The following is a 131,667-nucleotide window of genomic DNA, read 5'->3' on the forward strand; positions in this document are numbered from 1 at the left end:
ATGGCTGGGGGACTTCATGGAGTTCCTGTACTTAGGAGAAGATCAGGTTAATTTTGAGGGGGGAAAGTGAGGAGTTCCTAAGAGATGGGGTTTGTTTATATTACACTTTAAAGAGCTGGTTACCGTGAGCTGCTGGGGGCTTTTGGTGGGTGCATTTCATCATAACATTTAATTATAATCTTTATTGTCACAAGTAAGGTTACATTTACACTGCAATAAAGTTACTGTGAAAAGCCCCTTTGGTTTGGGTTATTGCGGTGGTGGAGGATGGGATGAGCTCAGTAATTTTGTTGTTTTATTTTGTTGTGTTGTATATTTAAAATGTTAAAAATTCAATAAAAATACTTCCAAAAATAAAATGACATGCAATGGGCTGTAATCGTTCTTGACCTATCCGCAGCCATTGACATGGTTGACTTCACCTTCTCCCCCAGACATTCGCATTGGTCCATTTGTAGCCAGAGAATTACCTGCAATGTCGTCTCTTCTTGCTCCTGCACTGTTATCTCTGGTGCCCCAAGGATCATAGATCACAGAATTTACAGCGCAGAAGGAGGCCATTCGGCCCATCAAGTCTGCACCGGCTCTTGGAAAGAGCACCCTACCCAAGGTCCACACCTCCACCCTATCCCCATAACCCAGTAACCCCACCCAACACTTAAGGGCAATTTATCATGGCCAATCCACCTAACCTGCACATCTTTGGACTGTGGGAGGAAACCGGAGCACCCGAAGGAAACCCACACACACACGGGGAGGATGCGCAGACTCCGCACAGACAGTGACCCAAGCCGGAATCGAACCTGGGACCCTGGAGCTGTGAAGAATTTGTGCTATCCACAATGCTACCGTGCTGCATCTTAACTTGGACCCCGTAATTGGACATCCAGTTCCACATGTATGCTGTTGACATTCAATTCTTCCTGACCAACCCCTTTCTTGACCCCTCCATGTCTCGGAGTTGTTAGTTGGCTCATCTGCTATCCTGTACTAGTACTCTGGCTAAACTGGGAAGCCTGAAGGCATTGGGCAAGATTTTCCACAGCCACCCCTGTGCGCGTGAGGGCGCCGTGCCGTGCATTTCAAGGCAGCAGAAGCGGCCTGCCATTGGCCGGCAGTGGGATCATCCAATCCTGCAGCTGTCAATGGCAGTTCACACCCTCTGCCGCCTGGGAACCTGCAGCGAGGGTCGCCATCAATGGAACCGGAAGATCCCACCTATGGGAACAGCCAGAAAAGTCCGGTCGTGGTATTCAGAACCCCATTGCAAACTCTGTTCTCTAATCACAGACTCCACCTCTTTTCAGATAAGTTTTGTATGAACCAACATCCTGGTTGAAGTAAATACTGAAACGTATACATTGAAAATATTTATTTGACCTGCGCACAAATGAAAACAGCACACACTGTACAGTAAACATGGCAGCAACATAACATTATAATTAATTTAAAAAGGTTGAAAGGACCAACTTCCTGTTTTTTAAACTTGTAATATGCAAGATCAAAGTAAACATCAATGTACAATGTATTTCACAGCCATCAGGGAAATGTTTACAGTGACATTTCTGATCATTAAAAAAAATTGGAAGAAGCTTTCTCTGTTGCTGTATAAATAAAGATGGGCACCTTATGAACTTTATCAATTAATAATTGTGTGGTTATTTAAACGCATTTGAATAACCAGTTAATTAAAAGACAGCTACTGTTTACTGCACCATTATTACTGACAATCATTTTTCAGTCATTGGTAATATTACTGCAGCTTGCAAAAAATAACAATAGGGAGCATTATTTTCTGCTGCATAATGTGTGTTTATTTTCACCTTAATTGATAAAGACATTCTGCAGTGTGGAACTGGTCAGGGTGGACACAAGTTCAATGCCCAGTCTCTGCTAAATTAGCCGATCCCAGATTGGACAGTGGTACCAATGTTACAATTCACCTCTCTCAGTATGTAAATGCACAATGCAAAACTGTGTCATAGAGACCACGAGTGTCCCAGATTTTATCCTGCCTCTAGTATTTCTATGCTTTTTTAAAAATTTAGAGTACCCAATTCATTTTTTTTCATTTAAGGGGCAATTTAGCATGGCCAATCCACCCACCCTGAACATCTTTGGGTTGTGGGGGCGAAAGCCACGCAGACACATGGAGAATATGCAAACTCCACACGGACAGTGACCCAGAGCCGGGATCGAACCTGGGACCTTGGCGCCGTGAGGCAGCAGTGCTAACCCACTGCGCCACCGTGCTGCCGCCTCTTGTATTTCTTACATTAAGGAAGAATTACCATTTGGTAAGGGTAGGATCTGCCATGGCTGTTTCGTATTCTATGATCAGATTGCCTGCCAACACTTAACTGTCTTAAGTTCACATGAAGAATAGACAAGGTACAGAATGGTAGCCAATAGACATGCATCTGTAACAGCAGGGTTAGCACCTTCAATAGAGGGTGAAAAAAATATGGGAGTGGGTGGGAGAGAGTATGTGATATGAATCCATTGGTGACAATTTTAATTTAAACCGTGGGCAGATAAAAATGTTGCAAATCATTTTGCTAAAGCATTTGCCCCCTCGATAGGCAAGGCAAAGCTTCCCTGTTGTTAATTTAGTAACAGATTAGAGCAAAACAATCAATTCCAATTTTAAGAAAGTTGTCAAATTCATGGAATAAAATCTTTCCCACTTACAACTTTTAAAAAACACGAATAATCACCACAATCCAGTGGTGCATTCAGCGTCCGTGATGGTGAAGGTCCCGGCTTAGACCCGAGTCTACGCCGAGCTTGCAGTTCTTGCTGGCACAGGAGTAGAGGGACCATAGCAACCCTTGGTTAAGAAAAGGAAAAATCATTTATGATTCTCCTTGAAGACTGCCACTTGAAGACTCCTACGGGAAGTGTGCATGTTGACCATGGACTAGGTGACGCACAACTAAGATGCCACCCAGAGTCAATGGACTAGTCGGATGAGTTATCATTGGGAAAATATCTCTATGGAACTGTGTCCCAGTGAGGATGGTCAATGTCCCAGAAGGAGATGAGGAAGTGACAGAAAACGAAAAGGAATAAGTCTCAAATGTCAATATTCACAATCTGGTACAAACACTATAGCAATATCTTAAACATTCTACAGGTTAAATTAAAATAAACACTGAGCCAAGTTAGCAATCACATTAGTACAGAATATACATTAATGATAGGGATTATTCACAATTCCTTTGGTCACACCAATTGTTCCCCAGTTACCAAAGGTGCCTTTAGAATACTAGCTCATTATGGTCCTTGGTCCCTTGATCTCCAAGTCTGAAAGCTAAAATATGCGTTGCCAGAGTAACAGAGGGAGACTATGAAAGCAAAAATCTATAAGACAAAAGAAAATACATACTTTAATTCACTTCATACTATTAAAATACATTGATTTTGGCATACATCAACGGATTTCTGGGAATGCTGCAACAAGTAACATAGCTCCTGACTTTGCAAAACTTATTCACCATCCAAAAGGCACAAGTTTAAAAAAAAATCTTTATTGCCACAAGTAAGCTTACATTATCACTGCAATGATGCTGTGAAACGCCCCTAGTAACCACATTTCAGGGTCTGTTTGGGTACACAGAGGGAGATTTCCGAATGTCTTTTGGAACTTGTAGGAGGAAACCGGGTGAGCACCCAGAGGAAACCCACGCAGACACAGGGAGAACGAGCAGACTCCACACAGACAGTGACCCAAGCCGGAATTGAACCTGGGACCCTGGAGCTGTGAAGCAACAGTGCTAACCACTGTGCTACCGTGCAACCCATGCCTATTGGGATGTTAGGAGTGGGATGGAATACTCTCCATTTGTCTGGATGAGTGCAGCTCCAACAACATTCAAGAAGTTCAACACCATTCAGGACAAAGCAGCCCACTTGATTGGCATCCCATCCACCACCTTAAACAGTCACTTCCTCTGCCACGCAGTGTGCACCATCTACAAGATGCACTGCACAATTCACCCACATTCCTTCAACAGCACCTTCCAAACTCACAAACTCTACCACCTAGAAGTACAAGGGCAGCAGATGCATGGAATCATCAGCACCTGCAAGTTCCCCTCCAGGTCACACACCATTCTGACGTGGAAATATATCATTGTTCCGCCCCCCCTGTAAGTTTTAAAAAAAATTTAGAGTACTCTATTCATTTTTTCCAATTAAGGGGCAATTTAGCGTGGCCAATCCACCTAACTTGCACATTTTTGGGTTGTGGGGGCGAAACCAACGCAAACACAGGGAGAATGTGCAAACTCCACACGGACAGTGACCCAGAGCCAGGATCGAACCTGGGACCTTGGCGCCATGAGGCCACAGTGCTAACCCACTGCGCCACCGTGCTGCCCCTCGCCCCTGTAAGTTGGCCAAAGTCCTGGAACTCCTTAATAGCACCTGTGAGTGCACTATACTAGAGGGGTTGATGTGTTTCAAGAAAGAAGCTCACCACTACCACCACCTTCCCAAGGGTAATTGCGTGCGAACATACGAACAACAAAGGCTGACCTTGCTAGCTATAATATACAAATGAAGCATGAGAAATGGGAAGATGTAAATACTACAAAAAATGAATCAAAATGCTAAAACGTGGCAAGTCTGGTTCAACAATGCCAATTATTATATGCATGTTTTCAGCATTCTGTCCCTCGACCCCATTACATTCCAGGCCTGAGATTCTAATCTTTGGCTTCTGTTTCATTGAACTGGCCCACCAGGGCAGCTTTATCAATTTGAACGTGTGCGTGTGAAGACAGGATAGGTGAGAAGGCCTTTCTCTGAATGCTCCTAAATTTTCTTCTTTTCCTCATTAATTTTTTCCCGTACTCTCTTAAAGGCACTGAGTCAGGCTGGGATGTCACTCTGAGTGCTAACACCTTTCTTTACGGTTTTACAATGGGTGGGATTTCCCCCTTTGCAGAAGGAACCGTCTTTCTATTGGGAATTTGGATGGGAACCTTACTGCTAGTTCACCGGACTGGACTCCACATCCACAAATAATCCAGGAGTCAAAAGCAACTCTTCAAATGGGCATTGCTGTCTGTGGTGAGAATGGCAAATATGAGTAATTTGTAACTAGTTTGGCTCGTTTACCCAATAAAATGGATATGGGCACATGTGGACAAAGTATGAGATCCAAAATTGACTTACTGTTGAAGCTACCCAGCAGTTGTAGTTGTGCGTGCCTTCTCCAGCTTTTTTAATTGAAATGGCATCCACAATTGAGGCTAAGAGGTATAACAAAGCAGCGCTGGCATTAAAACTCAAACCCTGTAGTTAAAAGACACAGCATTATTACCCATATAAATACTAGATTAGCACTAATATACAAGTCTTATAGAGACATTTCTAATGCAGAATTAGGTCAAGGAAGACATTTGCATTAATATAGTGCATATTGAACATATCAAGATATCTGAAAGCACTCAGCCAAAAGAATTGCTTTTTAATGTTGTCACTTGTGCCGACACATGTAGCAATGAATGTTCACAAAGCAAGGTCCCACAAACAAGTGAGATGAACAATCAGTTAATCTCTTTTTGGTGTTTCTGTTTGAGGAGACATTATTGGCTTACCAGCTAGGTATGAAATAACTAAGGTTTATTTACAACAAACTATCTTACAGAGTCTTGCAGCTTTGTGGCTGCCAGTCAGCGTTCAGAATCAATCTGAGGCAAAAAGCCCGCGCTTGCTTGGGTGAACTCCCACCGTGGTCCTATGATTGTTTTATTTCTGGGTCATGTGTCCCTATCAGCTGATCATCCCTTAAAGGGGTCAGACACCACATCATTCCCACTCAAGATCCCTTTATACAATGATGAAAGTTAAACTATACAATTCCCAATTAATTTAACATTTAATCCATTCAACCCATCATGGAATTTGTCTCTCTGGTGGTTTCTGCTTTCTGACAGAGCGGCATAACTCCACTGAGTTTGGTGCTTCTGCAGGGGTACTTTCTGTAGAAACTACTGCATCTGGTATCTCCTCAGGTACTGGAAACTCGGCCTCATCCGTTTTTGTGGTGACTGCAGGCTTTCCTGTCACAGGTTGACTTGGTGCTTTGTTACTCAGAGAACCAACAACATTTCCTGCTGGCAATATGGTTTCAGAATGTAGAACTGGCTGCCGGGATATCTGTCTTCCACGTAAGGGGGTCCTGGTGGTATGAGCAGCGAAAATCGATAAAGGTGGGCTGCCCACTGGCTCGTGGCAAAACAATACTACTACTACTAACAACAGAGTAACACACAATGTCCAAAAAAAAGGTCCCATGGCCGCATCAGAGGGACACGATCAGCCTGTCGGGTGCCCGTGGTGTTCTGGAGGACCGTCGCAGTGGAGCCGGTGACGTCGGGCCGATGGTCGTCCTTGCCTCCGGGAGCGTCGGTCGTAGATGTGTCTCCGTACCCCGGGCCGGTGGTGGAGACGCTGTAATCGGGGAAGAGGGGGGATGTGCGCTGGGTCGTGGGGGCGCGCAGGGCGCTGGGGGAATTGGGGTTGGGGGGGAGGTGTTGATGTAGGGAGAGAAGGCCGCACGCCGGCGGGTGCCAGGTCCCGAAGCGAGACCGTATCCTGCCGACCGTCGGGATACTCCACGTACGCATACTGTGGGTTGGCGTGGAGTAACTGGACTCGCTCAACCAATGGACTTGTGCACCCGCACATGCTTCCGGAGAAAGATGGGCCCGGGGGTGGCCAGCCAGGTCGGGAGAGGGGATCCTGAGGACGACTTCCTGGGGAAAACAAGAAGACGTTCATGAGGTGTTTGATTAGTGGTAGTACAGAGGAGAGACCGGATTGAGTGAAGGGCATCGGGGATGACCTCTTGCCAACGGGGAACAGGAAGATCTCTGGACCGTAGTACCAGCAGGATGGTCTTCCAAATGGTGCCATTCTCCCGCTCGACCTGACCGTTACCCCGGGGGTTATAACTGGTCGTCCTGCTAGAGCCTATGCCCCTGCTGAGCAGGAATTGACGCAGTTCGTCGCTCATAAAGGAGGACCCCCGGTCGCTGTGGATGTACGCGGGGTATCCGAACAGGATAGGAGGGCCTTTATGACAGTTGTCGTGGTCATGTCGGGACAGGGAATGGCGAAAGGGAAGCGGGAGTATTCGTCGATAACATTCAAGAAATAAGTGTTATGGTTGGTGGAGGGGAGGGGGCCCTTGAAGTCTATACTGAGACGTTCAAAGGGGCGGGATGCCTTGATCAGATGCGCTCGTTCGGGGCGGTAGAAGTGCGGTTTGCACTCGGCGCAGACGTGGCAGTCCCTGGTGACGGTCCTGACTTCCTCAATGGAGTAGGGCAGGTTGCGGGTCTTAATAAAATGGTAAAAAAGGGTGACCCCTGGATGGCAGAGGTCCGTGTGGAGGGAGCGGAGGCGGTCAATATGCGCGCTGGCGCAGGTACCGCGGGATAGGACATCGGAAGGCTCGTTGAGCTTCCCAGGACGATACAGGATATTGTAGTTGTACGTGGACAACTTGATCCGCCACCGCAAGATCTTGTCGTTCTTGATCTTGCCCCTCTGTGCATTATCGAACATGAAAGCTACTGACCGTTGGTCTGTGAGGAGGGTAAACCTCCTGCCGGCCAGATAGTGCCTCCAATATCGCACAGCTTCGACTATGGCCTGTGCCTCCTTTTCCACCGAGGAATGGCGGATTTCGGAAGCGTAGAGGGTTCGTGAAAAGAAGGCCACGGGTCTGCCCGCTTGGTTCAGGGTGGCCGCCAGAGCTACGTCAGACGCGTCGCTCTCGACCTGGAATGGGAGGGACTCGTCGATAGCATGCATCGTGGCCTTTGCGATATCCGCTTTGATGCGGCTAAAGGCCTGGCGGGCCTCCATCGACAGGGGAAAGGAGGTGGACTGGATGACGGGGCGGGCTTTGTCTGCGTAGTTGGGGACCCACTGGGCGTAGTATGAGAAGAAGCCCAGGCAGCGTTTGAGTGATTTGAGGGAGTTGGGGAGAGGGAGTTCCATCAGGGGGCGCATGCGTTAGGGATCGGGGCCTATCACTCCGTTACACACTACGTAGCCAAGGATGGCTAGACGGTCGGTGCTAAACACGCACTTATCCTTATTGTAAGTTTAATTAAGGAGTTTTGCGGTTCGGAGGAATTTTTGGAGGTTGATGTCGTGGTCCTGCTGCTCGTGGCCGCAGATGAAAAAATGAAAATCGCTTATTGTCACGAGTAGGCTTCAATGAAGTTACTGTGAAAAACCCCTAGTCGCCACATTCCGGCACCTGTTCGGGGAGCCTGTTACGGGAATGGTTATGGGAACGGGATGGTGACGTTATCGAGATATGGGAAGGTGGCCCATAAACCGTGCTTGTCGACCATTCGGTCCATCTCCTGTTGGAAGACCGAGACTCCATTTGTGACACCGAATGGAACCCTGAGGAAGTGGTAGAGGCGCCCATCAGCCTCGAACGCGGTGTACTTTCGGTCACTCGCACGGATGGGAAGCTGGTGGTGGGCGGACCTAAGGTCCACCATGGAGAAGACTTTGTACTTCGCGATCCTGTTAACCAGGTCGGAAATACGGGGGAAAGGATACGCATCCAGCTGCGTAAACCTGTTGATGGTCTGACTGTAATCGATGACCATCTGGTTTTTCTCCCCAGTCAGAACTACCAGCACTTGGGCTCGCCAGGGACTGTTGCTGGCTTCGATAACTCCTTCCTTAAGGAGCCTCTGGACCTCGGACCCGATGAAGGTCCTGTCCTGGGCACTGTATCGTCTGCTCCTCGTGGTGACAAGTTTACAATCTGGGGTGAGATTAGCAAACAAGGAAGTGGGGTCCACTTTGAGGGACGCGAGGCTGCAAACAGTAAGAGGAGGAATAGGGCCGCCAAATTGAAAGGTCAAGCTCTGCAGGTTGCACTGGAAATCCAGGCCCAAGAGTGCCGGAGCGCATAGACGGGGGAGAATGAGGAGTTTGAAGTTTTTGAAAACCCTCCCCTGGACCGTGAGGTCCGCTGTGCAGCACCCGGTGATTTGGACGGAGTGTGAACCTGAGGCCAATTCAATTTTATGTTTAACTGGATGGATGGGGAGCGCGCAGCGTCTTACCGTGTCAGGGTGGACGAAAATTTCCGTGCTCCTGGAGTCCAGCAGGCACCTCGTTTTGTGTCCATTGAGCTGAACCGTTGTCGTAGTCTTGGCGAGCGTGCGTGGTCGCGACTGGTCGAGTTTGGTGGAAGCCAGTCGTGGTGAGAGTTCCAGATCATCCTCAGTGGCAGAGTAATCGCTTGCAGGGCCTTCTGTGTTGGCCCAAGATGGCGGAGCCCAGGACCAGCACGTGGAGTCGGGGTCTCAAGATGGCGGCGCCCAGGACCCGCACGTGGAGCCGGGGCCCCAAGATGGCGGCGCCCATGGCCCGCACATGGCGTCCGGGGCCCATGATGGCGGCGCCCGTGGGAGCCTTGTGGCGGCTGGGGGCAGTGTCAGCGGCGTCTGATGGCCGGTCGGGGCAGCTGGGAGCGCGGGTCAGGAGGACCGTGGGGCCGTTGTGGGATCCGGGCCGGAGAGGTTGGTGCGCAGCATGGGGCCCTGGGGGGGCCCGGTGGGGGGCGATCTGCGGTCGCTGCGCGGAACAGCAGCGACCGACTTGGTGTGGCAGACCACTGCGTAGTGGCCCTTCTTCCCGCAGCTCTTACACAGAGCAGAGCGGGCCGGACAGTGCGGGCGGGGGTGCTTAGAGAGACCACAAAAATTGCAACGGGGCCCCGCTAGTTTGTCGGAGCGACCCGCGGCGCAGGCTTGGGGGGGGGGGGGTTCAGGGTCCACGGAGGACGGGGGTGGCGCGTGCCATGAAGTCCAGGGGGTTGCTGCACGGCCGGTGGCGTATGCGCGGGCGTTCAGGTCAGCAACCTCCAGGGAGGTTGCAAGAGTCCGTGCCTCAGCTAGGCTGAGGGTGTTCTTCTCCAGCAATCGTTGGCAGATAGAAGGGGACTGCATACCAGCAACGTAGGTTCCATGTGCTCAGTCGGCGAGACATATGCACGTTCTCCCTAGAGCTGCGAGGGCCTGGTAAAACTCGTCGAGTGACTAACCAGGGAACTGTTGTCTAGTCGTCAGGAGATGCCGTGCGTATACTTCGTTGACCGGCCGGAGAAAGTGTCCTTTGAGAATCTCCATGGCCGCATCATAATCGCTTTCCTCCTCAATCATTGTGTAGATCGCTGTGCCCACGCATGAGTGGAGGATGTGGAGTTTCTGCTTCTTGGTGGGCTTGCCGGCTGCAGTCGTCAGGTAACTATTAAAACACGCCTGCCAGTGTTTAAAGATCGCAGACGCATTTGCAGCATGCAGGCTGGTGCGGAGGCAGTCAGGCTTGATGCGAAGCTCCATTCCAAAATTCTAGCTGATTACATTGGTGTACCATCAATTCGACTCCAGACACAATTAGGATCCGAACTGTGGCTTTAATCAGCTAGCTGTTAGCCCGGTGTCGACTATAGAGAAAGGCCGACCGCCGGGAACTCTGGGTACTTATACCCCGCCTCGGAGGCGGGACCTACTTGCCTCTCGACCAATTGGAGAGCAGTCACATGACTAGTCCCAACCAATCGGACGAGCCAGAGCCAATGGGAAGCCAGTGCTCTGCACCAATGGCAGTGCTCATATCCATACCACCACACTGGCCTCTATCCTCCCTGGCAAATTCCAAAACACCAGACTTAGTCTGGTATGAAGACGCCGATGCATCAATAATTCCGCTGGCAGCACTCTGTTGTTTAATGCTGCATTGTCCGGTGTCCTCGAAGAAATAGAGACATTCTGGTTTCCAGACTCGCACCTGACTGCATTTTAAGACCTAACTTGAAGATTTGAACTGCTCATTCCGCCTGCACGTTGCATGTTGGGTGGTATGGCATGGTCTGGATATGCTTTGTACCAATGGTGGAGGTGAAATTGAGTACTCGTGAAGGAAGTTCCATTATCCAATACAATTACTGCAAGTATCCCACTGATGCAATTTCACACCTGTGCCATGCAACGTGTAGACTTCATTTCGAACACTTCCATCCACTTTGAATGGATATCTATCAGAGGCAAAATCATCGTCCCAAAAAAGGCCCCACATAATCAATGTGGACACGCACCCATGGCCAACCAGGCCATTCCCAAGGATGCAAAGGGATCGTAGCAGGCAACCTCTGTTGCAACTGGCACTAATTACAGTGCTTCATTAACTTCTCAATGTCGGCATTTATGCCAGGCCACAAAACATAACTCCTGGCGAACTTCTTCATTTTGACACACCCGGATGTGCACTGTGTAATTCAGCCAAGTGCTGGTACAGGGGCGACTATCCTCGCTCCCTAAAGTATTATGCTGTATTCACAACGGAACTCGTCTTTCCGAATGCAATATGGCTTCATTTCTTCAGACACTGGCTTGTTGGTCCATCTGTTAATATCCTGTGCTTCACTTTGGATATGATGTGGTGATGCCGGTGTTGGACTGGGGCGGGCACAGTAAGAAGTCTTAGAACACCAAGTTAAAGTCCAACAGGTTTGTTTCAAATCACTGGCTTTCGGAGCGCAGCTCCTTCCTCAGATTAATTCACCTGAAGGCCAGTGATTCCAAATAAACCTGTTGGATTTTAACCTGGTTTTGTAAGACATCTTACTGTGCTCACTTTGGATTATAGATGGTCTTTGCTGGTCCAATATTTGATTTGCTGCGTCGAAACTGCAACATATCCAAGAGGTTTACCACCATCACAATTTCCTGTAGTATGGGGTCTTAAAAAGAGCCAAAAGGGGTTTGTGGTCCATTACAATGGTAAAATGCCTTCCATACACACACTGATGGAACTCCTTCACTCCATACTCGGATATCCCATTGAAGCCACTCCATGCCGCCAGAAAGCCTGTGGCGGAGATGTTCTGCCGGTGGAAACAGAAAATTCCAATGGGCGGTGAATTCCGGCCCATGTCTACCATCCCTGAATCCTTAAGACTTCCCCTTTCCACAAACAACATCCAAATTGTGCAAATCTATAAGTAAAATCCAGCTTATAGTTACCACATAATACAGGGCTGATAGTCAAGGCTAGGAAATGTCTTTTCCTGGCGGAGCGAATATATTTATGCTGTCTTTACAGAAGGTTTCTGTACAACCTTGGCTCTAAGACTTAGATCCTTGCCTAGGCTCCTGGCTCTTTTACTGGGGACTGGTCTCACAAGCGGCCATACGTAAAGCCGCCTCTCCGCTTCTGATGGTGCTGGCAACTATATATTGTTTGTCCAGACACCTGCATCTCGTTACTTTTAAAACCGCATCTCATTATAAGTTTTGAATGCTGGCTGCTGCTATTAGCAAACCTACACCTGTTGCTGGGGAGATCACATCCCATCAAGCCTGGTTACATTTGTATTACTGCTGTTACTAGGCAGATTTCTACCTATTGCTGGGCAGATCCTTGACAATGGCCTCTCCCATATAGGTCACCAATTTTCTGATGTATTGCTTAAACCCAAAGGCAGTTCTCCTTCTTGCCAGTACCTGTACCTGTGTTCCCCCATTAAGGTAGTGGATGCTTCCGTGCCTACTTCCAACTCTATAGGTTTACCCAGAACCAAAAGAACCACTGTGATGGGGGCTACCTTGCCCGCTTTCACTTTGTTCAGTGAATGAACACTCAATCATTTGTAGGGAAATCTTCTACACTGTGTACTTGCAATGTCATGATGTGGAGATGCCGGCGGAGTCTCACACTTCTCAACCACCTCGTACACCAGCTCTACAGCAGACACTGAAACCTGGAAACCAAGATAGAGCCCATATTCTCAACTTGCGCTCAAGACGCAGCAGACCAGCTGCGGAACACCGCCAAATAGATGAGACAACAATACCTCACCACCTATATGCACACCAAGAACAGGAAGCTTGAGAAACTCGGCATCACCGCCAGCATCAACCAAGCCTCCCCCGGTTCCATAGTAGAAAACAATACAGGGAAATCTATTGTCAACTTGTTGGACTACACCCTTCAACCAGACGAAATCGAAGTCCTTAGCAGAGGGCTCAATTTCTGCACCACCATCAAAATGGACCCCATCAGTCTCGCGGCAGACACGGAGGAATTCATCAGGCGAATGAGGCTGTGGGAGTTCTTCCACAGACCCCAAGAGGCTGACAGTGAACCCAATGAGACAACCAATGAACCGGAACAGAAGACCGAGAGGTCTGCGGTGCGGCAACCGAAGAGGAAAGAGTCAAATTGGACCCCTCCGGAAGGCGGCTGCACCAGACTCGACATGTATGCTCAAGCCGTCAGGATCCGTGTCAATGCCAGATTCATCAGTCGCATTCCCAAGACAGCTCCGAACATCACCCAAGCACAACACTACACCATCCGCGCTCTCAAGACCAACCGCAACATTGTCATTAAACCAGCAGATAAAGGAGGAGCCGCCGTCAGATTGAACAGAACAGACTACTGCAAAGATGTGTACCGACAACTCAACAACCAGGAACACGACAGACAGTTACCCGCAGATCTGACCAAGGAACACACCCGCCAACTCAACAGACCGATCAAGACCTTGGATCAAGACCTTCAGAGCACCCTACATGCTCTCATCCCACGTACTCCCCACGTTGGAGATCTCTACTGTCTCCCAAAAATACACAAAGCCAACACACCAGGTCGTCTTATTGTATCAGGCAATGGGACCCTGTGTGAGACCCTCTCTGGCTACATCGATAGCATCTTGAAATCCATCGCACAAGGAACGCCCAGCTTCTGTCGTGATACGACGGACTTCTTACAGAAACTCAGCACCCATGGACCAGTTGAACCAGGAACATTCATAGAACATAGAACAGTACAGCACAGAACAGGCCCTTCGGCCCTCGATGTTGTGCCGAGCAATGATCACCCTACTTAAACCCACATACCCGTAACCCAACAATCCCCCCATTAACCTTACACTACGGGCAATTTAGCATGGCCAATCCACCTAACCCGCACATCTTTGGACTGTGGGAGGAAACCGGAGCACCCGGAGGAAACCCACGCACACACGGGGAGGACGTGCAGACTCCACACAGACAGTGACCCAGCCGGGAATCGAACCTGGGACCCTGGAGCTGTGAAGCATTGATGCTAACCACCATGCTACCGTGAGGCCTAAATTCCTCGTCACAATGCCAGTCTTGGCACTCTACACCAGCATTCCCCATGGTGACGGCATTTTGCTGTGGCACGTTGGAACTGTCAATCGATGAGTCGAGCGCCATATCCAGTTCGTACGAGAGCATCTTTCAGCATCTGTAGGTGTCTGTTACGCTCCTCCTCGTCTGAGCAGATCCTGGGCTTATCCATAGGGGATGGCTTCTTTAATGTGTTTAGGGTGGAAGCTGGAGAAGTGGGAGCATCGTGAGCTAATCTGTGGGCTTGCAGTAAAGCGAAGTGCTGAGGTGACCGTCCTTGATGGAGATGAGTGTGTCCAAGAATGCAACTGAGTACTCAGTACTCAACACCGAAAACTGCCAATCTCCAGAAGCAATTCTGCAAATCATCCGCTTCATTCTGGATCACAATGTCTTCACCTTTGACAACAAGTTCTTCATCCAAACACACGGAACAGCCATGGGGACCAAATTCGCATCTCAATATGCCAACATCTTCATGCACAAGTTTGAACAAGACCTCCTCACCGCACAGGACCTTCAACCAACGTTATACACCAGATACATCGATGACATTTTTTTCCTTTGGACCCACGGCGAAGAATCACTGAAACGACTACACGATGACATCAATAAGTTCCATCCCACCATCAGACTCACCATTGGCTACTCTCCAGAATTGGTTGCATTCTTGGACACACTCATCTACATCAAGGACAGTCACCTCAGCACTTTGCTTTACCGCAAGCCCACAGATAACCTCACGATGCTCCACTTCTCCAGCTTCCAACCGAAACACATTAAAGAAGCCATCCCCTATGGATAAGCCCTCCATATTCACAGGATCTGCTCAGACGAGGAGAAGCGTAACATACATATACAGATGCTGAAAGATGCCCTCGTACAAACTGGATATGGCGCTCGATTCATCGATCGACAGTTCCAACGTGCCACAGCAAAAAAAACCGCACCGACCACCTCAGAAGATAAACACGGGACACAACCGACAGAGTACCCTTCATTGTCCAGTACTTCCCCGGAGCGGAGAAACTACGACATCTTCTTTGCAGCCTTCAACAAACCATTGTTTGCAGCAAACTAACCAGTCTTCAGAACAGCAACCACGACACCACACAACCCTGCCATGGAAATCTCTGCAAGACGTGTCAGATTATCGACATGGGTACCACCATTACACGTGAGAACACCACCTACCAGGTGCGTGGTACATACTCGTGTGACTCGGCCAACATTGTCTACCTCGTTCGCTGCAGGAAAGATGTCCCGAAGCGTGGTACATTGGCGAGACCATGCAGACGCTTCGACAACGGATGAACGGACATCCCATGACAATCGCCAGGCAGGAATGTTCCCTTCCAGTCGGGGAACACTTCAGCAGTCAAGGGCATTCAGCCTCTGATCTTCGGGTAAGCTTTCTCCAAGGTGGCCTTGAGGACGCGCGACAACGCAGAATCACCGAGCAGAAACATACAGCCACGTTCCGCACACATGAGTATGGCCTCAACCGGGACCTTGGATTCATGTCGCATTACATTCACCCCCCCCCCCCCACCCCCCCAACCATCTGGCCTGGGCTTGCAAAGTCCTACCAACTGTGCTGGCTTCAGACAATTTACCCCTCTTTAACCTGTGATTATCCCTCTCTCCAGTTGCTCCGTCTGGACCTGTAGACTTTTTTTTTGAAATAATTTTTATTGAAAATTTTTGAATTTTTACAACAATAACGCACCATAGTAAAATACCAAAAATAACAATAATATTAGCAATCATATACATTCGCCCCACCTCCATGAACAACACAGCATTTTAACAACATAAATTAACACAATATAAAGTTACAGAATAGAAACTACAATAAGAAACACCCCCCTTCCCCGGGTTGCTGCTGCTATTGACCCAGTTACCTATCTCTGAGCCAGGAAGTCCAGAAAAGGCTGCCACCGTTTATAGAGCCCTTGTATTGATCCTCTCAGGGCAAATTTGACCCTTTCCAATTTTATAAATCCCGCCATGTCACTGATCCAGGTCTCCACACTTGGGGGCCTCGCATCCTTCCACTGTAGCAGGATCCTTCGTCGGGCTACTAGGGACGCAAAGGCCAGGACACCGGCCTCTTTCGCCTCCTGCACTCCCGGCTCTACCGCAACTCCAAAAATCGCAAGTCCACACCCTGGATCCAACCACCCTCGACACCGTCCCCGCCACTCCCCTCCAGAATTCTTCCAGTGCTGGGCATGCCCAGAACATATGGGCGTGGTTCGCTGGACTCCCCGAACATCTGGTGCACCTGTCCTCACCCCAAAGAACCTACTCATCCTAGTCCCGGACATGTGGGCCCGGTGCAGCACCTTAAATTGGATGAGACTAAGCCTCGCACATGAGGAGGAAGAGTTGACTCTCTCCAAGGCATCCGCCCAAGTCCCGTCCTCTATCTGCTCCCCGAGTTCCTCCTCCCATTTAGCCTTCAGCTCCTCCACTGACGACTCATCCACCTCCTGCATTACCTTATAGATGTGAGACACCTTCCCCTCTCCGACCCACACCCCCGAAAGCACTCTGTCCATCATCCCCCGCGAGGGCAGCAGAGGGAATCCCTCTACCTGTCGCCTGGCAAACGCCTTTACCTGCAAGTATCTGAACATGTTCACTTGGGGAAGCCCAAATTTATTTTCCAGTTCCCCCAGGCCCGCAAACCTCCCGCCAATAAACATGTCCCTCAATTTACTGATGCCCGCCCTTTGCCACCCCCTAAATCCCCCATCTTTGTTCCACGGGATGAACCGATGATTGCCACCCAATGGAGCCTCCATCAAGCCCCCTGTTTCCCCCCGATGCCGTCTCCACTGTCCCCAGATTCTTAGGGTCGCCGCCACTACCGGGCTCGTGGTAAACCTCTTAGGGGAGAGCGGCAACGGCGCCGTTACCATGGCACCCAGGCTCGTACCTCTACATGACGCCATCTCCATTCTTTTCCACGCCGCCCCTCCCCCCTCCATCACCCATTTACGCACCATTGACACATTGGCCACCCAATAGTACCCCAGAAGATTGGGCAGCGCCAGCCCGCCTCTATCCCTCCCTCGCTCCAGGAACACCCTCTTCACTCTCGGAGTCCCATGTGCCCACACAAATCTCAAAATACTGCTAGTCACTCTCCTAAAGAAGGCCCTGGGGATAAAGATGGGTAGGCACTGAAAGAGGAACAAGAACCTCGGAAGCACCGTCATTTTGACGGACTGTACCCTCCCCGCCAACGACAATGGCAGCATGTCCCACCTCTTGAACTCCTCCTCCATCTGATCTACAAGTCTGGTGAAATTATGTTTGTGAAGAGTCCCCCAGTCCCTGGCCACCTGCACCCCCAGGTACCTAAAGCTCTCCCCTGCCCGCCTAAGCGGGAGCCTACCAATTCCTTCCTCCTGGTCTCCAGGGTGCACCACAAACACCTCACACTTGCCTAAATTTAATTTATAACCTGAAAAGGTCCCAAACCCAGCTAGCAGCTCCATCACCCCCGGCATCCCTCCCACCGGGTCCGCCACATACAGTAACAGGTCACCGGCATACAACGACACCCTATGTTCCTCCCCACCTCGCACCAAGCCTCTCCACCTCTCTGAATCCCTCAACGCCATCGCCAGCGCCTCGATTGCCAGTGCAAACAACAAGGGGGACAGGGGGAAACCCTGCCTGGTCCCTCGGTAAAGCCGGAAGTACTCCAACCTCCTCCCATTCGTGGCCACGCACGCCATCGGGGCCTCATATAGCAGCCTTACCCATCTAATGAACCCTTCACCAAATCCAAACCTCCCCAACACCTCCCATAAGTACCCCCACTCCACTCTATCGAAGGCCTTCTCCGCATCCAGCGCCACCACTATCTCTGCCTCCCTCTCAATCGCCGGCATCATGATGACATTCAACAATCTCCGCACATTCGTGTTCAGCTGCCTTCCCTTCACAAAACCTGTCTGGTCCTCGTGCACAACCCCTGGCACACAGTCCTCTATCCTGGTGGCCAGGATTTTTGCCAGCACCTTAGCATCCACATTGAGGAGAGATATGGGCCTGTATGAACCACTCTGCTGGGGGTCCTTGTCCCTCTTTAAAATTAACGAGATCAGCGCCCGCGACATCGTCGGGAGCAAAGTCCCCCCTTCCCACGCTTCATTGAGTGTCCGCACCAGCAAGGGGCCCACTAGGTCCACAAACTTTTTATAAAATTCCACCGGGAACCCATCCGGCCCCGGTGCCTTCCCTGACTACATCTGCCCGATCCCCTTAACTAGCTCCTCCAGCTCAATCGGCGCACCCAACCCCTCCACCTTCTCCTCCTGCACCTTCGGGAAAGAAAGCCCGTCGAGGAACCTCTCCATTCCCCTCCTCTCCCCCGTTGGCTCCAACCGGTACAGTTCCCCGTAAAAGTCCTTGAAGACCTCATTCACCTCTACCCCCTTCCGCACCATATTCCCACTCTTGTCTCTCACTCCAGCAATTTCCTTAGCCGCATCCCGCTTGCGGAGCTGATGAGCCAGCATCCTACTCGCCTTTTCACCATGTTCGTACACTGCCCCTTATGCCTTCCTCCACTGTGCCTCCGCCTTTCTAGTGGTCAGCAAATCAAATTTAGCCTGCAGGCTGCGCCTCTCCCCCAACAGTCCCTCCTCTGGTGCCTCTGCATACCTCCTGTCTACCTCCAGCATCTTTCCCACCAGTCTATCCCTCTCACTCCTCTCGCTCCTCTCCCTGTGTGCCCGGATGGATATCAGCTCCCCACGAATCACTACCTTCAGGGCTTCCCAGACCATCCCAACCTGAACCTCCCCCGTATCATTCACCTTGAGGTACCCCTCAATACTAGCCCGGACCCTCCTACACACCTCCTCCTCCGCCAACAACCCCACATCCAACCGCCACAACGGGCGCTGGTCCCGCACCTCCCCATCTCCAACTCTATCCAATGCGGAGCGTGGTCGGAGATTGCAATGGCCGAATACTCGGCCTCCTCCACTCTCAGAATCAGTCCCCTACTCACCACGAAGAAGTCTATCCGAGAGTAGACCCTATGTACGTGGGAGAAGAAAGAGTACTCGCGTGCCCTCGGCCTCACAAACCTCCATGGATCCACCCCATCCATCTGGTCCATAAACCCTCTCAGTACCTTGGCCGCCACCGGCCTCCTACCCGTCCTAGAGCTGGACCGATCCAGTGAAGGATCCAACACCGTATTGAAGTCCCCCCCCCATGATCAGACCTCCCGCCTCCAGATCCGGGACCCGTCCCAACATACGCCTCATAAAGCCCGCATCGTCCCAATTTGGGGCATACACACTAGCAAGTACCACCTTCTCTCCTTGTAGCCTGCCCCTAACCATAACATACCTACCCCCCTTATCCACCACCACCTCCGATGCCTCAAACAACACATTTTTCCCCACCAGAATCGCCACTCCCCGGTTCTTCACATCCAACCCAGAGTGGAAAACCTGCCCCACCCATCCCTTCCTCAGGCGGACCTGGTCCGCCACCTTCAGGTGGGTCTCCTGAAGCATTGCCACATCTGCCTTCAGCCCCTTCAGATGAGCAAGTACCCTTGACCGCTTCACCGGCCCATTCAATCCTCTCGCATTCCAGGTGACCAACCGGATCAGAGGGCGTCCCGCCCCCCTCCCCCGTCGGCTAGCCATAGCCCGTCGACTGCCCGCCCCAGGCCAGCACCCCCTGCCCGACCCAGTCCCCACAGTGACAACACCTCACCTCTGTCCCCCCAGCCCCCACCAGCTCCTTCCTGACCCTACCAGCAGCAACCCGGTATTTTCTCTTACCCCCCCCCCCCCTTCCCCCCAGGCTAGGAACCCTCCCAGCCGCGAACCATCCTCCATTGTACTTCCGTGGGTCAGCTAACTTCTGCTGACCCCGGGAACTCCCGCCAATAACCCAACCCCTCCCAAAGTGGGTACATCCCCCAATCTATCCCTCCTCCAGGCACCGCTCCAGCGCGGGGGAGAACCAGTTAAGGCCCCGCCTCCCCCCGTCATCGTCTCCGCCCCCCAGCCCCGCAGCGCGGGAAACCAGAGGAACGCCCGCGTTTTCGCACTGCCCCACCACACCCTTCTGACGCAGCTCCCAAATACCAGCCCCACTCCATACCCCCACTCCGGCATAGAATACAACAAACCCCCCCAACCCTCCCCGCAAGATACAAAACTCAAACAATGCCCCACAGCAAAAAAAACATAAGAGAACAACACCCCCATAAATAACCATATCAAAATTGCAAAAGTACAAAAAAACAAAAAAAGAACACAGCAACAGCAGAAACCAGCAATAAAGCATTACAACCGACCCCGCAACCCCCAACCCCTAGTTCAAGTCCAGTTTCTCCGTCTGCACGAAGGCCCACGCCTCCTCCGGGGAATCGAAATAATAATGCTGGTCCGAATAAGTTACCCACAGTCGCGCGGGCTGCAACATTCCGAACTTTATCTTTTTCCTGTAAAGCACCTCTTTCGTCCGATTAAATCCAGACCGCCGCTTAGCCACCTCCGCACTCCAATCCTGGTAGATCCGTACTACCCCATTCTCCCAATTGCTGCTCTTCACCTTCTTGGCCCAGCGCAGCACACACTCCCGATCACTGATCCGGTGGAACCTCACCAGCACCGCACGCGGGGGTTCATTCTCCTTAGGCCTCCTGGCCAGTACCCTGTGGGTTCCCTCCAGCTCCAAGGGCAGATGGAAAGACCCGGCCCCCACTAGCGAGTTCAGCATTGTAACCACGTAGGTTGTCAGGTCCGACCCCTCCAGCCCCTCCGCAAGGCCCAGGATCCGCAGGTTTTTCCGCCTTATGCGGTGATCAAGCTCCTCGAAGCGTTCCTGCCACTTCTTGTGGAGTGCCTCGTGCCCCTCCACCTTACTCACGAGGACCACGGCCTCCTCCTCTCGTTCAGTGGCCTGCGTCTGCAACTCCTTGATGGCAGCGCCCTGGGTCGTCTGAATCTCCGACAGCCTTCTGTTCGTTTCCTGCAGAGAGCTCAGTACCTCAGCCTTGACGTCTGTAAAGCAGTGCAGGAGAGCAGCTTGTTGCTCCTGGGCCCACTGCTTCCACTCCTCTGGAGCTCCGCCGGCCGCCATCTTGGATTCCTTCCCCCGTTTTTTCTGGGGAGCTGCTGCCGTTTTTTCCCCCTTTCCACTCCGAGTTCGAGTCATGGACTGCGGGGAAAGTCGATCAGCCCACCTTCTCCCACCCGGAGACGTCGAAAAATTTCCGTTTTGGGCTCTAAAAAGAGCCGAAAAGTCCGTTTAAAACGGGAGCTCCCAAATGTGTGGCTTCCTACGTCATCGCCGCCACCGGAAGTCCTGGACCTGTAGACTTAATTACCTGCAAAGACTCACATTCAAAGTATCGTCTTGCATCTTTGATTTTGTCTATATAAATGCTTCTGGATCCCACCTCTCCATTCACCTGAGGAAGGAGCAGTACTCCAAAAGCTAGTGATTTGAAACAAACCTGTTGGACTTTAACCTGGTGTTGTAAGACTTTTTACTGTACTTGTGATGTGTCACTGCCTTTAGCACTGAGCAGGCTTGGCTTGCTCTTATACTGGTGCCTCAAGTGCCCATTCCTATGGCATGAATAGCATTCTGCTTCTTTAAATCTGCAAGGTCCTTGGGAGTGATTACCCAGCAGAAGTAACACCACTCTTCGATACTTGGTATTGCATTCACTCTCCTAAATCTTCTGACTCTGCTGCAAAATTTGCTTCCCTTTTAAAACTAGTGTCTTTACTTTTGGTGCCCTTGCTGACTGCAGCTTCCCGCCCTAACTGATGAACCGTGTCGCCATTTTGTGCGCTCTAAAATTCCTGTACACTCTTCTCAGTGCTCCCCACCTCCAGTGCTATTTCCAGCACCTATTTAAAATTGACATCTGGCTCCGCTAACAGCTTTCTCTGGGTGGTCTCGTTATTGACTCCACAAACGAAGCGACCTCTCAGCGTATCGTTCAGGGTGCCCCGAAACCGCAGTGCTCTGCTATTTTGTCTTAGATTCGTAATGTAGGTTGCAATGGTCTCTCATGGGGCTCTCCTCATGGAATTAAACTTAAAATGCTGCAGGATGACTGAGGGATTTGGATGATAGTGTGTTTCAGCGGATAAATGTTAAAGTCTGCTTTTGGGTGCGTTTAGTAGCGTGTTTCTCGGTGACTGCAGTGCAGAGAAACAATCACTATTCAAAGGCACTTTGCTGTTTTCTTCGGCCTCGGGGGTTTCTCCCCACTGAGGCCGCACTCAGAGGGATTTCCTGCTGGTGAGCTGATCGCAAATCGGGGCGCCATTTTGATCGGCAGCCCCGATCTCTCCCCCCCCCCCCCCCCCCCCCACACACCCTCCCATTATCAACCACCTCCACTCTAATAATTGCCCACTCTAAATTTAAAAAAAGAAAAAGATTTATTACATTACAATGGGTCACTCTACATTTGCCAGTAGATAGGACAATCATATTTTGTGAACCTGAAAATGTTAAATGTTCACATTGCTCTGGGCAGCTGTCAAACTGTAAATCAGTTTGCAATGTAGGCGTATTCCCTACTTTGAATAGATTATAATTGAAGAACATCATGCAGGCAGTGGCCCATGCACTATCTGCCTCTAGGGAAATCGAAAGAAGTCTACATATTACATGAATGAATTTCTACTACCCATCCCCAAACGGAATATAGTATTGTTCACTACTACAACCTCTTATTTTTGCGTTCTGCATGTTTTCAATCCCTCTGCACAGTCCATTGCACCAAGGAACTAAAATGCAATTCAAGGCCACTGTCGTTAAGTCACAGTCACTGCCCAGCACATACTTTAAGCACTATATGTATATAACAATTCCAGCAAATCAGGGGTTCTATACATGAAGGAGGACTGCTTTCCACTGCAAATGGCTGCACACCTCTCTACAGCAAGTCTGTGTCCTGAACTATCTGGCACAGCTGCAAGGGACCACAGTCCAAACACTTCCCACCATCTCCAGCCTCTCTGATGTTGCAGAGCGAGACAAAGAAACTTAGCGGTGGTGATCTCTCTGAGGTCTTTAAAAGAATAAATGGATTCAGTGATTAGGTGAGAGAAACAATTTCCCCTAATCGGAGCCAGTTTAAAATTACAGTTAAGCCATTCAGTAACAAAATCAGGAAGTATCTTTTCAACCAAGGGAGAACTCTATTACCACAAAAAGCTGCTGAGTCTCGCTCAACCGGAAATTTCAAAACCGCGACCCAGAGATTTGGCCAGGTAAATATGGATCAAAAGGCAAACAAATAGAGTTGGGTTAGAGATCAGTCATGATCTAATAGGGTCACAGAAGGGCTGAATGGCCTACTCCTTCTCTTATGTTCAAATGAGCTGCCTTTGGATATACTGAAGATTCATGCTTTTTAAAAAATAATTTTAAGTGCCCAATTCATTTTTTTTTTATTAAGGGGCAATTTTACCGTGGCCAATTCACGCAACCTGCACATCTTTGGGTTGTGGGGGAGAGACACACAATTCCCCTGTGTTGGCAGGCTCTGGGTAGGGTGATACCCTGGCACCCCTGATGCCATCCAGGCACTGTGGCAATACCAGCATGGCACCCTAGTGGCACTGCCAGGTTGGCAGGGGCACTGTGAGGCTGGCAATGCCAAGGTGCCCCGGTAGAATTTTGCCTACGCCAGGGATCAGTCCTGGGGACATGCCCTTATGACGTGGAGTGTGGGGGGCTCAAAGACCCCCTCATTGGTAAGTTGGGTGGTTGGGAGGGTCCGGAGGCCATGGTGGGTGGGTTCAAGATCAGGATGCCATTTAAAAATGGCCCACCGATCTTTTCCTGCACTGGCGAGCGGGGCTTGTCCTACTCTGGAGAGATGCATATGTACATGTCAAGGCAGGATCAGCAGTAATATTCCGCAGAAAGTAGTCGAGGCCAAAACATCGTGGGCAGGATTCTCTGGTGTGGCACACTCCCGCCAGCCGGCCAATGGTGTTTCCCATTGTGGGCTGCCTCACGCCGTTGGGAAATTGCCGGGCATGGGTCCGCTTCCGACGCAACGGAGAATCCAGCCCCATATATTTTCAAGATGGAGCTCAATATAGGGAACAAAGGATTTGGGGGGGGGGGGAGGCTGGAACTGGTTATGGAGTCGAATGATCAGAGATGATCAGAATGAATTTTGGAGCAGGCTCGAGGGGCCAAATGGCCTTCTGCTGCTCCTATTATCTATGATTCTATGTTTCTGTTTCTCAGCTCATCTGGCAAGGCTAACATACAGGAGAGGAACCATTCTCCCAACATGAATTAGGAACCACACAACAGCAGGTCAGGTATTCAGGGGAATCAATTTGAAGGAATTAGAAAAAGCAAATGGCAAGCCAGAAGGCTACTCACCACTGTGGTCCAGGGTACCTGAGGAATCTTAGTGTAGGCCATGGTGATGTAGAAGATCAAAAAGAAGACCGTGAGAACCCAGTAAAAGACTGCCACAAACATTACCCAGCCAAAGGCAGGGACGGAGAAATATTCTGTACTCGCTATCAATATCCACACCAACAGCCCAAGTATCTGAAAAAAGAAGTTTTCAGTGTAAGAGTTTCACAAGATACCAACCCTTCGTTCACTTTCCATAATACCCACGTATGGATTAAATGGGAAATGAGCTGGGCTCAATTCACTGCATTGAGGCTGCTTAAAAAAAATATGGACACATAAATTTTGCATTTTTATTAAACAAGCACACAGTAGTGACGCAAATCACCAAAACATATTGGTTGCAGCCATGTTACATTATTGCAGCATCCCTTCTCAAATCATCAACATCTTTGGTCACCTTTTACATGAAAATATTCCATTGCAAGTGTCAACTCAGCCTTGTTGCTAGATAAAGAACCACATTGAAAAGGACATCAGGGAAAATGCACAGTTTGTAAAGTTAATTGAAATATTAATGTACAAGCTCCTGAATGTTATTTATTAGTCAAACGACAGTTACATAAAAGGAATAGAAACAAAACATACTGCAAATACCGGAAACCAAACTAAAAATAGGGAATGCATGTCTTTTAGGACTGATGATGAGTATGCATCACCAATGTTAATCTGACTTTTTTCACGAGAGGCCAACAGAAATATTGAGTATTCCAGCGATTTCTTTTTATTTTAGATTTCCAGCATTTGGAGTTTGTTTCTTTATATTAAAAAGAGAACAAACGCATTTAATATTCAGTATAGCCACAGACAACTGAGAAATGTTAAAAATGACATATTATCATCGGTTAAAGCAGTCCCTTATGCAAATGTGTGCACTCAAAATATTATTGTTACTAGTGACTAAAGCTGCACTCTTCGTGCAGTCTGGGTCTCAGGGGAGCAAGGGAACTGAGCCACTCTTTCCCCATTGAGATTTGTAATGTGCAGCTGGCCTTCCTGTCAACCAATTGCCTTGTCGGTGGTCAGCAGCATGTTCCCTTATGGTTACACGGGAAACCTATGAGACATGTGTTTACTGGCCCCTGTAAGAGGCTGTCGGCAGCTGACACGGTCCAGTGAAAATCTACTATTCCTTGCCCAGTGCTGATCTATAAAAAAAAAATCTGGCAGGTTGATGTGGCTACCAGCTCTGAAAGATCTCCACAATGGGAGCCAGTGGCTGAAGAACATTGTCGAAGGATCTTTTCCAAACCAAGAGGCCATATAAAGGCACCTCTGTAAGAAGTTAAAGCTCTTGTCACTGTGAAGTAGAACACTCCTTTCTCCCCATCCCTGACACCACACTCTCTTTGAAACATTCATCCATTCGTTCTAAAGTTCTAGGATCTCCCAGTTGGTTGTTCTTTATGTGGCAGCGTAGGCAGCATATTCCTATTGGAGATCATCAGTTAATCTGCAAATGGAATAGATTTAGGACAGCAAGGATATTTGCAAGGGTAAGTATTACTGAGACATTAAACATTTAAATAAACTGTACATGCAGGAATCATAAGTACAACTACTGGCCACTGGGTCATATTGCAGTAAGCCAAATATTAATGTTTCAATAGCTACTTGTCTTTGCCTGTGTTCTGATTTTAATATTTTAATTCAGTTAATCTTCCTCATACAGATATAGTACATACTCAGGGGCATATAAAGAGATATTAGGTCAGATGATAACATTCTTGGTCAAAGAAGTAGTTTTTTTAATGTTAGCACAGTTGCTTCACAACTCCAGGGTCCCATGTTCAATTCCCGGCTGGGTCACTGTCTGTGCGGAGTTTGCATGTTCTCCCCATGTCTGTGTGAGTTTCCTTCGGGTGCTCCGGTTTCCTCCCACAGTCCAAAGATGTGCAGGTTAGGTGGATTGGCCATGATAAATTGCCCTTAGTGTCCAAAAAATGTTAAGTGGGGGTTACTGGGTTACGGGGATAGGGTAGATACGTGGGGTTCAGTAGGGTGCTCTTTGTAGGGGCCGGTGCAGACTCGATGGGCCGAATGGCCTCCTTCTGCACTGTAAGTTCTATGATTCTAGTGTCTTACAGGAGAAAAGCAAGGTTGGGTGGGAGGAGAGAACTACTTTTTCTACAAGAATTCCACAAGCAAAAAATGCTCTAAATATGAACTGATAAACTTGTTGCATTCCTCCATGTGCTGTACTATTCTTCCTATATACATTGCTGGAGTTAAATGATTCTCCTCTCCACTGATAAGGTATTCCACTTACATTCTGAAGAGCACCACCCTGTGGCTACAACTCTACATTACAATAATGTAAGAGCTCAAGAGCCTCACCCAGTGAAAATAATCTAGTTTTACAATAATAGCATGAAATCTACCACCTTGCTTTAATTTCAGAATACTTCTCCCGGGTTTTGTGCACCAACTTTTCTCCTCTCCCCTTCAGGATCTGCGGTGAAGCTGACTCCCGATGTTAGAAGGATGAGCTACTCAAACCATTCGATAAGCAGAGGTCCCTCAGCCTCCAAGAGAGTTACTTCAAAGTGAATAATTACAGAGGTATACATGACGCCCAACGAGACACAGCAAGGAAATGGGGCAAGAAGACATAGGTTTAATATTATGAAGTAGGACTTGAGGCCAGAAATCAGAAAGTATCGCCTCATGGTAACTAGTGGCTGGGATCTGCTAATTTGAGACAAATATGTCTTTAAAATCTTCTAAATAAATCTTTTTTTATTAGTGTTACAAGTAGGCTTACATTAACACTGCAATGAAGTTCCTGTGGAAATCCCCTAGTCGCCACACTCCGGCTCCTGTTCGGGTACACAGAGGGAGAATTCAGAATGTCCAATTCACCTAACAAGAAGGTTTCGGGACTTGTGAGAGGAAACCGGATCACCCGGAGGAAATCCATGCAGACACGGGAAGAACAGGCAGACTCCACACAGACAGTGACCCAAGCTGGGAATCAAACCCAGGTCCCTGGCGCTGTGAAGCAACACTGCTAACCACTGTGCTATCGTGCCGCCATTATGTATTTCTCCATTCAAGATTCAAGTTGGATAAATCAGACCTGGGTTTGTGGGTTGATTTAATGGCTAAATGAGCAACATTAAGGTACAAGGTTTTACAGTAATACAGATGGATGTTGTCCTGTCTCTTTTGTTATTTATTTCCAATACAATCCCTTCTACCAAATTACTGAACACTTTCTTTTGATGATAACGTCTCCTGGAGAAAAGCACAAAACAATAAGATTTATACCCTGTTGTTACAAGTGGCACAGCAGATATTAAATAATGGATAATGCCACTGAATGGAACAATGGGACCCACTAATATTTTTTGTTTAGTGACCACCCATTGATGATGTTATAGGCTAACAAACTATCTGCAGTGTGACCTCTGAACCAGGGTGAACTATCCTGCAGAGCCCAGCAAGCTGGAAAAACATAAGGGGCATGACCTAATGGCCACGTTGACCCTGGGCGGAATCTGAGCAAGCTGGCTGCTCAGTTCGAGTGGCCGGAATCGGGATATGCGCCGGGCGCCATCAGTTTCCGATCTAACTGGTTCACTCCAGTTGGTGAGATCCGGATCCTGCCTTGATGTGGGGTGAACCATAATTACCATTATTGTTACCCGGATGGACCCCCTATCTATTTTTTAAAATAAATTTAGAGTACCCAATTATTTTTTCCAATTTTGGGAGGCCAATTCACCTACCCTGCACATCTTTGGGTTGTGGGGGTGGAACGCACGCAGACACGGGGAGAATGTGCAAACTCCACACAGGCAGTGACCCAGGGCTGGGATCGAACCCGGGTCCTCAGCGCCGTAGACTAACCACTGCATTACCATGCTGCCCCTGAAAGACCCCATATCCAATGGCCTCCTATGACCTAACTGAGCCCCCAGCGAGTGCTCACGCAGACGCCCTATAGCACACCTATTTAAAAACGTGAAGCTAGCACAATGACTGCTATGGGAGGTGGTGAGTAGCCATCTTCGAAACCGGGCAATCAGCCTGGGGGTCACAGGCAGGATAAGTGCCAGGGGGCCGATGTCAACTCATCCATGCAGCCCGGTGGAGATTGTTGAGCTTCTTACAGCAGTGGATGATAGTCCTCCTGTTTACACTCCCCGAGCTGTCGCTTGCTGCCCTTGCCTCCCATGCGGCACTGGCTGACCTTCCAAATCCCTCAGGGGGACAGAGTGCCCTGTCTGGATCCCCCGCGTCCAACTATCTGGTCAAGTCAGCATCTTCGAATCATGGAGCAGGTCTGCACAGTGGTATGGCTGCGTGCTGTCTGGGGTTTGCTTAGAGGGATCAGTTTAAGAGCTGCCTCCCCTCGTTAGCGAGGAAGCTGCCAGGCGCAGCTTGCAGGACAGCCAGTTCCGACATGAAGCCCATGGGGCATCATTACCGGCCCTAATTGGCATTGGATATCAGTTGCTGTCTCGCTGGGCCAGCCATCAGGAAGCACCCAGCAATTCTCGCTCGATACCGCACTTAGTGTTTCTCCAGCTAGATGGCGCCCAAGGTAAAATTTCCCTTGCAGTATTACTGGCAGCAGAGCAATAAATGCATTGGAAAAAGTCTTCCAAGTTCCGTCCAAAAATATTCTGCTCTCTTCTTTTTTGCTCCTAAACTCTCTTGCCCAGTAACTACGAGGACTTCAGATTAGTCCTGAAATTGCTCAGGATGTGACTCCATGCCCATTTGAGATTGACCGGATTGTTCTGATTTTCATGGGTATGTGGTCACTGGCACCTCATTGGCTACATGATATCCATGGAATCCTCTTACACTCCAACTTTACATCAAGAATGTGCAATGGCCTCAACTTCTTTACATTCCTGCTTCAAAAGAAAACAGCAAAAGTGTGCTCTTTAACCCCTTCTACCCTGTGTCTTGTCCATAAATATCATTCTGCCCAAATGATAACCATGAGGATAAACCCATGATTACAGGTTAGAGAAGCCAATACAAAATGTCACTCTACGTTCACAAAAATCCTACTTCATACAATTTTTAAAAACAATTTAGAGTACCCAATTATTTTTTCCAATTAAGGGGCAATTTAGAGTGGCCAATCTACCTATCCTGCACATCTTTGGGTTGTGGAGGTGAAACCCACGCAGACACGGGGAGAATGTGCAAACTCCACACAGACAGTGACCCGGGGCCGGGATTCGAACCCAGGGGATCAGCGCCATAGGCAGCAATGCTAACCACTGTGTCACCATGTTGCCCGCTACTTCACATAATTAATTTATTAAAAAAATTAGAGTGCCCAAATCATTTTTTTCCAATTTAACGTGGCCAATCCACCTACTCTGCACATCTTTGGGTTGTGGGGGTGAAACTCACGCAAACACGGGGAGAATGTGCAAACTCCACACGGACAGTGACTCAGAGCCGGGATCGAAACTGGGACCTCGGCGCCGTAAGGCAGCAGTGCTTACTTCACACAATTTACCCCTCCACATTACCCGTTAGAATATTGCAAAACAAATTCAGCAATTTGGCTCTTAAAATACTATTGCACAGCAAAGGGTGTACCCATTAACTAGCAGATTAGGGCATCCCCACATTCTCGAGTCATACTCATAATAATATAGGGCGGGATACTCCGACCCCCCACCGGGTCAGAGAATCCCCGGGGGCGGTGTGAATCCCGCACCGCCGCTCCAACGCTGGCTGCCGAATTCTCCAGCGCCGGTTTTCAGGCGGGGTGGGGATCACGCCACGCCGGTCCCCCTCACCCTGGCAAATTCTCCAGGCCCCGATGGGCCGAGCGGCCACCCGTTTTCGGCCAGCCTCGCCGGTGTGAAATAGACATGGTCCATCTCGGCGGGACCTGACTTGGAGGGTGGCTTGCGGGGTCCTCGTAAGGGTGCGGGGGGGGGGGGGGGGGGGGGGGATCCAGCCCCGAGGGAGGCACCCAATCTGTAGGCAGACCTGTGCCGTGGGGGCTCTCTTTCCCTCCGCGCCGGCCTCTGTAAGGCTCTGCCATGGCCGCCGCGGAGAAGAACCCCCCTGCCCATGCGCAGGAAACACGCCAGTGGTTCTGCGCATGTGCCAGAACATGCAGGCAGTCCTGCGCATGAGCCAACTTGTGCCGGCAGGCGGTGGCCCTTCGGTGCCGGTTAGCGCAGTGCCAACCCCTCCAGCGCCTGCCTAGCCCCCGGAAGTGGGAAGGATTCCAGCCGGCCCGACGCTGGAGTGGTTCACACCCCTCTTGGCGCTAGTACGGGCCTCCCGCCAATTGCAGGAGAATCCCGCCCATAATTTTTATTAGTGTTACAAGTAGGCTTACATTAACACTGCAATGAAGTTTCTGTATGAATCCCCTAGTCGCCACACTCCGGCACCTGTTCGGATACACTGAGGGAGAATTCCGAATGTCTGATTCACCTAACAAGTATGTCTTTCCAAACTTGTGGGAGGAAACCAGAGCGACCAGAGGAAACTGAAGCAGACACAGGGAGAACATGCAGACTCCGCACGGACAGTGCTAAGCACTGTGCTACCATGCCACCCTTTGCGTGATCAAAAACTGGCCTAAGTACCCCATGGGTTACTGTAATTACTAAGTTCAATTAAAAAACCTATGCACTTCCCCAAGTTGGCATGGTTGTTGATATGGACAGATGGTGCAATTTGCCTGTTTCAACTTTGGGCACATTAAAAAGGACAGTACCCCCCCCCCCCCCCCCCCCAGGTCCTTTTACTTAGATCTAGCTGTTTCGAACCTATGAATGTGTCACATCATTCAGATCCCAAACACAAAGGCAGCATCATTCTTCCTAATCCTTGGCACTAATTCTGAGTGATTCAATTGTAGACAGCTATAATCAACAGCCATGCTCCTCATTTATGCTTCATCCCTTAATGCATGGAATTTAAAATCCACATTTTCACCATTAATTCCATCATCTTGCCCCACCATATCTTGGAATCCTCTCCAGATATTTATCCTCTCCCTCTAAACACTCCATTTTTCTGACTCTCGCACACATTTCCTCACTAAGCTACATTCACCTCTTCCTTCTTCCTGATGAAGGAGCTGCGCTCAGAAAGCTAGTGAGTCGAAACAAACCTATTGGACTTTAACCTGGTGTTATACGACATCTTAATGTGCCCACCCCAGTCCAACGCGGGCATCTCCACATCATTCTTCCATAAATATCTCCTCTGAACTTATCTATTTGACAAGGATTCCATCACTCCAACTAACCGTCCCTGAATTGGTGCTAATTTTCCTGATGCCAGTCCAAAAAGTAGCTTCACACAAACAAGATAGAAAGAAAGAAGAAAGAAATGAAAGACTTTGGGCTGGATTCTCCCAAAATGAGACTATGTCCCCACGCCAGCGTAAAAACGGTGAAGTTTTACTCCCGAAATTCCCACCGCGATTGTCTCCCCGGTCATCAAAATTAATTTGTAATGCTACATCTTTGTTGAGGGCTTCAGGTGGTAATGTCCCTTGACGAACTCCACCAGCTCCTCCAATGTTTTGGAGTTGGGGACATCTGGAGAAGTCAGATTCCTACTCAGGTTGTAAATTGGAACCCCGCAGGCTGTTACTAGGATTACCCGCTGCTTTTCCTCCCCCCCCCCCCAACAATTTCATTGACCTTGAAAAGAGAGGCATTCGATATATAGCCACTATTGCTGCATATTAGAGTTGAATGGTTCTAGTTTGCCAAAAAGGGCCATTCTGTTACTCATAGACTGCTGAACAGAGTTGCTTTGAAGGACAGGCTTTCACACGAGGTCTGCTCCCCTGATTTCTGTAGCAGCAGGAAGGCACTCTGGTTGATCCTCATCGCCAGTGTACTATCCTGACAGATTGGCGATTACCAGGTAGATTAACAAAGAGAACTTTATTAAAGTAAGAAACTATATACAGACAGTGATATAAGCACCACCACGTTCCAAGACTCCAAGCTCCTAACTAATTGGGAAGCCTACATTCCACTGGGGGCAGGATTCATGCTCTCCAGCTCCATTGGCTGATTGGGTCGCATGAGATTCCAGGAACTCGCACCCTTAAAGGGGCATGGTACCACACTATTAATTTACAATATAAAGTACCCTTTAAACATTGTTGATAATGTTAATGACTGTTGTTCAGCCGTTCTTGCCCAGAACCTCACTTGCACAACTCCACATTCCACTACCTCTCTCGACTCCTGCACATTTGTTAAATTATCAGACTGCTTATCTGAGATTTGGTACAGTATGAGCAAAGACTTTCTCCATTTAAATACTGGAGAGAGTGAAGCCACTATTTTCATCCCCATTCGAACTCCATTCGCTAGCAAGTCCATCACTCTCTGGCAAGTCTTCTGGGAAGAAACCAGTCTGTTCTCACCATCGCTGCTATATATCTGATCCCATGATGAATTTCTGACCTTGTATCTGTGGCATCATTAAGACCACTGTTTCTCACCTCTCTAACATTGCCCGACTATGCTCCGTCTCAGCTTATCTGTTGCTGAAAGCCTTAACTTGACCAGGCATGGAATTCTCCATCTGTTCATGGCAGTGGGATTCTCTGGTCCCTCTGCAGTGAGTGGGAGATTTGGCTGAGTGCCAATACCTTTCACTGTATCTCGGTATACGGGACAATAAACCCAAATCCAAATTCTCCGTCCTCTCTAGCAGCAGTGCAGGGGTGGAATTGCAGTGGAGAATCCCGGCCCAAGTCTTTTTCGCATGTTACCCCCTGCGCTCATGACCTAGTTCGGATCCCGGTCAAGCAATGCGTTAACGCTATCATTATCACCCTTGTTTTCAAATCCCCCCCCCCTCGCCCCTCCCTATCCCTGTCACTTCCTCCAGGCCCACAACCTTCTGAGATATCTGTGCTCATGTAATTCCAGGTCCTTGAACATTCCCAATTTTAATTGCTCCGTCTTTGGTGGTCGCACCTTCAGCATCCTTAGCCCTAAGCTTTGGAATTCGCTCCCTACACTTCTCTACCTTTCCACCTCACCTTCGTGCTTGAACATTACCTCTTTGACCAAGCTTTTGATCTTCTGACCATATATCCCCTTATGTGACTCGGTGTCATGTTTTGTTTTGGAAAAGTTCTGTAAAGGACCATGGGATGTTTCATTCTACTAAAGGTGCATAGAAATAGTATTTGTTGTTGTTTCAATATGCAATGGTAAGTTTTATCAAATTGGGGAATATTTCATAGTATCACAGAACAATAGTGCCCTTCAGCCTATCGAGTCTGTATCAATGCATGAAAGACATCTGATCTGCCTACCTAATCCCATTTGCCAGCACTTGGCCCATAGCCTTGAATGTTATGATGCGCTAAGTGCTAATCCAGGTACTTTTTAGGTGACGTGAGGCAACCTGCCTCTACCATCCTCCCAGGCAGTGCGTTCCAGACCTTCACCACCCTCTGGGTAAAAAGGTTTTCCTCAAATCCTCCCTAAACGTCCTGTCCCTCACCTTGAACTTGTTTCCCGTTGTGATCGATCCTTTAACTAAGGGAAACAGCTGCTCCCTATCCACCCTGTCCATGCCCCTCATAATCTTGTACACCTCAATCAGGTCACCCCTCAATCTTCTCTGCTCCAGCAGAAACAATCACAGCCTATCCAAGCTCTCTTCAAAACTTAAATGCTCCATCCCAGGCAACATCCTGGTGAATTGCCTCTGCACCCCCTCCAGTGCAATCATATCTTTCCTATAATGCGGCAACCAGAATTGCACACAGGACTCGATACAGCTCCATCATGACCTCCCCGCTTTTGTAATCTATGCCTCAATTGATAAAGGCAAGTGTCCTATATGTCTTTTTTGCCACCCTATTAACCTGCTCTTCTGCCTTCAGAGATCTATGGAGCTTAAAAATGTCAAATGTTAATTTTTTAAAAAACTTCTTTTTTTCCCTCTCTCTTAAATCCAATATTTCTTTCCCTTCTCATTCTGTTCCTGATTTGACATCAAATTCACTCCCTTTAATACAGCCTCTTTCTCAGTCTTCCTCTATTTAGTTCCCAATCCTTTTTTTTTATAAATTTGGATTAGCCAATTATTTTTTCTAATTAAGGGGCAATTTTAGCGTGGCCAATCCACCTACTCTGCACATTTCTGGGTTGTGGGGGCGAAACCCACGCACACACGGGGAGAATGTGTAAACTCCACACGGACAGTGACCCAGAGCCGGGATCGAACCTGGGACCTCAGCGCCGTGAGGCGGTTGTGCTAACCACTAGGCCACCGTGCTGCCCTAGTTCCCAATTCTTGAATCTCATACAGCGATATACCCTCCCGTTGTTCATCAGCTTGCAGCTGCAACAATTTTGCGTGCAAAAGTTTTAAAACCTAAATGTGGGTGAACAAGTCTATCTAATGGGGCACACCAAAATCTGGTTATTGTTGTTTCCGATTGCTCATGTGAATGGATCAGGGCTAATTCTAGTTTCATTCTGGATTTGCCAACCCCATTCTGGGCAAAGCCAGTATGTCGGAACGCCAGAATCTTATTACACCGAAACTCTGGTTTGTAAAGGACAGAATATAGGACAGCATATACTAAAAAAAAATACAAAAAAGTGAACAGAGATTCAGCAACAAACAAAAGGGCAGGAGCAACAGTTGGTGAGTTGAAGGTTGCCATGGTGAGAGGTTAATGCAATGTTTACTATTTAGGGAAATACTCAACGTGAATTAGAGAACTGCCTGCAGGAGCAACTTCTCCATTCAACATTTGCAGTCAATCACTCCTTTTTAATCATTTCTAATGTAGTTAAAATTAAAATATTGTCAAATTGACAGGACGGGGAAAAAGCTGTGGAAACATTGTCTGGACTAACTAAGTAATTCAAGTACATTTTACAGATCACTAACCCTGAAGAATCACTTTTACAATAACGTACAGCATAAAGGACATTGTGTTCAAAGTTCTGTTTGCAAACTCGGAGGTTTAACAGTCACCAGCCTGATTGTAAAACACTTTGGTCAGTTGCCCACTGCTAGTCTTGGGTAATCAATAAATGTTTCATAGAATCATCATAGAATTTACAGTGCAGAAGGAGGCCGTTCGGCCCATCGAGTCTGCACTGGCCCTTGGAAAGAGCACCCTACTTTTTTTTTGTTATAAATTTAGAGTACCCAATTATTTTTTCCAATTAAGGGGCAATTTAGCGTGGCCAATTCACCTAACCTGCACATCTTTGGGTTGTGGGGGCGAAACCCACACAGACACGGGGAGAATGTGCAAACTCCACACGGACAGTGACCCAGGGCCGGGATTCGAACCCGGGTCCTCAGTGCCGTAGGCAGCAATGCTAACCACTGTGCCACCGTGCTGCCCCAGAGCACCCTACTTAAGCCCACGCCTCCACCCTATCCCCGTAACCCAGTAACCCCACCTAAACTTTTGGACACTAAGGGGCAATTTAGCGTAACCAATCTACCTAACCTGCACATCTTTGGACTGTGATTCTGTGCAGGTTTACCGCTCTTTAAATAAATTGGAAGTAACGCAAGACCTATGAATAATCAAGCTTCATTATGAGCCTTCATTTTGTGCAAGTTGGAAATGTGTAGGATTTCCAGACACCAAAGTCAGTGAAAATTACTCTATAATTAATCATAATAAATTTTACTTCTGCTTGTTTGAAGAACAAAACAAGTTCCCTCAAAATTAGTTCCTTCGTGCAAAGGAACTGATCCCGGGAGCAGCCTGTCAATTACTTGTCAAGATCAGTATATAAATCATCAGTGCATTCTCCAATTGTACCAATAGAGTGCAGTGCCTCTGTGAACTGATAGCAAGCATGGTGATGATCATCCCTAATGCACATTGAGGTAATTTTATTACAACTAACAATTGCAGGTTGTGGGTTCAAGCCCATTAAACGTGATCACACCAATTGCCGTTCACAGCCCCATTTTCCAAGATTGAAGAGATGAAATTATTTATTGTAACAACAACTGCAAACCACTGGCACTCTAGTACAGTGATTAGCACTGTTGCATCACCGCACCGAGGTTCCAGGTTCGATTCCAGCTTGGGTCACTGTGCGGAGTCTGCGCGTTCTCCCGTGTCTGCGTGGGTTTCCACCGGGCACTCCAGTTTCCTCCCACAAGTCCCGAAAGACGTGCTGTTAGGTGAATTGGACATTCTGAATTCTCCCTCAGTGTACTCGAACAGGTGGCAGAACGTGGTGACTAGGGGCTTTTCACAGTAACTTCATTGCAGTGTTCATGTAAGCCTAATTCTCATACTAATATAGATTATAAAAAAACGTGAGTTTTCAATCTCCTCATCAGAAAGGCACTGGTTCAAAGCTCACTCCAGTGACTTATCATAGATATCATAGAATTTACAGTGCAGAAGGAGGCCATTCGGCCCATCGAGTCTGCACCGGCTCTTGGAAAGAGCACCCTACCCAAGGTCAACACCTCCCCCTATCCCAATAACCCAGTAACCCCACCCAACACTAAGGGCAATTTTGGACACTAAGGGCAATTTATCATGACCAATCCACCTAACCTGCACATCTTTGGACTGTGGGAGGAAACCGGAGCACCCGGAGGAAACCCACGCACACACGGGGAGGATGTGCAGACTCCGCACAGACAGTGACCCAAGCCGGAATCGAACCTGGGACCCTGGAGCTGTGAAGCCATTGTGCTATCCACAATGCTACCGTGCTGCCACTTGAGCCTATAATCTAGATATAAATAATGAGAACTAGAATCATCAGCATCCAGTGACAATAGAATTGGAAGAGTCACTTTGACCTCTCTTAATCATGCACTACAAGATTGATGAAAAGTATAACTTCTCAGTTTTATCCAATCGGTCATCAGTGTAATGTTACCAACTTTTCTTGATGTCTTGGTTTGATAAACTATTTTTCTTTATTTGTTAAACACCACAATGTAATGACAGAAATTTCTCATGGCTCTGCTCGAGCACCTGTTCATTGGTACTCACTCCATCTATTTGGCAGGAATACTGTTAATACTTCATATGTGTGAATGGAAGCAACACCAATCTTTTTCTTCATGTTCTTTCACAGGATGTGTGTGTCGCTGACTAGGCCAGAATTTGTATTGCCCATCCCTAATGGTTGTTAAGGAGGTAGTGGTGACCTGCCTTCTTGAACCGCTGTAGCCAATCTGGTGTAGCTACACCCACAGTGTTGTTAGGAAGGGTGTTCCAAGATTTTGACACAGGGACAATGAAGGAAAGCTGATATGTTTCCAAGTCAGGATGGTTAGTGGTTTGGAAAGAATGTTGCAGGTGATGGTTTTCCCATATGTCCACTGCCTTTGTCCCTCTAGATGGTAAAGGTGGTGAGTTGGAAGTTGCTGTCAAAGAAGCCTTGGTGAATTGCTGCAATGTATATGGCAACACAGTGCTGCCACTGTGCATCAGTAGTGGAGGTAATGGATGCTGGAGGTGGCCGATGGGGTGCCAATCAAGAAAGCTGCTTTTTCCTGGATTGTGTTGAGCTTCTTGAGTGTTAGTGCAGCTGCACTCATCCAGGCAAGAGGACGGGTTTTCATCCAGGCATGAGGAGGTTTTTCCATCACACCCATGACTTATGCCTTGTAGATGGTAGTCAGGTCTTGGGGAGTCAGAAAGTGAGTTACTCGCTGCATAATTTCCAGCTTCTGACCTGCACTTATAGCCACAGTATTTACATGGCTTCCAGTTAAGCTTTTGTTCAATGGTAGCTACCCAGAATGTTGACAGTAGGGATTTCAGCAATGGTAATGTCACTGAATGTGAAGGTGTGATGGTTGGATTCTCCCTTGTTGGAGATGTTCGTTGCCTGGCTCTTGTGTGGTATGACTGTCACTTGCCACTTGAGACATCACAAAGCCCCCCGCAATTTCCATGGCCAACTTTTTTTTTTCATAAATTTAGCGTACCCAACTATTTTTTCCAATTAAGGGCCAATTTAATGTGGCCAATTCACCTATCCTGCTCATCTTTTGGGTTGTCGGGGCGAAACCCACGCAGACACGGCGAGAATGTGCAAACTCCACACGGACAGTGACTCAGGGCCGGGATTCGAACCCGGGTCCTCAGCACCGTAGGCAACAATGCTAACCACTGTGCCACCGTGCTGCCCCTCCATGGCCAACTTCAAGGTATCGTGGTTCACGGCCTCTTAGAGAAGTTGTGAATCAAAGTCTGGATTCGGAAATCTTATGAAAGGACTTGCACAGTAACTTCATTGCAGTATTAATGTAAGCCTACTTGTGACACTAATAAAGATTATTATTATTAACAACTCCATGCTCTCCATTCCACCCATGCCCCTTTCACGCCCACTCACCCAGTAGGCACTATGGACAGAACCAATGAGTCTGAGAATAACAAATAGCAAATCTTGAAATTCCCATGATAAAGACAATCCATTCAGAAATTTGCTTTGAGTTAAGTTGCTGCTCTCACGTTTAATTGTTTAATTGGGCAAGATTAAAAGTTGTGAAGAAGTGGAATAAAATTAGTATTATTGGAACTATGAATGGCAGTGTCTGACACTTTTATACGGTTGCAAGAGCAGTTTTTTCAAAGCAGATTTCTGAATAGGTGTTTTCTTTTCATGAGCATTTCAAAACTCTGCCATTATCTTACATGGCTCATGGGTACTGTACATATTGGGTCGGTGAGCATGGAGAATGTAAGAGGTCATGGAAAAGGCATGGGGGTGTAAGGGGGTGTGCAGTACATGTGGGCAGCATCGGGAGTGGGTGGGGGTGAGGAGGTGTGCACGGTGAGGGGTTGAGGGTCTTTCCAGAGAACTGAAGTGGGCCTTCGACCGGCCTGCCTCGGCACTCGCCCAACGTCATGGCGGCATCCAAACTGTTTCCGGACTCAACGAATTCCAGTGTATAACACGCGTCTCCCCGGATCAAAAATAGGGCACGTAGAGGCCATTTCCATGGCAATGGGTCTGCCAAGTTGGGAAATTTCACGACACGAGATAGTGTCTTGGAGGGGACATCAAATGAGGCTTACTGGGTGGAGCTCAGGAATAAAAAAAGGGACAGCTACGTTGCTAGGTGTTTATTATAGACCCCCAGATAGTTAGCGGGAAATTGAGGAGCAAATATGTGCACAATACGCGAAGGAGTGTAAAAATAAAAGAGGGTCATTATATCAGGTGTTTTCAACTTTCCCAAAATTAATTGGCATAGCCATCATGTTAAGGGCTTAGATCGAGTAGAGTTCTTAAAATGTATACAGGGAAAAATTATAAATGCCTCAATAAAATATTTTCTAAAAAGAAATGTATACAGGGGAACTTTTTAGCTCAATATGTAGAGGATCCAACAAGGGATGGTGCAGTGCTGGACCTAATTCTGAGGAAGGAAGCCGGACAGATAGTTGATGTGTCGGTTGTGGGGGGGGGGGGGGGGGGGGGCATTTTTGTGATAGTGGCCACAACATGGTTCAATTTAAATTTGTTGTGGACAAAAATATAGACAAGTTGCAAAAAAAAAAAGTTTCGGATTGGGGGAAGAGTAGATTTTAACAAAATATGGCAGAATCTGCTCAAGGTAGACTGGAAAGAGTTATTGTGGGGAAGCCTACAGAAGTGCAGTGGGGGGGGGGGGGCATTCAATGATGAAATGGGGAGGGTACAGGCCCAATGTATTCCCTCTAAAGTAATAGGAACATGTAACAAACTCAGAGAACCATGGATGACCAGAGACATTCAGGATACGATAAGAAGGAAAAGAGAGGCTTTTAACAAGTATAAGGGGAGGAAGTTGCAGAGTCATTAATGGAGTACAGAAAGTGCAGGATGGAGCTTAAAAAATCAATTAGGAGAGCAAAGAGGGGATATGAGAAATCTCTGGCTGCTAAACGTAGGGAAAATCACAAGATATTCTCTAAGTATATCAGGGGGAAGAGGATAACCAGGGAAAGGGTAGGGCCCATTAAGGACCAAGGAGGAAATCTGTAGGTGGCGGTGGCGCAGCGGGTTAGCAGGGTATAAAGGACATAGATGACTATGTAGGGGGGTAGGATCAGTAAGTTTGCTTATGACACAAAGATGGGCCAGATGGTTAACAGTGAGGTGGAGTGTCTTGGTTACAGGAAGGTAGAGACGGGATGGTCAAATGGGTGGATAAGTGGCAAATGGAATTTTTTTTTCGAAAAAATTTTATTGAGGCATTTATAATTTTAACAATTTTAAACATCAAATTTCAACAAAAATAAAAACACAATAATATAACCAACAAACCCCCCCGGACACAAACCCCAGCCAACATAGCTCAGACAAACAGTGCCACCTTCCCCAACCATCCCTCCGTTGGTTCTCCTATCCTTACTCGTCTCTCTCATGCTTCCCCTTTGCCCCACAAGGCAAATTTCATTCTTTCGAGTCTTAGAAACCCCGCCATGTCGCTAACCCACACCCCCGACTTCGGGGTCACCGAGTCCCTCCACCCTAGTAAGATCAGTCTCCGTGCCACCAGGGTCGCAAAGGCCAGGGCATCTCTCTCACCCCCTGGACTCCCGGGACTTACACCAAAGATCACCACTGTTGGACTCGGAACCACCCTAACTTGGAAGACCTCTGACATGACGTCAGCAAACCCCTGCGAGAAACCCCTCAGCCTCGGACACGCAAAAAACATATGGACATGGTTCGCAGGACCCCCCGCACAGTGCCCACACCTATCCTCCACCTCCTCAAAGAACCTGCTCATTCAGGCCACAGTCACGTGTGCCCTGTGGACCACCTTAAACTGTATCAGGCTGAGCCTGGCGCACAATGAGGATGCATTAACTCTCTTCAGGGCCTCCTTCCATAACCCGGCCTCCAACTCCCCACCCAGCTCTTCTTCCCACTTTCTCTTCACCTCCCCTATCGGGGCACCCTCCCATACCATCAGTTCCATATAGATCTCTGAGATCTTCCCCTCTCCAACTCCTATTTGCGACACCACATTATCCTGTAGCCCCTGGGCGGCAAGTATGGGAAGGTCGAAACTTGCCTTCGCCCAAAATCCCTCACCTGCGGATACCGGAACCCGTTCCCCCTGGCAACTCAAACTCCTCCTCCAACTCTTCCAGGCTCGGGAAACCCCCATCAATAAAGAGATCCCCAAACCTCTCGAACCCTGCCCGCAGCTGCCTCCGTAACGCCCCCCCCCCCGACAGAAGCTGTGGTTATCACATATTGGCGCCCATACCAACACCCCCTCTAACCCCATGTGCTGTCTCTATTGTCCCCACACCCTTAGGGCTGCCATTGCTACCAGGCTTATGGAGTACCGAGACAGCGAGAACAGCAGAGGTGCCATTAACAATGCCCCCAAACATGTTACCTTACGTGAGGCCGCCTCCACCCGCTCCCAAACTGAAGCCCTCCCAACTACCTACTCCCTGACCATTGCAATGTTCGCCGCCTAGTCGTAGTTAATAAAATTCAGGAGAGCCACCCCACCTCCCCCAGGCCCCCGCTCCAGCAGCACCTTTATCACCCGCAGGGTTTTACCCACCCAAACAAATCCCGTGCATTCAACTTTTTGAAGAACACCTTGGGAATAAAAATTGGGAGACTTTGGAAAACAAACAAAAACCTCGGAAGGACCGTTATTTAAACTGTCTGCATCTGCCCCGCCAATGACAATGGAAGCAAATCCCACCTCCGAAAGTCCGTCTCCCCCCCCCCCCAATCTGTTCTACCAGCCACCCCAAATTCAGCTTGTGCAGCTGCTCCCACACTCGCGCCACCTGGAAACTCAAATACCGAAAGCTCCCTCCCACCACCTTGAACAGCATCTCACCCAGTCTGTTCTCCTGCCCCCTCGCCTGGATCGTAAAGACTTCACTCTTACCCATATTCAATTTGTATCCCGAAACCCGGCCGAATTTCTCTAATATCCCCATAATCCCTCCAATTCCCCTCAGCGGGTCTGATATGTGCAGCAGCAGATCGTCCGCGTAGAGAGAGACCCTGTGTTCCACCCCCCCCCATTCTATCTCCTGCCAGACCCTCGACACCCTCAATGGCAGTGCCAATGGCTCGATAGCCAAGGCAAACAACAGTGGGGAAAGTGGACATCCCTGCCTCGTCCACCCATTCACCCCCACTGGGTCAAATACAGTGTTCCCTCCTGTGTCCTTCACTTTACCAATTTCTCTCGCTGCCTCATGCTTCCTGGTGCGCTAACATCCTGCTCGCTTTCTCCCCATATTCATATATCACCCATTTCACCCTACGCACCTGTCCTTACCCATGGTTAACAACCCAAATTCCATTTATTGTCTCTGGCGTTCCTATATCAGCCCTTCCTCCTGGGTCTCTGCATATCTCCTGTCCACCTGCAGGATTCCTTCACTAGCCTTTCTATCTCCACCCACTCCGCCTTTTCCCTGTGTGCCTGAAACAAAATAAACTTCCCCCTGACCACTGCTTTCAGTGTCTCCCAAACCGTACCTGCCAAAACCTCCCCAGTGTCATTAATCTCAACATATCCCCGGGTGGCCTTCCTCACCCGCTCACACACCTATTTCTCTGCTACCAGTCCCACGTCCAGCCTCCATTGCGGGCGCTGGCAATCCCCACTAGCTCACTTGTAAATCCACCCAGTGCGGGTCCGACACCACTATTGCCGAAAACGCGACATCCACCACCCCTGCTAACAACGTCATTTCCACCACGAAACAATCTATTCGGGAGTACACCTTGCGCACATGGGAGTAAAATGAAAATTATTTTGTCCTCGGCCTCCCAAATATCCATGGATCAACCCCCCCCCCCCCCCCCCCACATGCTCCATGATGTACCATTAATTCGACCCAAGACACAATTAGGATCTGAACTGTGGCTTTAATCAGCTAGTTGTTAGCCCGGTGGTCGACTACAGAGAATGGCCGACCGCCGGGAACTCTGGGTACTTATACCCCGCCTCGGAGGCGGGGCCTACTTGCCTCTCGACCAATTGGAGAACAGTCACATGACTAGTCCCAACCAATCGGACGAGAGGCACATGACCAGCCAGAGCCAATGGGAAGCCAGTGCTCTGCACCAATTGCAGTGCTCATATCCATACCACCACATTCACCCCTTGTGGAGAAAAAAGGCGGGGGGGTGTAAGTGGGAGAGAGAGAGAGAGGGAGGGGAGGAGGGTCCAAGGACTGGTGGTATGAGCAGGGAAAATCAATAAGGGTGGGCTGTCCACTGGCTCATGGCAAAATAATACTACTCATACTAACAACAGAATAACACAAAATGTCCAAAAAAAGTCCCATAGCCGCATCAGATGGAGACGATCAGCCTGTCGGGTGCCCGTGGTGTTCTGGAGCACCGTCGCAGTGGAGCCGGTGACGTCGGGCCGATGGTCGTCCTTGCCTCCGGGAGCGTCGGTCGTAGATGTGTCTCCGTACCCCGGGCCGGTGGTGGAGACGCTGTAATCGGGGGAGAGGAGGCATGTGCGCTGGGTCGTGGGGGTGCGGGGGATGCTGGGGGGAATTGGGGTTGGGGGGGGGGGGGAGGTGTTGATGTAGGGGGAGAAGGCCGCACGCCGGCGGGTGCCAGGTCCCGAAGCGAGACCGTATCCTGCCGACCGTCGGGATACTCCATGTACGCATATTGCGGGTTGGCATGGAGTAACTGGACTCGCTCAACCAATAGACTTGTGCACCCACACATGCTTCCGGAGAAAGATGGGCCCGGGGGTGGCCAGCCAGATCAGGAGAGGGGATCCTGAGGACGACTTCCTGGGGAAAACAAGAAGACGTTCATGAGGTGTTTGATTAGTGGTGGTACAGAGGAGAGACCGGATTGAATGCAGGGCGTCGGGAATGACTTCTTGCCAACGGGGAATAGGGAGATCTCTGGACCGTAGGGCCAGCAGGATGGTCTTCCAAATGGTGCCATTCTCCCGCTCGACCTGACCGTTACCCCGGGGATTATAACTGGTCGTCCTGCTAGAGGCTATGCCCCTGCTGAGCAGGAACTGACGCAGTTCGTCACTCATAAAGGAGGACCCCCGGTCTCTGTGGATGTACGCGGGGTAACCGAACAGGGAGAAGATGGATAGGAGGGCCTTTATGACGGTTGTTGTGGTCATGTCGGGACAGGGAATGGTGAAAGGGAAGCGAGAGTATTCATCGATAACACTCCAGAAATATGTGTTACGGTTGTTGGAGGGGACCCTTAAAGTCTGTACTGAGATGTTCAAAGGGGCGGGATGCCTTGATCAGATGCGCTCATTCGGGGCGGTAGAAGTGCGGTTTGCACTCGGCGCAGACGTGGCAGTCCCTGGTGACTGTCCTGACTTCTTTGACGGAGTAGGGCAGGTTGCGGGTCTTAATAAAATGGTAGAAACGGGTGACCCCTGGATGCAGAGGTCCGTGTGGAGGGAGCGGAGGCGGTCAATCTGCACGCTGGCGCAGGTACCGCGGGACAGGGCATCGGAAGGCTCGTTGAGCTTCCCAGGACGATACAGGATATCGTAGTTGTACGTGGACAACTCGATCCGCCACCGCAAAATCCTGTCGTTCTTGATCTTGCCCCTCTGTGCATTGTGCAAAGCTACTGACTGTTGGTCTGTGAGGAGGGTAAACCTCCTGCTGGCCAGATAGTGCCTCCAATATCGTACAGCTTTGACTATGGCCTGTGCCTCCTTTTCCACCGAGGAATGGCGGATTTCGGAAGCATGGAGGGTTCGTGAAAATAAGGCCACGGGTCTGCCCGCTTGGTTCAGGGTGGCCGCCAGAGCTACGTCAGATGCGTCGCTCTCGACCTGGAATGGGAGGGACTCGTCGATAGGATGCATCGTGGCCTTTGCGATATCCGCTTTGATGCGGATAAAGGCCTGGCGGGCCTCCATCGACAGGGGAAAGGAGGTGGACAGGATGAGGGGGCGGGTTTTGTCTGCGTAGTTGGGGACCCACTGGGCGTAGTATGAGAAGAAGCCCAGGCAGCGTTTGAGGGATTTGAGGGAGTTGGGGAGGGGAAGTTCCATCAGGGGGCGCATGCGTTCGGGATCGGGGCCTATCACTCCGTTACGCACTACGTAGCCAAGGATGGCTAGACGGTCGGTGCTAAACACGCACTTATCCTTATTGTAAGTTAAATTAAGGAGTTTTGCGGTTGAGAGGAATTTTTTGGAGGTTGATGTCGTGGTCCTGCTCGTCGTAGCCACAGATGGTGACGTTATCGAGATACGGGAAGGTGGCCCGTAAACCGTGTTTGTCGACCATTCGGTCCATCTCCCGTTGGAAGACCGAGACTCCATTTGTGACACCGAATGGAACCCTGAGGAAGTGATAGAGGCGCCCATCTGCCTCAAACACGGTGTACTTTCAGTCACTCGCGCAAATGGGGAGCTGGTGGCAGGCGGACTTAAGGCCCACAGTGGAGAAGACTTTGTATTTCACGATCCTGTTAACCAGGTCGGAAATACGGGGAAGAGGATACGCGTCCAGCTGCGTAAACCTGTTGATGGTCTGATTGTAATCGATGACCATCAGGTTTTTCTCCCCAGTCCGAACTACCAGCACTTGGGCTTGCCACGGACTGTTGCTGGCCTCAATAACTCCTTCCTTAAGGAGCCTCTGGACCTCGGACCCGTTGAAGGTCCATTCCTGGGCACTGTATCGTCTGCTCCGAGTGGCGACAGGTTTACAATCTGGGGTGATATTAGCAAACAAGGAAGGGGGGTCCACTTTGAGGGACGCGAGGCTGCAAACAGTAAGAGGAGGAATAGGGCCGCCGAATTGGAAGGTCAAGCTCTGCAGGTTGCACTGGAAATCCAGGCCCAAAAGTGCCGGAGCGCATAGAAGGGGGAGAATGAGGAGTTTGTAGTTTTTGAAAACCCTCCCCTGGACCATGAGGTCCGCTATGAAGCACCCGGTGATTTGGACGGAGTGCGAACCTGAGGCCAATTCAATTTTATGTTTAACTGGATGGATGGGGAGCGTGCAGCGTCTTATCGTGTCAGGGTGGACAAAACTTTCCGTGCTCCCGGAGTGGTCGCGACTGGTCGAGTCTGATGGACGCCAGTCGTGGTGAGAGTTCCAGATCATCCTCAGTGGCAGAGTAATCGCTTGCAGGGCCTTCCGTGTTGGCCCAAGATGGAGGCGCCCAGGACCCGCACGTGGAGTCGGGGTCCCAAGATGGCAGCGCCCAGGACCCGCACATGGAGCCGGGGCCCCAAGATGGTGGCACCCATGGCCCGCACATGGCGTCCGGGGCCCAAGATGGCGACGCCCGTGGGAGCCTCGTGGCGGCAGTGTCAGCGCATCTGCGGGCCGGTCGGGGCAGCTGGGAGTGCGGGTCGGGAGGACCGTGGGACCGTTGCAGGAGCCGGGAGGCGGGCCGGAGAGGTTGGTGCGCGGTGTGGGGCCCTGGGGAGGCCCGGGGGGGGGGGGGGGGGGGGGATCTGCGGTCGCTGCGCGGAACAGCAGCGTCCGACTTGGTCTGGCAGACCACCGCGTGGTGGCCCTTCCTCCCGCAGCTCTTACACAGAGCGGAACGGGCCGGACAGCGCGGGCGGGGGTGCTTTGAGAGGCCACAGAAATAGCAACGGGGCCCTGCTAGTTTGTCGGAGCACCCCGCGGCGCAGGCTTGGGGGGGGGGGTCGGGGTCCACGGAGGACGGGGGTGGCGCGTGCCATGAAGTCCAGCGGGTTGCCGCGCGACCGGGGGCGTATGCGCGGGCGTTCAGGTCAGCAACCTCCAGGGAGGTTGCAAGAGTCCGTGCCTCAGCTAGGCTGTGGGTGCTCTTCTCCAGCAATCGTTGGCGGATAGAAGGGGACTGCATACCAGCAACGTAAGCGTCTCTAATTAAAAGTTCCATGTGCTCAGTCGCCGAAACTTGGAGACATGCGCACGTTCTCCCTAGAGCTGCGAGGGCCTGGTAAAACTCGTCGAGGGACTCACCAGGGAACTGTTGTCTCGTCGTCAGAAGATGCCGTGCGTATACTTCGTTGACCGGCCGGAGAAAGTGTCCTTTGAGAATCTCCATGGCCGCATCAAAGTCGCCTTTGTCCTCGATCATTGCATAGACCGATGTGCCCACGCATGAGTGGAGGATGTGGAGTTTCTGCTCCTTGTTGGGCTTGCCGGCTGCAGTCGTCAGGTAACTATTAAAACACGCCTGCCTGTGTTTAAAGATTGCAGGCGGATTTGCAGCATGCGGGCTGGTGCGGAGGCAGTCAGGCTTGATGCGTAGCTCCATTCCAAAATTCTAGCTGATTAAATTGATGTACCATTAATTCGACTCAAGACACAATTAGGATCCGAACTGTGGCTTTAATCAGCTAGTTGTTAGCCCGGTGGTCAACTACAGAGAATGGCCGCATGCCAGGAACTCTGGGTACTTATACCCCACCACGGAGGCGGGGCCTACTTGCCTCTCGACCAATTGGAAAGCAGTCACATGACTAGTCCCAACCAATCGGACGAGAAGCACATAACCAGCCAGAGCCAATGGGAAGCCAGTGTTCTGCACCAATGGCAGTGCTCATATCCATACCACCACACTCCATGAACTTCCAAAGCTCCTTAGCTGTAGCTGACGCCCTCCTGACCTCGAGCTTGACCTGTCCAGTCTTGGGTCCAGGACCATATTAAAGTCCCCCCCATAATCAGCCGATGAGAAATTCAGGTCAGGAATCTTCCCCAGCAGATAATTCCACATCGTCCCAGTTCAGAGCATAGATGTTGACTAACACCACTGGCATTCCCTCCAATTTCCCGATTACCATAACATACCTCCCCCAGAGTCCGCCACTATATTTCACACCTCGAACACCACCCGCTTATTGACCACAATCGCCACATCCCTCGTTTTAGAATCCAGCCCTGAATGAAACACTTGCCCAACCCCCACATTCAGGTGCATTTCTTGTAGCATGGGCACATCCGCCTTCAATCGCTTTAAGTGTGTGAACACACGGGCCCTCTTGACTGGCCCATTCAATCCTCGCATGTTCCACGTGACCAGCCCCGCCAATCAAACATAACCCCTCTTGGGCCAGCCTCCAGCCCATGTCCTCACATCCCCAGGCCCGTCCTCGGGCGCCCACCGTCATCGATCCTCCTCTCCTTACATTTCAAAAGCCCTACCCCTGTCAGCAGCACTCCCCCTCCCACCGCCCTGGGCCCCCAGCAACAGCCCCTGCCCCCATCTCCCCACTGACCTTCTACTCACCCCCCCCACCCATCGCGCTTCCATGAACTAGCCTGCCCAGTTAGCCTGGTGGCCCCCACCCATGGTGCCAGCATCCTACCCTCCGCTGATTCCCCTCCCACCCCGCACAAACATTAGTCCACACAAACCAAAAACAACCCTTCCCCAAACCCCAACAAAGAGACCAACCCCCATCCCTTAACAAAGGACATTTTAAAAAACCTGAAGCCGAAACAGAAAGAAAAGGCCCTAAATGTAAGTTAACAGCAACATCATAAACAACATCTCCACAAAAGTTCAAAGTCATGGTCAGCGGGGCCCTGGATGGGGCGCCGGTAGTTCTAGTTAACGTGTACGCGCCCAACTGGGACGACACGAGCTTCATCCAAAAGACCATGGCAGAAATCCCGGACATAGCGACGCACCGACTAATCATGGGGGGGGACTTCAACTGTGTACAGGACCCAACGACGGACAGATCAAACCCCAGAACGGGGAGAACCTCAAACATGGCAAGGGAACTCAGCCACTATATGGAGCAGATGGGAGCAGTAGACCCCTGGAGATTCGCCCACCCGGGGGAGAAAGAATTCTCTTTCTTCTCCCCAGTACACAACGTGTACACCAGAATTGACTTCTTTGTGGTGGGGAAAACGGTGCTTCCAGAGATAGACAAGGTGGAATACTCCGCAATTGTGATATCAGACCACGCTCCACACTACATGGATGTGCGGCTAGAGACGGGAAGGGCCCAGCGCCCCAAATGGAGGTTGGACGGTGCCTTACTAGCTGACAAGGCCTTCAGCGAAAGGATAGCGCAGGCCATAGCGGAGTACACTGAGATCAACCAAAACGGGGAGGTCTCACCCTCCACGTTCTGGGAAGCGCTTAAGGCCGTACTAAGAGGGGAAATCATAGCCTACAAAGCGCAAAGAGATAGGGAGGAAAGGGTGGCTAGGCAGAAGCTGGTCGACTCCATACTGGAGGTAGACCATAAATACTCCGAGGCCCCGACTGTAGAACTCCTGGCGGAGAGAAAAGAATTACAAAGGAACTTTGACCTGCTCTCCACCAGGAAAGCAGTACACCAACTCCGCCAGGCACGCGGGGCCCTATACGAACACGGAGACAAAGCCAGCCGCCTGTTGGCCCACCAGCTGAGAAAGCAGGCAGCCAGCAGAGAAATTGCGCAAATCAGAGATACCAGAGGCACGTTGGAAACAGAACCAGAGAGGATTAACAAAACCTTCAAGGCCTTCTACCAAGAGCTGTACACCTCAGAGCCCCCAACGGGGAAGGCTGGGATGAACCGGTTTCTTGACGGACTGAACATACCAGTTGTGGGAGAGGGCAGAAAACGGGATCTGGAAGCACCACTAGCACTGGGAGAGATCATGGAGAGCATTAGCTCCATGCAGGCGGGGAAGGCGCCGGGACCGGACGGATTCCCGGCGGACTTCTACAAAAAATTTGCGGCAGCGCTGGCCCCGCACCTGCGGGAGATGTTCACAGACTCGCTAGCTAGGGGCACGTTGCCACCCACGTTAGCACAGGCCTCAATCTCGCTGATACCTAAGAAAGACAAAGACCCAACGGAATGTGGGTCATACAGACCCATATCTCTGCTGAATGCAGACGCCAAAATACTGGCCAAAATCCTAGCCAAAAGGCTAGAAGACTGTGTACCTGAGGTGGTCACAGAGGACCAGACGGGCTTTGTCAAAGGTAGACAGCTGACCGCGAACATCAGGCGCCTGCTGAACGTGATAATGACCCCCTCCGGGGAGAGAACACAAGAGGTGATCGTCTCCCTGGACGCAGAAAAGGCCTTCGACAGAGTCGAGTGGAAATACCTCATAGAGGTACTGGAGCGGTTCGGGCTTGGAACAGGGTTCACCGCTTGGGTAAAGCTCCTGTACAACGCTCCCATGGCGAGTGTACAGACCAACAATACCAACTCCCAATACTTCCAGCTGCACAGGGGCACCAGACAAGGATGCCCACTGTCCCCGCTGCTGTTCGCACTAGCAATTGAACCGCTAGCAATCGCGCTCAGGGCAGCAAAAAATTGGAGGGGGATCCGAAGGGGAGGTAGAGAGCACAGAGTCTCACTCTATGCGGATGATCTGCTCCTCTATATCTCGGACCCACAAAGCAGCATGGACGGAATCATCGCGCTCCTGAAATAGTTTGGAGCCTTCTCGGGCTACAAACTCAACATGAGCAAAAGTGAGATCTTCCCAGTACACCCGCAAGGGGGGGGGGGGGGGGGGGGGGGGGGGGGGGGCAGCACTAAAGGGGCTGCCGTTCAAACAAGCCCGACATAAATTCCGCTACCTGGGGATCCAAATAGCCCATGACTGGAAAGGGATCCACAAATGGAACCTCACCAGCCTGACGGAGGAAGTTAAAAAGGACCTGCAAAGATGGAACACACTCCCGCTCTCCCTCGCGGGGAGAGTTCAGACGATCAAAATGAACGTACTGCCCAGGTTCCTCTTCCTGTTTAGATCCATTCCGATCTACATCCCCAAGGCCTTTTTCAAAGCGCTGGACAAACTCATCATGGCGTTCGTATGGGGGGGTAAAAATGCTAGGATCCCAAAGAAGGTCTTACAAAAAACAAAAACCAGGGGAGGGTTAGCCCTCCCGAATCTACAATTCTACCACTGGGCAGCAACAGCCGAGCGAGTAAGGGGATGGATCCAGGAGCCAGAAGCTGAGTGGGTGCGTGCGGAGGAGGCCTCCTGCATTGGAACCTCCCTCCGGGCCCTCGCCACGGCAGCACTCCCATCCCCACCCAAAAAACACTCCAGCAGCCCAGTGGTGACAGCCACCCTCCAATCCTGGAACCAACTGCGGCAGCAACTTGGCCTGACCAAAATGTCGAACAGGGCTCCCATCTGCAACAACCATAGGTTCAAACCAGCACTGACCGACGCCACCTTCAAAAGGTGGAGGCAGGACGGGGGGGACACTGACAGTCAGGGACCTATACACGGACGACAGGATCGCAACACTGGACGAACTGACAGAGAAATTTCAGCTAGCTGGGGGGAACGAGCTACGGTACCTGCAGCTCAAAAACTTCCTACGAAAGGAGACAAGGACATACCCACAACCGCCACGACAGACACTACTGGAAGACCTACTGGACGCAAGTATCCTAGAGAAAGGGAACTGTAGTGACATGTATGACCGACTGGTAGATAGGGACGACACCGTACTGGACGCAACAAGGAGGAAATGGGAGGACGACCTGGGGATGGAGATCGGGTGGGGACTCTGGAGCGAAGCACTGCATAGGGTCAACTCCACCTCCACGTGCGCAAGGCTCAGCCTGACGCAACTAAAAGTGGTACATAGAGCCCACTTAACAAGAACCCGTATGAGTAGGTTCTTCCCGGAGGTGGAAGACAGATGTGAACGGTGCCAAAGAGGCCCGGCCAACCACGCCCACATGTTCTGGTCTTGCCCCAGACTCGTGGAGTACTGGACAGCCTTCTTCGAGGTAATGTCCAAAGTGGTGGGAGTGAGGGTGGAGCCATGCCCGATAGTGGCGGTCTTCGGGGTTTCAGACCAGCCAGATCTATTCCTGGGGAGGAGGGCAGACGCCCTTGCCTTTGCCTCCCTGATCGCCCGCCGTAGAATCCTGTTTGGCTGGCGGTCAGCAGCACCGCCCAGAGCTGCAGACTGGCTGTCCGACCTCTCGGAATCTCTCCAAATGGAGAAAATCAAATTTGCCATCCGAGGGTCGGACGACGGCTTCCACAGAACGTGGGAGCCATTCATGCAACTGTTCCGGGACCTATTTGTGGCCAATGTACAAGAGGAAGAATAGTCGGGGGAAGGTAGCGGGAGGGGGGGGGGGGCTACAGGTTCGTTACGGGGGTTCGATGGCTAGCTAAGGCCCAAAACCAAACTAAATAAACATGTTGAGGGGGGGGGGGGGGGGGGGGGCGCAGTTACTACTACGCAGATGCTTACCTGTAAATATGTATGTTAATTTTTGCGTGTTTGTTTTTTTTCTTTTTTCTTTCTCCTAACAATTTGTAATTTGTTCAATATAAAATATGAAAACTGAATAAAAACATTTATAAAAAAAAAAAAGTTCAAAGTCCACCTTCTCCTGCCAGTCCATTTTCTCTGACAAATTCTACCGCCTCCTCCGCCGATCCAAAGTACAATTCCTGGCCTTCGTAGGTCACCCACAGATGTGTCGGGTACAGTAGCCCAAACTTCATTCCCTTCTTGTAGAGGGATGCCTTGACCGTATTAATGCTCGCTCTCCTCTTGGCCAGCTCTGTCCTGGTACACTTGAATTTTTCTGCCCTCCCAGGCGCAGCGCATCGTCTGCCTAGCCCACCTCATAATTCGCTCTTTGTCCAGGAACTGGTGCAACCGTGCCACCATTGTCCTCAGCTGCTCGCTCCCCTGGGGCTTCCTCATTAGCGCCCTGTGCGCTCGATCCACTTCCAACGGCCATGCAAACGCACCCTCTCCAAGCATCCTCCCCACGTACGTGCCAGTAGCGTCTCCTTCACTTCCCTCCGACAGGCCAACGATCCTTATATTCTTCCTGCGTGACCGGCTCTCTAGGTCCTCGACCTTCTCTTGAAACTGCTTCTGCTGATCGCACGTCAACCACATCTCCGCTGCCATCTAGGCAGCCTGCTTCTCATGTTCCTCCACTACCTCCTCCAACTTCTGGATCGCCTGGCCCTGGGCCGCCAGCTTCATTTTCACGTGGTCGACCACGGCCTTGATCGAATCCGCCACCCGGGCCAGGTCCTCCAGACTCCTTCCATTGCTGGGTGAACTTCTCGTTCACGAAGCTCACTAGCTGGGCGGTCGACCACTGAGCCGGCAGGGCTGCTCCCTGCCCCTCCGCCATCTCCACGTGCGTCGCAGGCGCCGCACCAGCTCCAAGTGACGGATTCCCTCTTTTCCGACCGTTTCTGGCCCTCAGCTCCATACACCAGAGGGTAAATCTTTTCCCCTCACACTCCTGCACCTATATTCCACCTCACATCCACCTGTTAGTTGGGGAAAAGGTCCGAAAGAAACGCCATGAGCGGAGCCACCAAATGTGCGACCATTCACTCCATGGTCCCCACCGGAAGTCGTGTCAGATGGAATTTAACCCTGAAAAGTGTGAGGTGATATACTTTGGAAGAAGTAAATTAATAAGGAAGTGGCAAGTGGGATTAGATGGCAGGTCAGGGCCTTTCATGCGTTGGTGCAGACTCTATGGGCCGAAGGGCCTTTTCTAGTATTCTGTAGTATTTCTGTAGTATTCTGTGATTCTGTGAGATTTGCATCTTATTAGCGAAAATCTGGCCCCTATAATTAGTTTTGTAAAGTAAATTTAAAGTGCCCAATTCTTGTTTTTCCAATTAAGGGGCAATTTAGTGTGGCCAAACCACCTACCCCGCACATCTTTGGGTTGTGGGGGTGAGACCCACATGGACACAGGGTGCCCCTATAATTAGTTGTTTATGAAATTCTTTTTTGAAAAAATCTTTTTATTGAAAACGTTTTCATTTGAGAAGAATAAGATAATAATAAAATATACAGCAGATGCCTCAAGTTTCAATGTACAAAAGACACAATCAACAAATAAGAACACATCCAATCCTAACCCCCAACAAAAAAAACTAAAAACCCCCTTAACAGCTGACAGTAACTAACTATTTAAAAAAGAAACAAATGGCTGCCATCTTAGGTAGAACCCCTCTACCAACCCCTCATGGTGTACTTCTCCAAAGAAAGAAAACATGCTGTAAACATCTATGATTCTCTGACTCCATGAGATCACCCAACCAGGCCGAGGCACTGGGCGGAGTAGGGGATCTCCACCCAAGCAGAATTCGCCTCCGGGCTATTTTTTAAAAAATAATTTAAAGTGCCCAATTTGTCTTCCAATTAAGGGTAATTTAGCGTGGCCAATTCACCTACCACTGCACATCTTTGGCTTGTGGTGTGAGACCCATGCAAAAATGGGGAGAATGTGCAAACTCCACACAGACAGTGACCCAGAGCCGGGACCGAACCCGGGTCCTCGAGGCTGTGAGGCATCAGTGCTAACCACTAAGCCACCGTGCTGCCCCCTCGCCTCCGGGTTATTAACCAGGCAAAGGCAAGGACATCCATCTTCACCCTTGACTGCAGCAACGTCGAATCCGAAATCCCAAAAATGGCCACGGACAGACAAGGCTCCAGCTCAACAGTAAGAATTTTTTAAAAATTAAATTTTTAAAATGTTTTCATAATATAAATTTAGAGTACCCAATTCAATTTTACCAATTAAGGGGCAATGTAACATGGCCAATCCACCTAGCTTGTACATCTTTACGTTGTGGGGGTGAAACCCATGCAAACACGGGGAGAATGTGCAAACTCCACACGGACAGTGATCCAGAGCCGGGATTGAACCTGGGACCTTGGCGTCGTGAGACACCAGTGCTAACCACTACGCCACTGTGCTGCCCTAAATTAAGAATTTCTGACATGGTGTTGATGGTGACCTAAAAACTCAACAACTTGGGACACGACCAGAACATACGAGTATGGTTCGCCGACCCCGAGAACACCGCTCACACCTTCGTCCACCCCTGGGGAAAAAACACTAATTTTGCTGTGGTCAGATGAGTCCTGTGAACCACCTTGAACTGGATCAAACCAAGCTGGGCACAGGAGGATGTAAATGGCACCCTGCGAAGAGCCTCATTCCACACCACCTTGTTAAATGCCACCCATTTTCTCACCAGTTCTGCACAATGTCTTGATACATCCTGAGGGCAAATGAAATTCTTTTGCCATATAACATGTTGGGCTGGATTCTTCCGCCCTGCCCTCCGCAAGATCGACACGGGAAGGACGCGGGCAATGGAAAAGTCCATTGGCCTCGGGCAGGATTCTCTGGACCCCGGTCGGGCGCGGCCGGAGAATCCCGAATCCCGCCCGTTGTCTCATTGTCTTGCAACAAGTAGCACTCCCAATTAATGTCAGAAATGTGACAATTAATGATACAGATGTATTTAACTGAAACTTCTGTCAGGCGCAAGTGGCAGAGATAGTACCTAAACGGTCAGAGTTTGGCTTCATAACAATAATCATTCGATTGGAATCCTGCTCATCTTTCCTATTAATTTGGGTTAATGATTAAATAGACAGGAAAGGGTACACAGCTGTGATGGAAAAATATTGCTTAGCAACTGGACATGATGAGCCAGCTTGAGCTTAATAGTCCAGTTCAGCATTCGTTTCAGCTCAAAGTAACTGCTAAGATTGCTAAAGAGCAGGAATTTTAGCTCACTGTGCACTCCAGTGCCCTCAATCCTTCTTCATTATTAGATCCCCATGACATTTGCTGCAAATTGTTTGTATTGTCTCCATGGTCTACACGTTAGTGGTGACAATAAACATTTACAAAATCCAACATTTTCAACAGGATGAAAATGTACATGGAGAATTTACAGGAGCAATCAGATAGTTCAGTGAATTTATCACTGAATAGCTAACTCATACCAACCACCCTGGCACAATGTCAGATTCTCAGTATGTGCAGAGTTAACTGATCTGAGTAAGCACTCCACAATTTGCCTCACCTCCCCTGTGTTAGGGAGCAGAGAAATCAATAAGGCTTAGCGGAAATGTGCAAGATAGTCAAACAGCAGGTCACAATTAGTGCTGGTGCTCACGTACGAATAATGGGTAGCTGGGTGAAGTACTGGATGGAACACCATTTAACACCATGAGATCTTCCTTAACGGACTCTGAGATGGTCATTAGTTATGTCAAGCTATGATCAGACAGGAATATGAGAGTGAGGTGTTCATTCCCATTGAGCTATTGCGCTAAGTACTTTAATGAAATAAGAAGTCTTACAACACCAGGTTAAAGTCCAACATGTTTGTTTCAAACACTAGCATTCGGAGCACTGCTCCTTCCTCAGGTGAATGAAGAGGTATGTTCCAGAAACATATATATAGACAAATTCAAAGATGCCAGACAATGCTTAGAATGCGAGCATTTGCAGGCAATTGAATCTTTACAGATCCAGAGATAGGTGTAATCCCAGGTTAAAAGGTGTGAATTGTCTCAAGCCAGGACAGTTGGTAGGATTTTGCAAACCCAGGCCAGATGGTGGGGGATAAATGTAATGCAACATGAATCCCAGATCCCGGTTGAGGCCGTACTCATGTGTGCGGAACTTGGCGATAAGTTTCTGCTCAGCGATTCTGCGTTGCCGCGCGTTCTGAAGGCCGCCTTAGAGAACTCTTACCCGGAGATCAGAGGCTGAATGCCCTTGACTGCTGAAGTGTTCCCTGACTGGAAGGGAACATTCCTGCCTGGTGATTGTCGCACGATGTCCGTTCATTCGTTGTCGCAGTGTCTGCATGGTCTCGCCAATGTACCATGCTTCGGGACCACTGTCGGGAGGTATAGATAGTAGCTTCAGGGATGTAGTTACTCCGAAGATTCAAGATAGATGGGTGACGGTGAGAGGGGCTGGGAGGAAGCAGTCAGTGCAGGGATCCTCTGTGGTCGTTCCCCTCAGTAACAAGTACACCGTTTTGGATACTGTTGAGGGGGACAACCTACCAGGGGTAAGCCACGGTGAACGGATCTCCAGCACTGAGTCCGTCCCTGTGGCTCAGAAAGGAAGGAGGGAAAGGAGGAGAGCAATAGTTATTGGGGACTCGATAGTTAGAGGGACAGATAGATGGTTCTGTGGCAGCGAAAGAAATTCACGGATGGTATGTTGCCTCCCGGGTGCCAGGGTCCGTGACGTCTGGAACCGTGTTTTCAGAATCCTTAAGGGGGAGGGGGAACAGTCACAAGTCATGGTATGCATCGGTACCAACGACATAGGTAAGAGAAGGGACGGGGATTTAAAACAGGAATTTAGGGAGCATGGGTGGAAGCTGAGAGCCAGGACAAACCATGTTGTCATCTCTGGTTTGTTGCCGGTGCCACGTGCTAGTGAGAAGAGGAACAGGGAGAGAGTGCAGATAAACACGTGGCTGCATGGATGGTGTAGGAGGGAGGGTTTCAGATATGTGGATAATTGGAGCACATTCTGGGGAAGGTGGGACCTGTACAGACAGGACGGTTTGCACCTGAACCAGAGGGGTTAATGAAGGTGGGACTGTTAGGGAGGGAGGTGGTATTTGCACATGTTTATAGTCTCACACATTGTTTATATTGTTGCTGTTACAATGCTAAAAATACCTCAATGAAATGTTTATTTTAAAAAAAGAAGCCCTGCACCCCTCATCGGGGAAAAGGTCATGGTGTACCTCACCATCCACACCCCGTGACTCTCGGGGAAATTATAACAGTAAAAGGAGAATAGGAGGGAGGTTCAAGTGGAGCATGAGCGCTGTTATAGATCAGGTGGACTGAATGGACTGTTTCTGTATTACTACATTCTCAATAATGTCAAATTTTAAAATCTTACTTTTCCTTACCGTCTCTATTTCTCTCTCTTTTGTATTTGATTTGTCATTGAACTCACCGACTCTAATTCACTCTCCTTCTCAGTCCTTCGCAGTATTGCACTGTCCCATTATTCAACAAGCTCCCAGATATCCTCTTGCCCTCGATGCATTGTTATCAGCTCACGCTTCCAGCAACTTTGTGGGCAAAATTGTTTTTGACGCCGACGGGTGTCGAATAAGTCTGACTAACAGGCACGCTGTGAGATGACCCGTTCCTGCAAATGCTGGGCTATTATTTATTAGGGATAAACAGTGCATGACTCAGTGCTCCAACCAGGTTAAAGAGCCCTTGAACAGTGCACCTGGATTTATAATGAGCCCCTTCTAATGATGCAATAGAAGAAATTAAGTATACTCATGAAGGTCTGTTTTAATAGCAGTGTCAGTTAAAAGGTCAAGTACAATCTGCCAAGATTTATGGAAGCATAGATGCTATCTGAAAGAGAACACCAATTAACTGACTATGACAGTTTGGAGCTTGGAAGTAGTGCCAATAGAACAAGCTTTTGATGAAAATGTTCATTTTTGCAAGTAAACATCCCCATCCATAACAGTGCCATGTAGATGTAGTGTAAATGCTGTATATCCTACTCTGAAAATGCCACTAATTAGCTCTTTTGCCAACTGCCAGAAACATTGCTTATGAGAATGACCCTTCCCCTTTCGTTATTCCTCCTTCCTGCAAGGCAACATCAGACCGTCCACTCAGCATGTCTCAGATCAGGGACTGAGGGGAATGAGGAACAATTTGGTTTCTGAATTCTGCAAATTAAACACACTGGAAGCTGCGTCCTTGGGCCCATAACTTTCTGGGTCCCAGCATCGCATTTAAGGGACACCCTAATGATCCACTGGGAAATTACTTCAGGAAGTTCCCACGTAATTGCCCAGAATGCTAACTTTCTCTGGATAATTGCGGTGCGCTGGGAACAATTCGACAGAAGCAACTTAAATCACTAATATTGGATGGTTCTACTAGTTGTACCCTGATAGTTACTCTGAAAGAGTCAGAAAGAAAACAATATCACTTCTAACCAGAGTAACTATTTTAAAAAACCCAGACCCAGCCTCGCATGAGACACCCCGCATAAACACAGCACCCCAGGGGCCCAACCACATCACCGCCCCACCCCAGATGCGAACCTCCCCACACTCCTGATCCGACCACCGTCTCCCGTTCCGACCCCACTGACAACCCCCACCCCCAACCTGAATCCCCCGCCATCACTCCCCTCCCTTCCTATCCCGAACCCCCCCCCCCTCCCCCAGTCACCCCAACCCAACCCGTCACCCGCTGTTCAACACCCCCAGCCCAACCTGACCTACCCTCCTGTGACCCGATCATTCAACCCCCTAACCCCCCCCCCCCCACTCCTGGACTGACCCCCCACCCCATAAAATCACTTATTTTTTGATTGTCCCCTCAAACACCTTCTTTGTGGCAGTTAGTGCCGTATAAAGGCAGATGTTCCTACCTCTCTGTGCTCCTGTTACTCCAGGCCGATGCAGCCGGGGGCCTGTCTCACCCAGCCTGAATGGTGAGCCAGGGGCTTTAGAATCCCAGCGTGGGTAAGTGCGTCCAGAGTGACAATGCAACAGAGATTGCCACTCTGAAGAGGTTACGGGCCAGGTACTGGAATCACCCTTCCCCTTTCATTATTGCTCCTCCCTGCAAGGCAACATCAGACCATATACTCAACATGTCTCAGATAAGGAGCTGAGGAGCGTGAAGAACAATTTGGTTTCTAAAATTCTCAAAGTAAACACTGCATCCTTGGTAAAACATCTGTCATATCCCAAGTCAAAACGTGTGAGCTGACTACCTCATCTGTTACCATCTGTATGGCCTACAATCTGTTAGTTCAAGAAAAAACAACAGATTTTGAACACCTCACAAAAATTAATTACAGAAAGGAAAGGACTCATTAGTTCCCCCTCTAGCCTCTTTCACATTTGTTGGAAACATTTTTCTTTAATTCATTTTACGGGCGTCACCGGTTAGGCCAGCATTTATTGCCCATTCTTAGCTGCCCTTCAGAAGGTGGTGGTGAGTTGCCTTCTTGAACTGCTGCAGTCCCTGAGGTGTAGGCACACCCACTGTGCTGTTAGGGAGGGGGTTCCAGGATGTTGCCCCAGCAACAGTGCATATATTTCCAAGTCAGGGTGGTGAGTGACTTGGAGGGGAACCTCCAGGTGGTGGAGTTCCCAGGTATCTGCTGCTCTTGTCCTTCTTGATGGTAGCAGTCGTGGGGTTGGAAGGTGCTGTCTAAGGAACCTTGGTGAGTTACTGCAGTGCATCTTGGATTTGGATTTGTTTATTGTCATGTACACCGAGGTACAGTGAAAAGTATTGTTCTGCGTGCAGCTCTGACAGATCATTCCATACATAAAAAGAAAATACATAGGGCAACCATAAAATACATAATGTACATATATAGGCACAGGCATCGGGTGAAGCGTACAGGAGTGTAGTACTACTCAGTAGAAACAATGTTGTTTAGGGCATTCGGCATCGCCACCGGGGGTAGCAGCTTGGTTGGGTGACCTGTACGATTTCCTGCGATCAGAGAAGATAAAGCATGAGTTAAGGGGCTCTTCAGGGGGGTTTGAAGAAAGGTGGGGGATGTTTGTGACCGTGTTTGAGGGGCTATTCGTCAGGGGGGGGGGGGGGGGGGTGAAAAAGGGAAAAATCTGTACAGACTGTATAGTTGATTGTTGGGAGCATGTTTCCGGGGTTTTTGTTTGCTGTAACCTGTTTGACACATGTTTGTAATAAAATACATTTTTTTAAAAAGAGTCGTTTAGGAGTCTGGCTATCAGCAGGGAAGAAGCTGTTTTTGAATCTGTTAGTGCATGTTCTCAGGCTTTTGTATCTCCTGCCCAATGGAAGAAGTTGGAAGAGTGAATACCCCGGGTGTGAGGGGTCTTGATTATGATGCCCACTTTCCCAAGGCAGCGGGAGTCAATGGATGGGAGGCGGGTTTGTGTGATGGACAGGACTGTGTTCACGACTCTGTAGTTTCCTACGGTCTTGGGCTGAGCAGTTGCCATACCAGGCTGTGATGCAGCCAGATAGGGTGCCTTCTATGGTGCATCTGTAAAAATTGGTAAGAGTCAATGTGGACATGCCGAATTTCCTTTGTTTCCTGAAAAAGTATAGGCACTGTTGTACTTTCTTGGTCGTAGGGTGGACGCGGGTGGACCAGGATAGATTGTTGGTGATGTGCACACCTAGGAATTTGAAGCTATCAACTATCTCCACCTCGGCCCTGTTGATGCAGACAGGGGTGTGTACAGTACTTTGCTTCCTAAAGTCAATGACCAGCTCTTTAGTTTTGCTGACATTGAGGGAGAGCTTATTGTCCTTACACCAATCCATTAGGTTCTCTATCTCCCTCCCGTATTCTGACTCATCGTTTGAGATCCGACCTACTCGTGCCATCAGCAAACAATTAGATGGTACGTACAGATGCTACTGTTTGTCAGTGGTGGAGGAATTGAATGTTTGTGGAAGGAGGAGCAATCAAGCGGACTGCTTTGTCCTGGATGGTGTTGAGTTTCTTGGATATTGTTGGAGCTGCACTCATCCAGGTAAGTGGAGAGTATTCCATTACACTCCTGATTTGCGCCGTGTAGATGGCGGACAGACATTTGGGGATCAGGAGGTGAGTTACTTGCCATAGGATTCCTAGCCTTTGTTCTGCTCTGGTAGCCATGGTATTACTATCGCCAGTCCAGTTCAGTTTCTGATCAATAGTAACCCCCAGAATGTTGATTGTGGGGATTCAGCAATGGTAATGCCATTGAATGTCAAGGGGCCATGGTTAGATTCTCTCTTGTAGGAGATGGTTATTGCCTGGCACATGTGTGGCATGAATGTAAATTGTCACTTGTCAGCCCAAGCTTGGCTATTAGACTACAAGACCAAAAGTCATAGGAGCAGAATTAGGCCACTCGGCATAACGAGTCTGCTCCGCCATTCAATCATGGCTGATATGTTTCTCATCCCCATTCTCCTGCCTTATCCCCATAACCCCTGTTCCCCTTATTAATTAAGAGCCAATCTATCTCTGTCTTAAAAACACTCAATGATTTGGCCTCAACAGACTTCTGTGGCAAAGAGTTCCACAGATATACCACCCTCTCGCTGAAGAAATTTCTCCTCATCTCTGTTTTAAAGGATCGTCCCTTTAGTTTGAGATTGTGTCCTCTGGTTCTAGTTTTCCCTACATCCTCTCCACGTCCACTCTATCCAAGCCTCGCAGTATCCTGTAAGTTTCAATAAGATCCCTCCTCATCCTTCTAAAATCCAACGAGTACAAACGCAGGTCCTCAACCGTTCCTCGTACGATAAGCTCTTCATTCCAGGGATCATTTTTGTGAACCTCCTCTGGACCCTTTCCAAGGCCAGCACATCATTCCTTAGATATGGGGCCCACAACTGCTCACAATACTCCAAATGGGGTCAGGCCAGAGCTTTATATAGCCTCAGAAATACATCCCTGGTCTTGTATTCTAGCCCTCTTGACATGAAAGCTAACATTGCATTTGCCTTCCTAACTGCTGACTGAACTTGCAAATTAATCTTAAGAGAATCGTGAACAAGGACTCCCAAGTCCCTTTGTGCTTCTGATTTCCGAAGCACCTTCCCATTTAGAAAATAGTCTATGCCTCCGTTTCTCCTTCCAAAGTGCATAACCTCACACTTTTCCACACTGTAGTCCATCTGCCACTTCTTTGCCCACTCTCCTAACCTGTCCAAGTCCTTCTGCAGCCCGCCTGCTTCCTCAATACTACTTGCCCCTCTACAGATCTTTGTATCATCTGCAAACTTAGCAACAGTGCCTTCAGTACCTTCTTCCAGATCATTAATGTATATTGTGAAAAGTTGTGGTCCCAGCACCGACCCCTGAGGCGCACCACTAGTCACCGGCTGCCATCCTGAAAAAGACCGCGTTATCCCCACTCTTTGCCTTCTGCCAGTCAGCCAATCCTCTATCCATGCCAGGATCTTACCCTGAACACCATGGGCTCTAACTTATTTACCAGTCTCCTATGCGGCACCTTGTCGAAGGCCTTCTGGAAATTTAAATAAATCACGTCCACCGGTTCTCCTTTGTCTACGTTTCTTGTTACTTCCTCAAACAACAGATTTGTCAGACATGACCTCCCCCTGACTCAGTCCTATTTTATCATGCACTTCCAAGTACTTTGCAATCACATCTTTAATAATGGACTCTAAAATGACCAAAGTCAGGCTAACCGGCCTACAATTTCCCATCTTCTTGCCTCCCTCCCTTCTTAAACAGTGATATTACATTTGCCATTTTCCAGTCCTCTGGGACCCTTCCTGCCTCCAATGATTCCTGAAAGATCACCACCAATGCCTCCACAATCTCCTGAGCTATTTTTGTTTCCTATTATTACTTCTCCAGCCACATTTTCCAGTGGTCCAATGTTTATTTTTTCCTCTCTCTTACCTTTTATATATTGATAAAAACTTCTTGTCTTCCTTTATCTTACTAGCTAGCTTACACTCGTACTTCATCTTCTCCCCCCCTTATTACTTTCTTAGTTGTCCTCTGCTCATTTTTAAAGGCTTCCCAATCCTCTAACTTCCTGCTAATCCTCGCCACTTTGTATGTTTTTTCTTTAGCTTTTTGATGGCCTTGACTTCCCTCATCAGCCATGGATGCCTTGACCTCCCCTTAGCATGTTTCGTCCTCCTTGGGATGAATTTCTCTTGTGCCCCCCCTAATAACCCCCAAAACTCCTGCCATTGCTGTTCCACTGTCTTCCCTGCTAGGCTCCTTTTCCAATCAACTCTGGCCAGCTTCTCACTCGTGTCTTTGTAGTTACCCTTATTTAATTGTAATACCGTTACATCTGATTGCAGCTTCTCCCTATCAAACTGTAGGGTAAATTCTATCATATTGTGGTCACTGCTCCCTAAGGGTTCCTTCACCTTAAGTTCCCTAATCAAGTCTGCCTCATTACACATCACCAAATCCAGAATTGCCTGTTCCCTAGTAGGCTTTGTCACAAGCTGCTCCAAACAACCATCTCTTAGACATTCCACAAATTCCATTTCTTGGGATCCACTACCAACCTGATTTTCCCAGTCCACCTGCATACTGAAGTTCCCACATGATTATTGTAATATTGCCATTTTTACATGCCTCTTCTACCTCCTGATTTATTTCCTGCCCACATCCTGACTACTGCTAGATGGCCTGTACTAAACTCCCATCAGGTTCTTTTTACTTTTGTGATTCCTCAACTCTACCCACAGAGATTCTATGCCTTCTGATCCTATATCGCTCCTTGTTATCAATTTAACTTAATTCCTTACTAACAATGCAACCACGCCCCCTTTGCCCAACTGTTCTGTTGCCTGTTCTTTCCTTAGGACACGTATCCTTGGATATTTAGATCCCAGCACTGATCCCCTTGCAGCCATGTCATGTGATGTCCACAACATTGTACCGGCCAATTTCAATGTTCCGTATACTGCACGCATTTAGGTACAACTCCCTCAGTCCTGCATTGACCACCTCCCTTCTCACACTTGTCACCTTTTTTGCTTTGCCTGAGGGTGATGTTGTTCTTTTATTTTGGTTCCCTATTTCCCCTTCAGTTATTACACCTTATAAGCTCACATTCTGGTTCCCACCCCCCTGCCACATTAGTTTAAATTCTCCCGAGTGACACTAGCAAAGCTCCCAGCCAGGATATTGGTGCCCCTCCAGTTTAGATGCAACCCGTCCTTCTTGTACAGTTCCCACCTGCCCCGGAAGAGATCCCAATGGTCCAAAAATCTGAAATCCTCTCTCCTACACCACCAGTTTAGCCACGTGTTTAGCTGCACTATTCTTCTACTTCTAGCCTTTCTGGCATGTGAGAGATATTGTCCAGGTCTTGCTGCATTTGGACATAAGGAGTCATGAATGGTGCTGAACATTGTGCAGTCATCTGTGAACATCCACACTTCTGACCTTATGATGGAAGGGGGTCATTGATGAAGCAGCTGAAGATGGTTGGGCCTGGGACACCAGCCTGAGGAATTCCTGCAGTGATGTCCTGGATCTCAAATGATTGACCTCCAACCACCACAACCATCTTCCTTTATGCCAGGTATGACTCCAACCAACGGAGAGTTTCCCCCCTGATTCCCATTGACTCCAGTTTTGCTACGGCCTCCTGATGCCATACTCGATCAAATGCTGCCTTGATGTCAAGGGTAGTCATTCTCACCTCACCTCTGGCATTCAGCTCTTTTGTTCATGTTTGAACCAAGGCTGTCATGAAGCCAGGAGCTGAGTGACCCTGGAGAAGCCCAAACTGAGCATTCGTGAGCAGGTTGCTGCTGAGCAAGTGCTGCTTGATAGCACAGTTGATAGCTCCTTCCATCACTTTTCTGATGATGGAGAGTAGATTGAAAGGTCAGCAAGAGGTTACTTAATCTTTTCCAACCGTAGAAAGTCATACAAATCCCCCAGCCAAGCTGCCACCCCTGGTGGCGTTGCTGACCGCCACTCCAGCAGAATTCTTTGCCGGGCAATCAGAGGCGAAGGCCACAACATCGGCCCTCCTCCCCTCCATCAGTTCCGGCTTCTCCAATAGCCCAAATATCGCCATCAATGGGTCCAGCTCAACCTCTTGCCCCACTATCCTTGCTAGCGCCGCAAACAGTTCTACCTAAAATCTCCCCAACTTTTCGCAGCCCCAGAACGTATGAATGGTTTGCTGGTCCTCGCCCACACTTCTCACACTCGTCTATCACTCCCTGGAAAAACCCACTTATTCTTGCCGAGTCATATGTACCTTGTGTACCGCCTTGAACTGTATCAGGCGCACGAGAAGGTCACATTTATCCTTCATAGCGCCTCACTCCATAGTCCTCAATTTATCTCCCCTCCTAACTTTCCCTCCCACTTCTCCTTAATCTTCACCATCTGCTCACCTCCCTGCTCTCCCAGCTACCCATACATGTCCCTGATCCTACCCTCCCCTTCCACATCTGGAAGCGGTAGTCACTCCAACAAGGTGCACCCCCGACAACCTGGGGAACTCTTTCCAAACCTTCCACGTGACGTCCCTTACTTACAGGTACCAAACTCACTTCCTCTCGGGAGCTCTATCCTCTCCTTCAGTTCCTCTATACTGGCAAACCCTTCTTCCAGGTACAAATCCCTCACCTTAACCATCCCCACTTCTCTCCACTTCCTATACATACCGTCTATCCACTCCAACTCAAAACCGTGGTTTTTACACGACGGCGTTAAGACCGACATCCCCTCTATCCTAAAGTGCCTCCTCAGCTGGTTCCAGATCTTCACCATGGACTGCACTACAAGGTCTCCAAGTGTTTCCATGGCGCCATTGGCAATGCCACCCTCATGATAGCCCTTAGGCTGGACCCCTTATAGGATTCTGCCTCCATCCTACCCATTCTACCCCTCTGCTTCCCACCACCACCTCACCTTCTCCACATTCACTGTCCAGTAATAATGTAGCAGGTTCAGCAATGCCAACCCTCCCTTCCGCCTCTATCTTTGTAACAGGGCCTCTTAACCCGTGGCACCTTCCCTGCCCAAACAAAGTCTGAGATAATCATATCCAGTTTTCAAAAGAAGGCCTTTGGTATAAAGATCGGGAGTGTCTGGAATATGAACAGGAACCTCGGCAAAATGTTCATCTCCACCACTCGGACCCTCTCTGCCAAAGTCAAGTGCAGCATGTCCCACCTCTTCAGATCCTCCCTAACCTCCTCCACCAGTTTTGTTAAATTCCATTTGTGTAGCATCGCCCATTCTCTCATTATCGGAATCCCCAGGTATATAAACCTCCTAGATTAGCTCGCCGACCCAACTCATTCACCGGGAACATTTTGCTTTTCCCTACATTTAACTTATATCGTGAGAATGCCCCAAACTTCCAAAATAGGCCCATGATCCTCTCCATGCTCTCCAGCGGGTTCGAAACATACAATAGTAGGTCGTCCGCGTATAGCGACACCCGATGCTCCGTTCGTTCCCTCGTAATCCCTTGCCACTCTGCCGACCCTTAAGAGCCATTGCCAATGGCTCTACAGCCAGAGCAAACATCAGTGGCGACAGCAGGCACCCCGCCTTGTTCCCCTGTGCAGTTCAATGTTCCGTGAACGCATGTCATTGCTCCACACACTTGCTATCGGTGCACGTATAACAGGTGCACCCATGCCACAAAGTTTGGCCCAAATCTGAACCTTCCCAGGACCTCAAACAGGACCTTGTCCATGTGGAGTTTGCACATTCTCCCCGTGTCTGCGTTGGTTTCACCCCCACAACCCAAAGATGTGCAGGTTAGGTGAATTGGATACGTTAAATTGCCCCTTTGTAGGAAAAAAAATAATTGGGTGCTCTAAATTTATTTTACAAAAGAAAAAGAAAACAGGAATTGCCACTCCAGCCGGTCGAATTACTTCTCCGCGTCCATGGACACCACATTCTCCGGCACCTGGGCTCTCAGTGAGGTCATGATCACATTTAACAGCCTCCTTCTATTACTAGAAAGCTGCCTGCCCTTTACGAAGCCTGTTTGGTCCTCCGCAACCACCCCGGGGCACAACCTTCCATCTTTCCCGCCATCAACTTAGCCAGCACTTTCACATCTCTATTTAACAGCGATATGGGCCTATACGATTCAAATTTCAACAGGTCCTTCCCCTTTCTGGTCTTAATGCGATTGTTGCCTGGATCATAGTCTACGGCAGCTCTCCCTTCTCCAACGCCTCTTGGAGGGCCGAAGGGCCTGTTTCTGTGCTGCCTCATTAAAGACCCCCAAGAGATGTGGTGCCAGGTCCACTGCAAACTCTTTATAGAATTGCGCTGGGTAATCATCGGCCCCGGGGCCTTCCCTGGCTTCACTGGTGGTACGGTAGCACAGTGGTTAGCACAGTTGCTTCACAGCTCCAGGGTCCCAGGAAGTGAACTGGGGGAGAAGTGTCCCAGGTTCGATTCCCGGTTTGGGTCACTGTCTGTGCAGAGTCTGCACATTCTCCCCGTGTCTGCGTCGGTTTCCTCCTGGTGCTCCAGTTTCCCCCCACAGTCCAAAGATGTGCATAGTTGGTGGCTTGGCTGTGCTGAATTGCCCTTAGTGTCCAAAGAAAATGGTTAGGTGGGGTTACTGGGTTACGGGGATAGGGTTGAGACGTGGGCTTGAGTAGGGTGCTCTTTCCAAGGGCCGGTGCAGACTTGATGGGCCGAATGACCTCCTTCTGCACTGTAAATTCTCTGATACCCCAAGGTGTCCTCTAGCGCCTGCTTCTTCTCTTCCTCCAATTTTTCCAATTAAGGGGCAATTTAGTGTGGCCAATCCACCTACTCTGCACATCTTTGGGTTGTGGAGGGGAAATCCATGCAAACACAGGGAGAATGTGCAAACTCCACACGGACAGTGACCCAGAGCCAGGATCGAACCTGGGACCTCGGCGCCGTGAGACTGCAGTGCTACCACTGCGCCACTGTGCTGCCCGCCATGGCTCTGTTGAACCACACACACTATTTTGTCAGCTCAGCTCCAATGGCCTGTTATATTTGGATCTTGTTCCCCTCCCATTCACAGTTGAGCTTCTTTCTGGCCCACTGCGGAATCTTCTCCTTCTCCACGAACTTGCGGAGTCTCACGATCACCGCCCGTGGCTGCTCACCTGCTATAGGCTTCTGCCTCATATTCCTGTGCGTTCTGACCACTTCAGGGGATTTATCCAGCACCCACTCCCCCACCAGCCCCGCCAGCATCCTTGAAACATACCTTGTGGCACTCGCACCTTCCACTCCTTCAGGCAAGCCCAATATCCGCAGATTCTGCCTTATCGACCTATTTTCTTGCTCCTCCACCTTTGCTCTCAACATCTTGCAAAGGTTACCTAAGAACCCCTCCTCCACCTCCAATGCCACCACACAATCACTCTGGTCCAACATCACCCTCTCAATCTCTCGGATCTGTGACCCCTGTGACGCCAAGCATTTCTCCACCCTCTCCATTGAGCCCTTCAGGGATGCCACAGCCCCTTCAATGACCTTCCTCTGCTGGCGGAACTCTTCCTCGATGAAAGCCACCAACTGTTCCATCTATGACTTTGCTACTTGCACTGACCCTTCCCCCTCCACCATCCTTCCACTGGCTTCTGCGCCACAGGTCCCTTCCAACTCCTTGGCCAGGTCCTTTACCTTCTTCTGCCGGGTTAGATAACCAGCAGACATTCCACATAGATCTCCAGGGGCACTCGGACTGGAAGACCACCATGAACCTGCCATAATATCCACTTACGTACATCATGAGATGCAGACAGGCAGTGATTGACACACAGGACAACCAATGAACACACACGACACAGAACAACCAATCGCCAGACAGGACACCACCACTATAAAGACCACAGGGCATTAAGGCACTCCCTCTCTCACAGGACACGGCTAGAGAGATAGTCGCAGTTCACAGGCCAATGAATATCATCACCATGTGATAGAGAGCTAGTCTGGTCAAGCCAGTAGGAGGTTATCAGTTAGGTTAATAGAGTGTCAGCCCACAGCAGATTATGTACAGCAATCAACAGGTTCAATAAAACAGTATTGGACCATCTCCTGTGCCGGAAGCCTGTTTCTCGTTTTACTGCATCCAGTTGCAGTTGATGTTAGACCAGCACGGGTAACACATCAGAACCTCGGGAGGCAAACCCAGGTATTGTTCAGATTAATCCTGCACAGCAGAGTGTTCCAAACATGTTTCAAGCTGGCGTATCGGCATATTTTCCTGCCGGCACCACAGAGATTCTAGCATGTCGGGGGGAGTCAGGTCTTTATCTGTATCCCATTAACGGATGAAAATGAGGTTCACGCCGGCCTCTGGCAGGTTTTCTGACCCATCATTAGTAGCACCAGCAGAAGATCTGACTGTAAATTCACAACAGCGTGAAACACATTTCTAGGTCTCCCGCTATATTCTCCCCCTACGGGCGCCATCAAACCCGTCAGGAGGGGGCTCGGGAGAATTCTGCCCAGTGTCTCGGGTCAAGATTACCTTCCATCAGAACCGAGCTGCTGAACATTTCCAGCAGTTTTTGTTTTTATTGCAGATTTCCAGCACCTGGATTATTTTGCTAATCAGAGTTGAAGATGTTTCATCCCACAGTGCCTGTGTATCAGTGTTCGCCACATTCCCCACACGGTGTGGCTCAGAAACACTGCAGACACTCTGCAGAGCTGCAGCTGAGGGATGATAACTGGCAGCAGGGCCATCGCATTGGCAGGTGGGAAAGGAGAAAAATATTTAAAAACACAAGCAAAGTTCCTGTCCTCATTACTATTCTGTATCCGAGGCTGAAAAGTGAATAAGTGGATGTCACTTTTAGCTGCCATGCCCTACATGCAATGCACAGAAATAGGTCATTTGGCCCAATATTCTATGCTGGTGTTTTTGCTTCACACCAGCTGCATCTGACTCACCTTTATCTCATTCTATCAGCATAACCGTTTGTGATAAAATCATTTGTCAATGCTCAAATATACAGAATACTCACATGCACAAGGTGCTGGAAGACATATAGGATTCTCAGGGATTTGACAAGAGTAAATGCTGAGAGGTTGTTCCACCTTGTGGGAGAGTCTTGGACCAGAGGGAATAATCTCAGAGTAAGAGGTCACCCATTTAAGACAGAAATGAGGAGGAATCTTTTTCCTGCAGAGGTTAGTGAATCTGTGGCATTCTTTACCGCAGAGTGCGGTGGAGGCTGGGTCGGTAAGTATGTTGAAGGTTGAGATAGATTTTTAATCAGTAAGGAAATCAAGGGTTATGACATAAGGCGGGAAAGTGGAGTTGAGGATTATCATTTCAGATTAGTTATGATCTCATTGAATGGTGGTGCAGACTCGATGGGCCGAATGGCCTGATTCTGCTCCTACGTCTTATGGGCAGCTACTGGTTTCCATACGTGTATTCTCCTGCTGCTATTAGCACCTCCAGGAAAGAGAAAGAGGAGGTTATGTGGCAAAATAGGTCATATTGAAGAAACGGGTACATGGGAACAAAAGAGAGCACAATGACACTAAGTCAGTGAAACAACTGGAAAATGCTACAGCTGCATAAAATTAACTTTTAAAAGCGTTTTTTAAATTTTTTTTTATTTTCAGAGTAACCAATTATTTTTTTTGTCAATTACGGGGCAATTTAGTGAAACCAATTCACCTACAAGGCACATCTTTTGTGTTGTGGGGATGAGACACGGGGAGAATGTGCAAACTTCACACGGACAATGACCCGGGTCAAGATCAAACCCGGGTCCTCGGCGCCATAAGGCGGCAGTACTGACCACTGCGCCACTGTGCCACCCCAACATTTTGAAAAGTAATATGTATTTCATATATGTGATAATCTGAGTACGAGGGGTGAGAGATTGAGCTCTATAGCGCATGTTCTTTGAGTATAAAAAGTACCCTCAGAGCTCCAAAAATGGTGTTTACAGCTCACGTCAACATGTATGGCCCGAATCATGTCAGACACCATGTTGGTACATATGTTACTTTATATTAGTTTATATGGATTTCAGCAAAGCCTTTGACAAGGTCCTCACATAAGAGACTATATAAAGAAGGTAAATGCACATGGGATAGAGGGTCATTTGATAAGGGGGATTCAAAATTGGCTTAGTTTTTGGAGACAGTGGGTGATGACAGAAGGTTGCTTTAGTGTTTGGAAGCCAGCATCCAGTGGCATACCACAAGGATTTGTGCTGGATCCACTAGGTTTAGCACACTGGGCTAAATCGCTGGCTTTTAAAGCAGGCAAAGCAGGCCAGCAGCACGGTTCAATTCCCGTACCAGCCTCCCCGAACAGGCGCCGGAATGTGGCGACTAGGGGCTTTTCACAGTAACTTCACTGAAGTCTACTTGTGACAATAAGCGATTTTCATTTCATTTCATTTCATTAATTGTCATTATATAAATGACATAGACGACTATGTGAGGGGTAGGATCAGTAAGTTTGAGGATGACACAAAGATTAGCCGGGTGGTTACCAGTGAGGTTGAATATCTTGGGTTACTGAAAGATATATAGATGGGATGGTCAAATAGGCAGATAAGTAACCTTGGGTAACTATCTGTGTGGAATTTGCACATTCTCCCTGTATCTGTGTGGGTTTCCTCCGGGTGGTCCGGTTTCCTCCCACTGTCCAAAAATGTGCAGGTTGAGTGGATTGGTCATGCTAAATGCCACTTAGGGAGGGATTGCAGGAATAGGACGGGGGACTGGGCCTAGATGGGGTGGTCTTTCGAAGGGTCAGTGCAGTCTCAATGGGTCGAATGGCCTCCTTCTGCACTGTAGGGATTCTATGAAAAAAAAGTGCAATGGTGAGGTGAAGTATATGAATATTCACTGTGAAGCCGCATTGATAAAGATTATTGGTAAATGAGTGAAGGGCTGATTTGGGCAGTGACTCCAGGTTAGTGGTGCACTTGTTGAATGTGGCATTTCATGATACATTCACAGACCCTGAGCACTCAAGTGAGGTCACTGAACTTCTCTAGGCACTGCATCCAGGTAATCAGGGTTTGACAATCAGCATTGGTCTCCATGTCTATATGCGCTTATCGGCTTTGGAGTGTGCATTTGGAGGGCTTCCTTCTCCCCTGTGGATACAGGACATTTCTCCTCCTTTCCACAAAGGCCTCCAGTGCATAATCTGAAAACCTTGGAACACTATCTCTCCCGTGTTGTACAATTCCTCACTCTTTTCCAGGTCAGATTCTCTTCAAACACAACTGCCAGCACCTGTTGCAGACACAATGCACCTCTCCTTAAGTTGCAGCAGGCTAGTTTTAAGTAATGCAGAATAGCTTTAAGTGGTTCCGATGAAAAAAGCAATTTACTGGTACTTTCTTCAATTTCTACTCCGTGGAGACCAAATACTGATTTGGTGATCGTTGACAGATCCCTCCATTAACAGATCTTGAAGGTAGTAGGATGTGTTAGAACATAGAACCGTACAGCACAGAACAGGCCCTTCGGCCCTCGATGTTGTGCCGAGCAATGATCACCCTACTCAAACCCACGTATCCACCCTATACCCGTAACCCAACAACCCCACCCCACCCTTAACCTTACTTTTTAGGACACTACGGGCAATTGACCAAAACATGGAATTTTGGGCTTCATAAAGAGGTATTGAGAACAAAAGTAGATTCGTTATGCTGAACCTTAATAAAGCTCTGGTCAGGTCTCAACTAGACTGCTGCATCCAGTTGTGATCACCACACTTTAAGAAAGATGTGGTCTTCAGAGGATGCAAGGGAGATCTCCCAGAATGGTTCCAGGGATGAGGAATTTTAACCACAGGGTTAAGTTGGAGATGCTAGATTTGTTCTCCTTTGAGTTAAGTAAAGTGAGGGTTGATAGAGGTGTACAAGATAGTGTCAGGTTTGGACAAGGTGGACAAGGCTTGTTAGCAGTGGTATAAGGCCATAGATTTATGGCTTTGGACAAGAGATACAGGTGGAATGTGAAGCAGAACTTTTTTATACAATAAGTGTTAATGACCTGGAACTCGCTGCGCATGAAGGTGTAGGAAGTCGAGGCGGGGGATAAAGCATGCAGGGCTACGGATATAGAATGGGCAATGGGCCTGACTAGATTACTCGACAGAGCACTGGCATGGTCCCGGTGGGCTGAATTGGCTCTTTCTGTGTCATGATGACTCAATGACTTGTCCAAGTGTTCAGCAGCAACCAATGATGGTTGAGCAAAGGACACTGCCCCCTGAGGATCTTCCGCAATAATCTCCTGGGGCTCCCACAACCATATGCGTCTTTTTTGTCAAGTGTTATAAGCCAAGTATAGACTGATAACTTTGAAAAAGATATCTGAATTCCCAGTGACCAGTATTCTTAAAGGAATAGCATGCCAAAATGTCAAGTGTGGAGACTTTTACTATAATGGACAAACTGTTAAATCTCTGTGGGTTCAGTGTCCTTAAGTCTCTGCGGGTTCCTTCTCTTTGACCATTCTGTCCGGTAGGCAACAGAGAAAAAAATGTCTCCCTCTGTCTCTGTCCCAACAAGTCTGCAATAACAAGTACATTTACTGCTGCCTTTGCTTTCAGGTGTTAAGCCTAATATGTGCACTTCCCAGGGAACCAAGGCCGCCCCTGATGTCCATGATAAGCAAGCCGCACAGGCTTGTTGTCGAGCAGAACTCATTGCAAATCACAAGACTCTATTCACTACTCCATATTATTTTAAATTAAAGAGACAGTCCAAAACATAATCATCCTATAAAACCTCATAATCATAACAGAAGTCCAAAGATGTGCGGGTTAGGTGGATTGGCCATGCTAAATTGCCCGTAGTGTCCTAAAAAGTAAGGTTAAGGGGGGGGGGGGGTTATTGGGTTACGGGTATAGGGTGGATACGTGGGTTTGAGTAGGGTGATCATGGCTCGGCACAATATCGAGGGCCGAAGGGCCTGTTCTGTGCTGTACTGTTCTATGTTCTAAGTTTAATTCCAGCTACTGGAAGGTTTTTCTTTTAACTCCCATTCACTCAGTTTTGCTGGAGCTCTTTTTGTGTGGGCAAATACTGCCTTAATTTCTCATATCCTGACTGACATACAGCTCATGTCCATTCCCGGATCAAGGCTGTGACAAGGACTGAAGTCGAATGATCCTGGTCAAACCGGAACTGAGCACTTTGACTCTATATTGGGATTGTGCCATCAATGGTGTAAGATGTCACATTAATTTGCATTTCCTTGTATACTCAGCCAGTTGGAAAATAAACAAAACATAAAAGTGAGTAACACAAAAAAACACAAGCCATGATTCTCAGGACTCCAAACAAAGCAGAACTGCTGTGCTGTAGAAGTTGGGAACTATTACCCTGTGTCCTACTTATTATACAAGGATATAAATTGTGGCTGGCATTTATACAATGAGCTGATGATCAACCTCATGCATTTGGTCAAATTTTTATATATAGAATTGGATTTTACCAGTCCTCTCGAGAAGGGTTGGAATGTACGAGGCCTCATGAAACTGCAGCAAAAGGTGTTGGGAAGGCAGCCAACTCCTTCCTGCTGCATGGGATATGATCAACAGTGGAACTTCAATGGGGTGCTCCTCCCCTCTGTCCCACCATCCAGATACAGGCATCCAACTAATCCAATTAAGTGGCCCTTCCCAGTCCTGCCAGCATTTTATTGACATCAGCAGGGATGGCCTCCATGTGGAGAGCCCACTAGGTAAACTATGGCAACCTCCAATCAGGTCACCAGGGGTGGGGCGAGGTAACACCTCCTTTAGGACTGCTCCATGACACACAGAGTAGCCCCAGGGCAGCAATGGCCACCCCGTACCTTTGACACTGCTCCTTGAGTACAACAACTCCTCCCCCCCCCCCCCCCCCCCCACCTCCACAGATCACCAGAGACTGACCCTGGCACAGTAAATAAAGCAACATCCTTTGAGGATGCTTCAGCATGGAGACATCCCCGCTTCTTCTTTCTGCAACCTCATTTTACAAACACCTCCCATCCAAGACATCCCCAATTCATCCACACTGTATGGCGGTTGCTTACATATCATCAATGCTGTACAGCTACATGAGTGATGCTTGATGAGTGATGCATTCTTTATGATTAATTCTAAACATTATAGTTAACCCTTACCTTTTCTGAATAAACAAACTCACCAGAAAAATCTTTTCTCATAATCAGTTGAAGTGAGTATTAGGCGAGAAAGTCGACTGCATACCTTGTGTACACTTCTGTAATTCCTGCACAACCCAAAACTATACCATACCCATAGAACGACAATGCTTTAAAGAGTTAATTTTCAACAAAGAGGATATTTAAATAATAGTTTGGAAATTTGAATATCATTTTACTTAGAAAATAAAATTTCCCGATGTATGTGGAAGAGAGGAAACAGAAGTACTTTTAAAAGTACCTCAAAATTGCTGAAAAGGGAGACATGTTGCTGAAGCTTTTCGTCTTGCACTCATCAGGATAAATACAAAAATACCAAATTTCAAACGATCACAACATTTTTGCATTGGCCCTGATGAGTGAGTGCGAGATGAAAAGCTTCAGTACCATATATATCTCTGCTTTCACCCATATTTTAAAAGTAGTGGGCCCTCTTTTCAGAATCTGTGCTCCTTCTCTCACATTTCTGTGCTCCTGCTAAAGTTTCCACTTCCTTTAAGCTGTGCTGTAAATTTGTGAAAACATTCATCATATTTAGTATACTTCAGCTTCTTTTATTTCGCCTTCCCGGCATTTCTCCTTCTCCCTCATTTTCATGACACCAGGAATTCAAGTGAAATCTGTTCCACTGTTATCAGCAGCTCTCCAATCCATCGCCTATGGCCATTCTTCATTTGTAAATTTGGTAAATGAGTGTTGATGGCCTATTCCCCTCCAGGAACCATCTCAAGAAGTATTGACCCTAATCATTCAATGTTCACATACATATATTTCCTTTTGGATATGGATAGTGATCAGGGGCAGGGACCCTGTTTAAGTTTTATCTAACACTAGGCCAAGGTACTGATGCCAAAATTAGTGCTCTAATCCTGTCCTGATTGCAATCAGTATAATGGGATGTAGGGGTGAAACCAGAGAGTCAGGTTTGCATGACACAGTCTCACATAATACAGGGGATTCAATTTCTAAACTGGGGTATAATAGCATAGTGGTTGTATTACTGAGTAAGGGGGCGACATGGTGGCGCAGTGGTTAGCGCTGTTGCCTCACAGCCCCAAGAACTCAGATCTGGGGAATTTGCACATTCGGCACATTCTGCCCCCCCAACCCAAAGATGTGCAGGGGAGGTGGATTGGCCATGCTAAATTGCCCCTTAATTGGAAAAAAATGAATTGGGTAGTTTACATTTATTTTTTTTAAACTACTGAGCAAGTAATCCAGAGCCCTAGACATGAGTTCAAACCCCACTACAACAGCTGAGCAATTTATATTTCATTAATTAAATAAATCTGGAATAAAAAGCTAGCAACAGTAATGGTGGCCATCTATCTATCGGATTGTCATGAAAACCCATCAGGTTCATTAATGTCCTTCAGGGAAAGAAATCTGCCACTCTTACTGATCTGTTGAAAACTCTCTCTGACTCCAGACCACAGAAGTGTGGTTGGCTTTTCACAGCCCTATGAAATGGCACAGCAAGCCACTCATTTGTATAGGGATAGCCAATAAATACTGGCCTTAACAGCCCACGAATAAAACCCCACTGAACAGCTGTGGAGTTTCTTTTGCAGTGTTGTTCATGGTGTTTCAAGCTTATGGAAATGTCCTGTCCAAATGAGTGTAATGAATTAACCCAGTGTAGCTCTTCATATCTTTCCGACTATCAAAAGGCCATTAGTTTGTGAAGACTGCAGCCAGCATAATTTGGGATTTGCAAACACTGCATAATAACTTAACAAGCCAGGATGCAAATTAAAAACATTTTTTTTTCAACAGAAGGTCAATTTTCAATGGTTCATTCTACTTCTCCCATGGCACAAGTGCAGCTTTCTTGGTTCCATGGCAAAAAGAGCTGAAAATACAATCCAATAACACGTACACACATTTACAATGGAAGATCAAAATCAGAGCCCCAATAATTGTTGCAAAGTATCCCCAAAATCCTTGGACATTGGAGCGAGTGAAAAAATATTGCTATACCTCAATTATGCCAACCTGCTTCATGCACAATAAAATGGAGAGACAAATAGAAAAAGCAATACAAAGACATTGGACAGGTAAAAGAGTGACTTTATTCTTCCAGCTACTGTGGTAGATCAACTGGTAATTATTTTTTTAAATCTTAGATCTGTGTGCCACTTTTCCTGGCAACCGTTTCCATTTAAAACTTATGTGAAATTTAGTGCAAGTTGGCTATGGATACTTGTCACGTTCATCCCTCCCACCAGTGTATTATGGCAGAAACCATCTCACTGTTCAAGATTAGACTGGAAAAGGTGAGTAAAGGGCTGGGAACAGGTCAGGTCAGTGTGATCTGAACTATGTGCTCCCTCAGCTGAAAAAACATTCTATGAACTTATTTTCAAAATATCATTCCTTTCTCGCAGTTACAAAGCCAATGTGCAGAGTGGAGAGGCAGGTCCCTTAATCCATCTCCTTGCTTGCTCCAAAAATCAATTCAAATTGAATCCAATTCATGGTGGCCACAAAAGGGCCATACAAGATCCAAGCTGACAAGAACAGGCATCACACCTGATCTCAAATGATCCTACACTTGCGCAGCACGGTGGCACAGTGGTCAGCATTGCTGCCTGTGGCGCTGAGGACCTGGGTTCAAATCCCGGCCCTGGGTCACTGTCCGTGTGGAGTTTGCACGTTCTCCCCGTGTCTGCGTGGGTTTCACCCCCACAACCCAAAGATGTGCAAGGTAGGCGTATTGGCCATGCTAAATTGCCCCTTAATTGGAAAAAATAATTGGGTACTCTAAATGTTTTTTTTAAATGATCCTACGCTTGCTCTTAGGTAAAAGGCGAGATCCATTCTATGAACGCCAACGTGGAGTGGCTTCTGGATGTGGGTGATGTGTCACCACTGTCAGGTGGCTGTAGCTATAAGTTTTTATCACCAATCTTCATTAGAAATATAGACATATGAATTGATAATAAAAATATGTAAAATAAGGCAGGTATGGTTTAAAATGGGGGGTTTGTTTATGTCTGCAGGGCTCTGGTCCAATTATTCCAAATGTAGTCCATCTTTAAGATGTTCGGTCTCCATAAGCAAAGCTGAGGGACATCGATGACTATTAATAGACCCACCTGGACAAAATAAAGCTTTTTTTCCCATTTAAGATCAGTCTCAACAACTCTCAGGAAAACAGGGGCTAAGTTTTGCCCACGCTCCCGTTACGAAGCAATTTCTTACACGGGGAACACAAAGTAAATTATTTTCAAACCGTTCCCCTCACAATCACTTACAATCTCGGCGATCATGAGGAGTCCCGGGAGGGTCTTCAGGAAAGCCCTGTCGTAACCCCGCACCGTCGAGCTGAAGGACGCGGTGTAAGTGCTGCTCGTCGTGCTGATGGTCCGCGGGCGATCTTCCATCTTTGATCCCCGAACGAGAACTTTTTAGAAACTTTGCCAGTGGGTGAATGGGAAAGAGCGGGATCGCGGGCGGTGAAGTCAGAGCTTCGATGTGTCCATGCTGCTGAGCTGCAGAGGCTGAGTGCCAGGGACAATGCAGCAGAGGCTGAGAGAGAGCAGGCAGCACACTGCACTCCCTCAGGTGACTATGACTAAGACAGGTAACTTTAGCAAAGCTCCCTCTCTGCCCAATAAATGTCAGCACACATCCTTCTAAAAGCTACAAAATGGAAACATCGCGGATTAGCTCTTAAAGGGGCAGCCCACTGAAACTCTGTTCAGGCTTTTTGAAGGCTATGTGCATTTCTATAATGTATCCATAAACCCAAAATCTAGCAGTGGCCCTTGAACTGTGTTTTGATTTCTGCATGTATTTACATTACCTTAGAACATGGCCTCTCTGTTTCTCAGAGAAAATCCCCATTTTGAAGCCGCTACGGGGAAGATTGGAACTGGCACATGAATTTTATGAAGTCAAACTTTGCAGTTCATGTCATCCTCGAGAGTTTAAAAAAAATCAGTTGTGTGGTTGACACAGACACAACCCCATCGCCAGCCTGCATAAGAATAACAAAATTACAGAGAAGTCCGGATGATCCTTTTTTTTCCTGTAAGGACTACACATACCCCTGGAACTCCCTCCCTAACAGCACTGTGGGTGTACCTACACCACTTGACTGCAGCAATTCAAGAGCCAGCACACCATCGCATTCTCAAGGACAATCAGGGATGGACACGGAATGCTGGCCTAGCCAGCAACATCCACATCCTTTTAATGGATAAAAAAAAATCTTCTCCGAGGAATGCAGCCCACAAGATTCAATCTGGTAAAAGTTAAGGCTTTAGCTGTTTTAGGAGTACTACAGCAACAATAACTGTTCAATTCCTGTACCAGCTGAGATTATTCAACCTTGCCCCTCCCCTGAAGTGTGGTGATCCTCAGGTTAAATCATCGCCAGTCAGCTCTCCCCCTCAAAGGGGAAAGCCTGTGGTCATCTGGGATTAAGGTGACTTTAATTTAATGAACGATAAATTTATGGTTCCTGACGATCCACAGATTCTGGAGACTTAAAGCAAACCCTCAAAAGTTTCTTCTGATCAGAGGTTGGCTTTCTGGGTGAAATAAACTATTTATGGCAGGTCACTTTTAGTCAAAATAATCAGCTTGAATTCCATTCTACGACTTATCATAGTTAATGTTTGAAAACTGAAATCTGACTGAAAGATGTCAAATAACTAATTTTGAGGGGCATGAACTCAGTTGAGGATAGCTGCTGATATCCAAGATTCATTGTGGAAGTGCATGTTGTCATTGTCTTTACCTGGTGTCCATTCATATATATGCAGGCAGGATTTACTGGGCTGTGTTCAGGCACAGGAGATATGGCTGACTTTTTACCTTGCTAGGCTAGTGACCCCTTGAAACTTGAGAAACCTCAGTTGCTTTCGCCATTCGCAAATAATTTGACACAGACCCGCAATGAAAACTGACTTTCCTGCTGGCTTTGGTTCTGTCCCACAGCACATGGTGCATTAATCCACACAGTCACCAGGGAAGAATAATAACTAAACTACACAAGACCCCAGGTTTCATCCTGCAATTTGACCTAGAACTCGTGGATTGAGGGGACAAAAAATTAACAGGGTTCCCATTCCTGATTATTATTCACTGACTGCTGCTAGAAGTGCCTGTGTGTAGATATTGGGAAAGGATAGAGTCAAGGTCATCTGGAGTGGGCCCCAAATTCAAAAAGCTTGTTGACCCTGTCGAAATTCACATGAGTAATAGCCAATATGGTGACATACTGGGGAGTGCCTGTCCCTGATGGAGCAATTACTGAGCAACCTTCGAGAGGGTTTTTCCCTGGAATTTTCCTTTAAAGAAGCAAGTTCTAACATTGAAAATCAGGCCACTCTCCTCCCATCCTCAATGGGCTTTTTAATCTATTAATAGTACCTATGCAGTACCTGCCTGATGTGTTCATTTTTCTGATATTGAACTGAAGTCTTTTAAATTCTGCACAAGATTTAATAACATCTCTCTTGTAGATTATTGGAACAAACTGCAATTACTATTCAATGCTTGTGATGCTTTTGTATCAGCCCCTTAAGTTCACGCACTTTGTCAATCATCCTGATTCATTAATAATCTTTATAATTAGGTGTAATAAATTAGAGGTCACGAAGGGAGGGCAGAGGTCAATTTAAAACAATGGGTTCCATTAATAGCCGCTTAGTGAAACCTGAATTTAAAGAATGTGTCATTCTTCGACAGATCAGTATCGGCTGTAACTCAAAACCATCAGAAATCAAATACATTCTGGCTGCCCACGCCTTAGTGAGTTTATCAACCTAAGACATACAGCTCATTAAGGTCCTAGGTTTCAGCATCAGTTTGTGTTTAATTCACTGGTTTTAACAGGAGCAGATTTCGGATTTCCACAATTGCTCACGTTGCTCTTGGGCTAAGAAGGGAAAAAACAATCCGGATTCTCATTCCTGATCATTAACTAGTGGTTCTGACTGGAATTGATCCTGTGGACATCTGAGAAGGGCTGGCTCAACAGTCATGATCTTCCTGTGGTCCAACATTCTGTCATCATTCACAGTTAACGTTCACCCATCGGTAAAGGCAGCTTGTCGATCAATTTGCAGTTGTGGAACTGGATCTGGGCAAGCATTCAGTGAGGAGAGGAGAGGAGAGGAGGATGGTGTGGGGGCAATGGCATGGAAGGTTGAAAAATTCTAAACATGATTCAACTTTGTCAGGGCGGCACGGTGGCGCAGTGGTTAGCATTGCTGCCTCACGGTGCCAAGGTCCCAGATTCGATCCTGGCTCTGAGCCACTATCCGTATGGAGTTTGCACATTCGCCCCGTGTTTGTGTGGGTTTCGTCCCCACAACCCAAAGATGTATTGGGTAGGTGGATTGGCCACGTTAAATTGCCCCTTAATTGGAAAAAATGAATTGAGCACTCTAAAAAAAATTTTACATGATTCAATTTTGTCTACATTTCATTTGAGATCAAGGGATAAAACGAACTTCCGTCTCCTTGAGTCAAAACTGGAAACCTGTGGGCTGCACGTTAGCATAGTGGTCAGCACTGCAGCCTCACGGTGCTGAGGACCTGGGTTTGATCCCAGACCTGGGGAGTTTCCACATTCTCCCTGTGTCCGTGTGGAGTTTCCACATTCTCCCTGAGTCTTTGTGGGTCTCACCCCCACAATCCAAAGATATGCAGGGTAGGTTGATTGGCCACGCTAAATTACCCCTTAATTGGAAGAAAGAAAAATTGGGCACTTTAAATTTTAAAAAAATCTGGAAACCTACTATTCAGATTTACACATTTGCAGCAACTTCAAATGTCAGGCATGATCAAGAAAAACCTCTTTTTGCAAAGGATTACAAATGATTGAATAATGATTTAAAAGCTACAGCAAGATTCAGATTCTTCAGTGGAATTACTGCTGGCCTAAGTAAAGATGAGCAGGCCACACATTTCAGACAGAGAGGAGATCAGAGGTTGGCTTTCTAGATGAAATAAACTATTTATGGCAGGTCACGTTTAGTCAAGATAATCAGCCTGAATTCCATTCTACGACTTATCATAGTTAATGTTTAACCACCTTATTTGAATACTGAAATCTGACTGAAAGATGTCAAATAACTAATTTTGAGGGACAGGAACTCAGTTGAGGATAGCTGCTGATATCCAAGATTCATTCACTTCACTCACAGTCATAGCTTGACGTGCACAGACCCCACTAAAATCTGTCACCAGCCCCATAAAGCTCATGCCTAAATGTGACTGAATTGCAAGGACAGCAGAAGATTTTGTCATTGTTTTCTGAAGACAATGCCAATTCTGAAGACTAATAATCAAACTCCGCAATCTTGGACTTGACCCCTCCCTGTGCAGCTGGATCTCCGACTTCCTCACCAACAGACCGCAATCTCTCAGGATAGGCAACAGCACCTCCTCCACAATAGTCCTAAACACCGGAGCCCCACAAGGATGTGTGCTCAGTCCTCTACTGTACTCCCTATGCACAAATGACTGTGTGGCAAGATTTAACTCCAACTCAATCTATAAGTTTGCGGATGATACGACTGTGGTGGGCCGTATCTCAAACAACGACAAATCAAACTACAGGAGAGAGATAAATCACTTGGCTGCACACTGTACCGATAACAACCTCTCTCTAAATGTTGGAAAGACCAAGGAACTGATCATCGACTTTAGGAAGTGTAGCACGACACACACTCCCGTCTGAAACAATGGCTCCGAAGTGGAGATGGTCGATAGCTTTACGTTCCCGGGGGTCACCATCACCTTCAGTCTATCCTGGTCCACTCACATTGATGCAACTGTCAAGAAAGCCCAACAACATCTCTACTTCCTACGGAAACTAAAGAAATTTGCCATGTCTGCATAGACTCTCACAAACCTCTACAGATGTTCCATAAAGAGTATCCTATCCGGCTGCATCACAGCTGGGTATGGCAACTGCTCGGTCCAAGATCGCAAGAAACTGCAGAGTGTGGTGAACTCAGCCCAACGCATCACACAAGCTTGCCACCCACACATTGATTCTGTATACACCTCCCGCTGCCTCAGGAAGGCAGACAGCATTATCAGAGACCCCTCCCACCCAGGCATTGCCTTCTTCCGGACCCTTTCATCAGGCAGAAGGTACAGAAGTCTGAAGACCCGCACATCCAGACATAGGAACAGCTTCTTCCCCACAGCTACAAGACTCCTCAATGACTCCCCCTCGGACTGATCTGTTCTCTGTAAGAACACTACTCACGATGCCCTATGCTGCTATTGCTCATGTATTTGTTCTGTTTGGCCCCTTGTTCCGCACCGTAACCAAACACTGTTTGTCGATGTACCATTTGTCAATGTACTCTGTTGATTATTCTTGTGTCTGCTATGTACGTACTGTGTACGTTCCCTCGGCCGCAGAAAAATACTTTTCACTGTACTTCGGTACATGCGACAATAAAACAAATCAAATCAAATCAAAATCAATGCATATTCAGGAGAGATATTGGCCGCCAAGAGGCAGACCCAAAACTTCCAGCCTCTGTATGCCCTATCCGCAGGAGCTATAGACCCCGTGGGAAGCCAACCAGGCGTCTGAAACACGGGGAAGGTTGGGTACCAACCAAAGGTTCATCATGACATTCTGCTTCTCTACCTTCTTATTGGACTACACAATCCATCAGCAGCCTAGATAATGCGAACGTATAAAGTAGGAGCAGAAGTAGGCCATTTGGCTATTCAAGCCTGCTCTGCCATTCAATATGATTTGGCTGTGTTTGGTATTCCACATTCCCATCTATCCCTGATAACCTTTGTACCCTTGCCTCACAAGAATCTATCTACCTATGCCTTAAAAATATTCAATGGCCCCGCCTCCACCACCTTCTTATGAATTATGCACTATAACACCTAGATCCCTCTGCATCTTGAAATTCTGCAGTCGTTCTCTGTTTAAGTGATCCTCTGCTTTTTTATTCTTCCTGCAAAAGTGAACAACTTCACATTTTCTCACATTATCCCCCAATTTGCTCGATTTTTGCTAGTAACTGAACCTATCTATATCCATCGACAACCTCCTTCTGTTCTCTTCACAACGTATTTTCCCACCTAGGTAGGCTGAGGTAGGGAGCTCTTTCAGGGGCCGATGTAGAGTCGATGAGCTGAATGGCCTTCTTCTGCACTGTAAATTCTATGTAATCTATCCTTTTGTCATGTGAAAATTTAGCTACCATGCCTTCACTCCCCCAACTAAATCATTGATATAAACTGTAAAACGTTGAGGCCCCAGCACATACCACTAAGGGACTCTGCTCACCATGTGCTGCCAATCAGAAAAATACCTATTTATGAACAAAGAATAATACAGGAACAAGCCCTTCAGCCCTCCAAGCCTGTACCGGTCATGATACCACCCTTGGCCATAACCGTCAGCACTTCCTTGTGCCGTATCCCTCTATACCTATCCTATCCATGTATTTGTCAAGATGCCTTTTGAACGCCAGTAATGTATCTGCTTCCACAACCTCCCCTGGCAACGCATTCCAGGCCCTCACCACTCTCTGTGTAAAAACCTACCTCGCACATCTCCTCTAAACCTTGCCGCATGGACCTTAAACCAATCCCCTGATGACAGACTCCTCCACCCACCCTGGGAAAGAGTGCCTGCCCATCCACTCTATCCATGCCCCTCTTAATCTTGTAGATGTCTATCAGGTCACCCCTCAACCTCCATCGTTCTAATGAAAACAGTCCGAGTCTACTCAGCGTCTCCGCATAGTTAACACCCTCCAGACCAGGCAACACCTTGGTAAACTTCCTCTGCATCCTCTCCAAAGCCTCCACATCCTTCTGGTAGCGTGGCGACCAGAATTGTGCACAGTATTCCAAGTGCAGTCTTACCAAGTTTCTATACAACTGTAGTATGATTTGTCAGTTTTTTGGGTATTTTTAGAAAATATTTTATTGAGGCATTTATAATTTTAACAATTTTACACATCAAATTTAAATAAAACGAAAAACACAACAATATAACCAACAAACCCCCCAATATAACCAACAAACCCCAACCAACATGCCTTACACAAACAGTGCCACCTTCATCAACCACCACTCTGTTGGTTCTCCTGCCCTCATTTGTCTTTCGCATGCCTCCCCCCTCCCACTGACAGCTTAATTCTTCTCGAAGTAGTCAATGAGCGGCTGCCACCCCCGAGCAAACCCCTGCGATGAATCCCTCAAGGCAAATTTAATTTTCTCCAGTCTGAGAAATGACTTGCCAGTTTTTATACTCTATGCCCCGTCCAAGCATTCCTTATGCTTTCTTGACTACCTTATCCACTTGTGTTGCCACTTTCAAGGATCTGTGGACCTGCACATACAGATCTCTCTGACTTTCTATATTTCTAAGAGTTTTGTCATTGAGGTATATTTCCCCTCTATGTTAGACCTACCAAAATGCATTACCTCATACTTGACTGGATTAAACTCCATTTGCCATTCATCTGCCCAAGTGTCCAACCTATCTATGTCCTGCTGTATCCTCTTACAATTTTCAACACTATCTGTCACTCCACCAACCTTGGTGGCATCCGCATACTTACTAATCAGATCAGCTACAGTTTCCTCCAAGTTGTTTACGTATACTACAAATAACAAAGGCCCCAGCACAGATCCCTGTGGAACACCACTAGTCACAACCTTCCATTCAGAAAAACACCCTTATACTGCTACCCTTTGCCTTCTGTAACTGAGCCATTCTGTGTCCATCTTACCATCTCACCTCTGATCCCGCGTGACTTCACCTTTTGCACCAGTCTGCCATGAGGCACCTTGTCAAAGGCTTTATTGAAGTCCATGTAAACAACATCCACCGCCCTCCCCTCATCAATCATCTTTGTCACCTCCTCAAAAAACGCAATCAAAGGGCGGCACGTGGCACAGTGGTTAGCATTGCTGCCTACGGCGCTGAGGACCCTGATTCAAATCCCGGCCTTGGGTCACTGTCCTTGTGGAGCTTGCACATTCTCCCCGTGTCTGCGTGGGTTTCACCCCCACAACCTAAAGATGTGCAGGTTAGGTGGATTGGCCACATTAAATTGCCCCTTAATTGGAAAAGAAATAATTGGGAACTCTAAATTTAAAATAATTTTTAAAAATTTTAAACTTTATAAACTCAATCAAGTTAGTGAGGCATGACCTCCCCTTCACAAAACCATGCTGTCTATCACTAATGAGTCCATTTGTTTCCAAATGGGTATAAATCCTGTCCCTGAGCAGTCTCTCCAATAATTTACCTACTACCAATGTGAGGCTCACCCCAGCTTACAGTTTCTAGGATTATCCCTGCCAACCTTCTTAAACAGAGGTGCCACGTTAGCTATTCTCCAGTCCTCTGGGGTCTCACCAGTAACCAATGAGGATACAAAGGTTCTCCCATGCGTCACCTGACAAAATGGCGACGGCGATGGATGTGGACGCTCCGAGTTCCGCCAACAGCGCCGGTGGGAAGAAGCGCTTAGAGGTTAAAAAGTGGAATGCAGTCGCCCTGTGGGCCTGGGACATTGTGGTAGATAACTGCGCCATCTGCCGAAATCACATCATGGACCTGTGTATAGAATGTCAGGCAAACCAAGCTTCCGCAACTTCAGAGGAATGCACTGTCACATGGGGGGTGTGTAATCATGCTTTCCATTTCCACTGCATTTCACGTTGGCTGAAGACTAGACAAGTTTGCCCTCTGGACAACAGGGAGTGGGAATTCCAGAAGTATGGCCACTGAATGGAAGGAGCAGGAATCAGTCTGCCGCCCTCCTGGTGCAGTGTCTTCAGAATTCCACTCCAATCTGCTTCCCCCTTCACATCAGCTCTAATTGAAGAGTGTTTATTCAAACAGCAAAGACTTGACAAACCCTAGTCCCTTTTATTAAAAAAATCCGTTTACTTTCTCCAGTTACAAGCGTTCCAACTTATGTTAAAGTATCTGAAGACTTGCTGTATCGTAGTGAAAGGCCATTCTTGTTTTTTGCATCTCCGCGTCCGAGAGGGGAAAGGCTGAGGTTTTCATCGGCTCTTTCCTAATTTGTATTTTATTTAATAAACAGTTGAGTTTAGCAGCCTAAAAAAAAAATTTTTTTTAAAAATGAGGATACAAAGATGTATCCTACAAAGATACAAAAATCCCATCCGGCCCAGGAGACCTATCTACCTTAATATCTTTTAAAATACGCAATATCCCCTCCTTTTCGATGGCAACATGACCCAGACTTTCCACACACCCTACTCAAGAATCATCTTCCACAAAGTCTTTTTCTTTGGTGAACACTGATGCAAAGTACTCATTTGGTACCTTGCCCATTTCCTCTGGCTCAACACAAAGATTCCCCCACTGTCCTTAAGTGGTCCAATCATTTCCCTGACCACTTTCTTGCTTTTTACATATGTATAAAAAGCTTTGGATTCACCTTAATCCGACCTGACAAGGACTTTTAATGACCCCTCCTAGCCCTCCTAATTTTCTGCTTAAGTACCTTCCTACTTTCTTTATACTCCTCAAGAGCTTCGACTGTCCCCACCCTTCTAGACCATACAAAAGACTCCTTTCTCTTTTTGACAAAGTTCACAATATCTTATTATCCAAGGCTCCCTAAACTTCCCATACTTGTCATTCGTTCTCTCCTGAATCCTAATCACTCTTGCTTGAAATACTCCCATATGTCCCTCCAACAGCTGCACCCAATCCAAATTCTTCAATTCCTGTATAATATTATCGTAATTTGCCCTTCCCCAGTTTAGCACCTTAACTCGAGGGTTACTCTCATCCCTATCCAAAAGTACCCTCAAACTTGCAGAATTGTGATCACTACTCCCAAAATGTTCCCCTACTGAAACCCCAACGACCTGTCCTGGCTCATTCCCCAATACCAGGTCCAGTCCTGCCCCTTCCCTAGTTGGACTATCTACATATTGCATCAAGAAGCCTTCCTGGATACACCTTACAAACTCTGCCCCATCCAAGCTCCTAGCACTAAGTGAGTCCCAGTCAATATAGGGGAAGTTAAAATCCCCTAACACAACAACCCTGTTACTTTTGCACCTATCCAAAATCTCTTGACCTATCTGCTCCTCTATCTCTCGCTGGAAGTTGGGGGCCTGTAATAAATGCCCAACATTGTGATTGCCCCCTTCCTGTTCCTGAGCTCTACCCAGATTGCCTCAGTGTATGAGCCCTCCAGGGCGGCACATGGCACAGTGGTTAAAATTGCTGCCTACGGCGCTGAGGACCCAGGTTCAGATCCCGGCTCTGGGTCACTGTCCATGTGGAGTTTGCACATTCTCCCCGTGTCTGTGTGGGTTTCACCCCCACAACACAAAGATGTGCAGGGGAGGTGGATTGGCCATGCTAAATTGTGCCTTAATTGGAAAAAAATAAATTGGGTACTCTAAAAAAAATTTTTTAATTGTATGAGCCCTCCAAGGTGTCGTCCGCAGCACAGCTATAATATTCTCCTTAATCAGTAATGCTACTCTTCTACTCCTTCTTTAAAAATTTAGAGCGCCCAATTTTTTCGAATTAAGGGGCAATGTAGCGTGGCATTCCACCTACCCTGCACATCTTTGGGTTGTGGGGGCGAAACCCATGCAAACATGGGGAGAATGTGCAAACTCCACAAGGACAGTGACCCAGAGTTGGGATCAAACCTGGGACCTCGGCGCCGTGAGGCAGCAGTGCTAACCACTGTGCTACCGTACTGCATTTCCTCCACCCCTTTTACATCCTCCTCTATCTCTCCTGAAGCTTCTATATCCTGTAATGTTCAGCTGCCAATCCTGCCCTTTCTTTAACCACATTCCTGTGATAGCCACACCATCATAATTCCAAGTACGAATAAGTGCTCTAAGTTCATCTGCCTTACCTGCTATATTTCTGGCATTGAAACAAATACACTGCAAACCACTGCATTTGAGCAGACAGGGTGATGATGTTTTCTTATTTTTGTTCCCTTCAGATATTACACCTTCTAAGCTAACGCTCTGGTTCCCACCCCCTGCCATACTAATTTAAATCCTCCTGAGTGACTCTAGCAAAGCTCCCAGCCAGGATATTGGTGCCCCTCCAGTTTAGATGTAACCCGTCCTTCTTGTACAGGTCATACCTGCCCCGGAAGAGATCCCAATGGTCCAGAAATCTGAAACCCTCCTTCCTACACCGCCAGTTTAGCCACCTATTTAGCTGCATTATCCTCCTATTTCGAGCCCCACTGGCACGTGGCACAGGGAGTAATCCTGAAATTATAACCCTAGAGGTCCTGCTTTTTAGCTTACTGCCTAACTCCCAGAACTCCTTCTGCAGGACCTCATCACTCTTCCTGCCTATGTTGTTAGTACCTATGTGCGGTACGACCTCTCCCCCTTCAGGATGTACTGTGTTTGTTCAGACACATCCCTGATCCTGGCACCAAGGAGGCAACATACCATTCTGGAGTCATGTCCCCAGAAGTACCTATCTGTATCCCTTACTATAGAGTCCCCTATAACTATCGCCCTCCTCCACGGTTGAGCAACAGAGCCAGTTGTGGTGCCACTGTTCTGGCTGCTGTTGATTTCCCTTGATAGGCTAACCACCCCCCCCCCACCCCCCCCCCCCCCCCCCGTCTCCTCACCCCCAACAGTATCCAAAATTGTATACTTGTTAGAGAGGGGGAAGCCACAGCAGATTCCTGCTCTGACTGCCTGTCCTTTCTAGCGGTCATCCATCTGGCTGCCTTTACCTTGGGTGTGACCACATCTCTATCACTCCTATTATAACGCTTTCCCCCACCTGCATGCTCTTAAGTGCATCCAACTGCTGCTCCAAGTGAACCACGTGGTCTGTGAGGAGCTGCCATTGGTTACACTTCCTGCAGCCGTAGTCGACTGGAATGCTGGAAGCATCATGAATCTCCCACATCTCACAGTTAGAGCACTGCACCCCGCTGGACATTTAAGCACCAGTTAATTAATTAAAAATAAATACTTAAAGCGTTATTGGATTAAGTTACAATTAACTATATTGGCCCTGGTGCTAGATTATTACTGTAAAATTAAATGCTTGGTACTGATCTCTGCCCTCAGGTTTAGTTACTCCTCCACCTAGTTAAGTAATTAGTTTAAAGTAAGTTTTTCAGCTTTTTTTTCAAACATCACACAGATTCTCTACCAGCCAATCAGGTCACAGCTTTACTGTGACGTCACTTCTCAGTTTCCCCCCCACAATTTGAAAACACAGAGAGACACAGACATAAATACCACTTACCTTCCCAGACTGCACTCCAGATTTATCCTGCTCAGCTCAGCTCCGCTCCCGATATGAAGGACTTACCTGTCTTACCTGCTACTCACCAATCTGCTCTCTCTCTCCCTTGTAGCCACCTGCAGCAGGGCAGGGCCACTCACTGGAAACTTGAGTGTAACAAATCAAAGGGTAAAAAGCACCTCCTCCCACCCAACCTTGCATGCAATCTGTTTTCTGCCAGCCAACTAATCGTAACCTTTGATGTGGCATTTTATCAACTGCTTGCTGTAGATCCAAGTACAGTACGTCTACAGGCTCCACTTTATCTACTGCTCTTGTTATTTCTTCAAAGAACTCCAATAAATTGGTTAAACATGATTTTCCCGGCAACCTGGCGACACAGTGGTTAGCACTGCTGTCTCACAGCACCAAGGTCCCAGGTTCGATCCTGGCTCTGGGTCACTGTCGTGTGGAGTTTGTGCATTCTCCCCGTGTTTGCGAGGGTTTTGCCCCCACAACCCAAAAGATGTGCAAGCTAGGTGGACTGGCCTCGCTAAATTGCCCCTTAATTAGAAAAAATGAATTGGGCACTCTAAATTTATGAAAAAAACATGATTTCCCTTTCACAAAACCATACTGACTTATCTTGATTACTGTGAATTTTTCCAAGTGCCCATCTATAACCTCCTGAATGATTGATTCTAACAACCTCCATGTGACAGATGTCAAGCTAACTGGCCTATAGTTTCTTGCCCCCTCCCTTCTTGAATAGAGGGGTTATATTTGCTACTTTCCAGGATGATGGAATCCTTCCAGAATCTAGGGAAATTTGGAAAGTTTACTCCAGTGCATCTACAACCTCATGAGCTGCCTCTTTTAAGGCCCGAGGATGATAAAGCTATAAAAGTAGTTTTGCTGCTGTAAGCATTGTGAACTTTGCTGCTGGGCAACCCAATAAACCCTGTAATTATTTTGTCTTCACGTGGGACACAGCAACACAAAGCAGAGGAGCATGATCATGAATACATGATATTATGCACCAGTACACAGACATCCGTCTAAGGGGTAATAGCGGGTAACCCTGAGGGGAGTACACAGGATGATGCACTGTGCATGGTGAGTAAATGGAGCTTGGCTGGAAGAGACGGAAGTAAACGTCTCTAACTGACAATATTGAGTTCTTTACCCATCAGTCCGGCCTCAATAAAACTCAAGATGGATTTGTAGGTATAGTATTATTTATTTTTAAACAACTTGCAAGGCTGACTCGTTCCACAGAGGTTCAGAACACACAGGCGGTCTTCTGAAGCTCCAGAACGGAGTGAAATTGGAGACAAAGAAATCTCTGCAAATATCATTCAAATGGCATCAAGGTTCACATACACAATTCCCATAGGTCATCCTATACACCTCCTGACCTGGCCATATATCCTGATTGGCTCACTTCACATTCCTCAACCCTGGGCCTCTTGTTACCCAGCATCCTTTTCCCCATCCTCCACGAGGCTCCCTCCCACCTTCCTGGCCATGCTTTCTGAATCCCTTTGTCCTTTGTTTGTGAACTCACTACTATCAGACTGGCTCACATCTACATTATTGTAACTAATATATGAACTAACTATTTTATATCACATTCGTTTGTTCAATTCCTCATAACCAGAAGGAAAGGAGATGTCAGTCCTCAGCTGAGAAGTTGCGGAGCCCTAATCTCATTGGTCATGCTTTCAAAAGTAAAGGGACAGTATTCTCCCCCACCCCCCACGCCGGGTGGGAGAATCGCAGGGACGCCGCGTGAATCGCGCCACGCCGCCCTGACCCCCGCCGCGATTCTCCCACCCCCTCGAAACCAGCGGCGCGCGAATCGCACCGGGCCGCTCGGAGAATTGCCAGAAACGGCGAGCGGTGATTGTCCGGCCCAGATGGGCCGAGCGGCCACTCCGACACGACAGGTTCCCGCTGGCGCCGTCCACCCCTGGTCGCTGCCGGCGGGAACTGTGCGGGAACGCTGGGGGTGGGGGGCAGCCTGTGAGGGGTGGAGGGGGGGCTCCTTCACCGGGGGGGGGGGGGGGGGTCTCCGATGGGGTCTGGCCCGCGATCGGGGCCCACTGATCGGCAGGCCGGTCTCTCTCCTCCCGGACTTACCTCCTTCCGCGGCCGGCCCCAGAACACCGGCGCCATGTTGGTGAGGGGCCAGCGCGCGTAAGAAGTTCCCCGTGCATGCGCAGGATGGCGTGGCCCACATCTGCATGTACAGGAATGAGCTGCCCCAACTGTGCATGCACGGGTTGGCGCGGCGCCCATTTGGTGCCGCGTGGGGACACTGGATTGGTGTGAACCACTCCAGCGCCGTGCTGGCCCCCTAGGTCGTGCCCGGGACCTGCTCGCACCATTGTGAAACGCGACGGCGTTCACGATGACGCGGGCTCTTCGTCCCGGGAGCGGAGAATACTGCCCAAGGTCTTTGCACAGCAGTGCTGAAAGGGCTGGAACAGGTAGCAGATTAACTGGAGAAGTCCATTGCCATCCTCTGTCACATTATGATGCACAGATTCACAGCACTGCAATCCACCAGGGAGCATGTGAGGCAGTCTGGAGGTCTGCACTACAGAAGCAAAGAATAACCTAAACGTTTGACATGAATGCTCAAACCCCCGCTCTGGGGCTAGGCACTGAATCTTGCAGTTTTGAAAGATTACAATCTCTCAGGGCTTTGCTGATCTGACTGACATCTTTCAGTCAGGTCCATTGCAAGGAGCAATACATTCTCACATATCACCACTCTGTCCCTCAATTTCCTGTGCATATGGGGTAAGGAAACAGAGTTATAATGTTCTCAAACCAGCATGAGATATAGCCTCTCGAAAAACCATCTCAAGACTTGGCTTTCGAAAAATGCATGCCATCTCAGTCCAAGGATCTCTCTAATTTTATTTGAAGCAAGAGTGTGAGCTCCTTTAATTGTTTCTCTGAGGCTTTAAGGTACCAACTTGTGTGGGGATTAGTTGCTGTGCAGCTTTCAGATAACTTTGCCTCATTCTTGAGATGTCCGATACTTTGAGGAAAGCCGATCAGTGAATATGCAATGCCATTATATTTTGTCTAGTTGTTCAGAGAGATGCTGATGAACTAGATCTTTAGCAAAGAATGTATTTATAACATATTTGTTTTGGTTGAATTGGTTTGTTTTGCTCAAAGAGTATAATTTATTTGAGGTAAATGTTCTGCTGCTTATCTATTGTTCCTGATGTTCTCAGTAGAAGCCTGTTATGGCCTTGATGTGACCATCAATTCACTCGAGACACGCGAGGAAGTAAACTGAGGCTTTAATAGACTTACAACTGAGCCTGCCTGCGACCAGAAGAACTGAGAGCAGACTCACAAGACTGCAGAACTTTATATTTCAAGTAGTAGGAGGGGCCATGGGCGGAACCAAGGGTGGAGCCCTGTACAAGCTCCTCATCTCCCCCTGTGGGCAGAGCCGCGCAACGGCTCACGGACAGAGCCCACAAGGACACAATGATGCATAGTGTGAATTAAGCATTATACATTCACCATATTCACCCCCTGTAAAAAAAATCAAGTCCAGCGGGGGTGACAGGTCTACAGGTTGAGCCGGTCCGGTGGCCGAGTCGTCCGCTGGGATCGGCGGAGCACTGGGGTTGCAGCCGCTTCGGATGGCTGTGTGCTGACGGGCGGTGTGGATCTGAGGGTGGACTCCGGGGGTGGTTCATTCAGAGCTTCTTTCCTGACCGGTGCGATGGGCGAAGGGGGGGGCAGGAAACCTGTAGACGTGGGGACGCAGGGCATTTGGGGTCGGGTGGGGTATAGTGTGAGGGGTACCTCGGCGGTGGTGGTGGTGGTGGTGGTGGATCCTGCAGGCGCCAGGTCCCAGACGGAAATGGTGTCCTGACGGCCGTCGGGGTGTTCTATAAAGGCGTAGTGTGGGTTTGAGTGTAGCGGTAGTACCCTCTCTACTAGTGGGTCCGTTTTGTGTGTCCGGACGTGCTTCCGGAGAAGAACCGGGCCCGGTGTCTGCAACTAAGATGGGAGCGAAGCCCCCGTGGTAGTGCCCCTAGGGGAAACAAATAATCGCTCGTGAGGGGTCTGATTAGTGGCCGTACACAGGAGGGATCTACTTGCATGGAGCGCTTCGGGGAGGACCTCCTGCCAGTGGGAGGTTGGGAGATTCCTGGACCGTAGGGTCAGTAGGACGGTTTTCCAGACCGTCGCGTTCTCCCTCTCCACCTGCCCGTTTCCCCTGGGGTTATAGCTGGTAGTCCTGCTCGAGGCGATGCCCTTGTCGAGCAGGTACTGACGCAGCTTGTCGCCCATGAAGGACGAACCCCTGTCGCTGTGGACGTAGCTGGGGAAGCCGAACAGGGTGAAGACACTGTGCAGGGCTCTGATGACTGTATGGGAGGTCATATCGGGGCATGGGATAGCAAACGGAAAACGGGACAATTCATCTATGACGTTGAGGAAGTACACATTTCGATTGGTCGAGGGGAGGGGCCCTTTGAAATCGATGCTCAGGCGTTCAAAGGGCCGGGAAGCCTTTACCAGGTGGGCCTTGTCTGGTCCATAGAAGTGCGGTTTGCACTCCGCGCAGATCGGGAAATCCCTGGTGATGGCTTTTACCTCCTCGGTGGAGAAAGGCAGATTTCGGGCTTTGATGTAGTGGGCGAACCGGGTGACCCGTGGGTGGCAGAGGTCATTGTGGATAGCCTGTAATCGGTTGTCTTGCGCGCTGGTGCATGTGCCGTGGGACAGGGCATCTGGGGGCTCATTGAGCTTCCCCGGCCGATATATGATGTTATAATTATAGGTAGAGAGTTCGACCCTCCACCTCAAGATTTTATCGTTTTTTATTTTGCCCCGTTGTGAGTTGTCAAACATGAAGGCAACTGATCTCTGGTCGGTGATGAGGGTAAACCTCCTATCTGCGAGGTAGTGCCTCCAGTGCCGTACGGCTTCCACAATGGCTTGAGCTTCTTTTTCGACTGAGGAGTGTCGAAGTTCTGAAGCGGAGAGGGTTCGGGAGAAGAAAGCTACTGGTCTCCCTACGTGGTTCAGAGTGGCAGCAAGAGCGACCTCTGAGGCATCGCTCTCCACCTGAAAGGGGACGGATTAATCCACCGCCCGCATGGCGGCTTTGGCGATGTCCTTCTTAATGCAGTTGAAGGCCAGGCGGGCCTCGGCTGACAGTGGGAAGAGTGTGGTCTTAAATAGTGGGCGGGCTTTGTCCGCATACTGGGGGACCCACTGGGCGTAATAGGAGAAAAATCCAAGGCACCTCTTGAGGGCCCTGGAACAATGAGGAAGAGGAAGTTGGGTCAGGCCCCAGGACTCCGTTTTCCATGACATAGCCGAGGATGGCTAATCTGGTTGTGCGGAAAACGCATGTCTCCTTATTGTATGTGAGATTGAGTTTCTGGCCGGTTTGGAGAAATCGGTGGAGGTTGGCGTCGTGGTCCTGCTGGTCATGGTCGCTGATGGTGACATTATCCAGATACGGAAATGTGGCCCGCAGCCCGTACCGGTCCACCATTCGGTCAATTGCTCGTTGGAACACCGAGACCCCATTCGTGACGCCAAAGGGAACCCGGAGGAAATGGAAGAGGCAGCCATTTGCCTCGAACGCTGTGTAGTGGCGGTCCTCCGGGCGGATTGGGAGCTGGTGGTATGCAGATCCACCGTGGAGAATATGTGGTACTGAGCGATCTGGCTGACCATGTCTGCAATTCGGGGGAGGGGGAACGCATCGAGGTGCACAAACTGGTTAATGGTCTGGCTGTAATCAACCACCAACCGGAACTTTTCCCCGGTCTTGACGACCACCACCTGAGCTCTCCAGGGGCTAGTACTGGCCTCTATGACTCCATCATGTAGGAGCCGCTGGACTTTGGCTCTGATAAATACCCTGTCCTGCAGGCTGTACCGCCTGCAGCGAGTGGCTACGGGTTTGCAGTTAGCAGTGAGATTAGCGAAGAGTGGAGGGGGGTCGATTTCTAGGGTCGCTAAGAGGGGGTAGGGGTCTACCGAAGCTGAGTGTGAGGCTTCTAAGATTGCATTGAAAATCGAGCCCGAGTAGGAGGGGGGCGCAGAGGTCTGGGAGTACGTACAGCTGGAAGTTAGAGTAGCTGGCGCCCTGTATTAATATCGCAACGGTGTGCCCTTGTATTTGAGCCGAGTGCGAACCCGAGGCGAGGGAGTTTGCCGTGCAGGGAAGATGGGGAACGAACAGCGTCTTACCAGATCTGGATGCACAAAGCTCTCGGTGCTCCCGGAGTCAAAGAGGCACGGTGTCTTGTATCCGTTGACCTGAACGGACATCATCGAGCTCCTGAGGTGCTTTGGCCGCGACTGGTCCAAAGTGACTGCGTTGAGTTGCGGGTAGTCAGTGGCTTGATCAGCAGTGCTGGAGTGGGCCCGTGATGACTGTCCGTGGAGGTCGTAATCGTCGAGATGAATGTCAGGTGATGGCCAAGATGGCGGCCCCCGTTGATCGCATATGGCGGGTGATGAAGAAGATGGTGTCCAAGATGGCGACCCCGTGGATCGCACGTGGCGGGCAGCGAGGAAGATGGCGCCCAAGATGGTGGCCCCCATGACTCGCACATGGCCGGCCGCGTGGGGGAGGATTGCCAAGAAGGCGGCCCACAGAGTCGCACATGTCGGGGGAGGCGGAGTCGGCAGGCACTCTGCAACATTGCGGGGTCTGCGGGCCTGCGAGTTGGGGGAGCGATTGCTCTGGATAGGGGGAGAGTTAGAGGGTTTAGATTTAGACAGGCATACCTTAGCAAAATGTCCTTTTCGACCGCAGCTGCTGTAGGTCGTGTTGCGGGCCGGACAGTGCTGCCATGGGTGTTGGGGCTGACCGCAAAAATGGCAGGATGGCGCTCCATAGTGGCCGGGTGGCCGTGCGGCGCAGGCCTGGGGCAGTCTCTGGTCGGGGGTCCGCGATGGGGTCGCGTGGTCAGCGGGGAACGAGTTCAAACTTTGAAACGTGACCTCCAGCGAGGTTGCTAGCATTACAGTGTCCTCCAAGTTCTGGGCCCCTTTATCGCGGCGACGCTGACGCACATAGTTAGACTAGAACCCTGCAACATACACATCACGGACAGCGAGTTCCATATGCTGGGAGGCAGTTACAGCCTAAAAGTTATATTCCCATGCAAGAGCTTTTAGGTCGCGCAGGTAGTCCTCTAGCGACTCTGCGGGGCGCTGGTGGCGGGTAGTGAAAATATGCCGCGCGTAGACCTCGTTTACAGGCCGCACGTATAGTCGGTCGAGTATAGCGGGGGCTTCGGTGTACGAGTCGGTACTATCGAGTTGCATAGAGATGCGATGGCTCACCCGTGCGTGCAGGAGACTGAGTTTCTGCTCTTCAGTAGTAGCGGAGGTAGTCGACGCAACCAGGTAGGCCTTGAAGCACCGAAGCCAGTGTAAAACGATTTCCTTCGCCTCTGCGGCCTGCGGGTCGAGCTCTAGTCGATCAGGTTTGAGGGCTGATTCCATGGTGGTTTAAATTTAACGTCTATTAAACTGATGTGACCATCAATTCACTTGAGACACGAGAGGAAGTAAATTGTGGCTTTTATAGACTTACAATGAGCCTGCCTGCGACCAGAAGAACTGAGGGCAGACTCACAAGACCGCAGCACCTTATACTTCCGGTAGTGGGAGGGGCCATGGGCGGAGCCATGGGTGGAGCCCTGTACAAGCTCCTCATCTCCCCCTGTGGGCAGAGCCGCGCAACGGCTCACAGACAGAGCCCACAAGGACACAATGATACATAGTATGAATTAAGCAATATACATTCACCACAGGCATAATTCAAAGCAAAAATCTGGGTTGTGGTGATTTTTAAAGTCAATTGCAGGGTATTAGGATAGGCATTGAAGCTTTAGAGAGTATATAATGTAGAACCAGTGGAAACTGCATGCTTTTTTTCACTCTTTCATGGGCCGTGGGTGTCACTGGCTAGATCAGCATTGATATTGCCCATCCCTAACTGCCCTTTACAAGGTGGTGAGCAACATTGTTGAACTGCTGCAGTCCGTGTGCTGCAGGTACATCTACAGAGCTGTAAGGCATGGAGTTCTAGGCTTTTGACCCAGTGACAGTGGAGGAATGGCAATATATTTCCAAGTCAGGATAGAGGTGGCTTGGAGGGGAATGTGAAGGTCGTGATGTTCCCATGTATTTGCTGCCTTTTTCCTTCTGGATGGTAGAGGTCGCAGGTTTGGAAGGTGGTGCTGAATGGGCTTTGGTGTGTTGCTACAGTGCACTTTGTAGATGGTGCACATGGTGGAGGGAGTGCCAATCAAGTTGACTTAATTGTCCTGGATGAAAAACTTCATAGTGTTGTTGGAGCTGCACTCATCCAGGCAAGTGGAGTGTATTCCATCACACTGCTGGCTTGCGCTTTGTCGATAGGGGATAGGCTTTGGGGAAGCAGGAGGCAGGTTCCTTTCTGCATAATTTCCAGCCTCTGACCTGCTCTTGTAGCCACATTATGTGTATGGCTAGTCGAGTTCAGTTTCTGGTCAATGGTGATCTCCAGGATGTTAACAGTCGGGGAATCAGTGATGGCAATGCCATTGAATGTCAAAGGCGGTTGATTGAATTCTCTCTTGTTGGAGATGATCATTTCCTGGTACCTGTGTGGCATGAATGTTGGCATGAATGTTACTTGCCACTTCCCAGTCATAGAAATTTTTACAGTGCAGAAGGAGGCTATTCGGCCCATCGAGTCTGCACCAACTCTTGGAAAGAGCACCCTACTTAAGCCCACACCTCCACTCTATCCCGTAATCCAGCAACCCCACCTAACCTAAGGGCAATTTAGCATAGCCAATCTACCTAACCTGCACATCTTTAGACTGTGGGAGGAAATCGGAGCACCTGAAGAAAACTCACGCAGACATGGGGAGAACGTGCAGACTCTGCACAGACAGTGATCCAAACCAGGAATCGAACCTGAGACCCTGGAGTTGTGAAGCAACTGTGCTAACCAATGTGCTACCGTGCCGCCCCCTAGTCCAAGCCTGAATGTTGTCCTCATCTTGTTGCATATTAGAATGGACTTCGCAGTTTCAAATTCCTATGGGTGCACATCACCAAACATCTATCCTGGTCCACTCACGTCGACGCTATCACCAAGAAAGCACAACAGCGCCTATACTTCCTCAGGAAACTAAGGAAATTCGGCATGTCCACATTAACCCTTACCAACTTTTACAGATGCACTATAGAAAGCATCCTATCGGGCTGCATCACAGCCTGGTATGGCAACTGCTCGGCCCAGGACCGCAAGGAGCTTCAGAGAGTCGTGAATACCGCCCAGTCCATCACACGAACCTGCCTCCCATCCATTGATTCCATCTACACCTCCCGCTGCCTGGGGAAAGCGGGCAGCATAATCAAGGATCCCTCCCACCCGGCTTACTCACTTTTCCAACTTCTTCCATCGGGCAGGAGATTCAGAAGTCTGAGAACACGCACGAACAGACTCAAAAACAGCTTGTTCCCCACTGTCACCAGACTCCTAAATGACCCTCTTATTTACTGACCTCATTAACACTACACCCTGTATGCTTCAACCGATGCCAATGCTTATGTAGTTACATTGTATATCTTGTGTTGCCCTATTATGTATTCTCATATATTTTCTTGAATTTTGTTTAATTCCCTTTTCTAATGATCTGTTGAGCTGCTTGCAGAAAAATATTTTTCACTGTACCTCGGTACACGTGACAATAAACAAATCCAATCCAATCAGTATCTGAGGAGTAGCGAATGGTGCTGAACATTGTGCAATTATCAGCAAACATCCCCACTTCTGATCAGATGATAGAGATAAGGTCACTGATGAAGCAGTTGAAGATGGTCGGGCCTAGGGCCCTACCCTGAGGAACTCCTGCAGTCATTTCCTGGGACTGAGATGGTTGACCTCCAACAACCACAACCATCTTCCTTTGTGCTCGGGATGACTTCAACCAGTGGAGAGTGCCCATGATTCCCATACTTACTTTGCTTACCTCCTTGATTTCACACTCAGTCAAATGCTGTCTTGATGTCAAGGGCAGTCACTCTCACTTCATCTCACCTCTTGGTTCAGCTCTTTGGTCCCTGTTTAGACTGAGGCAGTAATGAGATCAGGAGCTGAGTGAACCTGGTGGAACCCAAACTGAGCGACAGTGAGCAGGTGATTGCTGAGTAAGTGCCACTTATTAAACTGTCAACGACGCAGTCCATCACTTTACTGATGGCTAAGTTGGAGTTGTCCTGCTTTTTGTGGACAGGATATACCTGGGCAATTTTCCATATTGCCGTGTAGATGCCAGTGTTGTAGCTGTTCTTGAACACCTCGGCTAAGGGCGCAGTTCTGGAGCACATCTTCAGTATTATTGCTGGAATGTTGTCAGAGCCCATAAATTTGCAGTATCTTGTGCCTTCAGCAATTGCTTGAGATCATATGGAATGAATTGAATTGGTTGAAGACTGCCATCTGTGATGCTGGGGATCCCAGGAGGAGGCAGAGATGGATCATCCACTTGGCACTTCTGGCTGAAGATTGTTTCAAATGCCTCTGCCTTGTCTTTTGCACCGATGTTCTGGGCTCCCCCATCATTGGGGATGGGGATATTTGTGGAGCCTCCTCCTCCAGTGAGTTGTTTAATTGTCCACCACCATTCACGGTTGGATGTGACAGGATTGCAGAGCTCTGATTCGTTGGTTGTGGGATCACTTAGCTCTGTATCACTTGCTGCTTATGTTGTTTGGCATGCAAGTAGTTCTGTGTTATAAGGGCAGCACGGTGATGCAGTGGTTAGCATTGCTGCCTCATGGCGCCGAGGTCCCAGGTTCGATCCCGGCTCTGGGTCACTGTGTTTGTGTGCGATTCACCCCCAAAACCCAAAGATGTGCAAGATAGATAGATTGGCCACACTAAATTGCCCCTTAATTGGAAAAAATGAATTGGGTACTCTAAATTTATAATTAAAAAAACGTTCTGTGTTGTAGCTTCTCATTTTCAGGTATGCCTGGTGTTGCTTCTGGCATGCTCTCCCATACTCCTCATTGAACCAGCGTTCATCCCCTGGCTTGATGGTAATGATAAAGTGAGGTTATGCCAGGCCATGAGGTTACAGATTGCAGTTAAGTACAATTATGCTGATGGCCGATAGCGCCTAACACCCAGTTTTGAGCTGTTGGATCAGTTTGACATCTATCCCATTTAGCACGGTGATATGAGGAAATAGAAATAAAGACTTGAAAAAGACTGAAAAATTGAGGTTTGCATCTTTGATGGAAATTACAGCGACTCTTGCCACAATAGTTTTTTTAAAATGTTTTTATTGGCTTTCCGTTATTTTGCATCAGTGTGCACAGAACACACTGTGAAGAGCAGGGTCATGCGGTAAGAGATATAGCACATAACAATTGTCCAACCCTATTCTACCGATTTTACAAGTTTCCATCTGGGAGGGGGGACTACGAGTGTGGTAAGTGTATATACCCTGGAACCTTATGACCCTGCTTTTGGATCCTTCCTTTGCGTCTGTGTTTTCGACCTTCCACTGTCTGCCTTGTTGGTTTCCGCCCTCTCTCCTCCCCCGTCCCTTTGTCACCCTCCCCTCCCATACCTTCCTCCCCCTTCCTCCTTCCCTTTCCTTTGTGGCACATCGGTGGAACCCCCCTCCCACCCGCACTATTGGCTGTTGGCTACAAACAGGTCCTTGAAGAAGTTGGTGAGTGGCTTCCACGTCTTGTGGAAGTCGTCTTTCGACCCTCAGATGGTGAATTTGATTTTCTCCAGGTGGAGAAATTCCGAAACCATTCATATTTGGCCTCCACCTCCAAGAAGAACCTGTTCATTCGGATTCTGGTTAGGTGCGCTCTGTGCACCATTTTTAGCTGCATTAGGCTGAGCCTTGCGCATGTGGAGGTGGAGTTGACCCTGTTCAGTGCTTCGCTCCAGAGTCCCCACCCTATTTTTATTCCTAATTTTTCCCCATATTTTTCCCTTGTCTCGTTGAGCAGGGTGCGTGCCTCCTTCAACTCTCGTCCATACAGATCACCACAGTTCCCCATCCCTAGGTCTACCACTTCCAACAGCCCATCTACCAGTAAGTGTCCTGGCAACCATGGGTACGTGCTTGTTTCTCTATGGAGGAAATTTTTGATCTGTATGTGCAGATTGTCTTTGGCAGTTGGAACCATCAGTTATTCCAGCACAGCTAGTCTATTATCCGTGTACAAGTCACTAACTGTCAATGTCCCCCCGTCTTGTTTTTACCTTTTACGGGTGGCATCCATTGTGGCTGGCACAAACCTGTGACTGTTGCAGATGGGTGCCATGGTGGACATTTCGGTCAGGCCGAAATGTTGCCTTAGCTGGTTCCATGTTCACAGCGTGACTATTACCACTGGGCTTGTTGGGTGTTTGGCTGGCGCCGATGGGAGCGTTGTTGTGGCAAGGACTCGAAGAGTCGTCCATATGCAGGAGCTCTCCTCCATCCTTACCCATTCTGCTTCCGGCTCCCTCACCCAACTCCTCACACTTTCTGATGTGGCTGTCCAGTGGTAACATTGCAGGAGGGGGGGGGGGCAGGTCTCCCCATGCTTATTTTCCTTTGCAGGATGTTTTTGGGGATCCTTGGATTCTTCTCCATCGAGAAGGCTCCAATCTCTTTCAAGAGCCTCATGATCCCCTCCATACTTCTGTGGGGGTCCGAAACATGGAGGAGCAGGTCACCCGCATGGAGTGAGACTCTGTGCTCTCTGCCCCCTCTATGGATTCCCTTCTAATATTTTGCAGTTCTGAGGGTGATCACCAGTGGCTCGATTGCCAGGGCAAATAGGAGCAGGGACAGTGGGCACCCCTGCCATATGCCCCTGTGCAGCTGGAAGTATTTAGAGCTAGTAGTGTAGTCCATAAGCTCGCCATTGGAATGCTCTACAGAAGTTTCACCAATGCAGTGAACACTGCTCCAAACCCAAACTGTTCCAGTACCTCTATGGGGGATTTCCTGGGCAGCACAGTGGCGCAATGGTTAGTACTGCTGCTTCATGGCGCCAATATCCCGGGTTCTATCCCGGCTCTGGGTCACTGTCCATGCGGAGTTTGCACATTCTCCCCGTGTCTGCGTGGGTCTCACCTCCACAACCCATATTTTTTTTAATGAGGTAATTCCACTCAACCCATCGATGGCATCCAGGGAGATGATCACCTCTGGAGTTCTCTACCTAGATGGGGTCATTATCATGTTCAGCAGGTGCCAGATGTTCAATGTTAGATGCCTACCCTTAGCAAAACCTGTCTGGTCCTCTGCAAAGACCTCTGGTACGCAGTTCTCAGTCTTGCCACAATCCTCCATGTATATGTAGGGGTCCCAGAGGACTGAAAATGTTGCATCCATTTAAAAAAGGTTAAACCCAGTAAGAAGAGACCATCAACCATACATCAATGGTACAGCAATTTTTAGAGGCTACAATCCAGGACAAAATTAATTGGACTAATAAATGAAAGGTAGCACTTAGTCAAGTTAAACAAATAAGTTTTTAATGGCTTTACCAAATGAGTTTTTTGATGAAGTAGCAGAGAGAATTAATGAGTGCTGTCGTGTGGTTGATGTGTATATCAGCGGTCTTCAGCCATTTTAAGCAAAAGATCACAAGACTGATGGCCTGTCTCATACAGTCCATCAGTGAGACGAGTGTGATACTTGGATTTTCATCTGGGAAAAAGCCATCTCACAGAGATATGTGGAACCAAATGAAGGTACTTCTCTATCTACAAGTCTCCCAAAGTCTTTGTCCTTTGACCTACCTTTCAGCTCTATGTCATTTTGCATGGTGATTGTTTCCTTGTCAAGTCCACTGCTTTGTTCAAACACCTGCTGTAACTTTGCTGTCAGTTATCCAATGGCCACTTGAAGAGTAGGATGTGAGACAAACATAGTGATTTGTTCCATCTGGTCTAACTCCTGAAATCGCCTGTTGAATTCCTTTTCCAATTTGTTCAGGTAGTCACAGAATTTGTTTGGATGGAGCCGTTTCTCTTTAACCTGTTGGATATTCCTCCAGATTTGAGAACTGCTCAGTAATTTTATTCTTTTTTATAAATTTAGAGTACCCAATGGCCAATCCAACTAGCCTGCACATCTTAGGCTTGTGGGGGCGAAACCCACGCAAACATGGGGAGAATGTGCAAACTCCACACGAAAAGTGACCCAGAATCGAACCTGGGACCTCGGCGCCGTGAGGCAACAGGGCTAACCCACTGCGCCACCGTGGTGCCCTGTAATTTTATTCTTTAACGGAGAGGGCCACGGGCCCAGTTTCAACTTGGAACAAATTCACTGCACCAATTATAGAACATAGAACATAGAACAGTACAGCACAGAACAGGCCCTTCAGCCCTCGATGTTGTGCCGAGCAATGATCACCCTACTCAAACCCACGTAACACGTATATTATGTGTGACAAGTCTCTGTCCCTCCCCTGCAGTTCGTCAGCTCATTCAATTTTGCACTAATGTTTGTAAGAAAGGCCAAGACCACCCATTACCTGACAGTTCCCGGTACACCTCATTCTTAATTTAAGGTGACAATTCCAAATAGTACTTTTCCTCGACTTAACCACTTTACATGATTTGCAACGTTGCAGAGCTCTGGCACGAATTGAGTTGACCATCTTGACAACAACTGTCATTCAATGAGAAAAGTCAACAATCTTGCTTGTCAGCAGTTGTTGCTAGATAACACAATGGTAATTGACAAATGAGAGGAATTCAGAATCATTTCTGCAAAGTGCAACAAAGCCTGCATTGACACCCAGCATTAATGGTGCATCATCGGTTGTGATTGAAACCAGTTTCTTGATCGGAATGTTGTTCTCAGTCACATACCTTTTGAATTTGTTGTAGATATCCTCACCTCTTGTCCTCTCCTTGAGTGGCAAAATAGTGATAAAGTCCTTTTCTGTTGTTGAGTTGTTGAATGCATGGATGAAAACAATCAGCTGTGCCGTAAGCACCATGTTGACTGATTCATCAAACTGCAGTGAGAAATATTCACAGCCTGATATGTCTTTGTGTATTTGCTGAGGCACATTCTTATCAACAATTCCACCCTTCTAGCTACTGTTAAAGTGCCATGCGGCATGCTCTTGATGGCTGTCATAATATTTGTTTTTAAAGTCTTCGAACAAAGTGATGGCAGCAACCACCATAGCCTCCTTGATAACTTTGCCATCAATGAATGGTTTATGTTTCGCCAGCAGATGGTTAATGCAAAAAGACACCTCATTGCTGGTGTTGCCTATAGCCACAGGTTTTGAAAAGAGTGACCGTTGAGCTTTCAAAATTCCCTTTACCTCCCCAACTTTCTTCGTCTGAATTGTACTGTTTAAAAGGAAGTTTTCTTGAAATTTTGCATGCATTGTCTTTGGTGACACCATTTCAAATGACCTCTTTTACTCAAGGCGACACTCTGTTGACAAATGAGACAAATGGTCTTGCCTTTGAACCACCTAAAAATAAATTTGTTTTCCCATTCTGTTGGAAATGGTAGGTGTTTTAGGAGATCCCAAGGCTCCTCATTCATCATTTTGTCTTCAACCAGCTCATTTCAAGTTTGGTGCCAGAGTCTCACTTAATTTTGGCGTTGTTCAGCAGGCAATGAGCTGATTCATTCATCATTACGAGAATCCCCAGTCTCGCGCAATTTGGTGTGGTTAGGCAGGCAATTACAATCGACTATTCAAGACCCTGGGATTTACCTGTCGATTGTGATCGACTATTTGGAGACCAGTGGTGTGTATGGACTCTTTTCCAGACCAGAGAGGCAATATACACCAGTGTTCCCCAGGGGTCAGTATTAAGGCCACTGCTCCTTTTGATTTACATTACTGACTTGGACAAGGATATACAAGGCATAGTTTCATAGAACATACATTGAAGAAGGAGGCCATTCGGTCCATCGAGTCTGCACCGACCCACCTAAACCCTCACTTGCACCCTATACCCCTAACCCATTAACCCCTCCTAACCTTTTTGGACAGTAAGGGCAATTTATCATGGTCAATCCGCCTAACCTGCACGTCTTTGGACTGTGGGAGGAAACCGGAGCACCCGGAGGAAACCCACGCAGACACGGGGAGAACGTGCAGACTCCGCACAGACAGTGACCCAGCAAGGAATCGAACCTGGGACCCTGGCACTGTGAAGCCACATTGCAGACAGTTTTCAGATGTCATGAAACTTTAAACTGACCGAAACAGTAAGGATAGTAACAGACTTCTGAAGGGTAGTCTGCCTGTTCTGCCAGCTCACTGCCACCTCCTCAATGGCAATTAGGGTTAGAAAATAGATGCAGCCCTGTCAGCAACAGCCACATCCCTTAAATAAAAAAGAGAAAAATAAATAGTGCTTTTGCTCCAGAGATAAATATTGCCAGGACATGAGGTGGAGTTGCCCTGCTCTCTTCTGAAATAGTGCCGGGAATTCTTTTACATACACCTTGAGAGCATATGGCGAACACTCGCTAATGAGTATGATTGTCCACCTAAGGAACTCTGTGTTATCGATCATAGCGCTCTGGGTCCTTACGTGGCTGATGAGCCTGATCCTGGAGCTGCATCTTTGACCAAACACTGGACAGGTGTTTCTGGGAGATGGGATCAGTCCTTGGACTCTAGATTGCTGATATTCCTTTCTCAGGCACTTTGTCTGGGCCCCCTCTTGCCATCGGGTGTCCTCAAAGAATTGTGTCCCTTCAATCAGGAGATTACTCCAAGTAATTCTCTTTTGAGTAAGGTCTCCCAAACGTGGACATCCATGTATGTTTCTTGAGGTAAGAGGTAATCCTTCTGGGTAGCTCTGAAGTATTTCCTCTGTCCTCCTCTTGTTGGGAGCCTTCCTTGAACTGAGCGAAGAATATTTGCTTTGTGTTTGGCTGGCCTAGCTGAGTTGATGTTGGATGATCATGGCCTTGATGTGAGGATTAGTGGGAAACCAGAGGATTGGGTAGCCTTTAAAACGAGCAAAGGACAACTAAAAAAAATAATAAGGTGGGGGGAAAAATGAAACATGAGTCCAAGCTAGCTAGTAATACAAAAGAAGATAGCAGGAGTTTTTTTCAATATATAAAAGGTAAGAGAGAGGCAAGCATAGACATTGGACCTCTGGAAAATAAGGCTGCCGAAGTAGTAATAGGAAACAAAGAAATGGCAGAGGAACTGAATAGTTACTTTGCATCAGTCTTCACAGTGGAAGACACCAGTGGGATGCCAGAGCTCCAGGAGAACCAGGGTGCAGAGGTGCGTGCAGTGACCATTACGGAGGAGAAGGTTCTGGGGAAACTGAAAGGTTTGAAGGTGGATAAATCATCTGGACCAGATGGACTACACCCCAGGGTTCAGGAATCACTGGAGGTAGTGAGGGTCCCAGAGCACTGGAAAATGGCTAATGTAACACCGCTGTTTTAAGATGAGAGGGAGGCAGAAGATGGGAAATTATAGGCCAGTTAGTCTGACTTCAGTCATTAGTAAGATTTTAGAGTCCACTATTAAAGATGAGATCACGAAGTACTTGGGAGTGCATGATAAAATAGGACTGAGTAAGCACGGCTTTGACAAGGAGAAGTCATGTCTGACAAATCTGTTAGAGTTCTTTGAGGAAGTAACAAGGAAGTTAGACTAAGGAGAATCTGTGGACATTATTTATTTAGATTTCCAGAAGGCCTTTGACAAGGTGCCATATAGGAGGCTGTTAAGTAAGTTAAGAGCCCATTGTGTTAAGGGTGATATACTGGCATGGATAGAGGATTGGCTGACTGAAAGACGACAGAAAATGTGGATAAAGAGGTCTTTTTCATGATGGCAGCTGATAACGGGTGTGCCTCAGGGGGCAGTGTTGGGACCACAACTTTTCACAATACACATTAACAATCTGGAAAAAAGAACTGAGGGCACTGTTGCTAAGTTTGCAGATGATACAAAGATATGCAGAGAGACTGGCAGTATTGAGACGGAAGGACTTGGACTGGTTAGGAGAGTGGGCAGATGGAATACAATGTGGAAAAGTGTGAGGTCATGCACTTTGGTAAGAAGAATGGAGGTACAGACTATTTTCTAAATCGGAAAAGACTTAGGAAATCAGAAGCACAAAGGGACATAGGAGTCCTAGTTCATGATTCTCAAGGTTAACGTGTAGGTTCAGTCGGCAGTTAGGAAGGCAAATGCAATTTTAGCATTCATTTCGGGAGGGCTAGAATACAAAAGCAGGGATGCACTTCTGAGGCTGTATCAGGCTCTGGTCAGAGCCCATTTGGAGTGTCATCAGCAGTTTTGGACCCCGTATCCAAGGAAGGATGTGCTGGCCTTGGAAAGGGTCCAGACGAGGTTCACAAGAATGGTCCCTGGAATGAAGAGCTTGTCATATGAGGAGCGGTTGAGGACTCTGGATCTGTACTCATTGGAGTTTAGAAGGATGAGGGGGGATCTTATTGAAACTTACTTATCCTGGCAGAATTGTATAAGGAGCTCACAACGGAACTGGCACCATTTCCTTTGGGGGCATTTAGCAAGGTGCTGGAGACGAAGAAGATGCTGGAGATGATGATTCTGGCGATGATCACGTTGATACCAATGAAGGGGAAGGACCGGTTAGAATGTGGGTTGTACAGTGCTGGCTAGCTTGGTAGCAGGGAGGATGGAAGGCTGTGTCTTTGATGGTTGCAGAGGGATAGGCAGGCTTTGTAAAGGGCAGGCAGCTCTCCAGTAATATTAAGCGGCTGTTAAATGTGATTATGATCCCGACAAGATGACGGGTACCCGAGGTAGTGGTGTCTCTGGACGGGGAGAAGGCATTTAACCGGGTGGAGTGGTGGTACCTGTTTGAAGTCCTGGGAAGGTTCGGATTTGGGCTGAAGTTTGTGGCGTGGGTGCACCTGCTATATGGCAGAAGGTACAGAAGTCTGAAGACTCGCACATCCAGACATAGGAACAGCTACTTCCCCACAGCTACAAGACTCTTCAACTACTCCCCCTCAGACTGATCTGTTCCCTGTAAGAACACTATTCATGACACCCTATGTTGCTCTTGCTCATGTATTTACTTTGTTTGGCCCCTTGTTCCGCACTGTAACCTATCGCTGTTTGTAGATGTACCATTTGTCAATGGGCCCTGTTGATTATTCTTGTGCCTACTATGTACGTACTGTGTACGTTCCTCGGCCGCAGAAAAATACTTTTCATAGTACTTTGGTATATGTGACAATAAATCAAATCCAAAAAAAATCAAAACGAATCAGTGCCATGAGGCAGCAGTGCTAACCACTGCACCACCGAGCCACCCTCACAAGTGGAATTTAACTAAATTCATGGAGGCAGTTAGGGAGGATCTGAAGAGTGGGACATGCTGCATCTGACTCTGGCAGGGAGTGTCCAAGAGGTGAAAATGAATGTCTTGCCAAGGTTCCCATTTTATTCCAGGCGCTTCCTGGCTAAAGGCCTTTTATCGGAAGCTAGATATGATCATTTCAGAGTTTGTGTGGTCGCGGAAGGTGCCAAGAGTAAAGAGGGCCGTACCACAGAGGCAGAAGGGGGAGTTGGCATTGCCAAACTTGCTGCATTATTATTGCACAGCGAACATGGAGAAGATGAGGCAGTGGTGGGAAGGAGAGGGGGCAGAATGGGTTACAATGGAGGAAGAATCCTACAGGGGGTCCAGTCTGAGGGCTATGGTGATGATGGCATTGCAACTGGCACCAAGGAGATACACGGAGAGCCCAGTGGTGCAATCCGTAGGGAAGGTGTGGAACTAGTTGTGGAGGCACTTCAGGGATGTCGGTGTTATCACCGTTGTACGAAAACCATGGATTTGAATGGGGGGGGGTTGTGCAGATGGGGAGATGGGATGTATAGGAAGTGGAGAGAAGCGGGGCTGGTCAGGGTGAGGGATCTGTTCTACTTGAAGAGAAGTTTGCTCACATAGAGGAACTGAAGGAGAGGGTGGAGCTCTAGAGAGGGAGTGAGTTTCGATAACTGCAAGTAAGGGACTTTGCGCCGGTCTGGAAAGTGTTCCCCAATTTACCGAAGTATGCCTTGCCGGAGCAAGAGCCCCAGAACACATATGCATGGTTTTCTGGTCCCACTCACACATCTCGCACTCATCTGCTACTCCCTGGAAGAACCCACTCATTCTCACCTGAGTGTTATGCACCCTGTGTACCACCTTGAATTGTATCAGGCTCATCCACGCACATGAGGTGGTCACGTTTACCCTACGTAGCGCCTCGCTCCACACTCACCAATTTATCTCCCCTCTCACCTCTCCTTATTCTTCACCAACTGCTCACCTTCCTGTTCTGCCAGCCATCCATACATGTCTCCAATCCTGCCCTCCCCTTCTGTTGCCAACATCTTGTCATGGAGGAGTTGGAGGAGGTTGATGAATTTCTCTGGACAGCCGGTCTTTGACAGTGTCTTTCATAGCACTTCCCAATTCACTGAGTCAAAAGCCTTGGTCAGATCACTGATAACTGATGTTACTCCTGGCATTTCCCATGAAGTTGCTGAGCAGTGAAAATCCTGTCCGCTGTTCCACGGTTTGGTTGGAAGCCACACTGGCTTTCCAAAAGGATTTCTTAAGACTGGGAGAAGGCGGCTAATGAAGATTCAGAAGATGGATTCCTTGGTAGTTGCCACAGTCTGCTTTGCCTCTTTTCTTGAAGGTGGTGGTGATGACGGCATCCCCGAGGTTGGCAGGAATTCTCTGTCCCAGATTTTCAGGAACAGCTTATGGAGATGACGGGTGATCTCTTCTCCTCCAAGTTTGAAAATCTCTGCTGTGTTTACCTCATGTGTTTAATCGCAGCTTAGACTTCGTCCACACTTGATGGGAGTCCAAGATCGTCTTTGATGGGGAGTGCGTGCTTAGGTGGGCCAAGAAGGAGCGGAGCAGCAAGTGGGAGAACAGGGTAGTGTGGATCTACCAGGACTGGAGTGCGGAGGTGGCTAAGTGGAGGGCCGGTTACAACCAGACGAAGGCGGTGCTCCACAGAAAGAGTGTGTAGTTTGACATGTTACAGCCGGAGCGTCTGTGGGTCACCTACAAGGACCGGCACTTTTATTTTGAGTCCCCGGAGGAGGCGTGGGCCTTTGTGCAGGCCAAGAAGTTGGACTCTGACTGAGGGTCAGGGTTTGTAAATAACTGAGTTAAGTTTTGGTGGGAAGGGTCTCTGTTTCATGCTGTTTTAAGCTGGTCGTGTGTTGTTTCTGGGGCGGGTGGGGTGCTGTCTTTTTTGCGTGGGCGGGGTCGGGCAGAGGGAAAGCGCGGGCTTTTCTTCTGTTTCCCGCGCTGAGGGTGGATGGGGGCGGGGTCGGAGCTGAGAAGTGCGGGCTTTTTTCTCGCGCAAGAGTGGGAGGGGGAGGAGGAGGGTCTGTTGATGGGTCTGGGGGAGGAGAAGTAGCCCCACGTTGGGAGGGGTCGGAGGTGTAGCGGGAGCTGCCAGGGTCAGCAGAAGTTAGCTGGCTCACGGGAGTGCTACGGAGGGAGTAACGCGGCTGGGATGGGTCCTAGCCTGGGGGGGGGTTTACCGGGTTGCTGCTGAAATGGCCAGAAAGGAGCTAGAGTATGCAGGGGGGGCCGGGGTGGGGGTTTGCCGCCGTGAGGAACGGGCCGAGCGAGGGGCGCTGGCCTGGGGCGGGCACAGGGCGGGTTATGGCTAGTCGGCAGGGGAGGGGGGCAGGGAGCCCTCTGATCCGGCTGATAACTTGGAATGTGAGGGGGCTGAATGGGCCGGTCAAACGGGCCTGGGTGTTTACGCACCTGATGGGGCTGAAGGCGGACGTGGCTATGCTCCAGGAGACGCACCTGAAGGTGGCGGACCAGGTTAGACTGAGGAAGGGCTGGGTAGGCCAAGTGTTTCATTCGGGGCTGGGTGCAAAAATCCGGGGGGTGGCGATTCTGGTGGGAAAAAGGGTGTCGTTTGAGGCATCAAAGGTGGTGGCTGACAGTGGAGGGAGGTATGTGATGGTGAGCGGCAAGTTGCAAGGGGAGCGGGTGGTGCTGGTGAATGTCTATGCCCCAAATTGGGACGATGCGGGTTTTATGCGGCTGGGCCGCATTCCGGATCTAGAGACGGGGGGCTTGATACTGGGGGGGGGACTTTAACACGGTGCTGGATCCCCCATTGGATCGATCCATGTCCAGGACGGGCAGGAGGACCCCGGCGGCTAAGGTGTTGAGGGGTTTTATGGACCAGGTGGGAGGGGTGGATCCATGGAGGTTCGCGAGGCCGAGGGCCAGGGAGTATTCATTTTTTTCCCACGTGCAAAAAGCCTATTCCCGGATCGATTTTTTTGTCCAGAGCAGGGGGCTGATTCCGAGGGTGGCGGATGCCGAGTATTCGGCCATAGTCATTTCGGACCATGCCCCGCACTGGGTAGACCTTGAGCTGGGGGAGGAGAGGGACCAGCGTCCGCTCTGGCGCCTGGAGGTGGGACAGCTGGTGGATGACAAGGTGGGCGGGCAGGTTCGGGGGTGTATCAAGAGGTACTTAGAGGCCAATGATAATGGGGAGGTCCGGGTGGGGACGGTTTGGGAGGCATTGAAGGCGGTGATTAGAGGGGAGTTGATTTCCATCCGAGCCCATAGGGAGAGGGGGGAGCAAAAAGAGAGGGAGAGGTTGGTGGGGGAGATGGTGAGGGTGGACAGGAGATACGCGGAGGCTCCGGAGGAGGGACTGTTGAGGGAGTGACGTAACCTTCAGGCCAAGTTCGACTTGCTGACCATCGGAAAGGCGGAAGCTCAGTGGAGGAAGGCACAGGGAGCGGTGTACGAATATAGGGAGAAGGCGAGTAGGATGCTGGCGCATCAGCTTCGTAAGTGCGACGCGGCCAGGGAGGTTGGTGGAGTGACGGATAGGGGAGGCAATGTGGTGCGAAGGGGGGTGGACATTAACGGGGTCTTCAGGTACTTTTATGGGGAATTGTACCAGTCCGAGCCCCCGGTGGAGGGGGGGGAATGGGGCGCTTTTTGGACAGGCTGAGATTTCTAAAGGTGGAGGAGGGACAGCTGGAGGGGCTGGGGGCGCCGATTGAGCTGGATGAGTTGGTCAAAGGGATAGGTAGCATGCAGTCGGGGAAGGCGCCGGGGCCGGATGGGTTTCCGGTTGAATTTTACAAAATGTATGCAGATCTGCTGGGCCCCCTGTTGGTTAGGACCTTTAACGAGGCAAGGGATGGGGGGGACTTTGCCCCCGACTATGTCACGGGTGCTGATTTCCTTGATCCTTAAACGGGACAGGGACCCCCTGCAGTGTGGATCATATAGGCCGATCTCGCTGTTAAATGTGGATGCCAAGCTGTTGGCGAAGGTCTTGGCTCAAGGATAGAGGACTGTGTGCCGGGGTCATTCATGAGGACCAGACGGGGTTTGTGAAGGGAAGGCAGCTGAACACCAATATACGTAGGCTTCTGAATGTTATCATGATGCCGGCGGTGGAAGGGGAGGCGGAGATAGTGGTAGCATTAGACGCGGAGAAGGCCTTTGATAGGGTTGAGTGGGGGTACTTGTGGGAGGTGCTGGAAAGGTTTGGGTTCGGGGAGGGGTTTGTCAGTTGGGTGAGGCTGTTATATGAGGCCCCGATGGCGAGCGTAGCCACAAATAGGAGGAGATCGGAGTACTTTCGGTTGTACCGGGGAACAAGACAGGGGTGTCCCCTGTCCCCCTTGCTCTTTGCGTTGGCAATTGAGCCCCTGGCCATGGCGTTGAGGGAGTCGAGGAATTGGAGGGGTCTGGTGCGGGGTGAGGAGGAGCACCGAGTGCCATTATACGCAGATGATTTGTTGCTGTATGTGGCGGACCAAGTGGGGGGAATGCCGGAGGTGATGAAAATTCTTTGGGAATTTGGGGGTTTTTCTGGGTACAAGCTCAACCTGGGTAAGGTAGCATTGTGGATAGCACAATCACTTCACAGCTCCAGGGTCCCTGGTTCAATTCCAGCTTGGTTCACTGTCTGTGCGGAGTCTGCACATCCTCGCCGTGTGTGCGTGGGTTTCCTCCGGGTGCTCCGGTTTCCTCCCACAGTCCAAAGATGTGCAGGTTAGGTGGATTGGCCATGTTAATTGCCCTTAGTGTCCAAAATTGCCCTTAGTGTTGGGTGGGGTTACTGGGTTATGGGGATAGGGTGGAGTTGTTGACCTTAGGTAGGGTGCTCTTTCGAAGAGCCGGTGCAGACTCGATGGGCTGAATGGCATCCTTCTGCACTGTAAATTCTATGATAAGAGTGAGCTGTTCGTCGTGCACCCGGGGGATCAAGAGGAGAGGATTGGTAGGCTCTCACTGAAAAGGGCAGGGAGGAGCTTTCGGTACCTGGGAGTCCAGGTGGCTAGGAGCTGGGGGGCCCTTCACAAACTTAACCTCACTAGGCTCATGGAGCAAATGGAGGAAGAGTTTAAAAGATGGGACATGTTGCCGCTGTCGCTGGCGGGCAGGGTGCAGTCCGTCAAGATGACGGTGCTCCCGAAGTTTTTGTTCCTGTTCCAGTGCCTCCCCATCCTTATCCCGAAGGCCTTTTTTAGGAGGGTCAACAGGAATATTACGGGATTTGTATGGGCGTATGGGACTCCGAGGGTGAGAAGGGTGTTTTTGGAGTGGGGCAGGGATAGGGGGGAGGGGGGGGGGGGGCTGGCGTTGCCTAACCTCTGTGGGTACTATTGGGCTGCCAACACAGTGATGATGCTTAAGTGGGTAATGGGCGGGGCAGGGGCAGCATGGAAGAGGATGGAGATGGCGTCCTGCGTGGACACGAGCCTGGAGGCACTGGTAATGGCGCCGTTGCCGCTCCCCCCAATGAGGTATACCACGAGCCCGGTGGTGGCGGCTACCCTCAAAATTTGGGGGCAATGGAGACGGCATAGGGGGGAGGTGGGGGGCTCAATAGAGTCCCTGATACGGGGGAACCACCGGTTTGTTCCAGGGAGCATTGATGGCGGGTTTCTGGGCTGGCACAGGGTAGGTATTAGGAGGTTGAGGGACCTGTTTGTGGATGGGAGGTTTGCGAGCCTGGGTGAGTTAGAGGGGAAGTTTGGGCTCCCCCCGGGGAACATGTTTAGGTACATGAAGGTTAGGGCATTTGCCAGGCGGCAGGTGGAGGGGTTCCCTCTGCTGCCCCCACGTGGGGTACGGGACAGGGTGCTCTCGGGGGTGTGGGTTGGAGGGGGGAGGATTTTGGACGTGTACCACGTCATGCAGGAGGTGGATGAGGCCTTGGTGCGGGAGCTGAAGGGTAAATGGGAGGAGGAGCTGGGTGAGGAGATTGAGGAGGGGACGTGGGCGGATGCCCTGGAGAGAGTGAATTCCTCCTCTTCCTGTGCGAGGCTTAGCCTCATACAGTTCAAGGTGCTGCACAGGGCCTACATGACCGGGACGAGGATGAGTAGGTTTTTTGGGGGCTAAGACAGGTGTGCTAGGTGCTCGGGGAGCCCAGCGATCCACGCCCATATGTTTTGGGCATGCCCAGCGCTGGGGGAGTTCTGGAAGGGGGTAGCAAGGACGGTGTCGAGGATGGTAGGATCCAGGGTCAAGCCAGACTGGGGACTCGCAATTTTTGGGGTTGCAGTGGAGCCGGGAGTGCAGGAGGCGAAAGAGGCCGGTGTCCTGGCCTTTGCGTCCCTAGTAGCCCGGCGGAGGATTTTGCTTCAATGGAAGGATGCGAGGCCCCCAAGCGTGGAGGCCTGGATCAATGATACGGCGGGGTTCATTAAATTGGAGAGGGTGAAATTTGCCCTGAGGGGATCAGTACAGGGGTTCTTTAGGCGGTGGCAGCCTTTCCTGGACTTCCTGGCAGAACGGTAGGAAAATAGGCCGGCAGCAGCAGCAACCCCGGAAGGGGGTGGGGGGGGGAGGGAGAGGAGGGGAAGGGGGGGGGGGGGTTTGTTGCGGGGAAGGTGAGAAATGTGTATATGTGTTAATTGAATATGCCGGATGCTTGTCTATTTCTTTTTGTAGTTACTGGGGGGGGGGGGGGGGTTGGTTTTGGGGTTAGTGTTTTTTTCTTCTGTTATTGTTCATATGGTTTTCTTGTTGTTATTTTAGGTTTTTGATATGTTTTTGAAAATCTAATAACAATTCTTTTTTTTAAATATACATAGGGCAGTACGGTTAGCCTTGTGGATCGTACAATTGCTTCACAGTCCCGGTCCCAGGTTTGTTTTGTCCTTCATTTGACTAACTGTACGTACATTTTGCTGCTCTCTGGATCAATCTATAATATCACCCCCCCCCCCCCCCCCCCCCCCCCCCCCCCGGTTTCAGCAACCTTCCTCTTTTCTTGTGGTTTCCCCATTCCTCCCCCCCCCCCCCCCCCCCCCCCCCCTAGGTTGCGCTGTCCTTTGGTTCTTCATCTTTTTCTTTCCCTGGCTTACTCCTCGTTGCTGGCCTCAAACAGGTTTTGGAACAGGCCGCCAAACTGCTGCCCCCACCCCCCCCCGCCGCCCGCTTGTGCCTATCAGGTCCTCTAGTAGTGTGCTTTCTGGGGCCCCGGGGTACCCTTCTATCTCTTTGCGGAGGAAGTGCTTTATTTGGAGGTGTATCAATTTCTGTCCTCTTGATAGTTTCCACTTCCTCGTCAGTTCGTCCAGTGTTGCCAGTCTGCGCCCTATGTAGAAGTCCCCGACCGTCAGTGTGCCCTTGTGGTAGGTGGTATCTAGCATGGCTGGGGGGGGGGAAATCTGTGATTGCCGCAGATGGGGGCCATGAAGGACATTTTGGTTATCCCGAAGTGCTGTCTCAACTGGGTCCACTTTCTCAGCGTGGCCGCTACCACTGGGCTCGTTGTGTATCTTGTTGAGGAGGATGGGAGTGCTGCTGTAGCCAGGGCCTGGAGGGTTATTCCTTTACAGGATGCCTCCTCCATTTGTACCCAATGTGTCGGGTTCTTGTACCCATCCCCTCACTTTTTCTGCCGTTGCTGCCCAGTGGTAGTATTGTAGGTTCGGTAGAGCCAGGCCCCCTCTGACTTCCCCTCTTTGCAGTGTCGGTTTGGGAATTCTCATCGATCATCGCAAGGCTCACGTGTGTGTGTGGGGGGGGGGGGGGTTGGTTTCCTCTAGGTAGACGCCTGGTACAGGACACCTTTTAAACGTGCGTAAGCCATTGCACATCAGCACACATGATCCTTGGCAGAGGGGAAGTCCAGCTCCAGGGTCAAGGGTACCTTGACTACTGGGGATCGCCCTATTGCTGCAGCCTTCATCCCCCATTACAGCTGTTGATTCTATATGAGTATCTTCTGCCTGATCCGCCATTGAGGACTTGTTGTGGATTTTACTTTGTCTGGTTCCTCCCCTCCAAACTTACCACCATGGGTGACCGTGTCAGGATTTCAAGACTCCCAACAGCATTGCTCTTGGAATCAAGCCTCTCTACCACAGCAAATCCATTGAAAGGTAACCTGAAATAGAGTATGAAAGAAGGAAGATTTGCTATACCTTTATAAAACCTTAGTTGGGTCTCAGGTAAGGTGACCAAACATTTGGTTTTGTTCCAGAGAGTCCTTTTATTTTATCCGGTTTACCATTGTCTGATACAGAATGCCTTCACATTTTATATTTTGACTGTAATCTATTTATCTTAATGAAGCCCTGTCAGGCAGCAGTTCTCTAGATTCAGGGTCTGGTTTAGCACATCTGGCTTGTAATGCAGAACAAGACCAGCAGCGCAGGTTCAATTTGCGTACGGCCTCCACAAACGGGCAAAGCAATGTGGTGACTCGGGGCTTTTCACAGTAACTTCATTGAAGCCTACTCGTGACAATAAGCGATTATTATTACAAAAGGTGACATGAGGAAACAGTTTTTCTGTTTAACAAATAGAGTTGTTGTAATCTGGATTGCATTGCCTGGAAGGTTGATGGAATCAGATTCAATAATATTCAAAAGAGAATTTGATAAATACTCAAAAAGGTAAAACTACTTTTTGAAGAACTATTTTTCTTGAAGGCATTTTTCATATATACAGAAATACACACGCCAAAACCTCAGCAACAGGTAACAATACTAACAATCCACCCTCCCATCTCTTCCCCCACCCCTCCCCAGCCACCCTCCAACCCTCCTCCCCCCCCCCCCCCCCCCCAGCCACCCTCCTCCCCTGTCACCCCAATCCCACCTTCTTCTGTTTTCCCTTCCCCCTCATACCTCCCCAAGCAAAACAAAATACCCGTACCCCCCACCCCCTTGACGCCTCAATTCTCTTTAAAAGTCAGCAAACAGCTTCCACCTCAGGGCAAATCTCTCTTCCACTCCACGTGTGGCAAACTTAACTTTTTCCAAGAGCAAAAATTCCACCAGGTCACTCACCCACACCTCGCCTTTGGCAGCTCAGAGTCCTGCCAGCTCAACAAAATCCGTCTCCGGGCTATCAGGGAGGCAAAGGCCAAGACTTCAACCCCACTCCTCACCTGAACTCCCGGACCTTCCGACAGTCTGAATATTGGCGCCCCTGGACTCAGCCACCCCTACACCCAGGATTTCGGATATTACACCCAAAAACTCCTTCCAAAACCCCCTCAACCTCGGACATGGCCCAGAACGTATGCACATGGTTCGTTCCCCCCCCGCCACCTATTCGCCACCCCCAAAAATAACCACCTCATCCTCAACACTGTCATGTGGGCTCTGTGCACCACCTTAAACTGGATGAGACTTAACCTCGCACATGACAAGAAAGAATTCATCCTCTACAGGGCCTCCCTCCACAGCCCGCCCCCCAATTCCACCCCAACTCTTCCTCCCACTTGCGTCTGACCTCCTCCACAGGAGCGCCGGCCCTATCCACCAGCTCTCCATATATCTGCCATTCTCCGCTCCCCAATGTCATCCTTGGACAACAACTTGTCTTGCAGCACTGGAGGTGGCAGCTTGGAAAAGGACGGCACCCCTTTTCTAACAAAGTTCCTCACCTGCAGGTGCCTGAACCTGTTTCCCTTAGGCAACTGATAAGTCACCTCAAGCTCCTCCAGGCCTGCAAACCTTTCTCCCACAAACAAATCTATGAAGTATTCTATCCCCACCTGCTGCCACCCCCAGAACCTTGCATCCAGTCCTGCCGGCACAAACCTATGATTGTCACTCAAATGTAAAATTCTTGATAGGGTTGTGGGGGAATCTGGATATCCAACAGCTAGCACAGGCACAGGCACATTGGGTGGAATGGTCTCCTCCAATGTTGTATCACTTTATGATTCTATTCAGATAGAAGTGGGTGATTTCCATAGCTGGAAAGGGCCAAGGAGGCAACATTTAGAAGAGAAGAAGTGAAAAGGTTGGAAAGTTGAGGCAGAATCTAATTTTACTTTTAAGTTCAAAGATGAGGTTGGTAGGATATAAGGGCAGAGTGGATTAATAGAACAATTTTTTCACCTGGAAGGTATACACTAACATGAACTAGTTGGTCCAAGTGATCCATTTCCCGGTGTGCTGCACAGTAGCACAGTGGTTAGTACTGTTGCTTCACAGCACCAGGGTCCCAGGTTCGATTCCAGGCTTGGGTCACTGTCTGTGCGGAGACTGCACATTCTCCCCGTTTCTGCATGGGTTTCCTCCGGGTGCTCCGTGTTTCCTCCCACAAGCAATGAAAGACCTGCTGTTAGGTAATTTTGACATTCTGAATTCTCCCTCTGTACCCGAACAGGGGTCGGAATATGGCGACTAGGGGCTTTTCACAGTAACTTAATTGCAGTGTTAATGTAAGCCTATTTGTGACAATAAAGATTATTATTAAAGGAACTATGTATTTCTGCATCAAATGGAAAATAGATATCTGATTGCATTATGTCATTACTGCCTTATTTCAATATTCTTATTTGGGCAGCATCAGCACAATGTCTGGCAGGCATAAAAATGGGCAGGGATTTGGCATAATGGGTTACAAAATAATTTCCCATTTGAAATTCAGAGAGTATAGACAGAAAACCTCAGCCTCACAAGTATTGACAAGCTATTGGACTGTAGGTGGCATTAATGCTAATTATAATATTGCTAATTAGAATCCTGTCCACAACTAACATGCATCACCTTCAGCAGGAAACACTTAATAGCAATCAACAAGTTGACATTCCAAACTAGAGAGCGACAGTGTTTCATTGCTACAAGATCTGAATCCATTTTCTCTTCGAAACATAGAAGACTCTATTTTATCTCTTTCACTCCTTCATTATTTACAGTCTTTTGAAGTTTATGGAAACACTGCAAATATATTGAAAATAACATCTTATTAAAATGGGGAATATGCAATGGTGATCAACAGTGACTCTCAAGTACCTGATTATAGCAAAAGGTTATTAGTTATATTTTGAGAGATTTTGAAAACTTTTTTCTGTCACCATTCATTGGAATAAACTTTAAAACATGTTGGCACATTTTGTATCTTTATTTTTTAATGTTCGGATACAGGTTTGATATTCCACTGGTCATGTTTGGTGAAATGGTACACAATTACATCATAATCCACTTGCAGTGTTAAAAGTTCATAAATTACATTTGCAAAACTTCTGCATTCAATAATTTATTTTTTTCATAATTTCACACCTATATATTTATATTATCAAGAACTCATTGCACACCTTATTTATTTGGCAGTGTTTCATTTTCTCCCACAAGAGCATTTGGTCTCACTTTATCTATACATATTTGTCATTTTTTTAGAGCATTGTTTTACATAAACAAGTGTATCAACATTCTGATTATAACAGTTCTCAAATACACTGTTGCAACAACCTCATGTCACTTAGCAAATTTAAGGGTGTTTAAAACATAATTAAATTGTTTTAAATGTGTAACACAAGCTTTATGCAAAAAGGAAGTTTCACATCTGATAAAAGATTATCAAACGTAAAATGCTAACCGTTTCTCTCGGCACAGATGCTGCCTGTTAACCACCATCTTCATTGCCTTTCATCTTTTCCTTTACTGTCTACCCTTGAATGTCAACAGAATAACAACTAACCCAACGAAGTGTTTCCAGCATTTTTGTTTCCATTTCAAATTTCCAGTATCTGCAGAATTTTGCTCTTTGCAAACGGGTTGTGATTTTCCCCCATTAAAACAATAATGTCCTTTTCCCTCCCCCAAACTTTTGTTCTTCCAGGGGCTGAAGGACAATTCAGCATTAACTCAACCAAGTGTTCCCTCATTATGGGCACAGCAGCACAGGTCAGGTCCAAGCCTGTCCTTACTTATTATCCCCACACAGACCTTTTACCAAGGATCAAGTGGAAACAAATTGGGAGTAGGAGCCCTGGTTAATTTTATTTCCCTCCCTACCATTATTTTTATTTGTTTAAGGGGTGCATGCATCACTGGCTAAGTCAGCATTTATTACGCATTCCTAATTACCCTCAAGAAGATGAACCACCTTCTTGGTGCAGTCCATGTGGTGTAGTTACACCACACTACTGTTCCATGGACTGTGAAGGAATGGCAATATAGTCCCAAGTCAGGCTGGTGTGTGACTTGGATGGGGACTTGCAGGTAATGGTCTTGCTGCCCTTGTCCTTCTAAATGGTAGAGATTATAAAGTGCTATCCAAGTAGCCTTGCGAAACTGCAGTGCATGTTTGTACTGTCATAGTATGCCAGTGATGGGGCAAGTGAATGTTTAAGGCGATGGATAGAGTGCTGATCAAGCACCCTGCTTTGTGCTGGATTAGTGTCAAGCTTCTTGAGTGTTGTTGAAGCTACACTCATCCTGACAAGTGGAAAGAATTACATCACACTCCTAAACTGTGCCTTGTTGATGGTTGACAGGTACTTTGGAGTCATAAGACAAGCTATTCTGACCTGCTCTTTTATCCTCGGTATTGATATGAATGGTTCAGTTAAGTTCCTGGTTAATGGATGTTGATGGCAGGAAATTCAGTGATGGCAATGCCACAGAATATCATGGGGGTGACGATTAGAATGCTTCTTCTTCGAGATGGTCATTGCCTGGTATTTGATTGGCGTAAATGTTCCTTGCCCTTTAGCAGCCATCCAGGCCTTGCTGCATGTGGACACAGATTACTTCAGTGTCTGAGGAGTTATGACTGATACGGAATACTCTGAAATAATCAGCATTCATCCTCATTTAGTGAGAAGGTCCAGGCGGCACGGTGGTGCAGTGGTTCCCAAGTTCGATCCCAGCCCCGTGTCGCTGTCCGTGTGGAGTCTACATATTCTCCTTGTATCTGCGTGGGTCTTACCCCACAACCCAGATCTGCAGTGTAGGTGGATTGGCGACACTAAATTGACCCTTAATTGGAAAAAAATAATTGGGTACTCTAAATTTATTTTTTAAAAAGAGGTCATTAATGAAGCAGTTTAAGGTAGTTGAGCAGAGGACACTACCCTGCAGAAACACTGCAGGGATGTCATGGGGCTGGGATGAGAGGCCTCCAATATCACAAAGAGCTTCCTTTGTGCTGCATCTTCCTTTTTAAAAAAAAAATTCCAATTAAGGGGCAATTTAGCGTGGCTAATTGACCTACCTTGCATATCTTTTTGACTGTGGGGTGAGACCCATGCAGACACAGAGATAATGTGAAAACTCCACACGGCAGTGCGCCGGGGCCGGGATCAAACCGGGTCCTCGACACTGTGAAACAGCAGTGCTAACCACTGCGCCACCATGCTGCCCCTTAATAATAATAATCTTTATTAGTGTCACAAGTTGGCTTACATTAACACTGCAATTAAGTTCCCTAATTCACCTAACAAGCACGTATTTCATAGTGTCGAGGACCAAGGTTTGATCCTGGCCCTGAATCACTGTCCGTGTGGAGTTTGCACCTTCTCCCAGTGTCTGCATGGATCTCACCCCCACAACCCAAAAGGATGTGCAGGGTAGGTGGATTGGCCACACTAAATTGCCCCTGAATTGGAAAAAAATAATTGGGTACTCTAAATTTATTTTAAAAACTCAACAATGAACATCCTAAGATCTTTCTGATCCAAATGATTTAGTGGCACATTATCACTTTGTTTACCCACTATGTTATTAAGTAAACCCGCAGTCAATTCTAGGCAATATGTATTGTTTTTAAGGAACTGAATTTTAAAGTAGAATTGTTCCCCCTCCCTTTTATTGAACTATTTAAAAAAAAAATTTAGAATACCCAATTCATTTTTTTTCCAATTAAGGGGAAATTTAGCGTGGGCAATCCACCTACCCTGCACATCTTTTTGGGTCCTGGGGGCGAAACCCATGCAAACACGTGGAGAATGTGCAAATTCCACACGGACAGTGACCCAGAGCCGGGATTGAACCTGGGACCTCGGCACTGTGAGGTTGCAGTGCTAACCCACTGCGCCACCGTCGTGCTGCCCTGAACTATTTATTTTGGGTTAAATCTCAGCATTACGAGAATGTCTATGTTTATAACGTATACCCACGAGGGACTGGACTCGTTAAACTAATTTAGACTGGAGACTTGAAATGACGATAATCCTATTAGTCTGAGTATGATTTGATCTATGGTTCTACAAACAAAAACTGTTGATTTATTCAGTCCTCCTGAAGAAAGTATATTCAAATCTAGCTGAAGCTTATCCTATCAGCTTTGGAGTCTCCACCTTCTTCAGCTTTTTATCATCTGTTAAGTTTATCTAGTGAGCAACTGATCATAACAAAACATATAAAAAGTCCCCAAGAAGTTCCGAAGAGTTACATTGGACTCAAAATGTTAACTCTCTCCACAGATGTTGCAAAGCGTGCTGAGTATTTTCCAGCATTTTCTGTATATACGCAAATCCCAAGTTTGATCCCCAGTTTGCGTCATCATGTGCTAGGCTGGTCAAACCGTATTGTTGCGTGTTGGGGAGTTTGTTCCCCGAATTGTTTTTGTTTTGTAACCTTTTATATACGTTTGGAATAAAATACATTTTAAAATGTGCCAGGCTGCCAATGCTGGCACTACAAATTAGACTAAGACCCCTCGGGTCAGTGCGGCAGAAAGATGGCACCACTAGTGCTGGAACTGGAGTTGCACACATTGTGTGGAGACAATAGTAGGTTCAATTACAGTGTCTCTCTAGTCACATTTTTGACAGTCATCTTCAATAATGGCCACATGGGCAAACTATCAATCAATATCTGGGCTTCATCAAAGCCATGATCCAAAAGACTGAACTCCTTGCAGGAGAAGTAGTTGAAAATAAGCTAAAAAGGACTTCCAGTTGCGGCTATGCGGAGCTAAGCCTCACGTTCGGCAGCTCCCGCTATTTAAGGACTTTTGGCTGATTTGAGGGCCCCAAACGGCGCTGTTTCGACGAATCCCGGTGGGGGGAAGGTGTCTAGAGGAGCATTCCCCATAATTTATGGTGCTCACCCGGAATGGGGCAAAGGAAAGAGCTGCAGCAGCTCCCCAAGAAAAGCGGGGGAAGAAAGACAAAATGGCGGCCGGCGGAACACCCGAGGACTGGTGGAAGTGGGCGCAGGAGCAGCAGGCCTCTCTTCTGCGCTGTTTTGCGGAGCTGAAGGCTGAGCTGCTGGACTCCCTGAATGCGACTACCAACAAGCTGCTTGGGACCCAGGCGGCCCAGGAGGTGTCCATTCGGGAGTTGCAGCAGCAGGCCGCTGAGAGGGAGGAGGAGGTCGTGGTCCTCGTGGGGAAAGTGGAGTTGCACGAGGCACTTCACAAAAAGTGGCAAGACCGCTTGGAGGAGCTGGACGTTCGCACGAGGCAAAGGAATTTGAGGATCCTGGGCCTGGCGGAGGGGCTGGAGGGGTCGGATCTCCCGGCGTATGTGACCACGATGTTGAGCTCGTTGATGGGGGCGGGGTCCTTCCATTTGCCTCTGGAGCTTGAGGGAGCTCACAGAGTGCTGGCCAGGAGGCCTAAGGCAAATGAGCCCCCGAGGGCGGTGCTGGTGCGGTTCCATTGATTCAGCGACCGGGAGTGTGTGCTGCCCTGGGCCAAGAAAGAGAGGAGCAGCAAGTGGGAGAATTCGGTAGTGAGAATCTACCAGGACTGGAGTGCGGAGGTGGCTAAGCGGCGGGCCGGGTTCAACCGGACGAAGGCGGTGCTGCATGCCAAGCAGGTCAGATTTGGAATGCTGCAGCCTGCGCGCCCGTGGGTGACATACAAGGACCGACACCACTACTTCGAGTCCCCGGAGGAGGCGTGGGCCTTTGTACAGGCGGAGAAGCTGGACTCGAACTAGGGCCTGGGGACACACTATGGCCGTTGCTGTTTTCACTGTTGCTGTTCTTTAACTTTGACATGTGTGTTTTTTATGCTGGTTTTCCTTTTGCTCTGTTTCCGGGTGGGTCTGTCTGTTGGGTATGGGTGTGGGGTATGTGGGGAATGTTGGGGGTTTGTATTTTATATGTTCTCTTCTGTACGGGGCTGGGGGTTGGGGTGAAACTGGATTTTGGGGAGCTGCGTCAGAAGGGTGGGGTGTGGCAGTGTGAAAGCACGGGCTTTCCTCTGGTTTCCCGCGCCGCGGGGCAGGGGGGGTGGAGCTGGCAGTGGGGGCGTGGCCTCTACTGGTTTTTCGTTCCCGCGCTGAAGCGGTGCCAAGGAGGTGTGGCAAGAGGGGGATGACCCCATGCCGGGAGGGGATAGGTTTTGGCGGGAGCTGCCGGGGTCAGCAGAAGTCAGCTGACTCACGGAAGTACCATGGAGGGTGCGTCGCGGCTAGGAGGGGTCCTAGCCTTGGGGTGGGGGGGGGGGGGATACCGGGTTGCTGCTGGAATGGTCAGGAAGGAGCTGGTGTGGGTCGGGGGGGGTAGAGGAGAGGCGTTATCGCGATGGGGAACGGGTCGGGCGGGGCGAGCTGGCCTGGGGCGAGCAGTCGATAAGCTATGGCTAGCCGGCGGGGGAGGGGGGCGGGTTGCCCTCTGATCCGGCTGATTACCTGGAACGTGAGGGGGCTGAATGGGCCGGTTAAGAGAACTAGGGTATTTTCTCATCTGAAGGGGTTGAAGGCGGACGTGGCTATGCTCCAGGAGACCCACTTGAAGGTGGCGGACCAGGTTCGTCTGAGGAAGGGTTGGGTGGGGCAGGTTTTTCACTCAGGATTGGACGCGAAGAACCGGGGGGTGGCGATTCTGGTGGGGAAGAGGGTGGCGTTCCGGGGGCTGAGGTGGTGTCGGACAAGGAGGGCAGAAATATTATGGTGAAGGGTAGGCTGCAGGGAGAGAAGGTGGTGCTGGTTAATGTATATGCCCCGAATTGGAATGATGCTGGCTTCATGAGGCGCTTGTTGGGCCACATTCCGGACCTGGAGGCAGGGGCCTGATCATGGGGGGAGACTTTAACACAGTGCTGGATCCCCCACTGGACCGGTCCAGTTCAAGGACGGGTAGGAGACCGGCCAAAGTACTGAGGGGATTCATGGACCAGATGGGAGGGGTGGATCCCTGGAGGATTGGGAGACTGAGAGCGCGGGAGTATTCCTTTTTCTCTCATGTCCATAGGGTTTATTCACAAATAGATTTTTTCGTCCTGAGCAGGGGATTGATCCCGAGGGTGCAGGATGCCGAATATTCAGCCATAGCGATTTCAGACCATGCTCCGCACTGGGTTAATCTGGAGATGGGGGAGGAGCGGGACCAGCACCCGCTCTGGCGCCTGGATGTGGGGCTGCTGGCTGATGAGGAGGTGTGTAGGAGGGTCCGGAGAAGTATTGAGGGGTATCTTGATACCAATGACACGGGGGAGGTCCGGGTGGGGATGGTCTGGGAGGCTCTGAAAGCAGTGATCCGGGGGGAGCTGATCTCCATCCGGGCCCATAGGGGAAGGAGAGGGAGAGACTGGTGGGGGAGCTCCTGGATGTCGACAGGAGATACGCGGAGGCACCGGAGGAGGGGTTGCTGGGGGAACGGCGTAGTTTGCAGGCCAAATTTGACTTGTTGACCACCAGAAAGGCGGGGACACAGTGGAGGAGGGCGCAGGGCGCGGTATATGAGTATGGGGAGAAGGCGAGCAGGATGTTGGCGCATCAGCTCCGTAGGCGAGATGCTGCTAGGGAAATTGGTGGAGTGACGGATGGGGGTGGGAATGTAGTGCAGAAGGGGACAGAAGTAAATGGGGTCTTTAGGGACTTCTACGAGGAACTGTATCGGTCGGAACCTCCGTTGGGGAGAGGGGGGATGGAGAGCTTCATGAACAGGCTATGTTTCCCAAGGGTTCAAGAGAGGCTGGTAGAGGGGCTGGGGGCGCCGATAGAGTTGGAGGAGCTAGTCAGGGGGATTGGACAAATGCAGTCAGGTAAGGCCCCGGGGCCGGACGGGTTCCCGGTGGAATTTTATAAAAAGTATGTGGATCTGGTGGGCCCCCTGTTGGTGCGAGCCTTCAATGAGGCATGGGAGGGGGGTGCTTTGCCCCCGACGATGTCACGGGCACTGATCTCTCTGATCCTAAAGCAGGATAAGGACCCCTTGCAGTGTGGATCATACAGGCCTATCTCGCTACTCAATGTTGACGCCAAGGTGCTGGCGAAGATCCTGGCCACCAGGATAGAGGATTGTGTGCCGGGGTGATACACGAAGATCAGACAGGATTTGTCAAGGGACGGCAGCTCAACACGAATGTGCGGAGACTGATAAATATTATCATGATGCCGGCAGTGGAGGGGGAGGCGGAGATAGTGGTGGCGCTGGATGCAGAGAAAGCATTTGATAGAGTTGAGTGGGGGTACCTGTGGGAGGTGCTGGAGCGGTTCGGATTCGGGGAGCGGCTCCGCTGGCGAGTGTAGTTACAAATGGAAGGAGATCGGAGTACTTTAGGCTCTACCGTGGGACCAGGCAGGGGTGCCCCTTGTCCCCCTTGCTCTTTGCACTAGCGATTGAACCTCTGGCTATGGCGTTGAGGGAGTCAGGGAGATGGAGGGGTCTGGTGCGGGGTGGGGAGGAACATCGTGTATCGCTGTATGCGGATGACCTGCTGTTGTATGTGGCGGATCCAGAAGGGGGAATGCCGGGGGTGATGGAGCTGTTGGTGGAATTTAGGGGCTCTTGGGCTATAAGTTAAATTTAGGCAAGAGCAAGGTATTTATAGTACACCCGGGAGATCAGGAGGAGGGAATTAGGAGGCTCCCGTTTAAGAGGGCAGTGCAGGTGGCCAGGAGTTGGGGGACTCTCCATAAGCTTAATTTTACCAGGCTGGTGGAGCAGATGGAGGAGGAATTTGAAAGGTGGGACATGGTGCCGCTATCGTTGGCGGGTAGAGTGCAGTCCGTCAAAATGACGGTTCTCCCGAGGTTCTTGTTCCTCTTCCACTGTTTGCCCATCTTTATCCCTAGGGCCTTTTTTAGAAGAGTGACCAGCAGCATCATGAGCTTTATTTGGGCGCATGGGACCCCGAGGGTGAAGAAGGTCTTCTTGGAGTGGGGTAGAGATGGGGGGGGGGGGGGGGGGGGGGCTGGCGTTACCCAATCTCTTGGGGTACTACTGGGCAGCCAATGTGTCGATGGTGCACAAGTGGGCAATGGAGGGGGAGGGGGCAGCATGGAAACAGATGGAGAGGGCGTCGTGTGGAGATACAAGCCTGGGGGCCCTGGTAACGGCGCCGTGGCCGTTCCCTCCTACGAGGTATACCACAAGTCCGGTGGTGGCGGCTACCCTCAAGATTTGGGGGCAGTGGAGGCGACATAGGGGAGAAGTGGGGGGCTCGATGTAGGCTCCGTTAAGGGGGAACCATAGGTTCGTCCCGGGGAACACTGATGGGGGATTTCAGGGTTGGCACAGAGTGGGCATTAGACAGTTGAGGGACCTGTTTATTGATGGGAGGTTTGCGAGCCTGGGTGAGTTGGAGCAGAAATTTGGGCTCCCCCCGGGAAACATGTTCAGGTATCTGCAGGTAAAGGCATTTGCTAGACGGCAGGTGGAGGGATTCCCTTCGCTTCCCGCGAGGGGGGGGGGGGGGGGAGGAGTGACAGGGTGCTTTCGGGGGTCTGGGTCTTAGAGGGGAAGATATCTGATATCTACAAGGTTATGCAGGAGGTGGAGGAGGCGTCAGTAGAGGAGCTGAAAACTAAGTGGGAGGGGGAACTGGGGGAACAGATCAAAGACGGGACATGGGCTGATGCCCTGGAGAGGGTTAATTCTTCCTCCTCGTGTGCGCGGCTTAGCCTCATCCAATTCAAGGTGCTGCACCGGGCCCACATGACTGGGACGAGGATGAGTAGGTTCTTTGGGGGTGAAGACAGGTGTGTCAGGTGCTCGGGGAGTCCAGCGAACCATGCCCATATGTTCTGGGCATGCCCGGCACTGGAGGAGTTCTGGAAGGGGGTGGCGAGGACGGTGTCAAGGGTGGTGGGATCCAGGGTCAAGCCGGGTTGGGGACTCGCCATTTTTGGGGTTGGGGTGGAACCGGGAGTGCAGGAGGCGAAAGAGGCCGGTGTTCTGGCCTCTGCGTCCCTAGTAGCCCGGCGAAGGATTTTGCTACAATGGAAAGATGCGAGGCCCCCAAGCGTGGAGACCTGGATCAATTACATGGCGGGTTTTATTAAGCTAGAGAAGGTCAAATTCGCCCTGAGAGGATCGGTACAAGGGTTCTTTAGGCGGTGGCAACCTTTCCTCGACTTTCTGGCTCAACGATAGGGTACTGGGACAGTAGCAGCAGCAACCCGGGGGGGAAGGGGGGAAGGGGGAGGGAAAAGGGGGGGGGGGGAAGAGACGATGACTATGTTTGTTTATTTAATTTTAATTTATTTTTAAGTTTTTTTGTTGGTGTTGTGGGGTGGGGGGATATGATACATGCGTTGATACGGTCTGGGGGGTGTTACAGTTGTTATGGGTTATTTTGTTGCATTTCACTGTTTGTTGTTATATTTTATATTTTCTGTAAAAAAATTCCAATAAAAATTATTTTAAAAAAAAGAAAATAAACTAAAAAAATTAAGTAGTGCAATATTTCCATCTTCTCTACCATTTATACAATTATGTTTATCGCTCAAATCATACAACTCATTTCCTGAGAAGAGATTTTCCTGCGGCCTCACTTACATAAAGGGCTGCTCCCCTTCTCAACATAGTCATTTCTGAGACAAGTGTAGAAAGAAGTTGAAATCTGCATCTTTCCTGATGCAGCAAGTCAATAACAATGCAGTTTATTTGTTTTCAAGAAAATGAGGCCCTTTTCCCCTTCAGATAATTTAGTTTGAAAACATGAAATAATACTTTAGTCTCAGCAGCAAAGATTTTCACATCAGATCAAAAAGAAAGGGCCAATGGTAAAGATGTGATCTCTCGAGCTGTACAGACCACTGGGGGAAATCATGCTGCCAGAAATCACAATTTTCAAATAACTAAATATACAAATCATGTTTTACCTCTGTCCAG

General features: G+C 48.8%; 2 protein-coding genes across 2 annotated transcripts; one reads left to right on the forward strand and one right to left on the reverse strand.

Annotated features, from left to right (window-relative positions):
• Positions 1-1,355: 1,355 nt before the first annotated feature.
• cmtm8b (CKLF-like MARVEL transmembrane domain containing 8b) lies at positions 1,356-79,682 on the reverse strand. Its single transcript, XM_038797893.1, has 4 exons — positions 79,340-79,682; positions 24,633-24,806; positions 5,182-5,301; positions 1,356-3,363 (listed from the first exon to the last, which is right to left on the reverse strand). Exons 1-4 carry the CDS (start codon positions 79,466-79,468, stop codon positions 3,277-3,279), a joined length of 510 nt encoding a protein of 169 aa, XP_038653821.1. The 5' UTR covers positions 79,469-79,682; the 3' UTR covers positions 1,356-3,276.
• A 7,807-nt stretch (positions 79,683-87,489) lies between these two features.
• On the forward strand, positions 87,490-87,903 carry LOC119966363 (E3 ubiquitin-protein ligase RBX1-like). The gene has a single exon (XM_038797896.1). It carries the CDS (start codon positions 87,508-87,510, stop codon positions 87,832-87,834), a length of 327 nt encoding a protein of 108 aa, XP_038653824.1. The 5' UTR covers positions 87,490-87,507; the 3' UTR covers positions 87,835-87,903.
• Positions 87,904-131,667: the final 43,764 nt, after the last annotated feature.

The sequence above is a fragment of the Scyliorhinus canicula genome, chromosome 5, assembly GCF_902713615.1.
Source record: "Scyliorhinus canicula chromosome 5, sScyCan1.1, whole genome shotgun sequence".
NCBI classification, from domain to species: domain Eukaryota; kingdom Metazoa; phylum Chordata; class Chondrichthyes; order Carcharhiniformes; family Scyliorhinidae; genus Scyliorhinus; species Scyliorhinus canicula.

Coding starts and splice junctions, on each gene's coding strand:
- LOC119966363 (XM_038797896.1), top strand. CDS start 87,508: ATGGCGACGGCGATGGATGTGGACGCTCCGAGTTCCGCCAACAGCGCC.
- cmtm8b (XM_038797893.1), bottom strand. CDS start 79,468: ATGGAAGATCGCCCGCGGACCATCAGCACGACGAGCAGCACTTACACC. Junction 24,807..79,339: donor TCCTCATGATCGCCGAGATT/GTAAGTGATTGT, acceptor TTCTTTTTTCAG/ATACTTGGGCTGTTGGTGTG. Junction 5,302..24,632: donor AGGTACCCTGGACCACAGTG/GTGAGTAGCCTT, acceptor TTTTAACTACAG/GGTTTGAGTTTTAATGCCAG.